The sequence below is a fragment of the Rissa tridactyla genome, chromosome 2 (genome assembly GCF_028500815.1).
Source record: "Rissa tridactyla isolate bRisTri1 chromosome 2, bRisTri1.patW.cur.20221130, whole genome shotgun sequence".
NCBI classification, from domain to species: Eukaryota; Metazoa; Chordata; class Aves; order Charadriiformes; family Laridae; genus Rissa; species Rissa tridactyla.
The window spans coordinates 35,042,938-35,187,116 of NC_071467.1; the positions used below are offsets into that span (position 1 = coordinate 35,042,938).

The 144,179-nt window shown below is 40.0% G+C and overlaps 1 protein-coding gene across 4 annotated transcripts; it reads left to right on the forward strand.

Annotated features, from left to right (window-relative positions):
• Nucleotides 1-17,635: 17,635 nt before the first annotated feature.
• JPH1 (junctophilin 1) lies at nucleotides 17,636-101,527 on the forward strand. 4 transcript variants are annotated; one of them, XM_054191749.1, is made up of 6 exons: nucleotides 17,636-18,197; nucleotides 24,826-25,582; nucleotides 70,834-70,952; nucleotides 90,288-90,949; nucleotides 98,850-98,945; nucleotides 99,054-101,527. In XM_054191749.1, exons 1-5 carry the CDS (start codon nucleotides 17,819-17,821, stop codon nucleotides 98,928-98,930), a joined length of 1,998 nt encoding a protein of 665 aa, XP_054047724.1. In that variant the 5' UTR covers nucleotides 17,636-17,818; the 3' UTR covers nucleotides 98,931-98,945; nucleotides 99,054-101,527. The 4 variants fall into 4 exon arrangements, with proteins under 4 accessions (XP_054047724.1, XP_054047722.1, XP_054047725.1 ...); XM_054191747.1 differs by having other exon boundaries at nucleotides 99,113-101,527; XM_054191750.1 differs by having other exon boundaries at nucleotides 99,502-101,527.
• The last annotated feature ends 42,652 nt before the right edge of the window (nucleotides 101,528-144,179 follow it).

Genomic DNA, 144,179 nt, shown 5'->3' on the forward strand with positions numbered 1-144,179 from the left:
GTTTTAGATGCCTAGAAAGGCAATGAAAGGTATCTATCTTTTAACACAATAAAGAAAAAAGGACCAGTGAGAACAGTATTTCCTATTCCAGACCTTTTCAATAGCAAAACAGCTGTAATCATACTCCAGTCTTCCTTCTGCCTTTAATCTTGCCATCACTATTGCTATGAAATACCACCAGTATGGCCATGTTTACCACCCTGGTTTGCCGGACCACCGTTCAGCTGCGGCTGGCCCCCCCACCCCCGATCCCGGCCGGCAGCTGTTCCCACCAGTGACCACACGAGGCCTCCCTTTTCCGAAAATACGAGTCAAAGTACCTTCTCCCTCCGGAGATGCTGAAGAAGAAAAGGGGCGAAGCCTTTTTCTTCAGGACGAGCACCTATCCATCCACCTATGTTTGCTCCCAAGCCCCTCCAGCTTCTCGTAAACGAAGAAAAGCAATCAAAAGGGACCGGTTATGAAAAAGCTCACAGCATCCTGGAAAACCTTATTCCACATGCGTTTACACAAAGTTTTACCCAACTGAAAGGTACTTTTTAATGTGTAAATGTCATGAATACAAAATCATCACAAAGCAAAAAGCCACACAACTGCACGTCTGACCACCATCTTGGGACATTAGTGTTGCAAGCAGACCACTAGCACTGTGGGATACATCACTTTTCTTAATCACAGAATACCAGAATGATAGGGGTTGGAAGGGACCTCTGGAGACCACCGAGTCCAACCCCCCTGCCAGAGCAGGGTCACCTACAGCAGGCTGCACAGGAACGCGTCCAGGCGGATTTTGAATGTCTCCAGAGACGGAGACTCCACCACCTCTCTGGGCAGCCTGTAAAGCAGTTCCTCCTTGTGTTTAGATGGAATGTTCACGTCTGTGCCCATTACCTCTTGTCCTGTCACAGGGCACCACTGAAAAGAGCCTGGTCCTGTCCTCCTGACACCCACCCTTTAAGTATTTATAAGCATTGATAAGATCCCCCCTCAGTCGTCTTTTTTCCAGGCTAAAGAGACCAAAGTCCCTCAGCCTTTCTTCATAAGGAGATAAGTTCTTGTCCCCTACTGATATTCTTGCCCTGTTTCTCTATATGGCCTCTCTTGGGCCTTTTTTAGCATTCCGTACATGTTTACCAAAAATATATATATATGTACACCCCTCTACAATTTTTTTTATGCACACATTTTTTACATCATGGAAAGAAAATAACATTTACAGGTATTACCAATAGATAAACAGTACCAAAATGAACTTAATAAGCTGATGTATAAATTCAGTCAAAGATCTGGAAATTGGTATTCTGGTTGTTTTCTTCCTTACTTCACCGCTCATTCCATGGTACTGTCAGGAAACATTTAGGCCAGATGTGTCATACAAGTTATTGTTGCCAGTAAAAAAATGACAATTTCTTTCTTATCAGATCAACTTTTTGTGCATATTGAAAACCAAGTTTGATTAGATTACAAGGGAAAAATAAATCTTTTGCTTTTTTCTATGCAGTTAGAGCTGTTATAGAGGAAAATTAGCTGGATTCTGTGTATGCATCATTAACAGACGCATTGGTTCAGTTCCAAGTGCAGAACTGGCCTAATTGACAGTGGTGCAGGGGTTAACACTGCTGGGGAAAGTCAGACAGGTTCTATTCCGGACCTTCTGTTATCAATAGTTATTGGCTAAATTCCAGTTGCAGACGCTGCACTACTGGTGATGACATGAGTCAGAAAAACCCACAGCATTGAATTCAGACACACAGGTGAGATTTAATACTGACACAAGAACTGTCTTTAATATGACTGATGAATTAGATATGCAGCTCTTAAGAAACAGTGAGAGCAAAGTTATATCTTGACAGTCACAGTTGAGACAATCTATGCCTTAATTTAACTGTATATAAAACCATGGAGGGATGCCAGCCTAAGTAATTCTAGATAGCTGATGCATATTCTCAAGAAATATAATTACTGAGTTACCATTTGACATCCAACAAAATCCACCTATTAATAGAACTTATTTAGTCACTTTCAAAGTTACTTAACATATCATACTGGGTTTTCTTCAGGGACCTCATCACAAAATTCTGCCTAAGTTTTCCCTAAATACCATAGTCCAACCTGTTCCATGCAGAAGGAGTTTCATATGTCAATACTTCAGGAATACTGTTTAATAATTATTTTTTCTATATAAAATTATTCTAAGTAGTTTTATAGTAAGCCTATTTCAAAATAATAGTGATTGCATACATTTCTAGTTCTTGAGATATAAGAAAAATATTCATTGTTCTAATGCTATATAAACTTCAACAGTTTTGATGACTGGAATAAATTTTCCTGAAATATCAGGCTTTTTAATCAAGCATGGAAATACTTTTAATATATTTACATAAGGTGCAAAAAAGGCAATTTCTTAGCTATAAATAAACCTTAAAATCTAGGTATTATCGTTACGGCTTTATCCAGTTTATCACTCCTCAAGCTTTTATACAAACAGCACCTTCAAATTACAAAATCTAACATATCAGCCAAATTCAAAAGATCTAAAACATTTTTTTGTGTACTTGCCCATGTTTGTTGTCTCTGTGCATATGTGTAATACGCTGGCTACGGAACTTGATCATTACTGAGCTATCATGAACAATTCTCTACCATCCCATGCTCATCTTTCCTCACATTATCAAATATGTAACTCACACCAGTAAAAAGTCTATTTAAAAGTTCTCCTGTGCTATGTACCTCTGTGCGCAACATCCAGGTGTTGATTTTTATACTGGTTTTAATCTAAAAGTGATGACATTTGTTGAGCAAAGATTGCCGTCAGGTTATATGCTTGCACAGCAATGTCTAGCACGTTGTGTTTGACTCCCCATTAAAATTCACATATTACCACAGCACAAGAAATGAATGTAAAAAATAATATATTCTAGCTATTGCCTGTGGCCAAAAACAGCATGCAACTTTGAGCTAGTAAAACAGATTATTTATATGCTGAAGATCCAGTAACTGGGATGACAACCAAGCACAGAAAGCCTTAAGGAAATCTAAGGGGTTAAATACAATTTTGTAGAATGTCCTTTGAAGTCTCATGCATTATTTCCTTTAACTGGAAAATAATTTAAAAATATCTTTCCTGAAAAATTATATAAACCAGATTCTTTTCATCCCTGAAACAAGCCCAAAGTTTAAACATTTTCAAAAATTTCTAAAAATCTTAGTTACATGTTTTATTGAAAATGTTGTGAAAACTTTTATAAGTTTTGTAATTTTTGTATTTTAAATGAGTTTAAACTAAACATTTGATCTATTTTCAACCAACTGCTCACAAAAATAGTTTTAAAATACTTGAAATGGTTATTTTGTACTTCCAAACATTTTCATTGACAAGTGAAAAAAATAGGTGCCACTGAGGAAGAGCCATTACTTTTAACAATATTAATCATTAAGACAACACAAAAACATAGTTCTCATTTAAACAAGGAAATTTGCATTTCTTCAGCCTTAATTCTGCTGTTTGCTCATCACCTTTGTGCAAACCTGGACTAAAAACCAAACAGTAACAGGCAAAATGTTTCAATTAGCCTCCTTGAAATCTCACTTCGTGAGACAGTCAGACATCCATGTTAGATAGAAGTCCAAAAAAAAGTGCTTTCAAAAGCTTGGGTCACCCCCTGTGTCAGAGCACGCTGCACCAGCACAGCAACGCGGAGGATGGCTGTTCTGCTCCAAGCAAGAGCCACCCTGCGCCATCATCCGTGGGCTTCACACCACCATCAGGGCCGGCTGGGTAACCCAGCTCATGATTGCTTGTGGAGGAACAGGGGCCGTAAGCATGGGTGGACTATTTTCTTCTACCGAGTAACATTTTTTTTTCCCCCCAATCTAAATCTCATAAATTATGCACCAGTATATCAGTGTCTTTTCAAATTATAGTATGGCAGAAACAAAAAGGAAACTGTAGTGGTCAATTATGATATATCAATGTACTGTATTTACTGCATTTTGAAAGCTGGAGAAATTTTCATTAAGTTCCACTTCTCACTACATCTGTATCAGCCAACCGGAATTTTTATTCCTGCTGTTTCCCAGTGGAGGGCCCTCCACATGCATGACTTCCAGCACCAGCTCTCATTTCTGCGCTTGACGAAGGACGTCTCAGAGTTCCCATTACACAACTTCCACTCTCCCCAGCCAGACATCAGGATACTATTTGGTTAGTCCTTCTGGCAGATTTAAATTTCTTCTCCTGGTTCTCTTTAACGAAACTGCTACTCTGTATTTGTTTGATAATTGCCCTTTGAGTTTTTCAGTCCCTTGGCAAGTGTTGATGAAAAAGAAGAAGAATCGGACTGTTAGTTGATACCAGTTAGTAAGCCTCAGACTTGAGTCCTGATCCAAACTGATTCCCCCTTAATTTAAATTATTCTTTTAGTCTGTAGATAAGTCTTACTTCTTGAACATAGTTTAAGTGTTTGAGAGTTTAGTAATCAATATTCCTGTTTTAGGTGTATGGAGTAGCAAGAGACAGTCAGCTCTCTTGCTTTGTAGACATAGGTATTTTGTGGCACCCAGGTATTTCCAGTGAAGTTAACTCCAACGCGAGTAACGATAATTTAAGAAATTGGGATTCTTTGACTTGATTGTTATAAACTATCTATGCCACTCAAAACCTTAAATTCTCAATGCTTGAAATAAAAGAGCAGCAGAATGTAAAACAGCTGGACAAATTAATTATCGAATAGCACATGAACACAATATTCACTTAACTCCTCATAAGCAAGACCTTCATTTATGAAAGTATAAATAGGATAAGATACAGTTTTGGGCAGCAATAGATCTGGGCACTGAATCGCTGTCTATGTTCTTTTGGCACTAACTGAAACACGCTGGCATGATTTTTTCTCAACTGCATAACGTCACTCACAAATAGAGAACAAATACCAGAGCTCCTGCTCTGAAAACACACTTCCCCCGTCACAATTAGCTCAATGAGATTTTCTTAAGAAAAACAGTAGTAGTATATTAGCGCCAGCTGAAGGCAGTAATACTTGCTATTTAGCATTTACCAAGTTATCTGGCAAAAAAAAATAATTAAAAAACAGGCTATCCAGAGAAAGGGATGAATTTAAATCCCGTGTGTGTAACTGATACAAATGAAAGTATGAAGTTGTCTCCATGCCCTGTGCAAGTGCAGGGGGGAAGCGAGTGCAGCAGGCGATGGTATGTGTCTGAAATAACAAACCCTTTCCACTAACACCCCGGCTAATGCAGCGGCTGGGGAGGCAAAGCCAGAGGAGAGAAGCTGCAGAAGCTGAAGCGAGCTTTGCAAATTTTACAGAGACGTATAAACTGGTGGGCGGGGGCGGGGGGAGGCAGGGGGGAGGTGGTGGAGGAAGACGCAATGCCTCAGTTCGATTCCTGTAGTATGCTATCCAGTCCAGTGGCCAGAACACACAGGCAGAATTTGACTTGTGTGTCACAGTCCTTACAGAAAAATACAAATGTTAAAAAGACAGAGAAGCTGTATTAATAGAAGAGTCAATATGAACAGAGTTTAGGGACAAGGAAGTAAGAACATCCTTTTGGCCCAGAGGGGATAATCTATCTTTTCAAGATGAAGAATTTAACAGGGTTTTTTTCTTGACCTTGAATAATTAAAATTTTCCCTCTAACATGCTAGATAGGCCACTGCCACAGACCTTCAGGGCTATCTGCCTTTATTTCAATACATTGCACAAAGTGAGAAATAACTGGAAAAAGTTTTTAATCTCAGCCTCTCTCTGACTTCATTTTATAATACATTTTAATTCCAATTTTGACATTGTGTACGAGCTAAGAAGGCTGAACAAAGAGATCTTTTTCAGTCCACCTTTCCTCCTCTACAAAAAAGCTTCACGCTCTAGTGGTTCTAAGGAACCACTAAGGTTCACTGGAAAACACAATCAAGTTAACATGAAAAGGGAGTCTAACAAGAACACGGTTCGTATCTTGGAGCAGTGTTTTAATACTGTGATTAAATTTGTATTCCCCCCGCCTAACTCCCTGGCTTGTGATCCCCTTTCCTCCCGTTTTCTTGCTGTCAGCTTCTTCACTGCCGGCAGAAGATCCTCCGAACTGCAGCTGCATCTGTAAATGTTTCATCAAAGGCCCTGAACGTCTGGTAACCAGCAGACCCGGTGGGTGCTACAAATGCGATCTGGATCCATCTCGGGGAAGAACAGCATGACCATATTTACTGCCGATGCTATTCTGGGGGCTGTATGACGTGCTTCTCCCCTCTGGCTGAGCAACGCTCGCCCGTTCGTCTTTCAACACTCACTCCAAGCATGACAGGATGAAATAAAGCAAAATTTACTGGTAGCAAGCTTACTTGCATATCAAAGACTTCCATTTTAACAATTTCATCATACACACACACATACGCTTGTTTCAATAATCACGTTAACCATTTTGTAGCCTAGGTAGATTAGACACTTAAGTTACATTTTTAAAAAATCAAACCATAAGAAGATAAAGAAAAGTATTACTATATAAAATAATTCAAATTAGTATGGAGGCACAAGCCTATTTGCCCCCATAAATTAATTCTTGACTCAGGTTGACGGCAACACAGTAGCTCCAGCTCTGCACAACACCTCCAAATGCGGACAGCAGCCATGTCTCCCAAATACTGTGAAAATAGCGGGGGTGGGGGGGATACTGAATTTCTTGAAGCAGTCATGCACATAGGATCACCTCTCCCGAAATCAGGCAAGTAGCTTAGGGATACAAACCGAAACTCACTCAGTAGCCAGCAAAATGAGCCAGGCACTTCCAGTGATTGATTAAACTCAGCCTAGCACAAGATCTGTACTACGCTTTGTAATACAGAGGACAAAAAAACCCACAACACTTCAGATTAAAATTACAAGTACACTCTTCACGCTTCAAATGTTATCATTTTGCCCATATTATTATATTAAAAAAAACCCAAAAAACGTCTAGGAACTTGCCACTGACACCATATGGCACAGAAAAGACCACAATTTTTTTCTTCTTTTAAGCCTGTACAAATAAATTTTCATCACTAAAACTGGAGAATCACAAAGTTGCATAGTGCCCTATTCATTCACTTTCTGGATACTGAAATTTTGGGTAGGAAAATCCTGATATCATAAATTTTCAAAAATGGTTGACATTTTTAAATGTTTAACTGGGCTCAATTTTACAAATACACTGAGCAACCAGCTGTTAAACACCAAATCTCATTAAGAATTTCATTAGTTAGAGAGAAACTGCAGTCTCAAACTTACACAAAACCATATGCCTTTATACATAAAAACAAAACTGCAATGGCCTGCTTCTAACTTTAGCATGCCGTATCACAAAACTGCAGTCCTCCAGCTCTATTACATTTTTTGTTTTCATGGCGGAACCTCATATAAGCAAAAATACCACACAGTTAACCGTGAGTGAATTAACAAAAATTTTGCAATGTTGTCACGTGAAACAAGCGAATTTCAAAATTAATTTTACTTCTCAATTCAGCTGAAATAAACATCGTACCTAACATGCCCAAATATCATGTAGGTTAATGACATTGCCAAATTTTAAAATAAATACACTAAACCACAAACTAAGGTGATCTCTACCATGGATTTCATAGCACAGCTGGTTTTAGGCATACCTACAAGTGAAAGATTTAATGATAAATACATGCCTAACTGAATACAGTTAATTATTCTATAAGTCAATTACACTTATTATGCATTCACACATAATAGAACATTATATAATTATTTTTCGAATACACTATATTATCAGGAAGATATACATTCCAGGATTAGAGCAGACTTTGTCAGAGAAGGGATCTTTTTATATTCTGTATGAAACTTAGATTAAATTTATCCGCTACATGCTGAATACACAGTACAGCTGGGTTACAAAAACTCAAATAATGGCTACTTGTTCATAAAGGACCTATTGCAACAAGACCACAAACTTCTACATAGAAGAATTTTGTTTACTATGATAACTGCAGTTACTAAAGGATGATGCTTTGATAAAGAACATTAGGAAACCTGTTTTAGACTCCACACATAGGATGAGGTGTTTTCTCCTTAAAAAGAAAAGTTACTTTTAAACAAAACTGAGGCTCAAAACCCTCACAATTCCAGTTTGTCCCGTACTTGCAAAAAGCACATAACATATTCACATGAAGAGCTGCAAATGTGAATTCAGGTAACTTCACCAAAAGAAGAACGTAAAACCTGTACTGCACCTGCAGAATACGGAGAGCACCATACTAAACTCTGCTTTGGTGGTTATGTCTTCCAAAGAGCAGAATCTTAATCTTTAAGCTGAAATTTCAGTGTACAAATAGAGAACCATTTAGAAGCAACGCAATATTGCTTTAAGTGTATTTGCTAAGAAAGACAGTTTTCAAGATGTAAAAGGTGCTAATAGTGTAACCCACGTGGTGAACAGGTTTCTTCATCATACCAGATCATCATGACATTATATTATCATCATTTTAAAAAGCCAACAGAATAGAAGCAAAGCAAGAATAAATGAAATCTCACACCAGCTGGGAGTTATAATTCATCGGTTAGGCTGATTATGATGCGCTAACCCTTACTATATTTTTTCATGTAAAATTAAGCATCAAAATCTGTTTAGCTGTTTAACTTGCATGTTAGCTCTGGTGAGGCCAATTTTTTCCCCCAGGACAAATATTCCTGGATAAACACAAGAAACTTATCAATTGTGTGCATTTATCAACTCGGGCATAACAAACATCTGTTTGCCTTTTACTGTTTTATCAAAAATCAGTTAGAGTAAGCCGTATTATCCTCACCAAAGTTTAAGCAGATTGAGGGAGTGGCTTTCTATTAAAGGCCTTTGCAGTGCAGTCCGCTTAGCCCCATGGCAGTGTCCTCTAAAGCTCAATTCCTTTATTGAGGACCACCGTGCATAAAAATATCCATATTACATTCATCAACAAAGAGCAAAAAGCTCATCTTTTGCACCTCTGGTAGCATTTGCCTTGTTTTCTCCATCATCATATAAAGAAACCCAAATAAACAAACAAACCAAAAAAACGCCCCAAAAAACATAAAACCCAAACAAAACCCACCAAGGTTGTACCGGTAACTCGTATTTAGAATGACAATGATTTTCAACCCATTTCACAAATGGATTCACTCAGAAGAACAGATTTTTACATAAAGTTAATAACTGTCCAGGGTATAAGAAGCACCAACATCACTTCATCGGTGAAATGCAACAGCTGTTTTGTTCTGCTCCAGCATGGCATCACCAGAGTACATGCTAATAGCCATGGCCACCAACATTTCTTTTAAAATTAGAAATATCATATCTAATTGCTGTTTTAACCTTTAAAGAAAAAAAAAAGGCATTTCAATTTTTATATGAAGAAAAAACAGACCCCATGTTAAGACAGAATTAGGTATGAATGCAGACAGAGATACGTCCTCGTCCCTATGTCTGATAAAATCTGCCAGATAAAATCAAGGCAGATTATAAGGAACCGCAAGGTCCAGAAAGCAGCTGGAGAACTGCAGCCCCTATGAAAGTTGGGATGGGTGCCTTCTCAAGGTGTCCTCACCGTTGCGGCGGTGGCCTGGAGTGACCCGCAGAGCTCTGGTCTCCTCCACCAGAGTCATGCTGCAGGAGACGGAAACTGCAGAGCTGGGTCGGTCTGTCTGATGAAGAAATTCTCTTTACCAAGACTTCTGCGAAGGTCTGTAATCACTGGTGGTGAAATTGCTAACTAATGAAGGAGGGTTTTCAATGAATCTAAAGCATGGCACAAAGCCTAGTTCTCCGGGAAGATGTAAGTGGCTCTCAATAGAGGTACTCAGAAAAATAGCAGCTGAGTAAGGCTGATGAACTTTTTTTCCTACAGTATTAAAGCAACATGTATGATTATTAGCTAATTTACATGAAAATTACGGGCAGAATTAAGATCTTGAAGGTATGACATTCCTACGATTTAAAATAAAGCAAAGCCACAAAATACACATCCAGGCAGGAGAGAGAGAGATGCTTTGCCCATCACTAAGAAAACATGAAACAATCCCAATTCTTATCTGACATGAGAGCTAATTCAAATGCTAATTTCAAAGAACAGGAAAAGCTTCAGTCAGGCCATGGACCTCCTCAGGCACCTGTAGGACGCAACATCACAGGACTCGAGCGCTTTGGGGTGCTGCTGTTAGTTCTTCAAAGCGCAGAACAGGGTGAAGATGGGGGACTTCAACAATCGAAGGACCCACTGGGAAGGTGCTGCAGGGCAATTACAGTACCATGTTACAGGGAAAACCTTTTTTTTACCCAGCAGATGAGTGACTACATCAAATCTGGAATATCTCTTCCTTTTAACCAATGGGGGTAAACCAACTGAGAATGCAAGACTGCGGGCAACTTGAGTGAAAGATTATGGGAAAATATTAATTGTAATTCCCAGGAAAAAGAGAATGGAATTAAAAGCAAAAGAGGTGAACTGTAGAGCTGCGAGCTTTTCTGGATGCTTTCAATTGCGTTAGGACAATTGTTTGTATAGATGGTCTACAAACAGAGCAAACAATTCAGCTTTAAGAGCAAAATAAAAATAAATCTTTTTGCTGGATTATTTTTGAGGTGGATTGGTTCCCTGATCCAAATCACGGCTCACTGAAGAAACAGTTGTGCTGGCAGCACAGAGGGCTGGGTGCATGAGAATATCTCAAGCCAGTGTCAGCCAAGACTGTCTTGTAAAAACCACGACCTTAGGTTTTCGCTCTACTAGGCTTTATTTTATTGTAAACTCCAAAAGAGCAATCTGTTTTCTTAAAGAAATAATGTGAAGGGCATAACCACAAACTACCCCGATGTGAAGGGTAAATAAGATGAGTATCACAAGACAAACTTGACTAAATTGAGAGCTCTTCAACAATCCTGAAACACCAGAAGGAAGTATATGCAAGTAGAAAGTAGGTCAAATTACTAAAGGAAGAATACTAAGGAAGAGTGCAAGTATGTAGGGGCAAAATCAGAAAGGCCAAATTACAGAGTGAGACCTGGTTGGGAACGAACAGAAGAGGAAACAAGGCAGCCCCGTAGCAGGAGGAGGGAGAAGGGAAGGGCTGTGCCACCGCTCTGCAGGGAGGGAAAGCTTTCAGAATCACCCCTGACAAACCCCAAAATGTTAAATGGCTTTTTGTTTCAGCCTTCATTAAGAGATATTATGTATTTTGACTTCAGCAAAGCTGCTGACGTTCATTAAAGGTGATCTAGGCAAAACTGTGGTAAGAGAGTACACATTGTTTACAGTTACTAAGAAATGGTTATTAAGTCCCAAGCCTGAAGGATGTATCAAATGCTAAATCTGAACCAAAGCCTTTAACATTCAATGTCTTCATTAATAACTTTGATCTTGGAAGAGTTTGGTTATTGCATGTGCAAATGTGCAAACTATTAGAAACGAGGGAGGAACTGAAATCTGGGATTAAAATTCAAAATGAATTTAACCCGGGGTAGTAATCTTAAGGGGAAAAAAAAGTGCGTAAGTGAATACCTGCTGAGTGAAACTCAACTTCATTAATACAAAGTGGGAAGCAACTAGTTAAACAATATTCTGTGGGAAAGGATTAGGATAACAGCAAATCCCACACTGAAGACGAGTTGTTACACATCATCTTCTTGTTGGGGCGGGAAAAGAATCATCACACTGCTGATTCCTGGCACCAGTGTAAGAGAATAGTGTCATCCGGGAGTCACACAGAATTAGGCTACAATATTAGCCAAATGGCACAATATTAGCCAAATAATGCATTTTGTTTTCAAAACCAGACTTTAACAAATACCTAGCATAATTGGAGAAAGTCCAGACAACAGCAACAGCAACAGTCAGGAGGTGTAGGAGGAAATAATGAAAGATCCCGCCTGCTTCGGCTGAAGAAAAGGGCTAAAGCAAGACGTGACGAGCCGTCTTCAAACACTTATGAGTTTGCTGCAAAGAGGAAGGCAATAAACCATTTCTGTCTTCCCTGAGGAGGCAAAACTTGAGCTGCAGGAGTCGCAGGATTAAGATCACCATTTAGGAAAAACTGGCTAGGGATAAATCTGATTTTGTAGATAGTTTCCACCTATATCATTTGGTAATTCAGGGTAATTATTATAATGTTACGCTTCTCTTCAAATCAAGCATTATAAAATTGAACACATTGGAAGTTAATTTTTTTTAAGTGAATTAAGGTATAGTGATGCAGTCATTTTTAAAAAAGAAAACAAAAACAACAACAAAAAACCACTACATGTTGACAATACCCAGAAACAATATTTCCTATTTTTTCCATAATTTCAGAGGTGCTTTTAATCCTGATACTATTGCGTACCATCATTATAAGGTAACCTAAAATCTTTATATATTAAAAAAAAAAAAAATAAAATCATTCCAATACACTGTACCTCACTTGTATGGAGAGTTCTGTCACTGTTAAAATCACTTCAGAAACAAAGAAGATCAACATAAATGCTGCATTTCTTTTAAAAAAAAAATAAACTGCATTTTTATTTAAAAATCTAATTCATTGCTTATAACGATGCTGAAAATAGAAGTCCGGGTACAGAACATACTCATCTTGTTTTCAAGTTAGAAAAGGATCTGTATTTTTGTTTTTATAAGCTTTATCAGCACTTTTGCAAGGAAAATAATAACTGTATTCACTGAGTAAGCATAATATCTCTGGAATGAAATATACTATCTTATTGGCCAGGTCCCAGCTTCAAGTGGAAGGTAGAACTGACACTTACCCATGCAGCTAGGAGAGTAGTTGCATACCATAATGTTTCTCAAATATTATAGCAAATTTTTTGCAAAAAATTCTGTAGAATTACTGTTCCAGTATTCACAGTAACTTATGTGAATTTACAGTATAGTAAGAAAAAGTGGTAGCTTCCTGTCCTAGAAGACAACATAATTTGTGTTTAAGTTATACAGGACTATATTTATAAATGTTAATTTAGGCAAAATTGGCATAAATGTTGCGGCCATTGTTGATATGGAACCAGGAAGACCTAGCTGCCTTTGACATTTCTACACTGTGGCTTTCGTACTACCTTTACTCCTCTATTTCTGCCTCCCACGCAGCCGTGCTGTGTGTGAACTCATCCAATACAACGTGTGCAGCTCACCAGTTAAGCATCCTGCCTCTGTTCTGCAAAGCACTTGAGAACATTCTTCGGAGCTTTGCTTTATTTGAGGACAGATATCTTGCAGATGTTTAATTTAAAGCTCATGTGCAGTCCCACTGAAGTAAATGGGATTACTAAAGTACTTAAAGTAATTCCCTGCTGAATCAGGCTTTTAAGGGTAAGAATAAGTGTGCCTAATTTTTATTCATGCATCAGATATCTATAGACTAATAGTTTAAACTCAGCAGTTTTGTATCTAGTTAATATTAAATCTCTGGAGTTTAATATCTCCACCTGCTGCATCTACCATCCCTGCACCAAGAACCTTTTACAATATAACGCTGCAGGACAGTTTTTGCACACGTCAGGCACTCATGTTTTGCATACATGTTAGTGCTGTGATGACTTACACAGCAACACAACTGTTTTGCGAATATACCACAAAAATAGCGCTTTTTTGAAAATTATAAATAAACTGCACCTGGACCTTGTATTTTCTGAATGTTACATATATCAAAGACTTCAGAAAAGAACTGTTGTAAGGCACATAAAATAGTGGAACAATTACATATATTTTGGACACAACAGGTAAACTCGTTCATCTACCTGCAACTGCTTACTTCCTGCACAAGATGGAGTTTTAGAACTATTTTCAACTTGATACTGGGTGTAAGTGTCTAAGGATAAAAAATCTATGGATCTAAGGTATTTAACAAATAAGTGCTACACACTGCATAGGATCATTACCTACAGCCTGGCCAGAAGCAAACACAAAGTGGCATGAACTAAAGTTGAGACTCACCAACGCAAAACCTGTCACAAAAAAAATATAAATCTACAACTTCATCAGCAATGAGACACTCGTGAATTCTTACATCATCAAGACCTGCCTGAGTGATGTTAAGAGTTCTCTGCAAAGCACTTCTGTCCTCACATCTATCAAAATTTATCCCCAGCTGAAAATATAATAAGAGAACGCTGGCAGTGATGAATTCATCTTGCCATCAAGCGTCAACTTCATTTAAATTGATTACTTCATTTAAATGAATACACCTGGAAATACAAACCACATGCAAAATTACCATTCATTTTAATGTCATTTGCAGGTCACTAAAAAAAGACCCACTGACACACCTGTGATAACAGAAGAAAATTTATATGATTCCTTCCAAAAATTTTCATTTTTCACCTCTGGCCCATCCAATCTCGTTGGTTCATCTGATCAAATATTAAACCTATAAAATTTAAATCAAGGGGGTAAAACAACAGACTAACAGGCAGATGCTTATTTCATTCATGCAATGGTACATCTTCTAGGGTACAGATGTAAGAACTTAAGGCGGCCCCAATTAATTATAGCTTTGGGATATGATTACAGACATCAGACCAACAGCTTTAGGGATAAACAATTTATCTCTACATAACAGCACAGTAACATATATAGATCAGTAGTGCAATTACCCAGGTCATTACAACAGCACATCCAGTTATTTGGTAGTACAACTATTCAGGTGGAAATGACAGCAAATCCAGTAATTCACCAATACTCAGCTAGACATAAACCCGGGCACGCAAGGACTTGCACAACCGTGGTTATCAGGCAGGCCTGCAGGAAGCTGGGCACGGCTGCTTCTTCAGAGGAGCGGCTCTGACCCACGGAAGGGCTGGGGGAATCCCACACTTGCTCATCAGACCCATCCCTCCCATTGCTGAGTCGCGGAAGCACTGTCTGGACTTGCTAACGAGTCATCCCACCCCACCTCTGCTCCTTCGGTCCTGTCCCTGGTGTGCACGGGGCGCAGAAGTATCGTGTAAGGCAATACTGGCCTTACACCTCCGTTGTGTGCACAGGACATGGAAACACCGTGTAAGCCAATACTGGCCTTACAACAGATAAACCCAATGCTCAGCAGCTCCAGTCCAACCACGACAACTCAGGTACTCCATAAAAATCTGCTCACAGAACAACACACAATTATAAACAGGGGACCTCAATTCCTAGTTTGATTGTATACTAATAGCAGCTGTAGGCACGCTGACTTCCAACAGGTAGCTCTCCACACCTATTTCACTCTTCTTAAATTCTGTTAAAACGTGATGGGGCTTTTCATCTTGTGCCAGCGGAAAGAAAACATGAAAGAGAGACAGAGAGAGTGAAAATAGTGAATTCCTCAAAGGACACGTGCCGTCACCACTATGGTTTCCAATCTTTTTCTTGCCTAAGAAATGCAAGATACGTAGGGCATAAAACCTGATGACCTGTTGGAGTGAGTCCAGAGGAGGGCCATGAAGATGATCAGAGGGCTGGAGCGCCTCTCCTGTGAAGACAGGCTGAGAGAGTTGGGGTTGTTCAGCCTGGAGAAGAGAAGGCTCCAGGGAGAACCTTAGAGTGGCCTTCCAGTACCTAAAGGGGGCCTACAGGAAAGATGGGGAGGGACTCTTTATCAGGGAGTGTAGTGATAGGACAATGGGCAATGGTTTTAAACCGAAAGAGGGTAGATTTAGGTTAGATATTAGGAAGAAATTATTTCCTGTGTGGTTGGTGAGACGCTGGCACACGTTGCCCAGAGAACTGGGTAAGTGTTCCCTGGGGAAGTGGGGAAGAAGTCCCTGGAAGTGTTCAAGGCCAGGTTGGATGGGGTTTTGAGCAACCTGATCTAGTGGAAGGTGTCCCTGCCTGTGGCAGGGGGGTTGGAACTAGATGACCTTTAAGGTCCCTTCCAACCCAAACCATTCTATGATCCTATGAGCTCAAGAAATACTCAAGAGGATCCTGGACTGTGTCTTCTTCAGCAATCCCATCAACTGTAACCTTTTCAGACTTCTCCATTCTCAATAACAGCTTTCCACAAAATCTCACACTGCAGTGAAGGTCTCAGTCCTTAACTTCAGCACGCTATATAGCCTTATCCAAAGATACGTGAAAGACTGCATAATGTCTGTGCTACAGAAACAACATTCTTGTCTGGTTTTCTACACTTCAAAATTATGGAATTAAATTCCCGGGGCAGAAAGGGACATCAGAAGCTTTCCCATCTTCTTATGGACAAGGCACAAGTCTTGTCTTTTTCTGTATGTATGTGTCCAAAGGTGCGCGCAGTCTTCTACCTACACATATTCAAGCAGAACTAGAAATCCCAAAGCCCTTCACTGGGACAGAAACAAGCCTTCATAGCACGCACTTCCTCTGATGAGAGAGGAGACAACAGGAGCATGTATCGGTTATAGCGCTCAACTCCCTCCTGGAAAGAGCAGAGTTACTTTGGCACTGAACTGTGTGAGCGTGGCATAAAAATGTACACAGCGCAGTGTCCTGTGAAACACAAAGCTTGAAAATTTATCCAAGTTAAATGGGTACGTTTAATATGTGCCATATTTTAATTTCATTCAGGTTTAAGTCAAAACTGCTTATAACTGGGATGAATTTGGCATAAATTTCTGAATTTTAACTGTTTCAACCTCTGATGGCTTGTGTTCAAATCTTTCATTTGCAATTAAGTTTCTGCTTTTACTCACTGCTACTAACACAGCCATTGCTATTTCCCCATTTTTCCAAATCATCTGTGTCCAGATAGTATCATTCCCCATGATTAATAAGTGTGATTCATGCTTTTAACAAAATGCCCATTGAAGAGGAAGATTTTCTTTCAGATTTTCTTCCAGTCCTGGTCTATAACTGCAAAAGAACAAAAAAGCTAAGATGCCCTGTGACAACAGCTTTCAATCCCTTCCCCACTATTCTCTCTGCAATTTCTACGCTTCCAGTGTTTCTCCTGTCATTTGCCTTTATATTTTTATCTGATTATCAAATATCTGGCAAAGGAGCGCTTGGCAGGACTTAGAGGCATTCAGCCACCCAAGGGCCATGGGGCTGAAGGCATAAAAAGAGATTCCTTATGAAGTGCCCAGCAGCACTGTCCTTAGAAGGCCTCGACACCGCTCCTGTTCCCTCCGCCCCGTGTTTCTCCACGCGTGGAACGGCGGGTTTGCCCCTTGGGGAAGGCGGGCTTTGTATGTGGTTTGGAAAAAGGGACAAAGCACAACTCGGCTGTGCTCTACCGCAGCTACTTCAGCCTAAAACTTGCCTTAGAGCTTAGAGAAAGTAAAAAAAAAAAAAAGAAAAAAAAGTGAAATTAAATGTGACGGGTACCACTCGGAAGCGCGCTCTCCTTTTCCCTACTTGTTGCCGGCGCTGGCAGGTGCAGCAGCCACCCTTCCGGCAACCCGGGGCGGGCACACGGAGCCCTCCCCCTCGGTGGGGACACCCGCCTGCTCCGGGGGGAGAGGTCCGTCCGTCCGCCCCCGCCACGCCCACGGCCGCAGACCCCGCCAGCCCGCGGGGCGCGCACCTGCCCGCCGGCGGCAGGGAGGGGGAGGTGGGTGGGCGGTGGCCCGGGCCGGGGGCGGTGCCGGTGCCGGGCGGGGGGCGGAGGGGCGGGCAGGGAGGAGCGGGGGGCGGGCGCCGTTTGCTGCCGCCGCCGGGCTGCGGCTGGGCTGGGCGCGGGCGGGCGGCCGGCGGAGCGCTCGCAGTCGCGGGGAGCGGTCGGTCGGTCGGCGGGCGGGAAGGCAAGGGAAAGGAAAGGAAGGCAGGGCAAGAAGGGAAGGCGGGCGGGTAGGCGGCGGCGGCGCCGCGCTCGCCCCGCTGCCCTGGATGACGGGCGGCCGGTTCGACTTCGACGATGGCGGCACCTACTGCGGCGGCTGGGAGGACGGCAAAGCCCACGGGCACGGCATCTGCACCGGGCCCAAGGGGCAGGGCGAGTACGCCGGCTCCTGGTCCCACGGCTTCGAGGTGGCGGGCGGCTACACCTGGCCCAGCGGCAACACCTACCTGGGCTACTGGGCGCAGGGCAAGCGCCACGGGCTGGGCGTGGAGACGAAGGGCAGGTGGATGTACCGCGGCGAGTGGTCCCACGGCTTCAAGGGGCGCTACGGGGTGCGACAGAGCCTCAGCACGCCGGCCCGCTACGAGGGCACCTGGAGCAACGGGCTGCAGGACGGATACGGCGTCGAGACCTACGGGGACGGAGGTGGGCGCCGGCGGGGGGCGCCCCGCGCGCGGCGGGTGGGGTGGGCGCGCCTGCGTGGGCGCGCTCGCCGCGGGCAGGGCCCTTCCCTCAGCCACCGCCCCCCCCCCCCCCCCCCAAAATGTGCCCTCACCCCGACACCGCCCGTTCGCCCCTCAGCGCGGCCGGGGGCTCCCCGCCTTCCCCCGCCCGGCTTCGGGAGCCCTTCCTGGCTGGGGGGCGACTTCCTCAGCAGTCGGCCTGGCCGCCCCGGAGGCCCCCACACACGCACACCCCTGCTCTGGCGGCCGGGTAGCGCTACAGGTGCCGGGCCGCCCTTCCCGCCCCGCTCCCTGAGGAGCCACCCGGCCCCGGCCCAGGGGGACGCGGGTTGGGCTCCGGAGCGGGGCGGTGCTGCCGGGCTGGTCGTTTTCTCCTGGCCAGCTGGTAGAAATCCGCATTACGGCTGCCTGCGGACAGCTTCCCTCCTGTCTCTGCCGAGGCGGCCGCTGGGCTCCCCCCCCCCCCCGCGCCCCGCTCGCGGTAACGATAAAGCGGGGCCGGCAGCGCTCGCCTCGGAGGGGGAGCGGGCAGGCCAGCTCGCCGCCCCCCATCCCCCCCGCTCCCCTCGCACCGCTTTGCTGGTAAAACAGCGAGAACTTAATAAGCCAGCCCTTGTGTCCTGTTACTTCGCTCGCAGGGGTGGCTTTATTCGCTCCACACGCTCGGCTTCTAAACAGGAGGGTGGAGGTAACGAAGCGGGCGGGCAGCTCGCGTGAAATCAATGGAACTCGGGTCCACCCTCGTGTCATAACTCAATATATCATTAAAACGCGGCATATTTTTAAGCACAGTGCTCTAAAGCACAAGCTGTGTTGCGAAGTGACAAGAGGCCTGCCTCTCGCACGCTTCGTCACGAAAAAAAAAAAAAAGAAGGGTTTCTAGGGCTGAACTCCCTCCCGGTATGTGCACGGAGAGGACTGGGCGCTCTGCCCTTGCCTTTGAGGCGGGAGCCGTCAAGACGTCGAGGTTCACTAAGGTCACAGAGGGCTGGAGCTTCTTTGAGTGGTCGGTTATGGTTATTGCACCGCTGTCATTTCATGTGCTGCGCAAAAAAAAAAAAAAAAACCCACACCCGGTATTTTTGAATTCATCTTTTGCTGCTGTAATGTCACCCGCATCAGTGGAAGCGCCACCTGCAACTTCTGTGCAACTCTTCAACTTGGCTTCTTCCACCGTAACAGGAAAAATCGGGCGCAGTTTTAGGACTAGCCAATTGTTGGGTTGTTTCTTTTTTACAGAAATGCTGCTTGCCTCAGCTTTGAGCAACGCGCTTAGGTAACACACAAGATACAGAATTTACCAAAATCAGAGGTAATGTTCACACGATGCAACTAAAGGAGAAACCCATGTATCAGATCTCTTGCTTGGTTCTTCAGGGAATTTTGGTCAGAGATTTGTGGTCAAACTTTAAGAACCATGTCAGAGAATAGGTATTTTTGTAGTAAGCAGAAGAAGAGACTACAGCTGGAAAGGGGGAAAAAAAAAGACCCTCAAAATACAAAATGTAGTGAGTTGGGTAAGATACATTTCCTTCAGAAAACGAAATGTGCTGTGGTTTTTGTACCTTGAACTCTTTTAATCCCCTTATTTATATATATTTGTAGTTCTCTGAAAATTGTTTCCTGGTGTGGAAAGTTCTGATGCTCAAAGTCAGCCAAGATATGTGTTTGGGGATTTAGAAAAAAAACAACAAACCAAAACCACCACCACCAGCCCCCCCCCAAAAAAAAAAAATCAGAATTTTAGTTTCACTTTCACCACAGAATAGACTTTCCAATTGTTATTATATTTGTTTTGGCTAGTAAATTACAAACTTACTAAATTAGAATTTTAATTTCCAGAAAAGTAAATGGCCATTTCAGTAAATCTTCTAGAAGTGATTTTTCTCAAGCTAAAATTCCTTTTATCTTTTTCTTTAGGCTTCTTGTGGAATTTTTAAAATCTCTATAATGTTGATAATTGGAGGTAAATTCTCTAAATATGTAGACATAGACCTCACAGGAAATTCTTTGTCCGAAACAGCAGACGAAGCGTGCGGTTTACACTGTGAGATTTTTAGTCCTGTTGGCTGAAATCTGTTACCATGGCCCCAGTCTTTTACGTGTTGCAGTTCATAGGAGCAGAGTGTGAAGTCCCATTGATTTTAATGAAAGTACTCATGAATGAAGCAAAGCAACACATCATAGATGTTTGCAAATGTGGTTTTTTTTTTTTGTTTTGGTGCTCTGAGAACAATAGCCGTATTTGTACACCAGAAGAATGTCTGAAATGTTTTTAAAAGGAAACCAGATTTACATATATGTCTTTTAACATACTGTGAAATATTTGCAGGAAAGCTCTTCCTTTATTATCACCTGAGAATACCAGCGTAGGGAAATAACTGTTTAGACTACGCCAACTGCCAATTAGTTTTCAAACTCAATAAAATCCAGGCCTCTTTGCTGCTATTTTTTTTTTCTTAGCTCAGTATGTTGTTTTAAAATGCCTTGGTGGTATTAGGAGGTGTAGTTGAGGGAGGGAAAAGGAACATAAGCATTGACAGTGTTCCTCAGTGTTTCTGCACACAACACTTTGCACGACATGAGTAATATATGTCATGCTGTGTTTAAATGCTTAAAATTGTCACTCAGTCAAACCTCTGGGGAAAACACTGGGAATTACAAACCATGATCCTCCGTTCATCTCATGTGCTTATGCTGGGCCTTCAAGTGGCCTGTCAGGTTGTTTCCTACAGCCATCTGGACTTTTGTGTCTCCCTTAAACTCCCTAGATTTTGTTGAATCTGGGTGAATCTGCGAGCCTGCCAGAGCATTTCTTATGGAGTGACTGAGGCCTAATTTGAAACTTCAGTATGTGTAAATTAGCAGTTTTACGGTCCTGCCAACAATAGGAATAACAGGCATCTCCCTGTAAGGTAGTGTGTTGTCGTTCCACAGAGATCAGTTGGTAGCAAATGCATCCTAAGCAAAGATCATTAGTACATATGTTCCTTGATTTCTAAGTAGTCTTCTTTCTAGATGTATGCTTATCTAACATTTGAGTCTGAAAAGCGTGCAAAAATCTTGATGTAACAATGAATTTGTTAAACCACAGAAGATGTAAGTAAAGGGTAAGAGCAAGTCACATAGTTAATTAGGTCCTTGGCCTCTCAGCTTTTCCACACAGCGTAGTTTTAAATTTTAGCCACAAGTAGGCAATGACATTTACAGCTGTAAGACATAGCGAGGGTTTTCTCGGAGGGGTGGCACAAGGTAACTCTAAGGAGACACGTTAGGAAATTATACCTTACAGCAACTTGCCAACACAAACAAAAAAAATGTACTTTCTAATAGTTCTCAGGCTCAAAATGCAAACACCTTTTCAAGGGAGCCAATTAAACACCAGATGGATGTTCAGTAGAAGTCATGGCTGAATGTTTCTTCAGTTACAAAGGATACCAAGCCTAGCTTTTCGAAAATTAATGCCGAACGATGTTATTGTTTTATGGTTAAATACAGTTTTAAATTAGCTTGGAAATTACATTGTTAATTAAAATTTTAACAGTTGACCCTTACTGGTACTGCTTTGAACAGTCAATTATAGTATAAGGTGAAATGGGTAAAGGCATGTTGATATATCATTCATATTTATATCTATAGAGAGAGATACATAAATATTGCATTTATTTGTATCTTCATATATGGAAAAAGCTATTTTATCATGTCTTCTGTCATATGCTGTGGTATTTAATTATATTGCAATCCAAATTTACAATTTCTTTTGTTGGAAGAAGGTGATACAGTTAGTGTCTGATATCATCAGTCGAATTACTGTACAAGTCTCTTGTACCTGCGTTCTGGACACTGCCCTCCATATGCCATTAAAATATTTTTCCTTTAAAATGTAAGTTGAAAAATCAAGGAAAATGAGACAGCTTTCTAGAACTAGTATCAGAAGCCTTTCCCTTGATGGATTTGTAATGATAGAAGAGATAGTTGTTACCTACAGGACTGCATGAAATTCTGACAATATCTTTGTTACTTTCTAAGGACCAATTCAATATGAGTCTTCCGTTTTCTCGTTGACTGTTTTCTTTTTAGAAGAAGCTGGCATTGATTTTGTTTCCCCAGTGGAAAGAAAAATCGGGCAAGTAAATAGCAGCACATCAGTTTTCCTTGTTTTAATGCCCTTATGGGCTACAGCGACCACTTCCACTTCTTTCTACAAAGTAGTGAAAAGTAAAGTCCTAAATGAATTAAGCATTATTGAGCTTTACGTGTTTATTAATTAAAAGAAAATATTAGTAAGGAAAAATGCTGACCTTTTGTACTTTTATAAAATTCCATACTGAAATCAGTTGATTCTGCTTTGAGCCTGACACTCGATTAGCAACATGGAGAGCCATAATTATGAGTTGCTGCTCTAATGTAATACTGTGGTATAAACAAAATTAGAATTAGATTTATTATTTTTAAATGAAATTAACTAGTGCAAAATGTTAGACAGATTGTTGTATGTAGCAGTTAAGTATATGTAGCCAGATTCTTAGCTCCAGCGTATCATTATGATACTAGGGGGATCCCAGATATAATTACGGACAAAATGTAGTCATTTATGCTCATAAAATATTAATATATTTCTGGGAAATGTCTGTTTAATAAAAAAATTACAACGTGGCAGTATTTTTGCAGTATTTACAGAATATGTCATACCAGTGTTTTGTGCTCCTGTTTCTATTTGTTCTTCTCCATATGCTGAGTTTTTTTAAAATAATCATGTTTCTAGATTCAGCGCCCTTACAACCAGTGCAGCGGTAGGTATCCAGGATACAGAGAATGAGAAAGAAACTAAGAAAGTTGTTTGTTTGTGTCAGCAGCCATCTGTTAAAACAAAAACCTTCCACTTGGTAGAATTTTCTACCAACACAAAATAGTTATGTCATGGAACCTATCTAGAATTATATAATAAAGCGCACTTGGCAAATTTAATTGCATGTTAACGTTGAAATATAACTTAGCAGAGAGGTAATACAGTAAAGCAGTAATTGATAGATAATTGACATGTGCACGACCAAAATAGTATGCTTGTACAAAGGAGATCGAATCTCAGACCAAGTGAAGCTTTGAGCTACATCTGCAACTGCATGTCTTTCACAAATATTCTCACAAAAATTTAGTCAATCACTGAATTTGACATTTGATATTTAGTTCTCTGAAGAATGTCTTTTAATAGGTGCTCCAGTTAAAGCAGATCAAAATCAGATATTTTAAAGATTGCTTATTCATCCTTCTGTAAGAATATTCAGACTCAAAATAGCTTTTTTTTTTTTTAAAAAAAAAAGCAGTACTAGGTGGGCGAGAGACTTCATTTTGAGGAGCTTAAAGCAGCTAAATGGGAATTAGAGTGAAATGATCTTAGAAAGCAAATTATGTTGTATTTGCCAGTTGTGGGGTTCCTGGCACCTTCCTTTGGAACATCTGGTACAAATGGCTTTCAGAGATGAGACACTGGAGTATATATCTCACCAAAGTGAAAATGCTGTTTGAGAATACAAGAAAAAAATTGTTTGCAGCAGTAATCTGATAATGCTGGGTTTTGTCTCAGATGCCACTTTCCATGTACTCTGTTACATGGATATCCATGACTTCTCATATCAAATGCCATGTTGCTCTTTCTTATATTGCTGTTTTTTTAAAAATTACAAAAACAGTTATGATTGCAACAATGAAATATATTTATGATGGAATGGTGTGCAATATTCTGGTTTTTACTGCCTTCTCTGTCTTAAATACTGCAGAACAAATGAAAGGCAAAAAATGTGCTAAACAACTCATGTTTCTGATCTTGCTGTCACAGTGTAATGCAGGATGTAGTGCCGTGTTTACAATACTGGGGATACCAAAAAATGTTGATATCAAGAGTTCATAAAGAGTAAGATATAATGAGGTTTTGTTCTTCTATTCAAATACATGGAAAAACTTTTAAAATATTTAATTTTACAGTAGAGGTTTCTAACAGTGTATCCAAAGCCCCATCTGAAGACATGACAATTTAGTGGGTTGTCAAATATGTCCTGACAAGGAGAGGTCTGTAGTCACCTTAAACCTAGGATAACAGGACATTTACTTCTTTCTCTGAGCAGCTGGAGGCAAGAGCCATGAGCATCCTGTTCCCTCCCTTCCCTCCATCCCTATCTCCCTCCCAAGCTGACGCCATGTAGTGTGGCTCTGCTTCTGCCAACCACCTCCCCATCTGACCACCTTAAAAAAAAATGTTGAGGGAGTCCTGCTTTAGAAACTTCTGAGATTTTTTTCCATGGACAGATCCATTAAAAAAAAAAATGTTTATGATTATAGCTACTGTGTCTTAGTTGCCAAAATAAATTACTTCAGCTGGGGAAGTGAAGGCTTTGTTAAGAGGAAAAATAATTTATGAGAAAAACAAATAACAAAAGTAGTTTATCTACTGTGTCATGTGCTGTGATTTTTCTGCATTTCTCCTTACGCTAAAAGCAGAGCTGACAGCATAGTATTGCCTGTAGCATACTGGATATAGAGTGCTAGGTCTTCTACAGCTTCCTAAATTTAATTTATCCTTATTACTTTAAAAGGTACATACCAGGGGCAATGGACAGGAGGGATGCGACATGGATATGGTGTACGTCAGAGTGTACCGTATGGCATGGCAACTGTGATCCGTTCACCCCTCCGAACATCTCTAGCTTCACTTCGAAGTGAGCAGAGCAACGGCACTGTTCTGCATGATGTCACTTCAGACAGTCCGGCTGGAACAAGAGGAGGTTTTGTGCTCAATTTTCACAGTGATCCAGAAGCGATGGGCATTAAGAAAAAAGGAGGCTTATTCAGAAGAGGATCCCTTCTTGGTAGTATAAAACTTAGAAAATCTGAATCTAGGTCATCGATATCTAGCAAACGGAGCTCTGTCAGGAGTGATGCTGCTATGAGCAGAATTAGTTCTAGTGATGCCAACTCTACAATTAGTTTTGGAGACGGTGACTGTGATTATTCCCCCATGGAAGACCATGTTGATGCCACCACTACAGAAACCTATATGGGTGAATGGAAGAATGATAAGCGCAGTGGTTTTGGTATTAGTGAGCGTTCAAATGGTATGAAATATGAAGGAGAATGGCTAAATAACAGGAGGCATGGATATGGATGTACCATGTTTCCAGATGGCACCAAAGAAGAGGGAAAATACAAAAATAACGTTTTGGTCCGTGGAATAAGAAAGCAACTTATACCAATACGAAACACAAAAACTAGAGAAAAGGTGGATAGAGCAATAGAGGGTGCACAGCGAGCAGCTGCCATGGCAAGAACCAAAGTGGAAATTGCGACTTCAAGGTATGTTATCGCAAAATATATTTGTTCGTCACAGAATTTTCAGAAACAAAAAATGTGATACAATATGTGAGCTCTTATTGTTGACAAAAGACTAAAAAGTGAAGGGTGTCAATGTTGTCTTCAGTGAGTACTTGCTCACCTTTCAGTTTCACGTGCGTAACTCCATTGACTTTAGTGGCATTATACATATGAAACTTAGAACTTCAACTAATTTGTGTAAAGATGTTCCTATATCTTCCATAATATACTGTGAAAATAAATCTCTCATACTTTTCTGCTTTCACGCAAGAGCTGCTGCATTATGCCTTTAAACCTGTTTGGAAAATAAAATTGTTGAGGAAACATAGAGAATGATTTGGGGGATGTGAGATGCAGATTGAATATCTTCCCGTAATAAGCATAACTGGAGCATGCTTGTGTTGATGATTTTTGGGGTAGCATCTGAGACTCACTGAAGTTGCCCATTTGACATTGAGCATTTTAAGATGCATCTGTTTATCTGAGAGACTGTGGCATGAACAGCGTAGGAATAACGGCTGAGGCTCTTGTGCTTAGAGGCTGTTGATTCGGTTGCCAGGACAGTATCTGCCGAAAAAGTTCTGTATGGGGCCTCTTTCGTTTTGGAGCATGCTTCTGCAGTCTGAATTTGTCTGGATCTTAACGACCACCACTTCAAATAGTGGTGGTTGTCCTCTCCCCACCCCCCTGTCAAGTGTTTGAGATGAGAGAAGTGTACTGGTATTAGTAGAGGGTAAAAAATGTAACTTTCTCCTTGAACTCCTAACCAACAACCAAGCAAATTTATCTGAAATGGAATCATTGCAAATTAAATCATTATAGACAGTTTTAATAGGTTTTACTATTAAGTCTGAGAGCTCTTTAAAAAGCTATTTAATTTTTAATGCCTTCCAATAAGTTTCTGTGGCAGTTTCTCTGTTGTTGGTTTTAGTTTGTTTCCTCAGGCAGGCTTTTCTTGAAATATGCTGTGGACCAAAAAAAGAGCCCAGAAATGTGCATGAAAGAAAATCTTTATGCTATTTTAGAAAGATGTCACATTACACTTAGAGCTGAACAGCTGATTCCTGATTTAGTGTGGTCAGTATTGTGCGCTCAGTTACTAGGCTTTTTGTGACAGTCATAAAGAATATAGGAAAAACAAAAAACTGCCTAAGTGGGAAAGCTTGAATATATTGATGGCTTATAGCGAAAAGTAGTTGAGACACAAACATGAAGAATTTAGTGTAATGTTAAAAAACCTTTCTGACCACTGGTCACCTTAGTAACTAGAGGGTAGCATATACTCAATTACTTCTATAAATAAGCGTAAGGCATTATACGACAGCATACCATATTAGCAAAGCAGATCAGTAATAGCTAACTTTAAGAAATTACTGGATCCTGTTCTTGTTCTGTCAGTACACAATAAGCCCTAGTTCTGAAAAAAATGAGGTGATGGGATGTGGGGATAGGGGGAGTCACCACTTTGAGTCCATGTAAAGCTATTAAAAAGCTGTAGTCTGAGACCATTAGGTTGCAAGGCACAATGTATGCGTTTCCTCTTTAAGAAGGGATATGTCCCTGAATTGTTTTGTTTGCTGTTCCTCCCTTCAGTTTTAGGTGAAGGACAGAGTTCAAATTGCTTCTTTTGGAAGAATCCATAAAAACAATGTTTATTTCTTGAAAAGGTGTTTTTGAAAGTGCAACAACAGAAGGCATCAGTTGTAGTGCAGCTGTGACCGTGAGCTGTTCCTTCGGTGTTTCAGCTGAGAATCTCTCTGGAACAGTCTCATGGCTACCAGTGTGTATAGCAAGATTGCAGATTCAGGTTTCCTCTCTTTAGTAGCCTTTGTGCTAACTGTATTGCCACTGAGTCTAAGGCAAAGAGACCTCACGTCTTGTCAGGCAACATCAGGCATAAAGATTACATTAACTTCACTTATGAGTGCTTGTTGGACTCGCCTAGTAAGGATGATACAACCCTTCCCATCTCTCAAGTTTTCAGAACGGCTGTTAGTGTCAACCAGTAGGAGCAAGGCCATGGCATTATGTGAACGAAGGGACTGTCATACTGGCAGAGTCAGTAGCCCTGACTGTCTTAAGAACCAGGTTATCTGAGCATAGAAGAGTATTGAGGAAGAAACTTCTGCTAAAGTTGCTAAATTCTAGGCTGACCACATTGGTATGGTTTCAGGGTGAAAGAACTTGCCTTTGTTCCAGTGAAACTGGAGGACCAATATTGTTTTGTGACTACTTTTTTACCCAACTGATACATTAATAATATATTAATCCTTCAGACAGTAGCATTCCTGCAGTGTCTTATATGAATGTGAGGATGGTGGTCTTGTCTGTTTCCTAATGATTACTACTGCGCAAAAAAGTCCAGGAGGGGTGCCTTTCTTCATTTTTGTAATGTGTAATACAAAGGTAGTTCTGCCCACGTGGCACAACCTCACAGCACACTGCCCTGGAAAACCTTCTGTGTTTCAGACCTGGCAGATGTCACCAGCAATGCCTGCTTACTGTAGATTTCCATTTCACTAGTGGAAGAACTCTCTAGACAGACCTTTTCTCACCCCCAAAACCACTGTATGTCCAGGTTTCCATTTCAAAGAGCTAGAAACCCTGACTCCGAGCCTCATACCTTCCTTTTCAATGCAGTTTTGAGTTGTATGCTCTTCTTCCTGTATTGTTTATTCCCAAAACGTTTGCTCAGCCAAATGAGACCAGACCATGCTCCTTCTTCATAGCTCCCTGCTGGTCATGACAGATTTGGCTGGTAGTTTGACCTGTGACAGATGTCCACGCAGTCGTCAACAAGACCAACCACTGTTTTGCTTGATATTCCTGATGTCTTTTTGTGTCTAAAAGGCCTCCTTAATAATCTGTGTAGTCTTCCTTTATCTAAAATGGCAGTCTGGTGTACAAAGAAAAATGTAAAAGTTGGGGTAAATGGTGCTTCTCTGAACTTGAATTTACATTGGCTCTCCTGACTCAGCCTTTGGGTTTTTGAAGCATTTGTACTGAGGTGTGTTAGATATACTAGCAGCATTTCTCAAAAGACAACAGATCACAAAACCGTGTGATGCATAGAAAGCTGCTGTATCAGGGAAATAGTTACCAGCCTCTGCTACACGGATTTGTATCCAAAACAGATTATAAATTAGCAATGAATAAAAATGCTTTTAAAATGATAGCACAGCTTAACAGTCTTGATTGTGTATTATAGTTATACTAGCTATATTTAAGACAAAATATTAAGGTGTAAATCTAAAAAAATCCCAGAATTTGAGGAATTTCAGAAGTATGTTCAGTATTTTCTCCTTTTAAAATATCAAAAGGCTTTTTTTTTTTTTTTTTTTTAAAGTCATAGGCAGTAATTAGTTCAAATTCACCTTTAACCCATTTGTGCTAAAAGCAGTCAGGTTTATTCCATGTGCCTTTTTTGGGTCTTGGTGTCTAAAAGGAAAAGCTGCCTTCCAGAAATTTTTAATAAATTCTTTTCTATGTTATTTCAAGCACATATGAAGTGCTTCAAACGCTGGAAGGTGTACATTTGGAAGAGCCCTTTGGAAGATGTTAAAAAGCCCCAGATGTCCACTCAGCCAAGAGTCAAACAGAAACTTGTTTTGAGGATGTCAAATAATTCTCGCTGTGGGGATTTTGCACTTTCCACTGCTGTCAGGTGTCTGATTCAAAGGAGATATCCCTCTGCAGTTCGATATGAACTGGAATTATAGTAGATCACTTCTTTCCTAGTAAGAAAATAACTTAAGTTGTCATTAGAGGAGCTATTTAGTGTATTATATTAGCTTTGCCTTCATTAATGCTTAAGATAGTATACACATTTTTGGAATTAACGTTCAGAGTTTGAACATAAACCTACCTTCTAATACTCAGTATCACTGGCTGTTTTAAAATGTATCAGTCCTGTAAGTAAACACAAATGATGTTTGTTCACATACAACTCTTTATCTACCAGATTCTTTCTAGAAAAGTCAATATTATGGGTTCAGAATTGAACTCTCAGAGCCAGGTGCTCTTTGGTTGTTTGGGTTTTTTCTCTCTTCAGATTTTTTCTAGCTAATGCTCAACTAGAAATTCTTCTTTATGTGTTGACTCTCCCAGGAAAAAACTTTTCAGGGACACAGAGGGACAAGATAAAAGTACAGTAAGAGTAAGAAATATCAATCAGAAGATAGTGTGTGGAGGTAAAGGGAGAAAGAAATCAAAAGAAAAAATGTTTCCTTGTTGCTATTTTCCTTACACTCCGTTGATCTTTCAGGTCATGAAACAGGCAGGTTAAAGAATTGCATCTCCTTTTTTAGTCTCTTTTCCACAGAAACTAAATACTTTTAATTATTCCGAAGTTGTGACTGAGTTTTAGGTAAGATGTACTGTCATAATATGCTGTGAGAACTTTTGACCACCTTAAAAGCGATACTGTAATGGGTTTTCATTACATGAGTACCTGAGGTTTGGTGAAGGATAATAGTGCCTTTGTGTGAGGCACTGCACAAACAAATTACCCCGTCTAGAGACCTTGCCGCCCAGGGGAAGGGCAGTGCCCAACAAACAGAAAGAAACTGGCAAAAGGACCCCAGATCAAGATAACAGTAAAACTAATAACTTGCAAGTAATAACATAGAGCTGTTCCTCCTTGTTAATTAGCTGCCTGTTCAGCTAGCAGTGACTAGTGAGGCTCTAGTCAGGAAGACCTTTTAAGGGGGATTAACTGGTGTCTTTTCTGCAGCGATTTCTTTTTCAGCATAGCTTTTTTAGACAGCTCAATTTTATTTTTAACGTGTTTGTGTCCGAGTCCACAGATGCTATGACTTCGTTTCAGCCTTTATTTTTTTTTAATAGCAACTGCTAAAACTCTGGTTAGGATCCTGTGTTGTGAGGCCCACTTTGTTCTGTGTGGCTGCGAAAGAGCCTCCAGCTGGTGGAGGGGCCGCAGGAGGATGGACTGGGTAGCGGAGACCCAGTAGAACAATTTGGATTTTCTTTGTGAGTGTGCCTGCTGCTACAGCCTGGGATTTCCTGGATCCCTGCTCTCCCTTGCTGTCACAGTGGCCTCCTGGAGCCAGTTGCTGGCTTGTGTAGTGTTCAACGCTGAGGATGATGTAGAGGGCTCTGATTTACCCTGCGGCCTGGGCACTTTGTGTTGACATCAAGTCAATGGGCAACACCTTCTGAATGGCATGGCTCAGTTGTCCACCCCAGAGCACTAGTGTTCACAGTACAGCAGTTCTATAAGAAACCAGTGCTTATATTTTTCATAACTTTAATTCAGAGTAAGTTTCAGTATGCTGTGCTGCCTGCGGTGGATTTATGTGAAGTGTGTGGAACCATCAGCGCTGAAGGTTTTAGTAGCCAACTCCTTTGTTGCCTTCATTGCCTTGTGTGACCAGTGCTCTTGGCTTGACCTGAACAAACTGTGATTTCTAGGCAGAGCTGGAATTATATGCATGTGGGAGTATAGTTTGTGTCCACACTAGATGGCAGCTGCCAATCATTCCAAATGGCGCTGAATTATGTGCAGCACACACAGCTTTCCATGCTGGATTTAGCTGACTCTACCAATCTCACTTTACTCAAGAAACTAAACTGGACACTCGCAAGACTAGTGCCTCACACGTCTTTGAGATGCTTTACTTATTATAGCTGAAATATGAACATTGTGTTTAGGAATAGGATCCAACAAATACCAAAGGTATTTATATAAGACTGCTCACTTTAGTACAAAGGGCTGCCTTAGGTTCAAAACAAAATCAAGTTTTAAGCATTTTACTGGGTAGCCTATTTGAAGACAACAAATAAAGTGCTGTGCTAAAACTTAAAAATAAGTCTTCAGCTGCTGTGAATAGTAATTTTAATGTTAATTCTGCATTCTTTAGAGGAAACCATATGTTCCTTGAATCCTGTGGGAGTTGTACCACTAACTTCAGTGGGGCACATTTTCACTCAGATTTCACAAACAACTCGTCGGTAAAAGAATATAGTCTTGGACTGTTCCTCTGTTATTTGCTGGGGAATGAATAATACATCTGTTTGAAATACACAAATTGTATAAACATCACTAGACAGATTTGATTTCTTTTCTTAGTATTTAATGCAGCAAGATTACATGGCTGAAAATATGCAAAATTGCTCCTGTACTATCCCTCAGCTGGAAATTTAAGAAAGCCACAAGTATTTAACTTTTTGATCAAATTACCTATATCAAATACACCTACCTACAGCTGTATGTCTGAATAGGGTTATATGTTTTTTTTTAAAGGCAGTTCTGGAGTATAGCCAATCTTTGTGTTTGTATTAGACATAGAATTGTTACCCCAGAGTTGGTTTTCTAACCTGTTTAAAATCAGGAGATTGCTAATGCAAGATTGAAAATATTCTCTCCTTTCAAAACGTAAATGAAGCAATACTTCACCACTGCTTTTAAAATAACCGTGTAAGAAAGCCTTTTTTTAATATACAAACCTTCTTGAAATATTTCTTTGTTAACATGAGTAAGGATTTCTTGCCCAGTTTCCAGAATGCTTAATTTAGGAGCTGAAAGAATGTTTACAGTGGCAGCCCAGCAGATGTATATGAATGTTTGGTTTTGGTTTTTTTTAATGATACTGAGATACACAAGCAAAAGACTAATTATTTTTTTTTTATCAAAGAAGATGAGCTGTTATGCAGATTAGTTATGCCTTAGGTTTTACGCGGCATCTCAGTTTTGATCTGTATTACAACAGTTTTTCAAAAGATAAGCCGCAAACATCGTCTGTCTCTACTGACTTTCAGCAGAGTTTGTGGTGGAAATAAATCACCATTTAAAAACAAAATCTGGATTGTTTGTACTGGTTAGTCACATGTGAACTGCAGTGTAAAGCCATTAGACTTACATTATTGATAGCTATAAAACTATTTTCAAAATCAAAAAGATATTTTATATTTCTACTGTATTTAGTACAACTACATACATATGACTAGTAGTACTAGTCAGAGCTTGAGTGATTTACTTGATGTTTTGCTCAAAGACTAAGCCAATAGACTAAGCCAAACCTTCCCAGCTTCTTTCTTCAACGAAATAAGAAAACATGCTGTCATCTAACTGTAGCGTTGATCAGTATTCTACAGAGTAGGATGTTTTTCAGTGAACAACTGTAGCAGAAAAATAGTAATTTAAATAGTTCAGATAATGCCCCCGACGTTGATCTAATTCTATATTTCCCAAATAATAAATGATTAATTTTCTGTGGTTCAATGAGTAATACTGTTTGTTTGAATACTAACTGATCAGTGATACATATTATGACTTCTGTTCTTTTTCTCTGGCAATTAATACATTTTTCTGCTTCATATGTCTAATAGTCATTGGTACATATTTTTATACACTGACTTGCTTTCTTTTGCCTACCTCGTTATGATTTTCCTCTTTTGTTACTGCTGTATTCGTACTTTGTTATGTTTTCTGCTTCCTCGTTCTTCTACAGCTCTCTGCTGTCATTGTCCGGGGAGGCAGATGTGCAGTCTCTTTGTGGCTAGTGTACAGGAGTAAGTTTCTCCTTATGAGTTTGTCTCCCCTCAAGCCCAATTGATTATTCTTATTGTCCTCTTTAGATGTTTTCCTAATGCTGCTATATAGATGTAGTCTGTGAAGGGATTATTCCTGAGGTCACCTCAAAGCCACTTACTTTATGTATGAAGTTAGGGTTGTTCTGCCTTGCATATCACTCTTACGCTTAAATTGAACCTTATTTGCCATTTAAGAGTGACCAGTGAGTTTTGTGCAGCCCTTCTTTTCAGTTTTCCAGTAGACTTCTCTTCTGTAACACTGACATTCACAAGTTCTGCCACTTTTTTTCCCCACACCTTACCCCCAACATTTATGAACGTCATGGGTTCTCAGCCCTGAGCCCTGTGGATATCCAGTGGTGAACCTTCTCGGTTGAGAAAAACAATCAGTTTATCTATCCCATTATATTCCATTTCTGAACTAATTTTTTAGTCACTTCTCTTGTTTTAATCCTAATTTCCGTCACATAATTTCCAAAGAATTTCTGGTGAGGAATGCTACACTTTGGTCCTACTACATTAAAAGCAGACATTGATGGGAAAAGATGGTATTACTGGTTTGTACTTGAAAACCAGAAATTTCCTTATTAACATCTGGCTAACATGAAATCAGTTAAATGCGAGTTCTCAGCTTTTTTGTTTTAGGAGTTTAAGAAGGCATATATTTCTCTAACCACTCAGAATCTGGTAGGCTGCTGTTAAGGCTTGTTTAGTTACCTTACTGCTATAATGCAGCATCTCCACTTTGTGCTTGCCTCACTTTACTGCCATGCATAATGTGAGGGAAAGGTCATTTTTCTGCTGCTGCTTTTATGTTGCTTTCTGGTGTTGGGGTGAGTTATTTCAAAGATCTTTCGTTCTCTGAGTTTTTAGACCCCTTCATAAATAGATGTGTTGGATTATGTCAGTCTTAGAGCTACACATAAGGACTTAAAATCCAAATGTGGAAACAAGCAAGACTCAAAGGTTTTCACTGTTGAGGTGGTCTTTTGGCAGATGGGGACATGCACCATAGCCCTGATTTGCTCTTATTTGGAACTAAGGCTTCATACCTGTTAATGGTTAGAAACTTGACTTCCATAGGAAAAAGAAATAACACCAAGAAATCTTATAACTAAGCTGAAGTGACTTCATAGGAACTGTCTCTGCGTGTGTATTCAGCCCAAGTTCACTTTTTAAGCTTTGTCACTTACAGGAATTTATGATGTCAATTGTATAAGCATCTTGGGAATATCTTGAAGACAAAAAACATATTGCCAAGCAGTAAGATATAAAATGTATTTCAGGAATAATAAGGGAACAAAAAGTTTAGAGTGTGAGTCAACAGATGCCAGTTGTCAAAACGCTTTGTGCAGATGCAGTGGTCAAACACCTTAAACGTTTCGGAATCTTTTTGTCTGCTGTCTGGAGTCATGCTTTTCCCTTAACATATCTTGACCAATTTCAGTTTTACTAAAAATCTAGTAATTATGCACATTCTCTAATGTTCATAAATGTATTACCATTCATAGGATTGTTTTGTGCTTCAGAGAACAGTATGTTTCTGGAAATTACAGACTAGCAACAAAGGTGGGAATGGCCTTTATCAGTTCTACACATATTAATAGAGTAGATAAGCTGGTGACCTTTTCTGATACTCAAAAATGTTTGACTTGTATGGATCTGTTGAAGTAACAGTTGATAGTTTCTGGTGAAGAGGCTTTCCCTTTCTTCTCATGGTGGCTATATTCCTCCTGCCAAACTAATTCATGTTGGGAGGTTTAGTGTTGCCAGGCATTCAGAGTTTCTTAACGGTGCAATGTACAAGTAGGAATATTGATTATTTTTTTTTTATATATTCTCAATTGATAATGACTTATCAGGAAAAAAAAAAAATCATACTGGATGTTTTACAATGCCAAGCGATGTTAGTTAGGGTATGCCATATCAGTGAAGAATCTGGTTTTTTCTAATGCAGAGTTTATAACTATTTCAGAAATAGGTTTTGTTTAAAGACTGAAATAGGACAAATAAAAAATAAGTGTATATTTTGTATACTCAAAATTCAGATCACCTGCAAAAAAATCTAGTCATATTACTTTTTCATAATTGAACTTTATAAAAAATATAATTTGCTATACTACTACTTGTTATGAAGAAAAGACACTGAGCATTTTCACGTCAAAGTCTGTATCTGCGGCATGCACAGATGCAATGCATTTCTGATGGAAAAACTGCTTCGTGGAGCTCCTGGGATGAACCTTTGCTAGCAGAAGGATTAGAAAAGTGGATAGCATTTAGCTTTTAGCTTTGCTGGGTCTGTGAATGGAGAGAGCAATTAGTAAAAATTGTAGTTCTGAGTAAGTTCACAAAGGGGTTTGTGCTAAATTTGATTTGGTGTTTTCTTCAAATTTTAGTTGATCAGACTATGCTCTAAATGGCTTTTAACAGTTCACTTGCAAGTTCAGACTTTCAGATGTAATGGCTGTTTTATTTAAATTCATCTGCTCCTTGCACTTAGGATGATTAAAAAGCTATAAAAGTGGTCTTGAGGTCTAATAATCTTTAAGTTGGGTGTTAACTGCTGACAGATAGAGTCCCTGCATAACATGATGAACTTTGTGTATGGGCCTCAGTGGTGAGTGGACAACATGAAAGAGCTGATGGCTCTTTCAAGGAGCTTGGGATACAGTACAGATAGGTAAGCTATCAGAAATATCTGACACTTTGTTATACACCTAGATTTTTGCCGTTTCCAGCAAGGATGAAGCCAAACTGGAATCCTTCCAATATAGAACACTGTTAAATTTTGAACCAGAAAAGCTGGATTGTGCCCTGGTGTTTGAGTAGGGTTTGTACAAGCGTTGGTCTGGCAACACCTGCAACACCTTCCATTTATTTGCTGTTTCACAGTGTATTTAATCAGCTGTTTGTAATAATGCAGGCATTTTTCATTGACAGTTCAAAGGACATCCTGAATGAGTCTCCATAGGCCAGCCTGAGAAAAGTCAGCTTAAACTATCTTCAGAAACCTTGCTTTCTTTTTTAAGGTCCCTGACAATTAAAGGAATTCTGTTCTGCTTTCAGTGTATCTAATTGGTACTTAAAAAGATACTTTCCTCTGAAAAAGAGAATGAATTTGCCTTGAACTTGCCTGCACATGAAAATGCGTATTCGAGTGGATGTATAACCTAGCGCTGCTTAATCCATTCAAGAAAATAGTTCTGGTTTTGCACAGAAATTCACTTTGCAGAATTATGGTGACAGTTTCCTCTTGGATTATCTGCTTTTATACACTCACTGTCCCACTTAAAACCGTTCGATATCATCTGTCTGACTCTGAAACTGTTTATTTTCTTTTCCTTAGTAAAACTAACTCACATCTTTGAGATGTTGTGATCTTTTCCTCTGTTTTTTTGACAATGAATTGTCTCATTTTGCAAGTAAAAGTTTCAAGGGAGATGGAAATTGAACTTGCTTAGGTGCAAGTCAGCTGAGGAGACAAGCATTTTGTACGCAACTTTGACATTTCCACCTATTAATAAGGGAAACTTTAAAGTACCTTTTAAGAGGTACCCTTAGGAAACTTTAAAGAGCAAACAGTTAAGTCCACTGTATTTTGCTTCAGATCACAGTAAGGAGTGTTTTAATTCAAGTTACTTTTTTCAAGAATATTTACTGTTCAGAAAAATATTTTTGATGTGCTTTGCCCTTTGTATTCCCACGCTTACAGTTTTGTTCCTTAGAAGATGAATATGAAGTAGAATATAAGGGGAAATGAATAGCAAGGTTCTGTTAATATCACCAATAGTAAGCATTGTAAACCCACCTTTTCTTAGTTTTCATAGTCATATTTTTCTGTGAAAGATTTTAAATATAATATCAAGGATTTATTAGTTAATGTAATAAGCATTTAACAGTAATGCAGCAACAGGGTAGTAAAAAGGAGCTGGGAGAAAAAAATGGAAGTCTTTAATTTTAGAGCTGTTATAAAATTGTATTAGTGTCACTTTATGGTTGCTTTGCTGTCTGTTCTCTAAAAAGTACTGTTTTTTTTTCAGGAAAAAGTAGAAGTTGCTACAGGATTCCCATGTAGCATAAACTTCATATGCCACTCAGAAATTGCCTAGACATTTAATTACCTTTTTGCTTGATTATCTTGAGGTATCATCAGCTTGTTTTGCATCACGAAATTGCTATTTGAAGCGTTTTTGTGAAAGTTCCTTCTTTGTTTTAGCTTTTCTGTTCAATTTTTTATGTATAAGTGTCACCTATTCCCAGTCACTGTTAAGCCTTGCTTAGGAGCGGATACCATTAAGAATGATTTCGGGCACGTTTTTTATTTTCTAGAAAATGTAAATTCCTTGTCAATATCCCCATGTTTTTGACCCTGTTATTGCTATCAGCGTAATGCATTTTCTTCTCTTGGAAAGAAATGCATTAGATGGATTAGCAAAGCACTAAAAATATCTTTGCTTAACCACCAAATTATATAACCATCCGATTTCTGTTGGCTGCTGGTCTCATGCTGTGGTGCATTTCAGAAATCTGCATTTTACAGCACATCAAGTGAAGGCAGGTTTTGGTTTACATCAGATCTCCTTTCAGAGTTTCAAATATCTCTCTTTTTTTTTTAATATATATATCATTTTTCATTCAAAAGGCTAAAAGTGGGATTTACTGAAAGCCTCTGATAACTATTGTCACTTCAAAATTTGAAAATGCTGCTGCTTTTATACGATATATACCTTTTTTTTTTTTTTGGTCACCCAGGGGCGGTATGTCTGATGTTTTCTTTAGGTTTGTGGTTTGTTTTGGCAGGGGGGTATCTTTTAATGAATAGTAATTTAGATCAGATTCACTGCTGAGGGCCATGGTACTCTGAAATAACATGAGTCATTTTTCTAGAAAGCTCTTTACTTATGCAAGAGAAGATTTGGTCACAATGACCAGCTGTAGAGCTTTTTTCTGCAGTTCCTGTCTCATTTGAAATAAAGGATTTTCTAGAGTTAATCTATTCCAGAGACCTCTGTAAGGCAAGAACAAGAGTAAAATTGTTTATCTTCCCTTAGATTAATTAAATCTTTGTCATTTCAAGGTTTTTTCTTCAAATTTATCTTAAAGATATGAAGTGATTTATCTCTCAGTACACTATTCCAGTACTTGACCACATAAATAGGACGAGTAGTAAGTTTATGCTGTAACTTAAAGAATTCTCTTTGCATTGGTGAATGAAGGAAGAAAAGAGGCTCGGTTTAAACGCGTGGATAGTTGACTGAAATGCTCATCAAAAATGTTTGTGATGAGATAACTTTGTAGTCTGCTGGCTTTTTTTTTATATTTCTTTGCAGCAAAAAGCTCATGTTGTATTGCAATGGAACTGTTGCCTGCGATAGGGCTGTAAGATTTTGTTCTTTGTGAATGTGACAAGACAAGTCCACTTGTATCCTAAGGTCAACCAAGTGTCACCTTAGTCTGCAGTTACATCCTTTCCTGCTGTTTGTTTTTCTATTGTGTAGCTGTAGTGAAAAAAGAAAAAAAAACCTGAATGCATGAAAAAAGGAAATGATGCCATCAGAGCAATCCCTTTGCATGCAAGCGAAAAGAATCTACATATAATCAGCTGGCTAAAGGGCATGAGAACATCCTGAGAGGTAACTGGGCACCTTTTGTTGAAATACTCTGATATATCCCATTAACTTGTTCAGTGTTGCTCAGAAACAATGCCCATAGACAGAGGCACAATACCAGGCCTTTTTCCCTTTATTCAGTGCCAAAAAATGCAGTTATCGTAGTATACAGCATCATCTTACAGCTAGTATTGTTTCCGTACTGTTTCTGGAGGAGTACGTACACAAAGGGTTCAAACTTTCTTCAGCAAGCTTTTTTGTGCTTTCACCCATGATGTTCTTTACAAGTGAGTGGGAGAAGCCTATGCCTTTTTCAGAACCTTCTCACAGTTCATCTGAGACTCCTCTCAGAGTCATGTGTCTTGTAGAGTACGAGTAGAAAGCTGAAGCTGCTGCTATTTGTTTCTGATTGCACAACATACTATTGCTCTTCTATTTGCTCTCACTCCATTCTGGAATATTTGTCTCCACATGTTCCATCTCATCTTTTAAGTTGTATGGACTCTGGGGCCTGTTCATCATCTGTGTTTTAAATGACTGAAATAGTGGAACCTGGTCTACTTGTCATCTTGCAAATATTAGCAAAATATATGCGCTAATAATAACAGGAGAAATGAGAAGATGATTTCCTGTGCGGCTTTTTTAGAGCTCTGCTGTTTTGTTTAAATCCAAGAATATAGTCTTCAAAAGCACTGTGCTGGTGAGAATAAAAAAGCTTTTTTTTTCTCTTTCTCTTTTCCTTGTGACTTACCAGGAAAGAAATCACAGGCTTCTAGTCTTCAAGTCTCTATTTTCTTCTCAAAAGGAAATAACTAGTCTCTGCCCATGGATGTTGGGGTGTTTGCAATTGCTATTAGCCACTACAGTGAATAGTATCAAGGCGTTATGGCTGTCTCTTTTGCCTTTCTGCTGCTGAAATATGGCTTAATATTTATGGCAAAGGAAATAGTCACAGGTTTTTATAATTTTTAAAAAAACTTAGGTAAGAGGATTATGTTGAACCTAGTGAATAAAGCAGTGAGTTCAAACATGAGCATTTTAAAGTGGAAGACCTACGTTCTTCAATAGCAAGAACAAGAAAAGATTGGCATGATTCAGATTCTGGTATTTCTAAGTGAAAGCATGAAACTGGGGATCCTTGTCATTCACAGGAGGGTATTAATATTGGTATGAGAAAATTCTTTTCGTATTAAATTGATCTAAAAATTACTGTCAAAATTGAATTTTGTGGAATTTTAATATGAAAAGACTCAAATGCTTCCATATTATAATTTGAAATAACCTGCCCCTTCGTGATCCTGAAGGACACCTTAAAGTGTACTTTATTAATCCTAGAGGTCAATTATCAAAAAATGATAATGAGGTTATGGTAGCAATGTGAGATGTTTGTTTTGCTGCTTTCTATTTTACCTTTCATCCTGAAGGAATGAGCTGACTTTACATGCTCTGATCAGCAACTCATCATTGCTATTGTTACTTGGCTAATTCTGAGGTGAAGAGAAGCTAGAAAGAATAAAAAAATTGTCAAGAGTTTTTAAAAAATTCACCTTACTATTAAAATACTTCCTGTGATGTTACTCTCTTTAGGAGCAGACAAAACATCACTTTCTAAAGTTTTAATCAAAGAACAGATAAATGGCTTATAGTCCGTTTACCATGTAGCTTTGGAGAATAAAAGTATGCGCTGAACCTGGCAGGTTTTTAATTTATTCTTCGCATAATCCATTGGTGAAATACTATATGTTGGCCATGCTGACATCAGCAGCAAAACTCCCACTCTTCCCAGCAATAGCAGGACACCACTGATCGAACAGTATTCTTTGAGTTGCATGTTTTGTGGGAGTCATAGGTAGTTCAAAGGCCAAAGCTGAGGTACTAGAAGTTCCCAGATGGACCATAAGGGATAATCAAGTACAGAGACAGCTCAGTTACCACTGAAGGAAACCTTTATGTTCTCAGGATGCTGTCTTAGGTGTCCACTCTTCATTACTCCCAGGAAAACTAAAATTAGGGGCTTATTTTATGAATTCCGAAGGAACTAACAGAACTTCTTAGTAGTTTCCCTTTGCAAACAATGAAGCTTCTGTAATGAATCTATATGTCACATTCCATCTGCTGTTACTCATGCTAAATGCTATGCCATTCTACACACTGTCCCAAAAAACTGTGAGATTTGAGTATGGTAAGCTCAATATGAGTAAGGGTGACAGACAGAATATGTTCTAGAAAGATAGGTCAGCTCAGTTACCTGGGATATCCATATTTCTGGAAATCAGGCCAGGGGTTTTGTTTAAGTGAGGATACAGTTTTGTGTTTTATTGCTCTATTTGAGAATCTGGTTGCTGGATTTACATACATGTGAGAAAAATTCTTAACAGATTACATGGGTTTGCAATGGAAATAGCTGATTATACAGGTTGCTGCTTCTTACTTGTTTTTGCAGTGCAGCTGCTTTTGTATTGTAAAGATCCTCAGTGCACTAGTTAACCAGATAAAAGCATCTTATCAAGCATGATTTGTTTTCCTTGGCTTTGCTTCTTCGACGCGTGTTTCTGGAATGTCATCTAGCTCACAGTGCCGAACTTCCCTGGGTAGGTGCATGTACCACTTACCCAGTGGCAGGGGATGCTAGGTGGCTTATTGCATGTGCTATACGACAGAGGCTTCCAGGGAAAAGAGGGTGCTGGAGCCATTCAGACAGCTGGCTCCCAGCTGTGCTTTTTCCCAAAGGATCTCTAGGAGCAGGCATGGAATGCACTGTGAAATTCTGGTAGTGGCAGCCAGGCAGCCTTGTGATAGAGGCAGCAGCTCTGGGAAAGACAATGATCAGGAATGGGCTGCTGCTACTTCCCGAATAATTCAGTCAGCAACCTGCCTGTGTGCTGCTCTTCCCCGGTTGTTCCTCCAGCCAAGAGCCAGCCCTGGGTTTGGTGAAGTGGCCTGGTGAGCTGCATACGTCCTCAGGCTGGACATGAGTCCAATGGATCTGGTGTGCAGCAGAACTTGGTTATGTGAGCTTACTTTCCAAGTATGCCACAAACTTCAGTGTGACCTTTCAGCAAATTAGTTATGGTGAGGCACCGTGTTAGAGGTGCCATGAGTGCTCTGAAAGGTTTGTATGACAGAGAGCAGGGGCATGCAGTGAGCGTACAAGCTCAGGTTCTGTCCGAGGCTGTGACCCTGTCACACTTTCACTGTATTGTGGAAAACCAGCCTTAATTCTCATGGTTCTTCCCAGCTGAGCTAACTAGCTCAGGCCCAGGACTATGCTGATACAGCTGCACAGCTTCCAGCTCTGGAGCAGACTTGTGCAGTGTTTCATTGTATGTTGTGTACATTCTTCAGTCAAGCTTGTGCATGGTCTCTCCACGTGTACAAATTACTGCCTGATCAGGCTGGTCTGTTCTAAGGATGAAATCTGATGAATACTGGCATACATCTGCAGCAGTGAAGGCCATACAGCCTCTACTAAAAAAAGTAGGATATGAACCGAGTGTTTTAGCTAACATGATTAACGGCATTGTGCAATACAGGGTGTGTTTTAATAGAATATATTATCATAGTTCCAAAGGAAGCTAAATATGTGACATTCAGTGGATCTCCTGTATTCAAGAGCTGACCTTTTGGCAGTAGCTGTGAAATAATATACAGCAGAATCTTGTTAATTCATGCTAATGACTTAAGACACCCATCGCGGATTACTTGATTTTACAACTTAGCGAGTAAGTGAAACATGATGACAAAACTTCAGAGATGCACACTTTAACAGTATGTACTCTGCTAATTTATCTTCATAGGAGCAGTTTAGTTGCAACTATATTTGCAATATAGAAGTTAATGGACACTAGTATCATTAATGAAAGCAATAATGATTTCCTGAAATTACTTCAGTAAAGCAGCCTGTTACTAAATATCTTCAAAGAAACAGGACGAATCTACTAGTTATGAGACTGTGAGATCAATGAAGTGGTTCTGAAGGTAATAGATGGTTTTTTAGCATTAGTAAAAATGATCTCTTCTCATATGTGTCATATCGTAGAAAAAATGTAGCTAAAGGTACTTGGGGAAAGGAGTTATCATGAATAGCACAGTAATAGTATACAAGTATGTATGTAGGTAAAAAGTGCATGAAAAGTCTTATTTTCAGGTTGAATTACATCTGAGCATACTGCTAACTTATGCTTATTCTTAAAATAGTAATTCCCAAGCTACAGGGTCTTTGAACATCTTCTCATATGTTCCAGTAAATTCCTTAAGTCTTCAAAATGGAGAGTAAATAACTCCGTTATGAAGTAGTCTGCAATTTTTTTATGACCAATTTTTTTTCGTTTACATTGTGTTTCCACAATGCAGTTTAAGAATGCATTTTAGTTACTAAGAATGCGGTTTAGTTACTGGCAGTGTGTTTTTAAGTGAGCAAATAAGACTTTTTCAGGACGCCTTAGAAAATGACACTGAGCCATTTAATATTTGTTATGCTTTTAGTAAAAGAGGGTGCTGAAGCCTCTCTGTATTGGAAACATCATACGCACTTATTACTGAGCATTGGTGTGTCAGCAGAGAAGCCTGACTAAATAAGGCAATGCATGAGTAGAGCTTATCAGCATTTGACAGGAATATAGTCCACTAACAGCTGATACAGTAGCCCATCCTTTCTGGGCTATCACCGGCTCTCTACGCTGCACACAGATGTATGTTTATTGTCTGCTCGGTGGCTGATTGCGCTCAAAACTCAGCCCTCCACCTTTTCAGTTAGTTGGTGCCAGAAGTCATACAAGTGAGCTGAAACCCCTGGAAAGCCAAATGTATTTCTGTTTGTATTTATGTAAAAATGTTTGTGGAGTCATCAGCTTCCAAAGTTCAGGGAAGATGTGTATCGTCCCTTCTGTTTCTTCTCACACCAAATAGTCTAGAGTGAGTGAATATTGTTTGGTAACATATATAAAAAATAGGAAACTTCATACATGTGGGTGCCCTTATGGTATTGCTGTGCACTAAAATAATGCTTGTAAAAAGTATCTATAACATTATGTAAGTGAGTCCTGACTGATTTTGCCTTCCTTGCTCTGAGGGACTGATACCACTCAAATGAGTAGCTAAGCTCCCAGTGACCTGCCTGGGAATAGTATTACATCTTGCATGTTTGTAGGTGCTTTTAAAAAACCCGAGAGTAAAATACCCCTAACATTGTTTCAGTATCAGTTTTCCTGTTAAACTGAGTTTGATTGTCAGATTTTGTCCCTGTGTTGTGCAAGAGTTTGGTATTTGAAGATTTGATTAATAAAGTTATTAGGCCAATAAATAATCTTGAAGATCTAATGGCACCAGCCCTGCTACAGAATGTCCCAAAACAGTCAAACTGGTGATCTGCAAACATGTTTTGATATTGGGAATGAATGTAAATGTCTGTGCATGCATGGCTTTTTTAAAGGGATTTCTGAAAAATATCAGACATTAAATTCTTATCATTCCTTCCCAAAGCTGGTTGTTTTCAAAGTGTCTTTTCATCGTACCCAATGCAGTGCTAAAAAAAAAAAAACCACAAAACAAACAAACAAAAAACAAACCAGAAAAACCAAACCAAAACCAACTACAAACCCTGCAATTTTAGTTAAGAGATCCATCTTCTTCGATTCAGTAGCCTGGCTTAAATGTCCTAATGTGAATTCACAATTCAGTAACATTGTTGTATGCAATATGTATTTAACAGAGACTGCCTTTCTGTCCTCTGAATCCATCTGTGATAGTGGTAGTGAGGGAATAAGGAGTTGATTGGGGTGCTTGCCATTAGAGCACGTGTGAAGGGTTCGCAGTAGATGCACAGTGTAATGGACTGTTTACCGTGTGTGTGTTGCAGCTCTTGAACGGGGCTTTATATCTAACTCCCCTCCAAAGCAAGAGCGCTTTTATAGAGCGAAGAGGGTCACTTTCAGGCTGCCTGTTTGACACTTTTCTGCTCTGCCCAAAATACTCTGTTAGTTTTCTAGAATGTGCCTGCAAACTCCCAGTGTTGAACTGGACGCAATCCCATACACCTGTGTGATCAGTGTGGAGAGCAAAGTGATGTGTCCGTAGAGATACAGAAGCTGTATATGCCTGAAGTTAGGTGCAGTGACTATGCAGAAAAGCATGATAAAGCCATTATAATTCTTTAGTCATTCAGGGATGCTTTAGTTTGAGGAATTTCATTAATAAATTTTATCTTTTTAAATGCAGAAAATAGACTTTGAAAACATTTTAATTGTTGTAACCCTATTAATTATGCAGACTTAAAATGTCACATTTTCTGTTTATTTTAAAGATATTGTCTTTATAAATATTTTATCATGTTTTCCCACTGCACAAATTTACTGTCTTTGTAATGAAGGCTGTCTCACTTTAAAAAAAACAAAACAAAACAAAAAAAGGTTGAAGCAGTTCAGGGCTCTGCAAAACATGCGTTGTAGCAGCTGAATATCTATTTGGCAAGCTATATTATTATATTTTATATTATTATATATTATCATGGAAACGAAACTTTAATCAATAGTACTTGAACTTTAAAGAATAACGCATTCAGTAGCTGTAATTGCAAAAAGAAAATGAGACAACATGATTAGCTTTTGCAGAAGTTTGGTTAATCCTGTCTACACTGAAGTTTAAGAAAAGCATTATCTTGGGTTAGAGGCTGTACCTAGTTAATAATTTTTATCCTGTGTCAACTTCCAGTGCATTTTGTGGCAGATGTGTTTGGCATACATCAGGAACTGACAGAGAAAGAGCTTAACTTTAGTGTGTTTTAGAGATGTATTCACACTAGTTTTGTATTCAACAGTAACTGAAAAATAAATGTTTCTGAGAAGGAAGTTTAGTCATATGAGATGATCTACCTGACCCCACCCACACTACTGTATTTTCTTTTTAATAATCACTTCAGAGTTAAATATAAATGTTTTGACTAAAAAGCCAAACAAGTATATTTGAAAATATCTAAGAATGACTTAATTTTCAAAAAAACCCCAACTGTCAGTTCCTCTGCTGGGAAAATTAGAATTTGAACGTTATTGGCAGAGTATGATACCCATAATAATATGAAAAAATAGCAGTTATTAATCATGGGAAGACATTTTTATGCTGAGATGAAACACCTAACTTTGCTGTAATGGGGCTGTATTTTCAGAATCTCATTAAAGTTTATTCTGCACTTTTATGCAGTTCATGCTTCTAATGACTTATAATTTCAAACTTTTCTTAGGTGATTTTAACATTACTGTTCATTAGCTGTAATTTATCTTTCAGATCATACTATATGTTAATGAAGTGAAGTCCCGCATGTGTGGTAGTTCACCTATTCAGAATTTGCCTCATCGGGTTCCAATGTTTACTGCTCATCCTGCAACTCCAGAAGCAGAGAGTCTGCGATGTGCAGATGTGGCTTCATCTTAAAATGAACTACTTTGAAAGCTTTCATACTGAAATCTATTAAAAAAAATAGATTTTTACTTCCAAAACTGTAGTTTATATTCCTTTATCTTTTTGCATAGAACAAATAAAAGAAATTCGATGGGGAAAAAAATCTCTTTCAATACATTTTACCACCTGTTCAAGCATATTATTGTCTCTGATGAAACTTTTAAGCTTTTGGTGGATGCAGTTTTCAGGTTGTAAACACAAATTCTGCTTTGGGGCACAGAAGCGTTTCTTAAAGGTGCCCAAGTGCTACTTTTTGTAACTAAGCCTGAGACCTGGAAGTGGAATATTCTGCTTGTATATATTGCAAACTGCGTCTTGTTGTAAATGAGAGGGACAGGTCCTGAGTGTATAACCTGTGTAATAAAGAGGCCACGGACTGGGTTTGTGTAAATCTGTACTTTTCTGAAGATGAAATTACTTCAGGTGTATGGTGACTGGTGACTTCTCATTTTCTCTGTTTCTGGTAATGCTGAATCCCGTTGCTTTTGTGATAAAAAGCATAAACTTCTATAAATAATTGGCTTCCTTGGAGAAGTTTATGTTGAGGGATGAATCTTCTGGTATTTTCCTTAAGGGAAGATTAAGAAACTTGGGTAGTTCTTTCAAATGTATACAGTAGAGGTATTCTCTATGAAGAACTTATTCCTCCTAAGAGAAAGAGCAGTATTCTTCTTTGCTATGAAAAGTATGTGAGGTTTGTAGGGGTTGTCTATAGTGTGCTAATACGGAGGGATACTTTTTCTCTCCTGTGCTCAAGTTACAATATACTAAGCAAATATTTATTAACAGACCTTTCAGAGGCAGTGCAATGTCAGCAACTGCACTTGACACATCCTGGGTAACTAGGAAGCGAAGTTGCTTCCTGCCCCTCTTGCAAATACCACCTTAGTTGCCTCATTGCATATATACACAGTACATTCCCTCTTTGCTTCCATCCCCACCGAATAAGCCACAATTAAGAATGGTGAAGTTTCTAATGAGCAGGAGCATTAGATGCATAATCTGCTCCTCGGCTCTGATTCTTTCCCTATGTTTCTGAGCCATTTTTTTAGTGATTAAACAGCTGTGGCACTATCTAGTAATTACGCTTGTGCTGGGCTTTGCTAAGTGTATGACAAATTATTGTAGGGGGTTTTGCTGCTCTGTCCTGGCATTTCACACAAACACAACAGTTTCTAATTATTCCTTTTCCGTGTTTAATCCAGTGCCTTTCTGTAAGATAACATTTACGAGGGTGACGTTTCCTTTATGGAGCCTTATTTCCTCACCTGACCGTTGTCGTCCCTTCTAGCCTTGGTGGGTGGTGGTTGGCTATTTTGCTAGTTCTCTCCATTGTAGAGGTTTTAAATAACCAAGGGAACTGGGGAGATGCTTACGCTATCCTAAATTTGTTCACTTCAAGAGATTTGTTGCATTGTCATTCTGTGTTTCTGTCACTATTTCTGTTAGCTTATTTGTAGACCCTGGTAAGATGGGTACTGAGATGTGCACCTGTTCCTCTAATCTTTCTCCTCTTTTGCATCTTGTCCTTTCATGAAAATGCAGGGTGAGAAGGGGTGAGGGAAAGAAGATCTGCCACAGGAATTTCTCTTTCGGGGTTGTATTTCACTTTCAAGTTTTTACCTTTGTCGCTGTAAGATCATGTGCCGAAGTCTTGGCGATGCGAACGCTAGAAGTTGTTAAGAATATACTCAGGAGCGGGGGTGACCATTCAGCTTGTCTGCAGCTGGCTCCTCGGTGTCCTTGAACAAGAGGGCTTGGGAGTAGGCTGGATGGATTGTCTTGCTGACAGCAGCCCACTCCTGACTCCCCAAGGGTTCTCAAACACAGCTGAGAGTGGGTAGGGATTTACTGGGTGGAAATAATGCAGATGGGAAACATCAGACTGGACGAGCGTGTGCGTTGGCGCACCAACTACCTCTGTATCCAGTGGAGTGAGGGGCCACCACTGCCAAGCGCCTTGGTGACACAGTCCCTGCCCTGCCATGGTGTGGCATTTAGGCACCATTGCCCTGTGGCAGAGTTTGGTCACTTAGCAGCAGTAGGACAGCAGGAAAAGAATTTTTCTCTGCCTTTCCATTCTCCATCTTCCTGAGTATTAAGAGATGGGCGGCATCTTGTTGCCAGGCAGGAAGGAGCAGGGTCTACATAGGTAGAAGAGGCCCTGTTGTGGTCTTAGGCCATGTGCAGAGCTTCTGCTGTGCCTCCACTCATCTGCCTAAGAAAAAACGGGCTTCAAGCATAGCTAATGTGGCTGTGTTCATTCTGGAAGATCTCAACCGCTATGCTGCAGCCATATCTATATCTATAGTGTTCTGGATATCTGAGTGCCATGGCAGATAATGACTTATTTGCATGCAGTTTTCGTGTGACAGCCTGAGCACCGTTGATCCCTTTCCCCCTGGGGCGCTTTCATGAGGCCGGGGCTACTGACACTCATGAGTGCTTTATGTTGTCGCTTTTCTGTAGTGTTTTTTTGTAGTGCTTTGTTTAGCTTTTGGAAGTGATTAAACCCTTTGTACATGCAAATCCTCTTTATGTTTCTGTCATAGTACTGCTTTTTCTTTAGGCACTTTGATCAGCCAGACTAGTCTGGCACCTCCTCCTTGTAGGGAGATTTCTTTAAGAACTCCTTTACCGTTTTTGCTGTAGTTTGGTGCATCATTCCTGACTCTTTTGAGCTGTCTCCAGCGTAATTAACCGTTTCTGCACTGATTTGCATCTTCTTGGAGCTGAATTTTGAGTTGTACTCTCTGTGTATCATAGGTAATGTTAAAAGATTATTTTTGGGGGGCTTGTTTTGGATCATTTTTAGGTATAACTATCATGGATGACCTTCTGTCAAAATCTCTGCCGTTCTGCACACTTCCTCTGAAATCTCTCTTATGCTGGCGATTTACCTAAAGTCATTCATTCTATTGCAGCACCATATTTTAAGCGCAGTGTTGGGAATGGTACTTTCACTGCTCTTCATTTAGTCACATGTCCTAGATACAGTTACATGGTGCAGTAAAAATTCGCTGGGAAAAAAGCTTAAGTGATTTCATATAATTGTTCGTACCCTGAAATGTTGCTTTGTGTAGATCCTGCATATTTCCGTTGCAGTGTTAGATTTTGGTTTTTTTTTACTTGTTTTGTTTGTTCATTTGTTTTTTCCCAAAATATGTACATGGATATAAACTCAAGTCACATTCCCCTCTTTCTTCCTTTCTTTTTGGACCACCTATTTTTATAATCCTGGCAGCAGAGTGGCCCACCTTCGACCAAAAATGCGGTCTCTGATCTCCATGAAAGAACTCGTAAGTCGTTCTCCTGGTATGTAGGTATTACAGATTCAAACTGGGAGCAGGCACCCACAATTTAGATCTCACACTTCCCAGTTCGGTGTCCTAATTACCAGGAGACACACAGGACATGCGATACTGCAAATTCTGCCTTTGGCAATGTTTTCTGAATACTGACCATAAGCCACTCATCCGTATTTAAATGCATGAATTTAAAGCTTAAATTCTTGAAAAAATTTCTGACCTGAAACTCATTATCACAGAGTCACTTATGTCCAGATGAGAGGATGTATTTTGAATACGTCTCTTGAGCATTTCCTTTAGGCCAGTTCAAGCTTCCTGGTGTTTAACATACTGCCCAGTACCTAATCTGTATGTCAGACTCTCTCCCATTCACTGTGAGGTGATCTAAGCGTTATTTCTGAGCATTAGGATTTTTACTCCTCATATCTAAACAGAGCATTGCTGAGCTTCATAATGCTTTGCTGCTGATCCCCATGTAGTGTAAAATGCGAGCAGTTTAAATGTCCCTATTTTACCAAGGCACTTTGAGGATAAAGTGTACATTCTGAGAGATGGGGTGAAAATACCCAGGTAAAATAACGAGCGGGTGGGTGAGCTTAGTGCCTGCCTCAAAGGCTGAGTGCCCAAACCAGTTAATGGAGACTCCAGTGTCATTCAGTTTACTTCAGTGGCTGCTGATCAGTGAGTTACTCGCTGTGCTCCTTTCATCTTGATGTATCTGAACAGTCTGGACAATACTGAAAATGATTGATGTAAACTTTAAGGTGATGCAAGTTACAGGTGTTGAGGTGTTCTTGTGTGCATGGTGTGTGTGGTGGTGGGGGGTGGGCAGGAAGCAGACACAGGAAAAACAGTTTTAAGCGTATTTTAGTTGTACACCCCTTTTCTATGACACAGGACGAATAACTCCAAAGAAGATTAGGAAAGCACACTTAAATCATATTTTTAAATTAGCCAAAGCAGTACTAGATAATGTTGTGTTGGTACATATGTAATCTTTGATTTCTTTTAATCAAAATATTTATTTTAAAATAAGTTGATAATATCATTTAGGTTTTCTTTTAATACATGAATTAGGTTGCTGAAAACAAGCAATTTATATTTTTGATTCATTACCACTTCACTGGGATATTTTATTCCTCAACGAGACAAGGTTTTCCATGGTAGCTTATGCTACTAAGGAGGATCTTTAATTAAAATCATCATTATTTTCTTTTACTGGTGCTGGATTTCTTGTCATTGCCAATAGAACTAACATATAATGCTGAACGAATGCTGTAGTACTAATACAATTTTTTTTCCACTGCATATTTTGCTGAAAGAATGAAATACGTAGCTGAACTTGAGAATTTTGAACTAATACTGTTTACATGTGCAAGTAGGAAAAGATGATGCACCCTTCCCCCTTCATTGTTAAGTGGTAAATTGTTGCTATGGTGATCGTTCTTTCCATCTCATCAGCTATAACCTGGTTTTCCACATCAACTGAATAGCTGCAAGCAAAGCATGATCTTTATTATTTTTTTTTTTAATATCAGTTAATATTGTTTTGCTACATAGTTATTGTCTGGGGACTTAATGTCAACATCAAGGTGCAATGAATGTAAGCAGGATAGTTCTAATTTTATAAATCTGTGCACTCATTAAAACTATCTTCATGTAACTGCCAAGAACTTCAAGTGGATTTCTTAAAGGAAGCTTATTTTTGGTGTGTACAGTTGATTTCTTTTTTTTTGTCGTAAATATGTGAAAAACTTGGTAAATCTCTGAATAAGGTCTCAGCTAAGCAATTTATTGTTTGTAAGCTACAGTGATGAAAGCAAGACAGTTGTAGTAAAATTTCACACGAGAGCTTTTGTTTTCTTGTAGGGTAAATTGGTCTGCATGGTTCAAATGCAGAGATGCCTCTGCTGTGGTGAGAGTCAGCCAGGTGTCCTGGTATAGAGCCACTAAAGGGCAAAACAGATTAATATGGTCTAGATGTGGTCCTATATATATACACAACAGATTTGTGTCAGGACAAACTGCAGAATGAGTGGGTGGGCCATCAAAATAATGCCGTGAAGCAAGAGATATATCCTCTCTCAGCACCACCACGAGGTTTTTCAGGAAAGAGGCCAGATGTTACGGCAAGCCTTGGAGCCATAGGTGGCACACTGTGCTGTAGCACGAAAAACGTGAATTTTTAAATAACCTCTTTGAACTTAAATGGATGCTTTTAAAAAGCAATATTTGTCTAAACTCACTTATGTATTGTTCATTACAGGCAGTCTTTCCTTTTCATGTAAGATTTGAAGCATTTATAAATGTAACCATACCAAGTTGTGTCCTGTATTGCTAGACAGCATATGAGCAGCTCTTTGTGTTTCGGATTTTACTCATACTCCAGTATATTTAATTACTATTTTTTTTGTGGGTGACTTTTTCCCCTACATTTCATCTGCATTACTTGTGCCCGTTTTAAATTATGTGTCATGATTAATACAGGAGCAAGAGCATATCTGTCTCAAATGAAATTTTCTATTTATTGCCTGTTCTATGGTCCAGAAGAGGAGCTGCACAATAAAGAAGTGTTCTCAAAGGCAGTACTCAAGTCTAACATTTCATGTAAAAACATTGTAATTATCATATATGAAAATGTAAATAAGAATCGTGGTTTCTTTGTTAGTAGTCTTTTTGGGTTCTGTATACGAAACAGTATGGTTCATGTCTCAAAATATCGTGCTGCCATAGGCGGACTTCCCGTTAGATGTTCCTGACCTATATTTGCAGGGAGGGATGTTTTGCTAAATAATGTCAAAGATCATCTCTCAGAAGAGCAGTCCCTTAAAGGATATGGTGAGAGTTATAGTACAAACATAAGTGCACTACTTATGGAGACAAACTAGCAATTGGATTGATATTTCAAGTAAGAAGGATATACTTGCACAATTTAAGTCTAGAGAAAGGTATCTTGAATTACTGAATTGCTTCGATCTTTTGGAAGTACTTACTGCATGACTACCAAAGGATTAGGGTTGGCCAAAACACAGTTCACTAAGTAGCCGGACAGAAACTACTTCATGAAAGTGAGGAATGCTGTATTTCCTTCTAACAGCAGAGGATGAGAGAAGTGTTACTGAGAAAGCATGTTGTAAAGTTGCCCGAGCAAAAACAGCCACTACAGTGTTCTTGTGGTGTCTGTTTGCTTTGCCTAACTTCATCAGGTATGGTGTTCTAGTTTGCAGATCTGGTCATCTTTGCTTCATGAGCTATCTCTTTGCTGTATTTCCCATCGCCAAATCTGTGTGATGGTACAAACTGCGCACCTGCAAAAGAACATTCCAAACCATAAAGTCCACACACGTATTTCACAATCACACAAATAGACCACAGAAAGACTTTGTTGTCATGTACTGATCCTTTTTTGTTGGGGGAGGGATGCAAACAATTCCAGCGTTTGGAGCAGAAACTGAAAGAGAAGCAGCTGCTCCATGTTTTGTTGTCGCATTATCCTAACTCTAGCATTTCCTACAAAACCAGAAATAATTCCTCACTGAACAGGAACAGAGTGACCCAAGGCTCAGCAGCCCCCACTGCCAAAAAAAATAGCTGAATAGTCTTTATACCAAGCTTTTTACTTACTCAACCTTCTCACTTCCTTAATTCTTTCCTGAAGCCTGTAGTTTCAAGTACGTTTTTAGCCTGCTGTACCAGTGAACCAGTATCAGGGATTGGGTACGTGGGACAAGGACTGATCCGAGTGCAGGAATGACTGGCTGAGAGTTAGGGGAAGGGAAGGCGGCTCCTTTCAGCTGTGCTCTTCCTCAGATTTAAACATATGTGAAAGTATAGCCTGGCTTTGCCTGGATGTTTTGTCCCTTAAAGGGGATCTGATGTGTTCCTTTGTTGTATGAGTGTAATCGGGAATTTGATGACCTGGAAAAAATGTATTCAGGCAAAATGCCAGCCAGAGAAGAGAATCCTCTGAACAGTAGGACTGTGCACATGGGATCTAGTATTTCTTTCTGTATTATTTCCCTTTTTAGTAACTGGGGGGATATGGGACGTGTGGATGATACTTCAGTTGCTGCTGTTTCTGAAACCATGCACACATTTACATAGTACAAAAAATGGTTCGCTAAAAGATAAACATAAAATCAAACCAAAACCACATTTGCCACATAAAAGGGCAGAGATAACTGTTCTTCATTCCACTTGAATGTGTGAAAGTGTGCACAGGTTGCCTCTTTAATCTTACTAAATTCTACTTGTTTTCTGTAGCCAATATTCTGCTTACTTTACCATCCATTGATTCAAATAGCTAGTTCTAAATTCTCCTGTATGTAGTGGTAAATAGACTTTGTGTGGCTATTACATGTAAAAAATAATAATTCTGCAATGATAAACAAGTTCCATATTCGAATTTATTGTTTGTGAAAAAAAGTAGAAATTTTAAAAAATTTACAGTTTCGATCATCTTAAGTAAGAACGTGTTGGCAAGGAGACAGTGTTCTTTCATTGCGACTCATATAATGAAAGACAGTTGGTGCCTGCCGGAGACTATCTGTTGCTATAGATTGAAACATATAGCATCAAAAACAGTTTAACCTGGAAGTGATAGATAGCACTTAAAAAAAGAACCCCAAAACAAAACAAAACCCCCAAAACCTCTTGCCCTCTGGATTCCTCTGGACCTGGTCAAGAATTGCAATTCTGTCTTCCACCTGAAGTGTCAAGGATGCAGCATTTTGTCTGAGTGAATGACATTCCATCCCTGAATTCAGGGACTATGCTTAATGCTTTTCTCGCGTTCATAATTCACAAGGAAAAAGAACAAAAATTACCCATATCAAAGATCATATGGGCACCAAGGAATTTTCTACGCTGCATTGTTTGTTTTTTTAAATTTATTGGTAAAATTTATCTGAAGATAGATTTTTCCTATTTGTAATTTTTATTTTCTTCACCTGGACTCAATTTCTCTGCAGATACTATTGAATACTTTCATTTCTTCTGTCTTTCCACTGTGTAGCAGATAGCTGCTGTTACAGCTTAATTGCTGCTGAGGGTATTTTAGTTTCCTTTTAACATTTCTGTTCTCTGACATAAGCCTGATGCTGTTAGGAGGCAACACCATTGTTCGGGAACGTGCTTAAACAACGTGTGCTTTGTTCCTTTTAAGCACTCTGAAAAAATGTCATCTGAAGGATAACAGAGAGAAAAACTGTCAGACCTTTCATAAATATTTTCATCTGAGACTAGTGACACTGCTTCCGTGTCACACAGCCTTTCATCCCAGGAAATTATGAAACATGATTTGCTCCATCCACAAAGAATTATAAAAGGGAAAGAAAAATAAAAGTTTTAATTTAAAAAAATATTATGATTTATAGTAAGTAAATCAACAGACAACACTAATGTACAGATTGTTCTCCTTAGCTAAATTGCATTTTAGCTGTGTAAAATTTTCTATATATAAAATATTATAGATTAACTATTCAAAATTCTCTCATGCGCTTTTAGGATGACAGTGCCTTTTCCTACTGTGGTTTGAAAGTGAATTGAATTTTGCTATATTGGGAAAGGTACTTGATGCATAAGGCAGTTGGCTTCATGGATTTACTCCAAACTAACTGGTGTATTTTACATGTAAACCAAATCTTATTCTGGAATCATTTTCATGTGTAGGAGAAGAGACCACTGAAGAGAATAGATGGAAAGCATTAGTACTGTAGTTACTATGAAGAGCATTGGACTGTAGAAGGGTTTAGAGATACTGTGTTGATTTACTTTAAAGGACATTAAGAGAAAGTAGGTATAACCTACAAAGAATTCTTTTGAGAAATTTTAGTTGTGATGTTGTCAATACTAAGAGACAAGTAGTGAAGTTTGCATTGGTTATTAGACATTCTGCCATATTAATTAACCCAAATAACAGATCTTTTTTTTCTTTAGTTTACTTCAAGGACAGATAGATACAAAACAACTCTTTTTAAAAAAAAAATAATAATAATAATAAAGGTTACTTAAAGTTTCTGAATTCCAAACTTCACATTGTCAAAATTTTTAAAGCTTGTGTTAGATGTAATTCATATGCTTTAATGCAGAAATGTTGTAGGAGGAAAAGTAATTTGCTGGAGGTGGACTCTTCTTTGCTTAATTATCCCATCTCCAACAGGGCTAAATTCAGCTCTGACATACACTGGCAAAAATCTCATTCACACAGAAGCAACGTTCAATTGCAGCACTGCAGTACATCATGCTCCAGTCTCACCAGATGGCATTTCTGCTTCAGGTGTGTGTCACTCCAGGTGTGTATACGCTTCAGGCAGGTTAGACTAGGGGGCTGTTTTGTTTTTAATAACAGCATGCTTTCTGGACCTACACCTGCCTTAGCCTTTACACGCTTCCGTCTAGGATAGCATGGTATGAGATGTATAAGGCTTCCATGTAGAAGGATAGCATAGGAGGGACTTCCTTATTTCCCTCTCACTGTCAGTGAGAGAATGGGGTGGGTATTGAAAATACTTGTTCTGAGCTCAGACATTTCTGAAACCTCCTAGAATATCCAGAATTATGTGTCTGTCCTGATCTAGTATTCTGGATGCCCCTGCCCAGAGATCCCAAACTGAGCAGCTAAGAATCTTCATGCTTTAAATTTAGTCCATCTTGCAACTAACATACTCTTCCCTGCACAAGATTAAAAAGGCAGTAATTCTTTTGCCAGGAAAACTACACATTCGGATATTTCATGTGCCTGCCCGTATCTGCTGGAATGCACAATATGTGAGATTCATGACTGAAACTCTGTATTCTGCAGCAGCTCGTGGCCTCATCAAACCTTGAAGTAAGCTCCAGCATTTCTATTGTAAGCAATTAGTGTCCATTAAGTACACCACTGAGCAGGCTAATGCCCAACTGCCATAGCAAAATGTCACAGAATAATAGAGAGTTAGCAACATACTGATGCTCTTACAGCCCGCTGAGATAAAAATTTCAGAATGACAGCACCACTTACGATCCCAACATGGACGTCAGTAGCCATAGTTACCCCAGTATGAGTCTCAATATTGATCCCAGTTACAGATAATGAGATAGAGCCACTTGATCGGGTCTGTCACTGGTTTTGAGATAGCAGCTAGCCCAAATACAAATTGTAGTACCAAGTGCACTTTGTATCTATACAGTGTTCCTGGAAGAGGTTTGGTTCTCTAGACTCTGCCCTCCTCGCTGAACAGGGCACTGTTCCCCCATGCTCAGAGTTCTACCCAACACCAGCCTGCTTGGCATCTTATGAGAGTGTCTTGTGAGTGATACTTGGGATGAGAGCTGGCAATTCAACTGTCCTCCAGTCAACTGCTATCACGCTTTTTTCAGGCACTGTCTTTTAGATACTGGTCTGCACCAATGAGAGACAAGAGTCTTCTTCCTGTCATGACCTGAGGCTTTACCATTGAGGAGTGTGTATGTGGAAGGATTGGGTAGCATGGTGCATAATTAATGTGTCTGGAGACTCAAAAGACTGAGGCACATGTGGATGGTTTGTTAACATCTGGGAAATCATGTTATGTCAGCTTCCTATTCATGCAGGATCATCTTCTACATTAATGAGTGACTGCTAAATTCAATGAAAACACTGTAGTGGACACCAGCCAAAGAATGATGTAACTAATTTATAGAGAAAGGCAAGAAAAAGAGCTTGAGTATATTTACAGTGACTCCAGTTGAGCCTCCGAAGTGTCACTAGTTGTCAAGCAAAAGCACGCTTAAGGACAAAGATCCCAAACGACTTGACCGTACTGCGAGGAAACTCTGCCTCAGCTTTGCTAAAGCTGTTTGGCTGACTGCCAGGCCTTGCTGGCAAGGAATCATTTTTTTCATATAGGGTGGGGTGGCACCTTGTTCTCATGACAGCAAAGAGCTCAATTTTAGTGAAACAAAAGGGTCCACTGTTTGCCAAGTAGCTTTGCAGGAAGAAATGGACACATTGGATATCCTGACAATTTATGGCCTGGTGTGTAGCTTCGACTGCTCTGGGGGAAATGGGACCTTTTTAGAGCTCGTCGAAAACTCATAGAACTGACCAAAAGAACAGGGACCTCTTACCCTGGGCAGTGGGGGACTGACACATCTGCTCTCTGACACAGGCAGCCAAAAGAATTGTCCCAGCATCACAGAGAGTCTTATGAAAAATGCTTCTGAGATGCTGCCATGGGCGTCAGCCTTCCTTTGACAATATCCTTGCTTTTGAGACAACCCAATAGACTTAGCAAGAGCTCCTAAAAGCTTTTTTTTTATATTTCTACCCATTCTGTGGAATTCCACCTTGATTGTCAGGTAGAAATCTAGTTTCCATGTTGACCTTTCGAAAAGGGGCCATTTTGTATCCTATTTTCTCAGCAACAATTTGAATACTCAAAACAGTACTTTGCTACTAGACAGTTCAGCCATTCAAGAAAAAGAGTAAATTGTAAGACTTTATAACTGGACTCACGTGCACAAGAGTTAGAAAAAGAAACTGCCAAAAGCACATTTCAAGTTATGTTGAAGGAGCTCCCCAGAAATCCTTGCAAACTAGCCCATTACAGTACTTTAGCAAGTCTTCTTTTCAGCGCTGTACTTCATAGCAGAAGTTTTCTTTATCTCAGCAGGCCTTTCACCGCACATCTGTCTCACAGAGAGTGAAAATGTTATTTATTTAATAGGATTCCAGAGTACGTCTCTACTTGTTATCAAGTGACTTCTCCTTTCAAATGAGAAATCATATTCCATATACATCTACTTGCTGCCAGAGCATGCTTGAGCCAAAGCAGCAAGACTGCATTTTATTAAATACTGTCAGCTAAGCATAACACAAACTCCATGCCCTGTTGCATGACATACACTTCATCAACACATATAGCTGAAAATGTATCGTTTGTTGAGGGAAAGATTTTGTTATTATTTTGCTAATTACAGAAAATGGGATAATCTTTGAATTACCTTGCACTGATCATCTTGAATTATCAAATTCTTCAAGGAAGCATGTGTTTACTTTCCCTGCTCTTCCAGTGACTCTTCAAGAATGTCCTCCCATTCCTCCTTTAAGCTCCCAGCAATGTAAGCTTCAGCAGAAGAACTGAAGCAAGTCTGAGCCCTTCCCTGTTGCTGACCTTCAGGTTTTCCCATGGGATTCATAAAATAAGGTACATATTCAGGTGAAGGTGGATCTGCACAGACTCTAAGAAGGATCATCTTATCTTCACATACAACCTGACAAGATAAATCAAGATAAATTGTTGTTGGGGTTGTTTGGCCTAGAGAAGAGAATTCTCCAGCAAGACCTTATAGTGTCCTTCCAGTACCTAAAGGGGGCCTACAGGAAAGATGGGGAGGGACTTCTCATCAGGCAGTGTAGTTATAGGATGAGGAGTAACGGTTTTAAACTGAGAGAGGGGAGATTTAGATTAGATATTAGGAAAAAATTCTTTACTGTGAGGGTGATGAGATGCTGGAACAGGATACCCTAAGAAGTTAGGGATGCCCCCCTGGAAGTGTTTGAGGCCAGGCTGGATGGGGCTTTGAGCAACCTGATCTAGTGGAAGGTGTCCCTGCCCATGGCAGGGGGCTTGGAACTAGATGGTCTTTAAGATCCCTTCCAACCCAAACCATTCTGTGGTTCTAAGATAATTCATCCAGCTCACAGCCTTGTTCCAGGACACTGGCTTTCCCAGGGTTTATCAGCCCTTTCCCTGCCATGATGCATGCCCTTGACATGGTGAGGCTCCTTTAATGTCCTCAAGAAAAATTGCAGGCAAAAATATTTTTCTGTCTTTTGCTGGTGTTGAGACCCATGGAGTTACCGCTGGCTGCCAGCGGTACATGAATTGCTGTGGCAGCAGCAGTTACTCCTGTAGTGTTATTTATTGAAGACATGAAGAGTGCAGAACTTAGTTGGGTATGTATAAAGTAATGCCCAGCACTTCTGGAAAGCAATTCCATGTGTGTGCAGCACCGTCATTCAGTGCAGGCAGAGCAGATCCAGTGCTTCTGGCAAGCTGCGGTAATCCTGCTTTGCGAAAGGGAGAGGATTCAGCATGTGGCCCTTTTCCAATACTTGTAAGAGATCTGCAATTTAGGAAGGTAACTTATTTAAGATACTTTACTGGGAGAGTAATTTTTGAGGCTCAGGAATTGCCTAATAGGGCAGCAGGTCTCAAGATCAGGCCTTAGAAGGAGCAGCTTTTTGGTGGGAGGGGGAGGGCACAGTATTGCCTAATAGGAGATTGTTGTCTACCAGCTGCTCCAGTGTCACAGTCGTGAGGGTCACTAAAACCCATCAACCTTTAGATAGATCTGGAACGTCTGTAAATCTGTGTTTGTGTGAAGAGAGGACAACAATATATTAGGATTGATTATTTTGGGACTTCCTCCTTCATGGCACGCAGTGGTATTTACATTAAAATTCTGCTATTAGTGACTCAGAAAATACTTGCTTTCTAGAATAGGCTGGGGGAGAATGTCAGAGCTCCAGCCAAGGACTGTAGTAAGGAAAAGAAAGGAGCAAATAGACCTTGGCTAGCTCTGTTCAGAGGGTCTCAAAACACTAGGCTTGATGAGTTTGCAGTAAGTTGTTACTCTCACAAGTGGTTACTGCTAAATATGTAAGATTACAACCATGAATCATCAGCCTTCCCATGCAGATCTGCATGACTTCAGCTGAACAAAGCAGCCAAGGACTGCTCTAAGCAGGAATAAATGGGCTTCTGTGAACTCTCTTTCAGCAGTCTCTGGATGCCACAAAAGGCTTTTGGGCATGTAGGCAAGATCATCAGCCCTACGGGAACCAGCAGAGAGCAACCTTCCTGGTTTTTCAAATTTTCTGGTAGCTGACAGGACATGCTGGTTGTTTATTCAAATTGTGTGTCATTGACAGCATTGCAGGTAGCTACAGAGGGTAAGTATATACATATGTATTTTGGGGCAGGGTATGTATATGAGAGAAAATTATTTTAAAGCTGTTAACTGTGTTTGTCATAAACCCAGCTTTTGCATTTCCTTCATGCTGGAGACAACAAAACCTGTGACATAGCTGTCACCTGCTCTATGTCTGAAACGATCTGACAATATTTTCAATCTGCAGTGCTCTTCAGTTAAGAGGAATTACATGTTTACAGATGGAAGGATCATCAGTGTCTTCCCTTTGCTTGTTTATGCTGTTCAGTCTCTTGATGTGTAATGTATAATACGAGCAGCTTGATTCATATCTGCCAGCCTGGAGAAAAGTCAAATCATATACAACCATCCCTACACTCGAGCACTTGTCTTTTGTGGAGAGCCTAGGCCTTTTGCTAATTAAGCTGTTCAGATATAACATATCAGTGTTTTCTGTTATTCAAGTATTTCTGCGAATTTTTTTAACAGTTATCTTTAAACATGTCAGGGAATTTGTAACAGCTGAAAATGGAAGAACTAATCCCAGAATGCTTTGCTAGACATTTTCCTATCAATGCTATTTTTCTAGACATCTGGCACCTGATCGGGGAACAGAAATGAACCATGCAAAGAGAGATAAGCCCAATTCTGTTTTGGCTGTCAGACTGCTAAGGACCCAAAGAATAAATTCAAACACATACAGTTAATGCCTTTAAAAGGATGAAAATACTACAGTTTTGTTTCCCCACTAGATTTTAATGCCCAAAGATATTAAAAGGACTGTTAAAAAACCCCTAATACTGCCATGGATTATTTGAATTTGTGTCAATATGTTTATTATTTAACTAACTTATTACAAGCTTAATTACACCACATTCTTTTTTTAGTCATAAATGCATAAATTGCACTATTACATCTTATAAAGAATTATTTTATTTGCCATTATGTGCTAGATATTTTTTCAAGCCTCCCCGAAACTATTTTAAATTAAAACTGTATTCCATGGCCAATGTATCCTTTTGTTCTCATTGTTATGAAGATCTCAATTCCATGCTACTACTACTGTCATTATTACTATTATTATTATTATTTATTATTAAATGGCAGAAATAAATGCATGTGCACTACAGCTTTTGGAAGAGAGAAAGGCAAATAAGCACCAAGCCACTAAGCCTGTAGTTGTGACTTCTTTTCGTAGTATATTTTCCTCCATCAAGCACAGTAATGAAGTCTTTGGATTCAGATACTAGAACTATAATCTAATAAGTTACAGACTGCCAAAGTCACTTAGGAAAAGCATGAAGCATACTCCTAGAAGTTTTTATGTTTGGGGAGTTTATCTTACATTTTTTGAAGGCAGCAAAAGCCACAAAACTTTACATGTATTTTCACATTTTTCCTGTAAATTCCTGTAATGTCATTTTCCTGCAACCAGTGTATTGCAAGTTTTGTATTTTATGGTGTAAAGAGACGTCAGATACTGTTTTTATATTATATATTTTGATCTACAAATGCTTCGGTACTCTTTGCTAAAGTATCTGTGGACTTTCCCCTAAAATTTAAAAAAACCTTATCCTTAAAAAAACACATCAACTCAGTGTAAAGGAGAGATTAATAAATACAGATGTTATCAAGGATGACGTTTGACATAGTTTTCCTGAATAAGTTTACTGATTAATAGAGCTTCCAAAAGTTTTCTAAGTAGAATTATTCTAACAAAAATTGAAAAACCTAATGTTTTCTAAAAATTGACATTTGATTTTGTATTTTTTGATTTTTTAATTATTTTTTACAAGTGATTGAAAGTGGTAAAAATCACTAGAACACTGGAAAACATTAAGATAACGTTTTAAGTTGAAAAACCAGTCCATTTTGATACAAAAATAATTCCTAGTCTCTTCCTATAAGTGGTTCTTATTTCTCATCTAGCTGTACCCCTGGGATGGTGATTTGTTGTTGCTTTCTTACACGCAGAGTCTAGAATAGCTGCCAGGTACTGTTTCTGATGATAGCAGTTATCATAGCTACTGCTTTATTTCATTTGTCCCAGGTAGAGAACAGTTTTAAAAAAAAAATGTGTGGAAGGGGGGAAGTTCAATGCACTAAACATACCTCGGAAATTCTCTAAGCAAGTGATCAGAATGGTCCGTGTGTTCCTGTTTCCTTGAACAGGCTCACCTTCTCTGTGTAGAATCAGTATTACATGGGGTTCTTTTTCCTTGAAGCTCATATTTTATGATGAAGGGAAGAGAAACATATTTATCTCCTTTTTTTTTTTTCTTCACTTAACTCAGGAGCAGCTGAAGCTCGAGTGTGCATCTATTTTTTTTATGCTTCCAGCTAGATTCAGAAGCTCTCTTCAGTCAACCAATATAATTGGCTTTGCTGATCGGAAGCAACAAATTGTTTGCAGTTATTCCTTTACCCCTTTCCAAAAAACCTCCTGTCTGCAGGAATTAACATTATGGGGCCAGGGAACTAGAAGAAAATATAGCTCACTAAGGAGACTCGGTAATAAAATAGGATAGCATATAGTATAGTCTATAAAGTAGGATAGGATATAGTCTGTCCTATAAAGTAGGATAGGATATAGTCTGTCCTATAAAGTAGGATAGGCAAACGCACATCAAGATTTATAGTTTTCTCTAGGTGTACTTGGCATATTGTGACATGAAAAGATACTGGCAGTGAATCACCATTGGCAAAAATGGGGAAAAATCTCTATGAGCATAGTATACAGAAGTGTATTTTGCCTGAAGTGTAAGTTTCCCCACAGGAAAGCTTGCTTTCTGCTTGAAATGATGCTGCTTATCTTGCTGAAATTGAAGACTTTGCCATCTTCCAAGATTTCTGTGCCAGTGCTACGGTCAAGTACAATCAATATGAAAGCAAAACTTCATTCATTCAAGCTCCTGACAGAATGATGGATAAAATTGAATACATTGCATGAAGAGCCAGCTCCATGATTCAGGGGCAGATTATCTGGCATATACATAAATAATGCCAGGCTCCTGGGACACCTTAGGTTAGGGAGAGTACTATGTAAATACAACTTCTCTAGGGAGGCTTAACAGGAATTTAAAAGCACTTTTTTTAAATTCAGACATCTGCATGTAAGTCTTTTTCCAAACAGGTGAGCAGGCTATGGAAACTGAACTATTTATCTCAATTTTTAAAAGTGAATTTTCAGAAATACCTTCTTTTTGGGATGCTGTCTTTCATTCCCTAAAATCTTTCTGAAGTGCTGAGTACACATATGACTAGTGGAAGTTACAGAAACACGTGCCTTGGCACCCCTGAGTTGCTGAGCGGTTCTGGTTTTATTGATGTGGACCATAGAGGTCTAAAGGAGAGCATAACAGGTCCTGAATTTTGGCATAAGAAGGCGGCTGATTCCTCAACAAGCACATAGATTGGTGTTTGCCATCAAACTATTCAGATATTTGTAGGCCCAGCAGAGTTTATTCATGCTGACCACTGCAGGAGTCTAACATCCACACAGTTCAGAGGATCAAACTGTAAATAGTTCAAATTTCTTATTTTTAATGGAGTAAGACGGGTGCCTCCAATGAGATGATCAGAGCACTTATGTCAGATGTCTGAAATACCTAATGTAAACAGTCCCTAACTCATCTAATCTCACTTCCTGTAAACAGAAGACCATGTCATTTTTTTCTCAGAAAATGGATTAAAGAGGACTTTTAGTACACTGCCTAATATCGTTTTAAAGACTTAGAAAGTTCCATCCTTTTCCCTGTAAAATTTCAAGGTTGACTGTGCCCAAATTCAGCTTCTAATCAGTGGGCAATCAGTTATGTCTTTATCTGAAATGCTTGTCTTCCCCATTTTCTACTGTCAGATATCCATCTGTCAAGTAAGTAAGTGGCTTCTCAGTGTTTCTTCAATAATGACTAGATATGAGGCTTGAGAAGCTTAAGTTAAAAAGCTTGTTTTTTTAGAACCTCAGTTATTCTGTGGTCCTGACGTTTCTTTTTCCTTCTTGAGACGTAGATGAGCCGGGCATTGTTCCATTAGTGGTTTTGTGGATCCTGGATTACGTAGTACAGCAAGAACAAATTCCTGTTTATACTTTATTTTCATCCTTACGTGTATAAAGATTACATGAACCTTCCTTTTGCCGCAGTGTGTGGGGCTAGCCAGCATGATCTCGTGATCCTTATATGCTACTTTCCGTGACAGTCTCATACTGTGGCTCGATTTTCTGTTTCCCAGTGTTCTGCTTCAGTACAGTTAAATGCAATGGGGTTTGGAGTTGTTATCATTGAACTTCAGGTTACAGTAAACCGTCCTTTTGGGGGGGGGGTTTTGGAATCCAGAAGTTGTGTAGTCTGCCAACTCTACCATAGTATGTTTTAGCTTGTATTGAGACATTATAAAAGTAAAATATTAAACAACTCTGGAGCAAAACCCAGTTCCTGTGGTAAAATTCACGTCAACCCTTTTCTTTCATGTCTTCTGCATTAATCTTCGGGATGTGCCAGAGAGTTAGCTTTTAATCCATTTTGATGTGCCTTATTCATTCCATGTAATTTATGCTGTTGTTTAATTACGTTGCCATAGGGTACAAAATCAGAAACCTTGAAAACAATCCAAGTATGTTAAATCAAGGCAACCTAGATAAGGTACAGGACTCATAATCTTCACATGTGTATGAAGTGTTTGGCAAAATCCCTGTCTAGAGCCTAAAGTCTGGCACTATATACTATTAGCCTGTAAATCTTTATGGATGTAGACCCAGTTTATTTATGGTGTTATTTATGCCCAAGACTGACATCTGGCTAACCAGTCATCACCCCCAGGTTATTTTTTCAAGCACTGAAATCGGGTTGGCTGTTTGCCAATTGTAAGGAATTTCCTTGCTTTTTCAGGAGTTGTTAACTAAAGGTTTAATCTTTTTTTCAGCTCTTCTAATGAGGTAGGACTGAAAAAAACTGAGAAATGGATTTAGGCTGGGAAGGAGTATTTTTCAGAAACAAAATTAGGTAAGGTGATACGGATCAATGTGCCAGCAGTGCGCACAAAATAGACCTGCTCATGCTTCACTACATGAGACTTTACTGGTAGTACCAAGGAGTCGAGTTCCTGAGTGAAGTTCCTGAGTGAACTGAAGTTCCCTTCAGTTCGTGAAGAAGGAGTGGCTAGTTGAAACTAAAATCCAGCAAAGCACAAAAGACATTGGTCACGTAAAGCACTTTGAAGATTTTTTTTTAAATTCAGACTTCTCAATGGAGGACATATATCTCACCTGCTCAAGTCAATCTGTCGTTTAGGAGCACTTTAAGTTTCTCACTGATGTGAAGCTCTCATAGGCAGTGTGTATAAGTCAGTCTTTTTTCCTCTCTTTTTCTCTTGGGGACTCCCATTTTTTGCTGGTATTCTTTGATCTACCATCACTTCCGAGGTATATCACAGCTCTGAGTCACTGAGAGTGGTGAAGCCAGGAGTTCTTAGGTAGCTCTACATAGTTGTGCACATATGTATTTTTAATCCTATCAGAGCAGAATACTGTTTTTCCTTCACTACTATCACTGGAAGAGGCTGAGGAGGATGACTAGCACACTTGATAAATGCCAGTCTCTCACTTGCAGTGTTAAAAAATTCATTACTAATGTATAACATCAAAAGAATATGGAAATAAAACAGGGAAAAGGAGAAAATTAAACTACCAAAGAATCATTCCTTAAAGTTTTCCTCTTCCTCTCTAGCTCCTCTTTTCCTGGAAATGCTATTGATCTCTGTAGCAATTTTATCAGAGCTTGGTTTTGCAGAATTGAACCTCCAACAGGTAGAAAGAAATGTAAAAGTGTTGGAAAATTTCATACCTGGAAAAAAACAACAAAATATTCTTTGCTTCCTAGACAAATCACTGAATTTTAGAATTTATGAAAGTGGTATTGTTTTTTAGAGAATTCCAATGTCAAAAAGGATGATATGGGTAGTAACCCACAACATATAATATTACTCAGCTGTCTTTAATTAAATATATCTCTGAGAACTTCACGTAGTTTACTGATTTTTTTTTGATAATATGGAAATCTGTTAATAAGTAACATTGTTAAGATTATTAATTTAGGATAATTTGATAGGAATCTAATTGTGTTTCATACTTTTGGCAAAAAGTTAATAGAGAAAATTATTTGTATCTTTTTAAGAAGTAGGAAGCAAGCTCCCAGAAAGCTTTATGCTACGTGTTTAATAGAAGCTGAAAAATGAAACAAAGTAGACATATGTTGCTTACATCTTTAGTTGACTCTTAATGAGGCAGCATTAAAAGTGCATTGAAGGATACCATGGAAATAAAAAATAATCTGCAGGGTAATGGACGGTTCTAAATGGGGTTTAAATTTAAATAAACGTTACATAATGCATCCCAGACACATGGCATTATATATAAGCATTGTTGCTGCAGAATGCTGGATAATTGTGTTTAAGCTCTTCAGCCCTCAGTACTCCTTGTTCGGGTCACTTTTCAGACATAAGGAGATAGCAATCTGATTGTAGTATTGCTGGAAGGGGAGACTGCTTGTAAGAAGCCCCTGATGCTGTGCTTGCAATCTCTTGAGTGTAGGTAAGATGATGTATATGTTTACCTACCCAACCAAACACAGAAAATAAAGCTATCAGTAGGGGTATCAGTTGTCCCACAGTCTAGAAAGCTTAGGCTTCTTTGAAAATCAGACCCTCATATGAGTCCAAATAACATTTCTAACAATAGCGAGGTTATTCAGTTAGCTGCTGGTCCTCCAGCCCTTGCTCACTGACGACAGTGATTCGTAGCCACAGGGACTCCGTGTGCAGTCACCTCGTACCAACAACCTGCATGAGCTGTGGCTGTGGGCTCATTTTTAATGTAAGTATAGTTTGATACAACAGATCCGACTTAATTTTGTCCCGGTCTTAAGCACATTTACCAGCACTGTGGACTCATGAGTTAAGTGGTAGATTTTTTCCTCTAAATCCCTCTGTGGATTGTTGCCTTCTTTGCTGCATAGGTTCTATTTTGTTGCTGAAACTTCAGATTGACCGTTCCTGGAGTATTGAAAGCCTACTGCAGTCTTTTTCTTGATTGTAGAAGAGGAAAGGAGACAATTTTTTTGAGTTTTCTCTTCCAAAAGTTCTCATAAAGATTTCTTGTCATGGCAAAAGATGTAGAGCTCTGTGAAAAACCCCCAATGCTCAAGTACATGGTGGTCATTCAAATGTGGGTCATTTTGACTTGGTATATCGTAGACGTAAATTTCCATGAATAATTACTGCTAATAAACAAAACTTCAAGACTTTACAGTGACAAAATTACTCCAGGAACAAAAGGTAAAGAAGGCTTTCCCAAATTGTGTAAAGTATAAATGGAGCAAATGGATTCTATTTCAGTGGGGCTTCCCTGCTTTCATAGCTCTCCCCCCTAAACATTGTCATTCAAAACTAATGTATTTCTCCATAGTCTCTGATAATAACACTCTGACAGTGTGGGGGTCAGTGCAAGGCAGAATAAAACAAGTACAAACAAAATGTAGTGCCAAGCAGTGGTAGCTGTAAGCAGGTAATTTGGAAAACATACAGACAAATCAAGTATGGAAGCCAGAATAAAAAAAAAAAAAAGGAAATTAAATAGCAACAGAAAAATTATTTGAGTGTGACACTTCTAAGTGTGCAGAAAGTAAAAGAAATGTCTGAATATAAAGTTGCAAATTGAGATAATAAAGTGCACATTGGGTAAATTCGCCAGTAAACCTGAGCATCCAAATGCCATGGTGATAAATAGCAAATAATGCAAACAATGAAGAGCCTGTGTTCACAGGCGAGGCACAGTGCTCCTATTCTGTACAGAAGCACCGGCTCTGCCGGTTTCTCCTGTTCTTTTCACATTTGCCGTATGTCGTGGGTGATGCTTGCTGAAGAGGCCGTCAGGGAAGTGTCTCAGCATGGCCACGCGTTCCACACTTCAGTTTGGCTGGTCCAAGGCCTGCTCCGGAGCATCAGCACCCTTCTCGTGCCTTACCCTCCGGTGCCTATTTAGCGTCTCTTGCCGCATTGTCTCTCAGCGACGGTACAGCACTGAGAGGCTCTGCTCAAGTGTGTCGCTGAGACATGCCTTGGCAGCATTCGTGTCTGAACAGTCGCTCTCCTTCTGGTCTGCTGGAACTCCTGACTGTGAGTACAAAAGGGGCAGAATAGCAGGAAGTGCAAGTTTAAAAAAAAAAAAAAAAAAAAGGTGTGGGATAAGGCAGCCAAGGAAAGCAGTGCTCATTTACCTTCTGTTCCATTGGCTTCTTCCTGCAGTGGCTTGCTTCTGCCCAGCTTCACGTGGCAAAGTTTCACTAGCTTGTTACTCATGTCACCATTTCATTCCTTCACTGTTTTGATGCTGTGTGTTTGGACAGGATGTGTGATTTGCTTCTTGGACATAACAATACAAAAATTTCACAGGCAACAATAAATAACTGTACTATCCTGGCGGTATGTTTTCCTGATGCTGGTCACTTAGTATATTAGCTTTTAAAATGTCTGTTTTAGTGGTGGCGATAGTATTAGACTATTTTTACATGGCAATAGTCTGGTTGTTCTATCACCACAAAAGGATGATCAGTGTCTAGTTTATCTATGTGCAGACTACATTATTGTCTCACAAAACAGTGTCCCAGTGCTAGGATTGCTTCATTAAGTTTATGCTACATAGACATAATTATGTAGGAGCTAAGAATAGCTCATCTAATTGAAAATAATGATTATAGAGAAAGAATGGGTTTGATTACTGTTACTAAGCAAGCGCATACTGTACAACCATTCATGAACTGCATGGAACACATACGGGATTATACGGTGTATTTGTTTTGGTTAACAGTTTCTTTCCCCCAGCCTGAGTACACGTCAAAGGTGTTACTGCTTATTTGTTCATTATCTTTTTTTCTCAGAGACCCAGAGGGACCTGTGAGAAGGCAGCGTGAGCTGATATTTATCCAGCAAATTATGACAAGCTAAGCTTTGAAATAACATTCAACATTTATCCCCGCACACATTTTAGGGAGGATGTAACTTAAATAAATCTTCTCCAGGCACCACAGATGAAACTGTCTATGTGGGTTTTTTATGTCTGTGTTTATACTAGTACCCTATGGGATTAAACATCCTTTTAGAAATGCAAAGTCTGCCATACTGTTAATCTCTTGGTGCTCATTCTGGTTAATGCTAACATTTAATTCTTGCTTCATCTAAACTACATAGAACTCTTCTTTATTCCTGGAAAATAAAACTGAATTTTTACAGTGAAGTTGTTGAAAGTTTTTATTTATTTGATTGCTGTTGATTAGTATCACCAGGCTCATGGGATAAAAGTTGCTGCTGCTGCTGCTGTCCTCTTTACTGATTTTTTTTTTATTTAAGTGTCAGTTTTCTACTAGAATGTTATGAGAGAAATCCTGAGATCATGAAATTTAATATATCTGGTTTAGAAATGTTATTAATATCTCTAGAGGCTCAAAAAACTCTGCCGGTTTGCCATGTTTAGCCTTCCTTCTGTTCTAACGAACCATTTCATAGCTCTAGGCTATGTGCTAGTGCTGTAGAGGCACAGAGAGATCACTGCCATCAGGAATTTTTAAACAGATGACTGTTTAAAAAACGAAGTGGGGAGGGAAGATGGGACAAACAGTGATGCAATCTTGCAGTAACACAAGTATCAGTTTACACAGTCTGGAATCAGAGGCACTTGCACAAGCTGTTCTTGAGGCTTTTTAAGAAATAGCTGAAGGAAAAAAGGGGAAGCAGAGGGCAGATTACTTTATGACAGTATTCCAAACTGTTGTGCAAACTTCAAAAAAGTTACCTTGTTTTGGATTTGAAATTCAGTGAGTTACAAGAATTTAAAACTCTTAAGTCCCAATTTACACAAATGCTTCTTGAAGCATCAAACACATTTTCCATCCCATTCATTTCCAACATGATCTGATTGCGGAAGACATTTTTCAGTTTTTTCACCCAACATACCTCAGTTTTGCCCTTCAAAACATTTTACATGGCACCCATCACTGAGCATTAACTTTGAAATGTAATAGCATTCCACAGTCCCCTTGAACACTGTGTATCCTGGTCTCACAGACCCCTGCTTAGGAGTCAGTGTGGTGGCCCAGTCTGACCTTCTGTACACATTCTGGTAATGTGTATTAAAATTATAATCCCAGGTTTTGATCAGATACTAAATGTGGTAGGAGGATGAGCAGGAAAGAAGAACTGAGATTCTGAAATACTTTGATTTGCAGTTACTCACAGCAGGTGGGCATAAGAGTGCGCTATACAGGGTAGTGTACGGTAGCTGAGGACAGTAGTCTTTTGCTCTCACATTACTGATGCAACTCATAAAAGACTCCTCTGCATATAAACTGTTTTCTACTCTGTACAGAACTGCACATGCAAGAGCTAAAGCTGATGCTGCGGATCAGGCTGCTCAGGCTGCTCGCCAGGAATGTGATATTGCAAGAGCAGTTGCCAGAGAACTTTCACCAAATTTCTACCAACCAGGTAATTAGACATTGGGGATTTTGTGGATAGTTTGTTGGGTTTGGGTTTTTTTTTTTTTTAAATGAAAGGATTCTGTGTCGTTAAAAAGTTGATTTCATTTTGAATGTTGTCATTTATACAGAAACAATAGCCATGTGTAGGTAATGAAGAGTGTACATTGCTCAAGAAGAATTTGTTTTCATTTTTTAATCATTTGGTGACTATTGCTTTGTATAAAACCAGTTGAGTGTTGAAAAGGCAGTATCAAGCGTACAACTTTGCCTCAAATTGATAGCTTTCTTCAGGATGGTGTCAAAGACTTCAGAGAACTTAAATCAACAGAAATTTGGATTATTTTTATAGTGTGTTTTTAGGGGAAAGGTCCTTATGTTTTTTACTGACAGAGGGAATTCTTGACAGTCTTGGTTAGCTCAGGCCTGAGTTCTGCAGAGTGCTTTACCATTCATAACCTGTGAGGGAGTCTTCCTATGTTATGGCTGCGGTGCTCTGTGGAACATTAATCCCTTACTCAGGATATCATAGAATCAAGTCTGTATCACTTGTATCAACATTGCAACCCATTTTCACCTGTCACGTGGTTTGGCAAGTTGCTGTAAAAGGAAGCAGAAAGTGGGTTTTGCTTTGTTTTTCTGATGTCTTTCCATGAGGTTAGTTTTTTTGTGTACTGCGCTTTAGCTTAAGATTGAGTAGATAAAATGGAACTCCACTTGCCAATTTAGTGTATTTTCATAAGTCTGTCCTTTCTTTCACCCGTCACATGAGTTGAGTCATATGTTGTTATTAATTTTCAAGGACTTGCCTGCACTTGTATGCTAATATAGATTATAGCTCTGAGATTCATTTTCACTTACCTTCATCTTCTGCATATCCTTGTTTCAGCCACAAACCCCTTTATCCTTAAACGTACTCCTATCATGGATGCAGGCTAGTATCATGACCTGCAAAATCAAACAACAACATTCTTCAACATTTTTCTAAGATAATTTCCTTCAATTTTTAGTATAAATGACCACTATCTATAACTTGTTACTAAATCATTACTGTCAGTTAGCCTAAAGAATGTGTTTTCTTCATTATTGATAACTATTTAGTAGTAGAGAGCAATCTGTGCATTTTGGGGTTGGATTGGTTGGGGTGCTCTTTTTTATTTATTTAGTGCAAAAGTCAAGGGCTTGTCACCTTGTGCAGGTTAGAATCTCCATTCCCCTTACCAGTCTTGCAACCTTTCTTTGTACTCATCCGGAGTTAAATTCATCTTTCTTGGACATGGGTGTCCAGAACTGTAGGTAAAGCTCAACAGAACTATTTCCAGCAGTAAGATTTTACTAACTTTAAAATGGTATCAATATATGCCTTTCACTGTTGGAAATGACCTCAATACAACCTCTCCTGTGGACTTACATTAGTGGCCAGTACTTACTCCAGTGATACCCAAGTCTTTTTCTTTTTTCATTATTTCATTCTTCCATCTACTGATGAACTCCCAATTTATAGCAGCAGTTAATCTTATCAGTCATTAGTTAAGAAGCTGTAATCTTAGCCATGCAAAGAGCTAATAACAGGGACCCTGTCAAAGGAAAGCTTGATAGAAAATAGAAGTAAGACGGAATTAAAGCAGTTAGAATGCAAGTATTTCAAAGCTGCCAAACCCTTGAAATAAAGAAATGGCTAGAGTACTCAAGAGAAAATGGAAATATCTCATGGTGTGAAATTTGACACCAAGAAATCCCCCAGATCAAGAATTTGCTAGGTGTCTTTTTTTACTTCCTGCTGCAGGATATGAAGTAGCATTGCTGACAAATTGGCTGAGATTTGGGGAGAGGAGGTGTGGGGTTCCTATTTTCCTTTCATTTAAAAGTTGTATTCCAATTACAGAAGGGAAGAGTTTGTATCCCTTCCCCAAATCCAGCTCTATGTGTGTACAGTTATGTAACAAAACATTTCTCAAAGTCTGCTTATGCTGTTCTTTGGGTGGAAATACCTATCAGTTAGCTAGCTGCCTATCAAAAGATAAGTACCTCTTTTGGAGTCTAAATTTTAAATGCCTTCGTTATTTTCAAGATGACCAAATACAGCATATTTGTATACATTTGACAAAAATTGCTATTCCTGTTGCTTAAGTAACTTTAAGATGCCAAGTTGTTAACTAAATTCCAATTATCCCAAATAAGCTGCAGAAAAACACCAGATTCATACATCATTGTGATCCTTTCAAATACTATCATGTCACAGATGCTTTCCATCCTCAGTGTTCATGATACCTTTTTCAGATACATTCTGTCTGGTACCAGTTAACTCTGAGACTCACCTGTACACATACTTGCTTATTTAAGTACTTCCCAAGTGTCATACTGTGAGTTACTGGACAGTGTCAGCATTAGTTTTTGTCATTTATGGTAATAAAATAGAGAAATATTTTTGAATATTTACATTCACTCACACAAACAGCAGTAAATATCTGCTTTTCAAATAGCATTTTTCTTATGTTTGAATGAAAACAAGGTAACCATTATTGCTTCCTAATAGCAGCGTCTCGGTTTTCTTCTCTTGCTTGAGCTTTTTAGATTTACAGTACCTTTACAAGTTTCTGTTAGTGCTCATAAAAGGTAATGATAAGTATTGTATCTCAATCTCTGAAAGTACAGTTAAGAGAAAGCTTTCCATTGTGCTAAATTGTCTTGAAAATAAGTTATTGTGGGAAAGTGTAATTTTTCTCTCATTGCTTGAACTGCTTAATACAGTAGGCGAGCATGCTGCCAGCAACAAATTAATGTCTGTATTACATCAACAAGTCTCTTGAAAGAACAAGGGCATAAAAATGCCTCTATGTAAACAACAGTTAAGCGTTTTTTTCGGTCTTAATGAGTGATCTCTGCATTACCTGTGGCCTAAGTCCATTTAAATATTTGAATTGGATAAAGCTCTTAAATTTCAGATTCTTAAAAAGCAACCTTCTGGGCCACATATCCTAGTATTACACGCAATTTATAATTACAGTGAATATTCATCACTCGTTGTACCGTGGCAGTTCTTACTTCCCAATTACTTTTTCTCGTGTTTAAATTTTATGTTCATTAAGACATTCATCAGAAGCTGCCAAGAGGTTCTAGCTTTGTAATGTAGTTTAAAAGGAGATTGAAAGGAGAACAAAGCGTTAGGAATCAAAGAAACATTCAGCGGGTAAGAATAATAATGTCAGTCTGAATCATGAATATTGAGGTACCATAGAAATCTTCAAATTTAGGCTTTCCCAGTAATTGATTACCTTAATATTTACATATAAGGAAAGCAAGTATGATTGAAAATGTCCGTGACATAGTGTAAGGAGTTAAAAGGTTACAGGGAGCCGTTTTCTCTAAGTTTTTTCACACTAGTCTCAGGCAAGACCCTGCTTCTACTTTTGCTGTAGCAGAGATTTGGCTTGTGGTAAATAGCTATAAGGATATATATCTTTGCAGAGCCCTACCCACAAGGCTATACGTTTTGCAGATTTAACAAATGTCGCAGTCTTTATAGAGGCCTTTTTATCACTAAATAAAACAAATTTTGAGAAGTCCCAGCTCTGACCTGTTTGTTTCCTCCAGGCATCACTAAACTTGTAGATGTGTCAAAAGAGAGCATACCAGGACAGGAAACAAATGAAACCTGAGTCGCATCCTCATTCAAGGGAGTCATCCAGGGACAGTTGAGGTCGTCTTTGCTTAGAGAAAAACAATAAATGCTGTTTTGTGTCTCCTTAAAACCTAGAGAAGGGAAAATGACTAATGGGAGTATCAAAAGTGTTAACAGAAAATAAAGGCTTTTGACACCCTGTAAAAAGGGGGAATATTGTTTGACTTACCTATTCATTCCAAATTCCACAGGACAGCATCTCTAGGATATAGTCTTGTAAACACACTATCAGGAGGTAAGCTAAAGTATGAACTTGCACAGACCGGACGGCTAAGCCATAACTGTCTGCGTGCATATATATCCTGCAGCAAATGGATACTGCTCTTTCATTCAGTTTGAATGAATAACGTTTGATTAAATGAAAGAGGGGCACGACTACTTTGCTGCAGGGTAAGAGCAGTCTGGGCACTTTACCATGGAGCAATTAAGGTCTGGAAATTCAGATCTGAATTGTTTTATGGCAGATTATTTGTCAGGCCAGCCAGCTGCCAGGCGAACATACATGGCTCACCAGAACAATTCATCCAGCCTTTGACCTCCTAAACAAGGCGTGAGAGAAATCAAGGAGCAGTTTATCAATTAACGCTCTCTAGAAAGATGGATGGAATTTCTTTAGGTGAACTATATGAGCAGGGAACAAAGATTTTCTAATGAAAAAAAATAAGAATTTGTTGGGGTTTACCAGTATTTTTTCCTGTAATGTTTGGTTACTGTTACAGCATCAGTACGAACATGCTGAACATCACTAGCTTCAAAAATAAGCATTTTAAGCTTATCATAAGGCAATTTCTAATGGCTTCTAATGCCTTAAAGAGCAACTCTGTTTTACATTCTCTTTTGACCAGTGGTGGATGTCTGTAGCCTCGGAAGAGAATACATCCTTCCCATCTTCCTCCTCCCTGCTATCTCCACCTCCTCCAGTTCACAAAATGCAAACTCCATATGGACAGGAAAGAGATTTCTGCCTGATGCTAATTAACTGGAATTTACTGGCTAAATGCATGTGGACCAGGCCTGATATTTTTATTTAAAAGGCCAATTACAATGAGCATTTTGCCTGATTGGAGTTGCCAGCCATGCCATCAGTTTGTACCTTAAAGCATGCGGAAGCTCACTAGTTAGTCATACAAGAGCCTGTTCATTTTCTGAAATTATTCGACATACGGCTTCATCATCCTCACACAACTGTTGCCGGGATTCTTGCTATGGCATCTTTTCTCTACAATTTATTTCTTCTGTTCCCTTTCCGCACAGCTCTGGAGAAGCCAGAGCCTGTAGAAGTATCCAAAGGCACTCCTGTCCCGCTGCCATATGCATGTTCTGCCTCATCCCACTCCCCAGCGTTCCTGAACACATCTGGGACAAGAGAGCGTGCCTGAGAGAAGGCAAAGGAATGAGAGGTTGCAAAGGAGTAGTCTTAACTCTTTGGGATGCTTTCTCAGTCTCTCCAAGATACTTTTGAGTTCACATAATCAAATTATTTGCTTAGAAAAAAATGGGCATAATTGGTTTTGAGCAAATGAACTTTGAAAACTAATAACAGAGAACCAGTTTCCTGTAGAGAGATAAAGCTGTTACAATCACAGTAATTTTCACAGGCTTCCATTAAGTACTGAGCTAGTTAATTTGCATCTAGATACAACTTGTGGTTGCCTAGTAAAGGCTACAGGATCTGACTATGAAGCTAGCTAGCCAGTCAGGCAACTAACCTGGGCTAGCTTCAGTGCTGTGTTGCTATCTTGAAGTAGCTTCTTGAATTCTAGCCTAGGTATACCTTTTTGAGTTGCCACCATAGGAGTGTTAATTACAGGTATAATCTGAGATAAAGAGATCAGTGCTACCTTAGAGTTGTAATTGCCTCCTTTCTCCTGTTCAAAATTCTTCATTTGCTCCCAAAAAGAACCACTCCTTCCAGGACACAGAGCCTGCCCACTGTTGGCCTGCTCCAGCAAATTTCTATATTGGTCTGTCACAGTGTCCATCAGCCAAGGACAAGATGAAGTAGGGTCTATCACATGGGAGTATTATCACAGTGTCAACATTTCCATTATAAATCCTATTTATAACTGCGTCATAAATATTTCTGCCATGTTGAAATTCAGCTAACAAGGTCTGTACTGTGAGAACTTTCCTGCTAATTTTCAGTAGAGTATGGTGATATATTTTGAAAGGATTTTATTATACTAATGAAGGCTCAAAGTATGTTGAAAAAGGATAGTTTCTCATGTTACTTGTTTAAACATGTCATATGGGTTACATTAGCACATCTCTACAGCTCTGCTCGTTAGAGGGCCTTGTACTACTTGACCATAAGCAGTTAACACTTTCTGTGAGCTTTTTTGTTGTTTTTATAGGAAATGGGGAACAAGAGATGTATTTCAGAGGGAAGGGTAGAAAATTAGAGAAAAATAATCTTTGCAGCTGCGTTCTACGTTTGTCAAGGCCAGAGAAATAAATAGCTAATATACACGGCATTTTATTCAAAGAAAGTCTGCAAGACCTAGGCTTACTTAGAGAGAGTGTAGAGGGAGATCTGAAAAAGAAAGATGTTATTCAGATTGTAGACCTGAGTAATGTAGGGTAATATAGTATTGTGCAGTATGATGTGGAAGATCATGCTGAGAATTTGGAGGAGATGAAGGTTTCTACCTATTAGTCTTGCAACTGTTATTTACTCAGATCATAATCTGAACAGGAGTCAAATCTGGAACTAAAACACAACCAGCATGGAACTGGTAGTTGAACTTTTTTGTATGGTGAGATTAAATATGATGATTATAAAAAGAGAAGGTAGAAGGTCCAAGAACATAGTAATCTGAGATTATCTTCCTTGAAAGTATAGTTAAAAAGTGAAAGAAAAAGGAGGGGGAAATAAAAGAATGAATCATGGACGTTAACAGAGGAAAAGTGTTCCAGAAGAGGAGAATGGCCAGCTGTGTCAAAGGAGGATGAGAATAGAGTACTGATACCGAGATATGACTAAGAAATCAGTAGAGGCTCCTCAAAAAGTACCAGATGAAGAGCAGAAGGTATTTTGCCAGGGGCAATTGGTGAACTATGGAGAGTATGGGATAGATTTGGAGAAGAGGAGCAGTAAATGGATATTGCAAACTTAGAATTTAGAAATGAAAACTTAGAGGTGAAGGGGGAGAAATGACACCCTGTGAGGTCAGAATGCTAAGTGGCGTGATGAGAGGTTTCTCTTAAAATACAAAAGATCAAGAATACATTGGGAAAGAAGCCAGAACAGGATGGAAGACTAAGCAGATCATGTGCCCTAGTTTTACCAGAATTAAATTGATCGTTGTATTTCTCTAGTTCTGGCATTTTCAGTGCAGCAGTCAGTTGTGTTAGCCCACTTCAGACTCTTAAGCTTCTAACTGATTCCATTGCTAGATATAAGAAACTAATTTTGCTAGAAGTGCAGTGCAGCTTAATGAATACTGCTGTGTTTTCATGAAATATTAGTTCTGAATATTGAAAAATACCGGATTATCCCTCTACCCTCCAAGAAAATTCATAAACCCCTGTATTTTTAAAGCAGTAAATTTTAGGTCTCTTTGTTTTACTCCTGCTTTTACATCTTTCAAGTTCATAGTTTCAAGTGTTTTTTCTATAAACACAAGGTGATGAATCCCTTTGAATTATCTAGAGCTTAAGTAAAGCAGTAATGCATATATAAATCTGTGACTAGAATCATTAGAGTTAAAACTGTCTAGTTATTTCCATGTTACTTTGCCCATCTAAATCATTCCAATGTAATTTCAGTTGTTTGGTGACATACATATATTTCATGTCTTCCCGGTATTAAGCCTTATTGGCACATTCTCCACAAGTTTAAGAAGTGCTGACATCTAGAACCCAAGCCCTGGCTGCATATCCTAGGGTGTGCTTTTTTTTGTAGTGGAAGAATGGAAGGTGTTCAGCCAAAAACAGTGCAGGCACTGTTTCTCTGACAAACAAGGATTTTAAAAGAGCCAAAAGTTACAGAGCTTTGACAAAAATTTCACTCGCTTATTATATTTACTAAAGAGCAAGATCATTGTATTGAAAAGCATCTGACAACTATGAATGATATTTTTCTCCTCCTCCTAAAGACTCTAAATCATCTCATTTTGTGGTTGTTTCAAGTTGCTTGTGGAAGTGGTTGCAGTTTTAATCTGAAGCTGTTTGATCCATATCGGCAGAGCAACTAACATAATTTCAGTAATTTCTAATATCTGTGTAAACTTGCATATGTGCACAGGAGCTTGAGGGTTGGTTTGTGTAAGAAATTTTGTTTAAAATTGTTCTCAGCATATGATAGAAAATTCCACAAAGATAATCAAATGCAAAGAAGAAAAACCTACTGCTTCCTCCATACTTGTATGCGGCCCAAGAGGCAAAGTATCTGATACAACATTGGGCAGTCTGTTGGGATGCTGGGATGCTTACATTAAAAGTTTTGATGTGGAATAGAAAGGCAAGCCCTGGACTGCTATGCAAGAGGATAGAATATACTAAGAGAACAATGAACAATAAATATTAAGAGCCATAAGTATTCTGGGTTTGATGTAAAGCATGACTGCCAAACTAGTTTCAGTTTTGATCCTGAACTTCATCAAATATGGTGCATTTTCCTGTTCAGCTAAAAGACATGACAGTTACTAAAGTATAATGTTTTCAAAAGTAGAATCAAATGTGTTTAGATAATTTTCCTGTCTGATTCCTATAGGAATACTGGAGGTTGTTGATGAGAATAAAAAAAAATAAACGGAAGTGAAAAAAAGAAGGGAGAGAAAAGGAGAAAAGTCTAATGAAATGATAGGAATTTGATAGTCATCTCATTTGACTTCACTAATGGCTAGCCAAATATCATGGATGATGTGTTGTGTATTTGTATAATATGGTGAACAGCATATTATTTAAATCAGCAGGTAATAGTGAAGTAGTATGTTGCAAATACAAGCCGCAACAGAGAAAGTTCTCAGTAACGTTCCACATATAGCTGAAAGTGAGTGCTACCATTTGCAGCAGCGATCACTCACGAAACGCAAGCCAGTTCGCAGAATTATCAGACCTAGTATTTAAACTGGAGACAGAGCCTTGTTCCTCAGAAGTACTAGGAGAAGTCCTGAAGGGCTGACAGACTCAGCCAGTTGGGGATGAGATGTGAACCTGCTCCTGTTGAGGTCAGTTGCCAAACTCCCATGGAGCAGGATGATAGCCATGCACTTGAAATGCGATACAGCAGGAGAAGCAGCTAATACTCTGCCAGGCTGTGTATGCAGAAGAAGCACGTCATGGAGAAGAAGGGTAATGGTCCCTTCCCTGCATGATCCCAGTGACACCGAATCTGAAATATTGTGTATAGCTTTGGGCACCATCATATCAGAAAGATGTGGACATGCTGGGAGAAATGTAAAGTGTGGATTCCACCGGGTAAAGGCAGCTATTATGCCACATTAACAGTCTCTTTATATATATACACAATTTATCTTTTCAGAGAATATGCAGTTGTGATGGGAACAGAATTACAGCCTTTCACTTCTGCCCATCCTTCATGATAGATATAAAGAAGCTTAAAGAACGCTACTGCTGCAGTTAACATTTGCTGAATTTTCCAGTGCATTTTTTTCTAGTTTTCAGAAAAATGTTCCCATGATCAGAAGTTCATGTACCATTCTTAATAATAGCAGTAAAACATACAGTGACGGTAGGCTTCAGTCTCCCTCATGCCCCAGTGCAGCTCAGCCGAAGTAAAGTAGGTTCTAGATTTTCTGTGAAAAAGCTAAAAACTTACCTTCTCAGTTATCTCACATTAAGTCGCCTGCAGGCTCAGAAGCATTCAAGTAGATTATAGTATGTGTAGTATTTAGCCAGGAGCATTCACATTAAGTACAACGCGTGTACATTATCTAGCCTGGAAAAATGGGGCCTGTCCTATATGCAGGAGCCATATGCAACGCCATAGAATCTTGTCAGATATTTTCTGAAATTCTGTCAGTGTTCATCAACAATGAATTAGGGTAAGTAAAGCAAGCCCTGATGAAGGTTGGTGGTCATGAGCAGTTTCTGTGCCCATAAGCTGATGTCCCAGTGAGGTGTTAGAGAGGGCAGCACAGCGTTCATAGGTAGGATAAATCTGCTGCATTTTTCTCATGGTAATGAATCCAAAAGTATAAGGGCCTACATGCTGTAATCTACTATGCACATAAAATTATGAGGTTTGTGCCCTCTTTCGCAAATGTCACGGCTACTTTAGTCACCTACTAAAGCAGTCACAGAAATGGAGCAGAGATTGGATTCAGAATAAATATGTTCTTCTTACTTCGTACTGACTACAGGCAGTTTTTGAGATTCATTAGTCTATTCTTTCCTGCCTTCAGATCTTTTGGTGTGTATATGCCTACTCTATAATGATGCGTTTGGAAACCTTCTGAGGAAGAAAATCTTACTTTTAGGGGTTCTTTTATCCTTAATGATTTTTTACTTATTTATTGGAGAATACAAAAAAATGGAAAATACAAAAATACAGTTTATGTATTCTGTTCAGGTATGTTAATGGTAGGATGACTCAGATTAATTTCAGATTTGGAGGAACTGATAGGAAGGGAGAGAAGAGGCAGTCTGGTTTTCATACAGATAGGAATTACACTAACATCCCTGTTTTGTCGTCCTACTGCTAGACTCACAACTTTGTGATGTGTCATATGATTGGGATTGTTTGGTGCAAGTGGATTTCTTTTCTTGTTGTCATTGCTGTTGCTAGCAACTCAAGCCCGTGTGCTTGAGTCGGCGTTTTAATATTTTCAAGAAGTTTCTTGCAGCACTGTGAGATAACATAATGCCATATATTTTGCAACAAACAACTGTGTGAAATGCAGAGAGACTAGCAGTAAAGTAGTTCACAGGCCACACCGATAGCTTTCTTGTGCTGTGCAAACATCAGAGCAGAGTAAACACAGAGGCATAAGAACTAGCCTTGGGTTTGGCCAAAGTGTATGCATGTCTCTGTATGTGTAGCTAGTAAATAACTCAGCACTCTTGATCTTTGTCTATTCCATGACAGGAAGCATTTGATGTGTGTTTTGAGCAGGCCCCGTAGTTTTCATTGATGTCAAAACCAGGAAGGGAAGGTTGCGTTTAAGTTTGCATTAAAACCTGCTGGTATTCAGTGATGCTACCTTTTTAATGTTAGTCCTAGGTGGAAGATTTCTGTATTCTAACATTTACATTGCTGAATGATGGTATAGCTTTTCAGGTTGTGGCAACAGTAGAATATCACATTATGTGCTATCTTTGTCTTATATTTTTAGGTCATGTTGGTAGTACATGGTTTGAAGGACAGCAGGCTGCCAGATCAAATCACAACAGTTCCATAAAATAAATACACGTAGGCATCATTCCCCATGACGTTCATGGATCTTGTGAGTGAGTAACTGTTGGCACATGCTAGTTTCAGTGTTGCCTCCAGTGCAGAAGGAGAAGAAACGCTACCAGGAGCTTAAGGAAGCAACAATGATACCAACAGATTGAGAAGGCTTAGAAGTCAAAGCTGGAGAAAATTTCAGCGAAGGGAAGCTATTTTCCAGGGGAGGATGAGGAGGAAATGAGGGTTTTAGAGTAAGAGAGAATAAGGAAAGATTACAAAGCATCCCAAAGGGTAAACCTATTTTAGAGTATTTTTGGATTATGCAAAACATGCAGTCTTCTCCTTGTTTACCTTGTATTTTGCTTTCCTAGGCAGCTATGGTACTGCCATGCCAGTGGTAGTAAGTCCAGAAAACAAAAAGACAGTATTGTAAGGCAGCCACATGGAAGTTAAAAATTGATCCAGGAAAGATTTTTGATTTGCCCCTTGCTAGGGAAGCTGCTTTACGAGCTTTTAAAATGTTGATTGTACCTCACCAAAACGCAGTTGCCATCAGGGGCTAAAAGTTAAAGCAGGTATCCAGATTTGGGTTTCTTTTAAATCTCACCAGATAGTGTCAACAATCCCTTCCATTTCAATTCTTCTTTCTCTTTTCTGGTGTGCTTTATTTTTAAACTTTAGGAAATGTGTGATTTTTTTATCAAGTACAGTTAAGGAGAGCTATTATTCCAGCTGGCATAACCAAGTTTAGATGCAGCCAAAACAGGGCAACAGGGCCTACATATGTCATTTTGAATTAAAGAATTATTAAATAACATATATATGCATCACTACGAGTAGGGCATTTCTTTTTAGGGAAATCTCACCTCCAACCTGGCAATCAAGTCAGGTGCCCATTTACTGTCTGGGGGCCAGAAATCTTACGTACCTTGCTGCACATGGACCCACCCATGAAGCAGCTGCACCATTCCACGTCCTATTGCTGGGTCACTATATCCCTCAGATGGATACTGCAGACGTCTGGGATGATAACCTCTGAAACTACCATATCTAGGTCAGGCAGAAATGATTGCTCAGAGCCCTATGCCTCTTTAAGCACCTTACCTTATATCCATCAATTTCTCCATGGCTGTAATCCTCACCCCTTAATTTCCAGCCCCATTCAGTCCCAGTTCAGTCTGCCAAGGTGGCAGCCAGGGCTGCCAAACATTACTAAAACCATAACCGTATCTCTGCTCCGCTGAGTTCTTCAACACATTTTACACATGACATTGCACAGCCTTCCATTCATTTAGGCTGAATTCCAGCCAGCAACAGTGCAGTTAAAAGCTGGTTTGGTTTTTTTTTCCTGTTAACATTATAAGCTTCAGAAAAATAAGAATAAAACAGAGGAAGTACTAATGACATTAATTATAGTTCTTCCCCCCCTACACATCTCCACAATGAAGCAATAATAAAAAACCCCGTCTTCCTAAAATTTATTGAACATAGTTATTTGCAGTTTTGTAATGACTCATCAAATCACTTCTTTTAGCAGACTGATAAATTATTATTTTTATTTCCTTCACCTACAGTTACCATCCTGAATGCTGAGGAATTATTATAAAATGCATGTCCTATCCTGACAAATTCTAACGCTAGAGCATTTTGGATGCTCGCAGGAAAAAAAGATACTACAGTAATTGATCCTCTAATGGGTTGCCAGGCTTTCCAAGTTTTATTAATGTTCATCAGAGTAGCAAATAAATCTTATTATGAGAGCATAGATACTGTTGCCAACAGTGATACGTTAGAAAACCATTGATCACATCAGAAGATAACAAACCGCGTGGTTTTCACTGACTTATTTCTCAAACAGTATATAGCAACCTGTAGTACCAACACCAAACTCTGTATTTTCCTTTTTTTAGTACAGTGCATTTAAATACAAAAGACTTCAGCTTTTGCTTCAACAATATCATACCCTGGATTAGTACTAAGATTTAATGTACAGTAAGAAACTTACTCATCATTTACTATTTCCTTCTCCCGATCTTTGAATTCTGATTCAGTAGACAGTTCTCAGCTTCTCCAGGAAGATGGCATTTCTGAAGGAAGATGACAAACTTAAGGCCAAAGTGCGCTGTTGGCTTTGGATTACTCAGAAAACTTGCACTCCATTCCTAGTTTTGACAAAGGCTTCCTGTGCAACTTTAGGCTATCACTTTAGTAAAGATTTAGCAAAGCTTTGAGCCTGACAGTGCTTTATTGACAGCTGACCGCCCCATTCAGAGAGATTATTCAGATGAAGCCTGCGCTTTGGGTCATGATTTCCCTTTGGTTTAGCTCCCTCATCTGTGAAATGGGCTATTGGTATAACCTTTTTGCTATCTTTTGTATTGTACTTAGCTTTTCAGAGCAGGAATTCTGTCTTTTTTGTAGAAACATTCAGGAGTTTAGTAAAAAGGGACCTCTAATCTTGGCAGGTTTGCTTATAGACCGCAGTGGCCTGCTTGAGCAAATAGCTTTGATCTTGTCAGCATTACCCCACAGTCAGTCAGTAAACCTTGCAGCGAAGATTGAGAGTCTTTCTGCTAACAATGCATATGTGCAAACAAAATTAAGGAGTGAAGTATCTGCTTCATGGATGGAATTTATCTGTAAGTACAACATAAATTTTCTTGTAATCATGAAATTATAATGTCATTTTTTACCTGCGTTACTCTTTCTATTATTTGTTAACTCTTTATGTAGCAGTAAAGATAGTTATGTTACATCCCATACTGTGTACTCTAGTTTAAACGACAGAAATAAGCACATGCTTACCTAATAATTACTTAAATAGTATCTTCTGTAAATATTATATTCTAGAGCCTGCATTAGGGGCATTGCAATCCTTTTTTGCTTTCCAAAGACATAAAATTGTAATATGAAATGCTTGTTTTTCATTAATTGTAAGAATCGTAAGGCTGTGGGGCCAAAAAAGTGGAGGAAGTGTCATGAAGAAATTATAAGATGTTCATAAAATTATTGATAAGTTGGGGTTTTTTTCTTAAGGAGAAGCTGTCTCCATATTCTGTTTCCATATATTAAGATGGTGGTTTTGCCAAGTTTTACATTTTCCTCTGAAAAAAAGAGAGGACACGTCTGAAGAACAAAATCAGTCTCTACAGTAAAGAACACATCAACGCCTAGGTTTTAATTATGGTTTTGCAAGTTATGATGACCTAATTAAGCATAGTCTCATTGTTAATGCCAGGTAATTCCCAAATTAGCATTTTTGCACAGGGTATAATTACAGCTTAATTACATGCAAATAACTTTTAACTGATTTAAAGGTTGTGGCTAGGCCTTCACAAATTGGAGGGGGAGAAGGGGAAGGAGGATCCTCACCTCTTGTGCAGCAGCCAACCAGTTTACAACTGGGAGTACTGATCCGCCACAGGGACCGGAGGCACCGAGGTGACAAGGCTGATCGAGTCCTGTAGCCTGTGCTTACCTATAGGGTCTTACAGGAACCTACTTCAGTCATGTAGAGTCCAGGGCTGCAGGACTAGGCATCCTCTGTCATAGTACGGTGAGAGGCTCTCATCTGTATTGCAGAGTGTCTCAGGCTTAGCCCAGAGAAACCCACTCTCCCAGTTTTTTTTCCTTCTCATCCTTGTGGAGTTTCTCACAACATTCCCTCTAAGACGGAATGCACCTGGCACCGCGAAAATTTTTCCTGTGGAAATTGTTTGCTGATATCAACAGAATTCCCTGTCTTAAATAATTTTGGTTCAGAGAAAAGCTTTTAAACCTGAGCGCCCACTTCATACTTCCTTTTTACATGTGGACCAAATAAGATGTTATAACGTGTCCACAGTTGGACAGGAGCGCGTGGAAAGTTGCAAAGGAGTAGAACGCAGTGGATTAACTCTTAAAGAAAATACTGCTATACAGAACTAAAATGTGTTAGAATATAGTATATTTTAGTTTTCACAGTACTATTTTTAATTCAGTGTTCTGGTATATTTTAATTATGTAAATTACTAACTACTCTGTTACTTTATAGTATTAGAAAACTAGAGGAGTGTTCCTGTATTACTTAAGAATTCATTGTCCTGCAGTCGTGCCACAAAACATCAGAATTTTTTATTTGGTTGATGTGCCACTACAGAAATCCTTTTTGCCAGTTAAAAAAAGTATTAACTTAATTTTGAAAATATAGAAATCATTATACTAAAATGAGGCAAAAGCTCATTAAATTGTGGAAATCAGATGTATGGCAGGTTCATCAGTTACGTATTGACTATGGAATTCAGAATTGCTCCTTGAAGGATCACCAGCCCTACTGCAAGGAGTCCTGGTGCCTTCAGTGCTTCCTGAGTCCCACCCTCATTCAGTCCCACCCTTTTCCCATATCCTCATCTTTCCTCTTTTGCAAAGAGGCCAAAATCTGTGAAACTGGCTGGATCGAATGGGCAGGAGTGTGACCTGAAGCTCTCATATATAAACATATATCTACGCCTTTTTCCTCACTATCCTAGGTACATTCTGCAATCCCTCTCAAACCTCATTTTTCATCTTGAGCTGATAAGGCACAAGATCTCTTCTTAGCCTTCTTGGGAAACACTGGCTGCATTTACAGTGCCCTGCAAGATGACATTTTCAGACACTGCTTGAGCCACAACCCTGAAACAGCGCCATGCTGCCAATGTGTATACCTCACTAGGCCACGGGGGAAAGCATGCGACTGTCACCTCCCTAAAAATGCTGTGGCAGAACCAGGCCACCCTTCTCTTCTCATTTACAGGGCTGGCCATGCTGTCACATCACTTACTGGAGCCCTTCCAGGAGGAAGGACACATTACACAAGAAACTCCACAAGAAAGTCTAGATTTAGAACAACTATGAGTGTGTTTGCAACCAAACCAAAGCTCCCCTCACCCCACAGCCATCAATGAAATGTCGTTCAAGCAAACAGTATGAGGCTCTATGTGCATACATCACACACATACACACAGTCCTTTGGCTTTCAGAGGCTATTCCCCCCAAATACTGGCTAGCTCACACTTTAATGGTGCCATCCAGCTGCTGTGTGAACCGAAACCTCCCCATGGCTGACCTTCAGCCAGCAAAGGTGCCTCAATTTTGAACCGACAGTAGCAGGGCCAGCACACCACCATAAGAAAACACACGGGTTCACCCACAAAGAAAGTTTATTTGACATGGTTAGAAAACGTTTCTTGGTGCTGCTTTCCAGACCAGGTTCTCCGTAGGCACTCAGACATATCATGTCTAAGAATATATCTACTGGTTGCTTGAACTGCATACTAAAAGAACAGAACTCTGTGTTTATTTCCCAGGCAGATAATCTCATTTTACCTTCGTCCCACCCTCAAATCCTATTCTCTTCCTCATTAGGATCAGGCAGCTGAGAAATCTTGTAGGATCAGATGTTAGTGACTCCCTTAGCCGTGGTTCCTTTAAACTCATGCTGTAGAGTGTTATGCTGAAGAAAAAGGACTCTGTTGCCTGTGTCTGTAGTGTTAGTTAACGAAGGGGACAAGGTAAGTCCTGACGAGTATTCTTAGTCCTCAGAAGAGGGCGGGAACTGTGTTCTTGCTGCTTGGAGTCAGTGGTTCAGACAGGTGCATAATGTGATTGTACTGAATACAGTGAACAGACGTGAAGAAAGTCCTTGGACAGTCTCCAAAGCTAACTTCAGCACAGAGCCAAGAATTTGAGTGTTGGAAAGACCTGCCTGGCAAGACGGGAGGCAAGGGATATATCTCTAATAGCCATATGGGATGTACTGGGGGGTGGGAGGGAGGGCTGCTGTGTTACGCTAAGGCAATTGCTGAACGTCTGGTCAGACACCCTCAGATGTTACTTGGATGCAGATCTCTACAGCTTTCTCTGGTAGGGCTCAGTGTCACTTAGCATCAAATATTGCCAAATACCTAGTAAAAATGTGGCATTGTTAGCCTGTTGACACTTAACTTTGGGAAGCTCCAGTTAAGATGATATTTTTGTCTTGGTTTAGGTTTTTTGGTTTTCACTCTAACAGTCTTTTGTGGAGACATGGGCAGCCGAGACCTGGCTCCCTTCTTGTTTCAGAAATTCCAACACAGTTTGGAAGTCTCAGGAGGAGACAGAGTCCCTCTGGCCAGCCTTGGGAGGCCTTTAGTTGATTGCAGGAAACAGTGGAGAGGGGTGACATTTGTGAGGCCCAGATGTGTTCCTTGTGAAAGTGTCTTCAGTCCATTAAGTGCTGTCAGATATTAGTAAAAGTCATATCTTTCCGTATACCAGCCAGTGGAGAGCTCTCACAGGATGTGGATTTCCTGAATAGATGAGGAACAGATCAGGTGCCATTTGAGCAGCATTTTAAGGCTGAAGAGATTCCAGTTGGGATGCTTTCACCACGGCAGTCATAAGGAGCAAGCTAATGTGAATGCGGATGTGCCCATAATAAATAATCATTGCAATTTCACAGCTCCTTGGCTTGAGCTTAAAGGTTAGGCAGAGCTCTTTTAGCTATCCTTTTCTCTTTACACCCCTAATTATATCCCATGTGAAAATAGAAAAAAGCACAAGTTCATGTGTGTTAAAAACCCTCAGCATTACCTTATGCATCTCAGCAAAGATGGAAGGAAATTCCGTACATGATGGAGGATTTTTGTGAATGGTGGTTGTAACTGTAACTTCACATATGGCAACTTTTAATTTGGATTGTGCTGCCTTTCCCTTTTACCAGGAAGATTATAAAAAGCCATAAGACCCAAGCCTCTGGTCCTCTACCTCTGTGCAGGCTTAAGTCCTCAAATCTTCCTCCTCAAATGTCATTTGAGAACAAATCCTGGCTTGTCTGTGTCCAGCCTTCTTTCTCAACAGCTCCCTGCTTCCACACCTGGTTTTCAGAGACGCCAAAAACGTTGTGATTTTCCTGCTCAAAAGACATTGCATGCCGAGTAATTCTTCTTCTCAGCAATGCTTACTTACCAGATGACTCAGTAACTTCCAAAAACTTCATGCTGCTCTTCCTTCCTCTCATCTTAGCGCTGTGTAGTGATGCATATGCTTCTGGCATCTGTAAAAACACTGTATCTGCCTAACACAGCTAGAGCCTCCTTTAAACTCAAAAGTAGAAAAATGTGTGCAGACATTCTTCTCCGGGCACAGACTTTCTCTGTGACATAAAACACAGATGAGCCTCACTTACAGAAGATAAAAAATAAAAGGAAAGTAGTGGTGCTAGCAAAGGGAGAAGTGGAGAAACAGTTGCAATGTATTTGGCAGAAGCCGTTATTGAACATACAAAAAGATCAATGCAGTTCTTTGTTCACAGAGCTCCCCAGCTTCTGACTTCTTACGGGACCTGAACCTGGAATCTGGGATGTGGCCTCTAGGAAGAAAAATAGAAAACACTGCCCACAATACAGACAGATTTACAGCAATTTTGTTTCTTCAACAGAGCGTTTGTTCAAGTCTTAGCATTGAACTGTTAAAACAGGCAAGCAACACCTGGAGCAAAGCATCTCAGCCAGCTTGTCTTTATGTTAACACCTGCACAGAAATGCTCCTTGATAAGTGAGTCCTAGTGGCAAATGTGCTCATGGGTGTTTAGGATTTGGGGGGAGGATATTCTTCATACTGGCTGCTCTGTAAGTATTTCCCTACTGAATGTGAGAAAATTGGTCTTCCTAGCTTCTAAGCAGAATTGTGTTACCTACTAGAGTGGTTAACCTGAGTCTTCATATGAAGTGATCAGATTAGGAAAACAAAGACAGTTTGAGAGAGTTCAAGGTGCATATATATGTATATAAGGCAAGCTAACATGCACACAAAGGGAAAAAAATGTGATTCAAACCCTATTTCCTGTAGGTTATAAGGGCAGAAGAGGTGTTTCATTCTGATGGTTAATTACTTCCATGTCAAACAGATACTATGATCGCGAGGGTAGAAGTTAAACAGATTAGGATAATTAAGCAGAACATACTCAAAACATGGGTCTCAGAAGAAGAATGATAGATATGTAAGGTAAGTCAGTCTTCCGTCTCTTACGCTTCACTCAGAGACAATTTATGTCCTGTGATTGACCGTTTGCAAAGCTAAAGACATGAAGTGACTGAACCAAATTAGTAAGTAGTCCTAACAATTAGCAAAACGTACAGTAACTTCAACTACTGAGCGATTTAGAGTAAATCACTACAGATATCAGTGAATTTTTTATAACGCCCACCCCTGCCAGCATTTTAGCAAGGCAATCCATCCCAATGCAATAGCTTTACTGTGAAGTTTTACTTTTATTTTATTCATAATATTGATATTACACTATTTTTCAGGCCCTGATTATATCAAACAAAAATTTCAAGAAGGAATGGAGGTGAAAGAAAAATCTGAAGAAAAAGTTCAGGAAAAACCACCTACCCCAAAAGAGTCACCTCACTTTTATCGAAAAGGTACTACACCCCCTCGAAGCCCAGAAGCAAGTCCAAGGCATAGTCCTCCTCTTTCTTCTGAGCCCTCTCCTTCAAAACAACTCAAAAGGCAAAGCTCCACTTCTGGGGCAAGACTCAGTCAAGAAAAAAAGCTCTTGGCCACTGGGAGTATAACACCCACAATTAACAAGCCTTTATATTCAAAAGCACCAATGAAGGAGGAAGTAGCTGTGAAACACCAGTCAAAGTTTTCAGCCCATCACAATCCCGTCAGCACAGAGAATGGGGAGCTGCATGATCACTACCATGGCTATTATGTAAAAATGAATCCAGCAGTGCTTCCACAGGAGCTCAGGGAAGAAGATGAATATGTCAACCCATCACCGTCAGCACTTGCACGGATACCACCCTCACAGAAGCCAAGTCCTGCTAGATCTGGGGGTAAGCCAGATGCCAAAGAAAACAAACCTGACACAAAAATTAAGAAACCAGAATTTGCTGCACCAAAGAACCCAGCTAATAACGAGTCACATTCAGCAGTGGAAAAAGAAGTAGAAAACAGCTCGGTGAGTACTGCAAGAAACCTTTTCACTTTCGCTGCCCTTTTGCCTCCTAGTGCTGAGCTTTGCAACCTAAAGACAGGCAAAGCTCACTTCTGTCAAATCTTCATCTGGATACAGTCTGCTAGCTAGAACCCACTGCACCAGAGTGGGGTGAGGAGCAAACATTCCAGTCCTTTATGGTATCCTTTTTGAAAACTGGGGAGGGATAGCTGATAACCAGATACTGACAGAAATTTGAAACGTGAATCCCTATTTCATACATAAATACAAAAGTGTGTTACTGTGTGTATGAGTGTGTGTATGTGTATATCTATCTGTGCATTTTGTGTGGGTGTGGATACATACTTGCAGATATATGTGTATATATATCTTCCCCCCCACCCCCCCCAAAAAAAGAAACAGCGTTTATTGTACTTCAGTGGATAATTGAGCAGTTACACTCACTCTCTTCCCTAAAGGTCTACTTTTGAGTACTGTTGGAGGCAGGATGCTGGCCTGTGGTTATGGCCCAGCCCATACGATGTCCCATTTTCATTTTCTTCTCAGTGTTGATTGTAGGCTCTGAAAACAGGCAACTTTTCATCAAAATACAAACTGTTTTAAAATGCATACTTCTAACAATGTTTGCATTTTACAGGGACGTGAAAAATTTGACTTTCTTTTTCATCAGGAAATGGAGAAGGAATTTAAAACTGTACATTCGGATCACTGTGAATCTGAATCTCATTATTATTTAGAAATAATAGAGGTATAAATAGTTATGCAGCAGAGGAAAGATGACTAATGGCATTTCTACTCCATGTTAGAAGATAAAAGCCAGGTTATTGAATTCAGAACCTCTGATGATGCTAAAATTATTTCTGGGCCAAGAGAAACTCAGGAAAATGTTAGTTGTATATCCTAAAGATAACCACTAGCGAATTAAGAGGCCTAGATCATTGTGATACTGTTTCTTTTTTAATAAGCATTGTTTCTCTGAATCATTTTTGCTACTCCAGTAGAAAAAGTGTCATTATTTATATGGGATAAACAGAATGCCCCATTTAATGAAATCCAGATAGCCTAGCACTGATGTTGGGCAAAACAGTTGAATAATTGGCACTAGACTTCATTAATAAAGAATTTAAAAATAAAGAGGTGTGAGAATTTCCAACCAACTTGCATTGTAAAAGATCTTGTCAGACAAGCTTGACATCTTCAGGTTTGACAGAGGAATCATATCCTCAGTCAAGAAGGTCATTTGATTTGCTTTTACACGGTTATTTATTCTGACAGGGAAGCCAGAGTAATGCAAAGGCTAAACGTCACATTAAAATAATTTTTTTAAAACTGAGTGATGGTTCCCAAAAAGTAATTGAAAAACATCAGCAATTATTCTGGTGAGGTTATTCTTGGATTAATTCTGATGCTCTATTTTATTAACATTCCTATTAATGACATGGAAGAGGACATAAAAGTGTTACTCATAAAGTTTACAGAAGACATAGAAACCAGAAAACTGATAAATAATGAAGACAACAGGTCACCAATGCAAACGGATCCAAATCACCTGATAAGAAAGATGCAAGTATAATTATCCATATGCAGCACAGCAAAATGTAAGATCATATATATTGAAAGATAGTTAATAGAGCCCGTCTGTGCAGGATCAGAACTGGAAAAAGCTGGTGGATCAGGAGCAAGAGAGGCAACTGAGCCTGAGCTCCCTGTCTGCTGCTGTTGTTCAGGGACGTTAATATAATCCTTAGATTTATCAACAGGAAAGATTAAGCAAGAGTACATGGGAGTCTGTTTTATCTGGTTTTGGCACTGGTGCAACCACTTCTGGAATAAAATACAGTGTCCATAAATCAGGGATTTAAAATGAAAAAAACCTTAAGGGAAAGCGCCACAAAGAGCTGCAAGAATGATTAAAATATATCTTACAATGAAATATTCAAGGCAAAGAAATTTGACACATTAAATACTTTTCTGTAAGTACACTTTATGAAATGGTTTCCCAGGCCAACAGGCAAATATATGAGAAAATCCAGCAGCTAGACAGATTTAGATAAAAGTCTTGTTTTAAGTTGCTTTTAATGAGATTAATTAAATGTAACATCAGTTTTCAAATGCTGAGTTTTCAGAGCCATCACTGAATAGTTCGATAATGAGCATTTTGCCAAGATGATATCCTCTAGTTCAGCAGGAAGCTTATATTCTGTTTTGTGCGGATCAAAGTAGATGTTCACAGTGGTTTTGTAATCTGCAAATCTGTATTACAGCTGATATTAGCCTTTAACCTTTCAAATCTCACAGATACGACTCCTATGTAGGGTAAAACAAAGCTGTCAGGCTTGTAAATGTTGAGTGAGCATGCACAGAATTTTAGTCTGAATTGGAATTTTTTGTTCGGCTCTGGTGAAAATAAGTGGCTAGAAATAGTCCTTGTTTTTCCTACGTTCCATCCAAACCAATTTATGGTTTGGAGCTGAGGGAGCCTTCACCTTAAGAAACCAAGTAGGGTACCTAAACAGCAGTTTTTTGACCTTCTAGAATAATCAGGATAAGAACCATGAACCTATAGCCTGTGATCAGGAAAGGTGGAAGAGTGATGAGATATTGTGCATTAGCTGCTGTTTGTTTACTGATATCAGAGGTCATCTGGGAACTGTCCCTCTGCTTCATTTGGAACACACTAATTGCGCTATTCTTATTGTCAGCATTTTGATAAGGAAGGCAGGTAGAGTTTAAGAACTCATATTTAATATAACAGCATTTGAAGATATATATGTAGATGTATACGTTTTTTCCAAAGATGTCTTATATATGTGTCTATAAATTTGTCCTTATAGAATAAATTTCCTACATGCTTATTTCTTTAAAATGCTGAAATGAGTAAAAATCCTACAACAATTAAAGCAGAAAGGAGTAGCCTACGGCCCTAGCAGAGTCGGGGAGAGACTTAAAGCGGAATGGCTGTTAACACTGCCTGGAGACTTTTCTTTTTAATTTTCAGTATCGGCTTTCGAGTTCAGAACCAACAGTAGCCTGTTCCGCAGTGCTCCTGGACTGAGCTGAGTAGTGTGCTGGAGTTACGCAGTGGCTAACCTAAGAGCTCACGGTTTCTGAGGGGAAGCCAGATTAGCGTACTTCACTCTATCCCAAACGCTTCTGAATGTTGAGAGACTTCAGAATTCTAGGCCTGCATTGGGGAATTACTTTTTTTTTAATCAGTAATTGCAATTGCTTTATAGTCATCCTGACAAATGGTTTTGTTGTGGTTTGAAAGGAGTCTGACTTAGATCCTCCATAAAAATTTAAAAATATATTTGTGAAGAAATATAAGGAGAAAAGAAACTCTCACTCTTATGAAAAGAGAATGAGAAAACATTGTTTTGGGATACAAAATGAGTATAACATTTATTGAGCACGCCCATTAGTTTATCCGAAAGTGCTGTATATAATTGTGCCATGTTTTTTCCAGGTTTTTAGTGAGAAAGCCCTAAGAACGTAGACACAGGACGCAGGATTTTCAGTTCTTCCTTTCATGTATTTAAATCAAAGCCATTTCTCACATCTGAATGAAACATAAACTTTAATTTGTATTCAGAACTTTAAACAACTTCATTTACAAGAGAAGTCTGCAGTAACTGTTCTAGTAATAAAATTTAGTTTAGTTTTTTGTTAATTTTAATTAAAATTTTAGTAATAAAATTCCTGTTTCATATTTTCTGTGAATCTGCTACATCCTTAAGAATGGCACTGAATATCTGTAAGTTACTTACAGGAACAGTATTGATTCTCTAGGTGTCCCTATTTTTGGCATAACACCTGAAAAATATCAGCACACTGCACATATGCCTGACGTGTGTTGCCCTTGGTCAGGTACAGGCCCAGGCACAAGTCTTCTACTACATCATTTTTTGGTTTTCTTGGTAAGGCTTTTTAAGCCACACAGAGCATTTAGTCTGGTTTTTACCTGCATCTAAAATCATTACATTTTGCTGAATGTTACCCAGTGTGCTTCTACTCTCATCTCTTTATTCACTTAACATCCAGTCAGTAAAGGATATAACTACCATGATGTTAGAAAAAATAGATCAGTATTTGACTGATCCTAAAAAAACCTCTGAGCAAGAACTTTATGCTAAATTTAATGGACATTCCTAATGCAATGGGATTACGAGACCAGTCTTAATACTTCCTGGCACTACATTTTAGGAAAATAACTTTCTTCCCTCCACAAATGAAAACTAATCATATGGTTATATTTTTAACTACAGAAGTGTCTGACTTACTAGAAGCTGAAAGGGCAGTTTTAAGCAGGACTGGAGTTTTTCTACTACAGCTTCTTTAGTGCACCTGTTCTAGTCAGTCTTGGACTGTTCAGACTAATTTTGGCTTTTGCTATTTTAAGCCCTTGCAGGACACTAAAGTCTTATTTATGGTATTTGTCTTAAAGCATTGAATGCGCATTTCATAGGTGCCTACAAAACAGGTAGTAGTTTATTGCATAATAACCACGTGCTCCACAAATACTGTTTGATCATTTCTTAGTATATCAGGAAATCATGCTTTGGGCTGAAAGTTGTAGTAATCAGAAGAGGAAACAAAATGTACATAGCAGGCCCAAGGAGATAGGATTTACTTCTTTGTATAAAACATAGACTCATTATCATAAACAGATAACACATTTTTCTTTAATCATCTTATAAAATCAGCAACCCAGTTCTTAAGGTGTCATTTTTTTCTGTCTTTGTAGATGAGATCTCTTGATTCAGACCGTAGCCCCTACGTTTTTTAGCCTAATTTATCTAATGTTATTGTGGTGAGATTGCTATACCTCACTTGACTGACAGGTGCATCAATAGAGAATCCCCTCCCCGCCACCACGCTGAATTCTGTGAGACTGTGCACTAACGGTAACGAGTTGCTGTTTGAGCTGCAGTCCCAATGTGCCATTCAGGCAAAAGCTGTCTTGCAGCTATCAGGATGGTTTCAGGGTATATTTCAGGTAACAAATGAGTTCCTGGCTCCTGTAAAGTCCTCATAGGTCCAAATTTTTCTTCAGTAGTCGTAAATCAACTTGATTTCCATGTATGTTATTTTCAAATATGCAAAGCGTTAGACAGACAAATACCAGGGAATTTTAATGGTATGAGGCAATGATCTCCTTCACAGTTCCTTGCAGTTCCTGGTGCAGTATAACTTTAAAATCTTCATGTAGACCAATCTTCATGTGGACCTGATTTTGGTCCACAAGAAGTCTGTATTAGAATCACAGAATGGTTTTGGTTGGAAGGGACTTCTACAGGCCCTCTAGTCCATCCCCCCTGCCATGGGCAGGGACATCTTTCACTTGTTGAGGTTGCTCAAAGCCCCATCCAGCCTGACTTTCAGCACTTCCCATGATGGGGCATCCACAGGTTCTCAGGGCAACCTGTTCCAGTGTCTCACCGCCAGCAAGAAAGATGCTAAATCCGTATCTTAGTGGAAATTAATAGTGTAATCACGTTTCCTATTGAGAGATATGTAACATTAGCATGTAGGTGCTATTCTTGTTTGTTGTGAGATTCTGGGAATTTTTTGCAAAAGAAGTCATTAAATGGAAGGTTCACTCTAAGGGTGTTGACAATGACATTCCAAGACAGCAAAACTGAGAGATTCTCAAAGTAGCTGTTGTTTCAAGTAAATCGTGTGTTACTGCGGAAGGTCTTCCAATATGGCTTTCTTGCATAAATCTCACAATTGCCAAATGCCTTTGGTGGGAATCCTGGTGGGAACTTGGATTTCCTTCGCAGTAGAAAAACACAGAAGTACCCAAGCTAGCACAGTTTTGACTGTGCCAGAAAGAGAAGGGAGAAATTAACCTTGAATTAAACACTGCTACAGTGAGGCTGCTTACAGTGCTGTGGTCAGAAGCATAACCATACCTGGAGTCACACTTTCCTTTTATGCCTCTTCTCTGTCACCAAGTGTCTCATATTCTTTGGCACGTAGAGTCTCACTTCCAGTAAGGAAGGAACATGGTTCCACTTCTGTTCTGTGGCCCGATGGTTAAAACATACCCCTGGTGAGTGGGAACTTGGTATTCAAAATCCCTTTGACTAAGGTGACCTTAAACCTAGTCTTCAATTTCCTAGTGAATATTTTAGACATTCTGCCATTAAGCAAAATGTGAATGTGTCTGCCAATACCGTTACCCCTATGGCAATGTTTGCCTTGCGTCCTGGTAGTCTCAGTCATTATTTGAACTTGAACAGTAAGTTCCCCAGCGTGTGAACAGATGCCTCTTAATAGATGGAAAGGGAAATTCATGGCCTGTATGGATAGCGGTGCTGATTGGGTTTAGACTCCCCAGAGATTTAAGGAGTCATTTATGTCATATCTAATGAATGATTTAAGGAGTCAATTATGTCATATCTAATGAAATATACACCTTCTTATGCAAGCCAGTGATCCTTCTGTAGCTCAGAAGATAGTTTTCTGCAGACATAACATATTTTGTGACTTATTCAAGAACTTCACAGTCCGCATCTGGCCTGACGTCTTAACTACTGTGTAAACGTGTGTTCTGGTATAGAAAGTATTTAAAGAGACTGTTTCAGGATGAGGGTGTGTGATATAATAATGACACAAGTACTATTCAATAGCTCCCCAGTTACACTGCTGCAGCAAATTAATAATAGCAAGTTCTTACACTTTAGCATTCCAGAAATTATATAGCTAACGTTAGCATTGTCATGAAACATAATGAACTTCTGCAAGGCATGTCTCATGTAGAAAGTGAAAAAAAATTATGTCATATCTAATGAAATATACACCTTCTTATGCAAGCCAGCGATCCTTCTGTAGCTCAGAAGATAGTTTTCTGCAGAGATGTTTTGGTAGGTATTTTTGTGATTTAGGGAACTGTTCTCTGAGTGAAGAGTTTTTCTGTTTCTACTTACAGTAAACGTGCAACCTTAATATATAAGTATATACAAATCTCTGAAAATATATTGTAGTAAACCAAATAACGTTAAGAGAACAGAAGACTTGAGAATTTCCTTCTGTTCAGGACATTATTTTAAGTTGCTCATCAGAAAGCATCCATGTTCAAAAATATTTTTTTCCGGAACTGGTGAAAAGAATTAAAGCTTTGTTCTCTGGCTTCAGAGAAAGACTAAAATTACATAATAATAATGTTTTCTAACCAAGTTTAGCTCTCGCGAGGAAGGGGAGGACTATTTTGACTTTTCATTTCTTCACTAAATAGGTCTATAAAATAAGGTTTTGTGACCACTAAGCGTCAGAGTAATTCAAAGCAAGTTTGTAGTTCTGCAGGTGTAAAATTGTATTTAATCTGTAATGGAAACATTGCTAGGTTTGTTAGTGCAGTGGTAAGTACCATTTTTTTTCCCTTTGGTTATCCAAGACAGGGAATTCTTTTCATACAGCACATTGTCATGCAAAACTCTTTTTCTGCATTGAAATGGGTTGGAATCGGGGAAGGAACCTGCTGTAAGGATGAGGAGCGGTGCTCCAGCTTTTCTAAAGTAGTTCAAGTTCTTTGTTTAGCTTTATTTTAAGCTGATAAGTGGTTTTGTGTTGATGGGTTTGTTTTCATTTGGTTTTGATGGGTTTGTTTGTTTATGCAGTCATATTTGTCAGATGGTTTAATCTCAGTGTGATTAAGAACGGTGTAATAATACACTCTCGCCTGTATTTATCCAGCTCATTTTCACGCCGATGATATTTAGCCCACCTGAGCGCGACGGGTAATGGCGATGTTTCAGGAGCAGAGTCTGTATCTTTAATATTCGGGTAATCTTTCAGAGCGAGGTCAAAACAGGTAGAAATAGCTAAAGTCGGGTCATGTTCATTGCTGTGCACTGTGACGAAGGTTGCATTAATTCTGATATCTTTATTTTATTTTCAGGGCCCTAACTCAGTCATGATCGCCCTGGTAATGCTGTTGAATATTGGTTTAGCCATTCTTTTTGTCCATTTTCTAACTTGATTGGAATTAGAAAAGGTAAGAAAGGTCTTGTTTTCCTATAAAAATCACCGTATCGGCCCCACCTCAAACGATAAAAGATTTAATTTCTTTGCATACTTTTAATGTTCCCTACTTTAATTTTAGCTATGCCTGAATGTGATTCAACATAGTTATTTAATAATGTAACTGTTTTGACCCTTCAGTGAAGTCATGACAACTAGTGGTGTTAGCCCACAGTTCTCTGCAGTTGTGTCATCAGCCTTTTAAATGGCACCTGTCATACTCAGACACAGGGAAGGAGGCTTGGAATTAGGATGGGACGCGAGAGAGATGAAACTTGGAAAATTCAGCCAGGGGCCCAGATCAGTTTCTCTGCTGATGGCTCGTGGCTTTGGGGTCCTCTGAAAGCTGAAGCAAGCAGCCATGTTGGAAAACAAACAAAATAATCTGCTGAAGCAGCCCCGCCAGTGAAGTGCGTTGGCTTCTCCATCTGTTCCAGCAGAGTGTGACTAAACTGGAAATGCACGGAGCTGCACTTTTTGTTGATGGAAGCTAACAGCTGCCTTACTATTTTACCGTCTGATGTTTTTAGTGGGGAGATGGGAAAACGACTGCCAGAGGAATGTGGTCAGAGGATTCTGTTGCTGTGGAAGTGATTCCAGCGTTCACTCCTATCTCATTAGAAGAAATAGTTAGCAGCATCAGTCACCAGTCTTATTCCATTACCTGCTGCTTTTAACATCTCCTGCAGTGTTCTGGGAGATCGAATTTCATTTGCCTGTGCATGATTCTGTTCATTCGTTGTTTATGAAATTTGATGTATAGCCGTAACATAGTGTCTAGTCCAGCCGGGAGAAAGCTACCGGTTCTGCCTAGCGGCAGAAGCGGAAAACGAAATCTCTTTTTCTAATCCGAAGATAAAATTCTTAAATTCATTTTCCTAAGCCCGAAGAGCCGTTTTGCTTTAAGGTTTAGTAAGTAATATACCAGGACTGCAAAATTTTAAGATGTTGGTATCTTCCTAAAAGTGCTCAAATGCTTAAGCCAACAGCAAGCAAAACTTTTCATAATAAAAGAATAACAATCTTAAGTTGGTATCAGCACATCCTAAACGGGAGGTGGAATATCAGGATAAGTCAAGAAAGATGAGGTACAGGGTTTGCATGTTGACTTTTTTTTCTTTTTCTTTTTTCTTTTTTTTTTTTTTTAATTCTGGTGCTGTGGTAATTGGTGATTTGAATTATTATGTTTCAACACTGAGGTATTTTGCCAGCAGTTAAAATAAAGTCTTGTCTGAGTGCACATTAATGCCACTGACAGTTAAGCTAGCTAATGCTCATAATAAATTATCAGAATTTTAAAATACTAGATTTGTGTTGAATACATTCAGGTAGAGCGTTTAGAAATGTTAAGTGATTGTTTATCGATTTGATGCCTTCAGTGTCTTTAAAGTCCATTTATAATTTTACCTCAGCATTTAAAAAGCCTCAAATTTTTTCATCTGGAAAGTTTGTCTTAAGTAGTTTCACAGCCCTTTGTTCATATGATGTGATCATGTTTCTTTTTACGTGCCATTATACTGTAATTATTGTACCCTATATTAATCAAAAGCATGCTTTTTTACTGAAAATACGTGGTGTGATCATTTGGCAAGTAAATATTTTAATTTCAAGCTACAGAAAGCAAAGGGCTTTGTATTAGGGTTTATTTTATCTCTGTTAGAAAATCTTTCATACGATTATCCTTTTTGAACCTGTTTGTAAACTTTCTAAGTGTTTGCATGGTGTAATGGGCGACATTCTTGCAAAAGTACATTAGCTATCTTTTGATGCCGCATATTAAAGTACCGTAGGTGTGGACTGAATATTGTGCAGCGAAGCAGCTCCCAGCAGGGCAGTAACACCATGGTGTTTTTTACAGAAGTGTGTTGAGAATCCTGTGTTTTGACCAGTGTGGATAAAGAAGAAAGCAGAAAGAGAGCAAATGAAAATAAAAACGTGTATATTTATTTTTAAAAAGATTAAAAAAAAAAAAAGTTTAAATTGTGTTTTAAATTTAGGAAAGTGATTTTTAAATAAGAACAAAATTTTAAAAGTTACTGCGTAAGCCTTGACATAATGGACGAAGTGTTCCATCCAACAGTGAAATCACCCCCTGTCTCCTTACGTGGAGAGGTAATTTTGTAACTGACGTATTTAATTCCTATTAAATGTTTATTTAAAATACTTTATGCTCTGGAAATAATGGGTAACAAAGCTTATGAAAATGTTTATAAATTTCAGTAAGCATGTTAGTACCATTTATAAATATGTATGATTTATAAGCTTTTTTAAAACAAAGCTCAAACAAATCGTTGGTATTTTTCTAAAATGTGCACAGCTGTATTTTACATGAAAGGCTATTTATAATTGGTTGTTATACTGTACACTACATTTTGGACAGCACAATGAAGCCTGCCAATGTACTTAATAATGTCATTTTGTCTATTTAAAGTTTCTTGCTGTCAAAGAATGAACTCTTTATCTATGAGTTTCTCTATTTATAATTCTTGACCCAAAATGTACAATGTACAGTTTTCACAACTGTATTTGCTCTAATAAAAATAAGTTGGTTATTAATAGAGTTTCAGTCTCATTTTTTCTGTTTGTGAATTACTTTGTTCACTCTTGGGAAACAGTTTTTTTAACAAATTCAGTAAACGAGGAGTGAAGCAGGAAAATGGGTGAAGTCCTGGGCCCTTTGAAATCATTGTGAGTTACTGCTTTCAATCAAATGATTCTGGGAAACAATTTAAAGTTTTTTTTAAAAAAAAAAGCTTCCTTATGTGTCTTCCTTTATCTTCTGATACAGGATTTTTTTATCTTTATAAATTTAGTGTCTTAAATTATACTCCTACTACAAGGAAAGTTTAATCAATCTTGTTTTAATCAGTGAGTGACTGGTCCATTAACAGCTGGTCCTGGAAGTGAATCGACAGCTTTTTTAGACTTTCTGCTTTCTCAAGGTCTTCGTAAGTTCAAAATTAACATGAAGTTTGGGAACCAATGTTCTACACAGAGAAGATTCACCATTACAACTGTCTGAAAGCCACCACATTTGCTGCAGAAGTAAATCAGCCGAGAATTTTATTTTCTGTGATTCCTGTTCAGATTACTAGCCAACTGTCCTGAAATCCTAATGTTTAGTTGAAAAGGGGAGCAAGTGTTCCTAGTAATTCCTGTTGAATGAAAACATATTTTTAGCAGTAATTGGTACTGTCTTATTCTTTAAAATAATTCTACCAGCATGAACCTTAATTTTAAGAATTTGTATTTTCTACGTGGTAACCCGCTCCCTAAAGAAAATTTTTGGCTCCTCAAGTAGAGAAACATGTGTTCTCAAGAAAAATAAATGAAAATAACTATAATGCCAGAAAATTTTAAAGTCAAGTTCACTGAGACAGCTCTTCTCTGACATTTTGTGTTACACGTTGTGTAACATGTTCAATAATGAAAGTAAATTTGACGTGAAATATTTTTTAAGTTCTGTGAATGTGATAATGTACATCGGGCATATATAAATCTTAACAGCAACAAGCAAAGGGTTTTCCCAGAAATATAACAAAAAACACGTTTTCATAATCAGCTGAGAAATATGACAACTTTCCCTGCCCAGCGATGTTCGTAAATCCCCAAATTCAACATGTGCGTACAAATACAACATGTTTTTCTATGATGTCTGAAAGCAGATGGACATTTCTGCTCTGAGATCTTTTTACCAGTGGTTTATATCAGTTGTAAACTTACAAATGGGTTTACACGGGAATGCATCTGCTATGCCTAAGGGGAAAAAAAAACCACATGGAGACACAATGCAACTTAATGCTCCAAGATTTGCTCTAGCACGGAAAATTTTACCCTGCTTAAGTGCAAGGAATTCTGCTCCCAGGCAAAGCAGTTTCTCCTGGCACAGCTGTGTGTTTGCCCACAGATGCCAGTAGACAGCGAGCTCTCCCCTTGGAATTTGAAGTCTGGTTTCTTGGGCAACTCCGTTTATCTGATAAAACAGTATGTATGGTGTACACAGAAAAACAGGAAATTAATGATGTTGAGGTGCCAAAGGCTGAAGAAAAAACTCATCTGTTATCATTGCTTTTTAGTGTATCTAGTCCTTTCTTTACTTAAAATATATATATAGTCCTCACTTTACTTTCCGATCAGAAAAGCAGTGAGGAACGCAAAGGATGCGGAATCTTTTCCATTTGTGTTCCAAAAGGAGGGATTCCGTTTGAAGGCAGAAATTTCCTGACATATGACTACGACTTGCCTTTCAGATACAGATGTACATTTAAAAAATCAGGAATACAACTGAGTGCTGACGTTAAAAGGAGTAAACGCTTCTTTACAAATGCTTGATTAAAAGTCTTGAAGTAGTTGTTAACTTTTAATGGCAGATTACATAGCTATTAAAAGCTCTATTAAGATGCAGTTACACAATATTAAAAGATTCTGACAGTAATGTAGATGCAATGACAAAAACCTGGAGAAATTCACTGCATGTTGAGCTACAGTAACATTCTTGGTTAGTTGTTGTTAATAAAACATGGTTGTGAATTATATCGAAAGGGTTTTACTCATAGCTCATTTGAACCATTTAGTCAGGGGAGAGTTCTACATCCCATTCTCCTATGGAAATGTAATTCAGTAAACAAAGCAAATGAAGAGAAGGGAAATTAAATAAGCCTTTCAAATGAAGTAGTCTTCTCATTCTCTCATTTAATATTCACAGAAACAGGAAAAAACAGAAATTACGTTAAGTCTGAGCAAGAAGCTGTGCATGGCAGCGTGCTCTAGCTGAGCCATCTACAGTATCCATCTCTTGTTTTTCCTACTGGACACACAAGCTGCAAAATAAGAGACATTACACCTCCTACTATTGTAGGAGGTAAAGATCATTTCCAAACACATCTTTAAGAAAATCTGTCTATAATGTCAATGGCTTTTAGGCTCGGAGAAAAAAGCAAAACCTTCACCTATCTAAGCAGTTCATGCTGTGACCATCACTGTAACAGCTGAACAAATCACTCACCCCCGTAAAACCAATAGCAAAAATGAAGCTGGTAACAGAATTTGTTGAAATATCTCCTGTTTCTTCCTTTTCTTTGCTAGAAAGAGGGGGGAAAAAAAAAAGAAAAAGAAAAAAAACCCAAACCAGGGAACAGACAGCTCTTTTTTAATCTGATCATCTAAATTTCATCATGCCAATATGTGTTTGTTTCAGCTAATGTTTTTCACTGTCACTTGGGACTGGTTATCTGGGAGATTTTAGGTGCAAACTGGTGGCGTATGGAGTGCCATTTCTCCAAGAGGAAGCTTTTGAATTTTTTTTCAGTGATGGAAAAGATCAGGATTTTCCTTCTTACCCTTGAAATGGTTTTGGCTGTATTTTTTCTGTGCTTCTACTATTTTTTTAATTGTCTTTTATCCTCCACTGCCCACCCACTCTGCAATCTACCAAATTCAACTTCCTCTGCTTTTCCACACACACAGCCATTTGCCCCCACACTTCAGCCACTTACTCCAGTAACTCAGGCTTTTTCTTTTGGCTGCGTTTGTTCAAGCAGCGAGTTTAGCTCACAGTAGCTGTGGAAGCCATGTCTCTTGCAGTTTGTCTTACACCGAATCGCCTGTGTCACGTCACAATTTTCTTTTGGTCCAGTTTTCTGCATACTGCTGATGCTGGTTTAGGCAGCTGTATTCTAATTTCAAATCTATACTCACCCCCTCCGGTATCGGGACAGTGATTTAAACACAGGGTGTGGGAACTGAAGAGAAGAGAAAATGACTGTACACAGGGATTTCTAATGGCTCTTCGTAATTCATGGAAACCAACATAATGCTGTCATCGTAGAGGAAGAAATCTGGTGTCAGCTGGGTTATGAACTCTTGATGTAAATGTCTGTGGTAAGTTTGTGAAAAAGACTGGCCCTACAGCTGAAGCTGATTCTCAGCTCAGCAGAGCAAGGCGTCCTGTTGAGGGCTGTGATTTACTGGGACGGTGTGGTATGAGGGTTTCTGGACTTGATACACAAACGTCTGGATTGTTAGACGGAATAAAACACACTGTGTGTTGGAAATGTGGGTTTGCTCACTTGCCTGAGCTTTCCTATGTCTTCCTCCGGGTCTTTACTGATGAATCAGACAGCTCTGTGGAAATTGAGGCACATACATTTAGACAAGGACTAGGTTTTACTTTCATAAGTGGCTTCAATGTTAATTAAAGAAAGAGCAATAAATGACAGAGAGGTGAGTTATAGTCTTTAAGCTGTAGGTTTTGAACTCGTCTTTTTTTTGTGCTGATTTATCCAAATAGGAAGAAAATACAGAATATAGTCAAAGAGTAGAATTCCAGGTGTTATCTTTCACAATAATGATTTGTATGGTCATCTGTGACAGTACCTGAATTCCTTTGAGATCAATACATGAATTTGAGAGAGGGGATGTGTCTTTCTTGTATTTCCAAAATGCGGTTCACTGAGTAGCAGCTTGGCAGAGAGACACTGTATTGGACCACAGAAGATGGATCTTGACCAAGGTTTTTGAGAATGGCTGCCTACACTTAAAGTTCTTAGTCCACACTTACTTACCTAGGTTTAAAAATTTTCCATCTCCTGAACACCTCGCAGTTACTATTCAAAGACATTTGTGGGGAGGGGAAGGGGGGAAACGAGAGGAAATCGGGTATTATGCTGAAAACTGCAGCCTATGAAAATGTTGAATCTGACCTACAATTAGGCCAAAGGTTGAAAGCATTTAGGTCTGGATTTTGGATCAGCCATTGGAGCTACAGGTTCCAGTGTGGGATTTCGGTCAGAATCCAAGTCCAGGTCTGATTCCAAGGGCACATAGCTGAAATGCCTGAACTGGGAGTTCTTTTAAGGAAGCTGGGGGAGGTGGGGGGAATTTAGTTAAAATCAGGCTGCAGAAACTCTGGGTTAATTAAACCATTACGTTCTGTACTGCTGGAACAGTGTCATTAACTGTATTTAACATTGCAATTTTACTATATTCAGGACATGTTCCACAGAAAACCTCTGAAAGTATCATAATTTAAGATAATGGTGCTTAATTACTTACCCACTTTTAGCTGCAAAGTACTTTTATCATGTAACACCACCCAGTCAGTCCTCAAAAATATTGTAAACTGCCTTCCATTTTAATTATGACAGTTCTAGATTTTGTTTAGGCCACCGATGAGAAAGTCTTGAAAGGATGGGATCGGCTACCATGGAAACGGCGAAGGCAGAAGAGCACCAGCAGCATTGCACAGGGGCTGGGACTAAAAAAGACATTCTGCAGAGAGAAGGTGATTGAAAGACATTTACATCACAGCCGATGGCTTCCGTGCATTCCTGCCATACCAAGGCCACGCATTCCTGGCATAGATTACAGCAAGCCTCCACACGCAGCCATGATACACGGCAGAACCGGCACTGAAGGGTTGGGAACAGATCTTTAGGGAGCAGGAGGTACAGACGCGTTGAAAGAGAAAACAGAGGAGAGCAGAAAGCGTGGGGAAAGGGAAGAAAGCGAGAGGAAAGGAGGAACTGGGGGGGACCCAGGTGTGTTAAAGGGAGAGAAAAGAAGTGTTCATGGAGAGAAAAAAACATGAAGAAAAGGGGCAATAGCGGACACAGAAGAAGCCGAAGTTTGTTAGCGAGGAATATAAAGAGTGTAGGGGACTGAGAAGTAACCATCCTGGTACACAAACAGCTGCTCTAGAAAGCTGCTTTCCGTGCCCACGGGGAGTAAGGCAAAAACCAGATGGACTTAAATTGCGTGAAAATTGCGATCCAAGTTAGGCATGAAGAAAAATTTTCTAATTGTAAGGATAACGTCTTTGAATTAGATTACTACGGAAACGGTAAGATTTCATGTTTTTACTCTGGACAAGATTACAGGTTGAAAGATTGCGGAGTGTCCGTTACAGCCTATTTTCTGTGGTTCTGTGCTAATTATTATGGAATCTGGGCATTAGGCAGAGGTGTGAGGGGCAGGAGCTGAGGGACTGGGGAATGAGCCCTTCTTTACAGGAGCACATAGATTCACACAGGGGGATGAGAAACTTCAAGGAGGGTGTGCTGCAAAAATAAGGTAGGAGGACCTTAGGACAAGACAGGTGGTAGGAAGAAGAAAACGTGAACAGTAGAGAGTCAAGAAGAATGGGAGGATTTTGACTAAGGGCACACATGAGCGGAGGGGGTTATTGGCCAAAACCCACAAATGCTAAATGGAAGAGGATGTGTAGCGCAGGAAGGGGTACAAGCAAGAAGCGGGCTGGGAAGCTTCAGGCAGTCCCGCAAGATCACCGCACTGAAGCACAGCAAAAATGGCTTAGGAACCCAAAGAAGACCCAAGAAGCAACACCAAGGAAGCGTCAGGTCTTCAACAACAGCGCAGGTGTCCGTCTCCTTCGTTTTCTCAGCTGAAGATATTCAATGGACTTTCATACAAATTTTGAATTGCAGGAATAATTGAAGTTGCCAGGAGGCCTCCTTTCATTAAATGTTCAGGAAAACATGTCCAAAACCTGCAGAAAACAGCTTGCTGCTATGGCAGGCTGGCCTGAGTTCCACTGAAAGAAGTAAATAATGCAGACACGGTAGCAGTACGCTTTATTGACTCTTTGTTTAAAACGGCTCTAGGAAAAATACCTTCTATACAATGGGATTTTCCTGCCATTAATAAAGATGTGATAAAACAAGAAAAGAAATAAACAACCGCATAATCATACAAGCTCCCGTTTGAAAGAACGTTAATGCAAATTTGCAGGCTTACTTCTCTGTGAGCATCTCCTAAGACTACAAAAATGTTGTTGGTATTTACACTGATTCGCGGCTGTACCAAATGTTGCATATGCTCTATAGACTGTGGTGGTGTGAGTCACGCAAGAAATTACGTAACATTTGGAAATACATTCAGTCATCTGCTTGCTAGAGAAATATTGCTAACAGATTCTTCGCTCTCTTTTATCTCTACAGTCTTTATCATCCTTGTTAAGTGTTATTTTCATGCAACTTCCTCAGGGGGAGATGACTCAACCGGAGAGTAAACTATAATGCTCCGTTGGCACCAATGGCCATATGTGCTGGTAATCAGGCACTGCCATCCCCTCAGCCTTGACAAAGCTTTCTATTGCATGGGAGGTTTAATTGCATCCAGAGCACTACTCCATACGCCGTACTGGTGCACATGTTAACATCAACAGAGCGAATGGCTACAAAACATGACCAGCAAAAGGCACGGTCATAAATACAGCCCTCCTCCCAAACAAATGTCAGTTCTCCAAAGCATCGGCATTCCCCCTCTGACCACGCACCTTTCAGCCTGTCTCCTGCCTGCCCACGCTGAGAGGAAAGATGAGCTTTTCCCTAAAGGTGAACAAATGCAAGATCAAGGACAACTTTTAGCCAAGGACTCCTTCCAGTAAACCAGACTTCACTCAAGCTCCTCTGATTTACCTGAGTGCTATTTAGTTTATACCAGGTCCACAAAAAGCTACGTGGACACCTGCACACCTTCGAGGCTTCATTCAAGCCCCATTTCTCCATGGAAGAGGGCGGGTGTTGGGCTTTGGGTTTGTTTTTTTTATAAACACACACACACGCTGTTGTCTAGCGTCCGTCCTTCTCAGACAGAAAGAAACGGCGGTTTTACTATTTCCTGCCAGTGGCTGTGGCCATTTCTCTCAATCAAGCGGCCTGAAGACAGCAAAGACATTTCAGAGACTCAACGCGGACATGTGAGCTTCGTCTTTTACCCAGGAGACCGAGCACTTCTATAGTCCGTTGCTGCCAGATTGGTAAAAATACCAGAGGCACAGAGCATATAGGCAGGTGTAAAGTCTATCGTTAATGCTTGTGGCCACTTTTACAAACTTTTTTTTTTTTAAAGCATTAGAGTGTTTTTAATAGTTGTTTAAATTACAAATCTGTAGTGAATGACACAAAAAATAAAAGATGGCTTCAGCTGCAAAAGATATGGACTGCTAAGTGTTCAGATATGTGAGATGCTGTCTTATGAAGAAGAAAAAAAAGGAAAAACATTCTCAATTCACCTTATGACTACTATCTGATTGTCTGACATTTCAAAGCCCTGTGTTCACCCATCTCGCATTCTTCACATTAGAATGAGAGATACTGAAAACACTGAAGAAAATGTATTTTCAGGCATAGGAAGAAACATTATTTGAATTTATTTTGGATGGAAATGACAAGAGCTTTTAGGTTACATTTATGAATCAGAGAACCTCAAAGACCATTTGTACACAGTTGTATTATGTCCATAGAACCACAGAACCATTGAATGGTTTGGGTTGGAAGGGACCTTAAAGACCACCTAGTTCCAACCCCCCTGCCATGGGCAGGGACACCTCCCACTAGACCAGGCTGCTCAAAGCCCCATCCAGCCTGGCCTTGAACACCTCCAGGGGTGACCAAACTGAAGCCAAGTCTGCATCTCCAAGGCTGGCTAGACAGGCTGTACACAAATACCCTGCTGAGGACACCCTCTGTGTGGTGACGAGGCTTCTTTCCCTTCACTATATGGATAACATTACAGCTGCAAGCCAACTATAAGCACAAGCTTTAGGGTAGAAGACTTGCGATGTCGCCTACAGCTGGGAAGCAGGAGGTGGTGGAGCAGCGCCTGGGTTCAGCTGCTGGCGGGCAGAGGTCTCCTGACACCCATGGTCGCCCCACCAGCGCTGGGTCTGGAGCACCGTGTCCTGGAGAGGGCAGTGATGGACAATGGCGCGTACGGCAGATCTGCGCACGTGCCCGACTCCCGCAGCTGTGCCGGCCCCCCAATGCTAGGTGCTTACACAGCATACCATTAATATTTTGCATATTACAGCAGAAACCGGTTGTTGCATCTGGGCACCTGTGGGACGTTTTCAGTATTCCAAATATGCGTCTGTCACAGCCCCGTTGAAATACCACGAAATACTGGTGGCGGAGTAAAATAAACAGGAAGGATAGCAGAAAAAAGTTGCCGCTCGCAAGACAAAAACAGAAACAAGAGGCGCTTCCATCCTTACAGTTTGTGCACGTGACTGGGGAACAAGGCTGGAGGCCAAACGCTGCCCGATTGCGCCTATCGAGTGTCCCTGTGTTGGGAGGGAATGTCCTGAGGAGCTGGCTGGCCACTGACATTTGGAAAATGAATGAATTGTGCTTGCCAGGTGCTTGAGAACAACATTTGGCACAAAATAGCTGGCATGACATGAGCTTGCAGGCTGTGCTATTATTTCCTATTCTTCTAGACCACCTCATTGTGTCAGGGGACTAGACACAAGCCTGTTTCAGAGCACATCAAATATTCCAAGGGGGAGAATTACGGATGTATTTACAGTATATTAATTTTATTAACGTATTTAATAGAGTAGAATTACGTATGGGCCATTATCCCAAATAATAACAAGAGTGGAGACCTGAAATGCATCTGGAGCGCATGCTGTGGAGACACTGGGAAAAGCTGAGAAAAGCTAAGGTAAGAAAATGTGAAAATTGGCATTCTGTTGTCCATAGTGGCTGTATGATTGCATCCTCCCGCTTTTCTCTTACTGCCCAGAGCCTAACAAAATGCATTAGTCACTTTTCATAACAGGAATCCTTGAACCTGTTTGATATAACTCTGTTTCCGGAATTTATGAAACAGATGAATGAATCTTGCAGACCTGAGCTGTCACTGTTGTTGAGAGACCTGCTTTAACTAGGGATGGGCTAACCCCCTCTTGCCTTCCCCACCCTTAACAGTTCCCTTTTGTTTTTCAAAATGCCACTCCAATATTTCTAACCTTAATACTTACCACGGCAGAAAATGAGGCATAAGATCATTGAAATCAGGCATAAGATCAGATCTAATACAGCAGTCTGGTACACATTGCTCCAGAACGACCTTTAAATTCTTAGCAATCCACACCTTTTAAAGAAGACCCTGGGTCTTTCCTTCCTGAAGAAGAGGCTTTGTTCCTGGAAGCCACAGGTGCTGCTTGTGGCGCATCCACATCAGAGATAAGGGAGATCTTGTGCTGGGAGTACGCTATAGACCACCCAACCAGGAAGAGGAGACAGATGAAGTATTCTATCAGCAGCTGGCTGAAGTCTCGCGATCGCCAGCCCTTGTTCTGGTTGGGGACTTCAACCTGCCGGGTATCTGCTGGAACTACAACACAGCAGAGAGCAGGCAGGCTAGGAGGTTCCTCGAGTGCATGGAAGATAACTTCCTGACACAACTGGTAGGTGAGCCTACAAGGGGAGGTGCCTCGCTAGAGCTACTGTTCACGAACAGAGAAGGACTAGTAGGAGATGCGGTGGTCGGAGGATGTCTTGGGTTTGGTGATCATGAAATGGTCAAGTTTTCAATTCGTAGCGATGTAAGGAGCAAACCCTCCATCCTGGACTTCCGGAGGGTGGACTTTGGCCTGTTCAGAACACTGGTTGAGAAAATCCCTTGGGAGATAGTCCTGACGGGCAAAGGGGTCCAGGAAGGCTGGACACTCTTCAAGAAGGAAATCTTAAAGGCCCAGGAGCAGGGTGTCCCCAAGTGTCGCAAGTTTAAAGGGCGGGGAAAATGGCCAGTCTGGATGAATAAGGAACTTCTGATGGGACTTAGGAATAAAAGGAGGGTTAACCACCTTTGGAAGAAGGGACAGGCAACTCAGGAGGCATACAGATATCTCATTAGGTTATACAGAGAGAAAATTAGGAAGGCAAAAGCCCAGCTGGAGCTCAACTTGGCCACTAACATTAAGGACAACAAAAAAAAGCTTTTATAAATACATCAACAAAAAGAGAGCCAGGGAGAATCTCCATCCCTTACTGGATGTGGGGGGGAAAGTTGTAACCAATGACGAGGAGAAGGCTGAGATACTTAATGCCTTCTTTGCCTCCATCTTCAATAGTCAGACCAGCTATCCCCAGGGTGTTCAGCCTCCTGAGCTGGAAGATAAGGATGGGGAGCAGAACAACCCACCCATAATCCAGGAGGAAGTAGTCAATGATCTGCTTCTGCACCTAGACACACGTAAGTCTATGGGATCAGATGGGATTCACCCAAGAGTACTTAGGGAGCTGGCGGGAGAGCTCACCAAGCCTCTCTCCATCATTTATCAACAATCCTGGTCAACAGGGGAGGCACCAGATGACTGGAGGGTGGCTAATGTGACGCCCATCTACAAGAAGGGTCGGAAGGAGGATCCGGGGAACTACAGGCCTGTCGGCCTGACCTCAGTACCAGGAAAGATCATGGAGAGGATCATCTTGAGTGAGCTCTCACGGCAAGTGCAGGGCAGCCAAGGGATCAGGGCCAGCCAACGTGGTCCTGCTTAACCAACCTGATCTCTTTCTATGACCATATGACCCGCCTTCTAGATGTGGGGAAGGCTGTGGACATTGTCTATCTGGACTTTGGTAAGGCTCTTACAAGCTGATTTGCTTTCTACAAGGAAAAATTACTTTATTTTGAAAGAATGTTGAATGGCGACTTTGAATGAATGACACAAGTAGAGAAGCCAGACCAGAAACATGAGCTACCTATTCCCTCCTGACATGTTAACATCTACCTACCTCACCTGAGTTTCCTGAGTTTTGTCATATTCTTCAGAGATTCAGACAATTTGGCCTTTTGGTCTTCAAAATAAAGGTGAATCAAAAATGTAACATTTTATTACTGAATATGCAAGAGGCTTCACTCTGCACTGGTTTTCCTTTTAACTACTGAGGGACAAACTGCACTTGGGACATGGGTGCAAAAATGTGCTGCGCTGGCACAGCTCCAAAGAGAAGGAGCAGAAGGGGTCAATAGTAAACATTCACACCATTCAGCCCGGGAGACTTCAAAGGGGCTAAATTTTCATCCTGCTCATTAGTGATTTGAAAGTTACAAATGGTAGACTTAACCTTAGCCTTTCCTTCATCTCCCTCTGGCTCACCAATAAATCTCTGGTATTTGCTGAAATGTACGGCTTGTTTAAGGACACCGAGATGCTAGACGTTGTTTCTCCTTGACTTCACAGAGACTATTCTTGTCAGGACCATATGACTTCAAAATGAATACCCATCCACTTGAAAAGTTCACGTAGACCAAAACATTAGGTGACTTACATTCTCCCACTGACAAACGTACGGGTTTCGCCAGAAAGAATAGGAAATTTAAGCTTTTATACCACATAAACAAAATCAGAGTATGATGAGGGTGTAAATAATTGCTTGGAATCTAATAAAAAAATTATCATTTATTATATTAATTCAATTGCACTAAGGTTGTAATTAACATCTGCTTAATCATAGTGTTACTGCAATGAATGGATAAACAAACATTCATCCAAATGCAGGAACACTCTCTTTTGGGGGGGGAAGGGACATACAAAGGACATTTTCAGCTTGTTTGCTTGAAGATGAGATCTTAATCAAGATTAAACAATGAAATTGAATGAAGTCTCTCAAATTTTGGTATTTCACTACCTTTAAAAAATAAACCTTTAATAAATCTGCTCCTAAACATTCAATAGAATTCAAGTAGGGCTTTGCAGAATCCGTAACTCCGGGCAGAAGTCAGGGCAAATATTGGGATATTCATCCTTGAAATAGAAACTGAAGCCTTTTTGCTAATAAATTTGGAGTAGCATTTGCAAAGGGACCTATAGTTCACTGAAAGGAGAGGGACGTGAGCTTTTACGTGTTTGTATTATTTAGAAATATGTGATACCGATGAGATTTCGATTCTTGAGTGGGCACTTTTGCAGATTTTACACCTTTTCATGGTAACAGGATCTGCAGCAATGTCTGTGCAGTCAAACATGAAACTTCAAAGCACTATCCTGATTTTCTAACAATATGTCGGCTGCTGCTTCTGCCTGGGATCCTTCATCATTTTGCATTTTAACAAAGTACCTATGGAAACGGTCCTACCCAGCAGGATTCCATGTACCACCTCCATTCAAAGCTTAGCTCCTCGCAACACAGTATTTAAAGAATGAGCAATACAACAAAATGGGCATATTCACTATTTAAACCTTAAATGAAACAGCTACAAAAGCAAGCGGGAAACATTATCGCAGGGACCTGTACCAGAGGTACCAAACAAAACCCTGAAGCAAGAAAGTAAAAATGACTTCCTACTTCTTGGAATCAATTATGTATGTCCAATGGCAGGAGAGTGCTGATCCCTCTTTTCTGCTCAGTAGCCCTGTGAATATTCTCATTAATCGCGGCCTTGCTTTAGTAGGAGTTCAGATGACCCCAAGTCCCATGTGTCCCCTACCCTTTCTGTGTGCCAGAGAGCTCAGCCTAATGCTGCCAGCCAGAGTCAGTCCGCTCTCTCCATAGCCCGTGGTGTGGGGAGCACTCCAGGCATTTGCCCGTCCAAATCTAATGACTGGCTTCACACCCCTACCCAAAGGAGTGGAGTTGACTAACTTCGCAGATGTTTTATTTTATGTGCCAGAGATTTCACTGATGCACTAAAAGAATACAAATTCAATAGATGCCAGTCTTCAAATCACTGTCTTGCAATGGCCACATCCCCTTCACCTGCACGAGCACTACCAACGGACAAAAATTCTCAGGAGTAGCAACTAATCGAGGAGACTAGGATAACAAACCCAAGTATCAAAACAGAATATACCTACCAGTATGCCGATCAGGCTTAAATGCATCGATGGATCTGGGTCTAATTTATAAGCCATTGTACAAATTCAGATACTCTCTAACTGCTCATTTTGTTTAAAACTGTCAGTATCTTAGGCATCAGATGTGTCTGCTTGCTCTTATATAAATTGAAAGAGTAAATTAGAGGAGTAATTCACTTTCTTCAGTCTTTTAAATAGATGTATACATTTCTGTCTTACTCTTTGGCTGCGTGTGCCAAATTGACTCATTGCTTAAGTTTGATATTCCTATGATGCTCCATACCTCCAAGTGTTTTCATCCATCTTCAGCTCCCTTACTCCTACAGTATCCTTTTTTATTTAGTGTTATCACTGCTGACCAGGTTGCATTAAACACCGGTATGTTCAAGACTATTCTCTGTCCCTTTCCCGTTGTGATAAGGCGTTTCCTTTGTGACATGCGTTACACCTCCCAGGGGTCTGACTTATTTCAATGTCACCCTCCCCACTAGCTTTCATTTCTGAGCAGAAATATGCCCTTCACATTTGCTGCTCACTACACACCTTGCTTAGCTCCCGCTGCCCCTGTAGCCTCCTCTGGTTACATCACACTGAGTAACCTGCATCCTCTTATTCCTGGCTTTCCCCTTTTTAGCTGTGAATTGACGGCATTCTGGGTCAATTAAACCATTCTGGGTCAATGAAACCATTCTGAGATGCAGGACCTCAGGGCTCCATCTTCAAACTTCTGAGGGACCAGAGTCCAGTTACATCTCCTAATCTTGGTCTTTGTCTGGTCTTCCAAGAACAGGGATCACAGGGAATGTTCATCAGAAGTCTGTGAAAAAAATATTTATCACTTGTCTGTACATCTGTATATATGCAGCACTAACATATAGGAATAATTATAAACCATAAGAAAATAATATCCAACAAGGCTTACAAGAATGCTCTTTTTTTTGTGAGGAAAAAGATGACAAGTTGAGATTTGGCCAAGGTGGATCCCCTGTGAAGACTGGTCCAGGTCCATGGTCCATGCCTGCTCAGGAATTGCTTTGTGGAAGTCAAGCCTTGGGCCTGCCTAGTCCCCATCTTCTGCCAGAAACAGAAATAGGTTTACGGTGCCATTACGCATTACGATGAGGTGAAAGAGCAACCAGGGGGGTTCTTGTGAGACACAGGAGATGGTGCTTGTCCTTGGGGCTCCAGAAAGTTGGGACACGCATGCCTGTGTTTTGGAAGTGCGAGCCACACAAGTCAGGAGGCACATCAGCACAGGCTGGTCAGACCTACGCAAGGCCTGCAGTAGTTTGTGGTCAAGGCACAGTGCTTCTACAACACTCCAAAGCACTGGAGTCCCTCCATGCTCTAGAGCACTCTCTGCTTACAGCTTTGATGCTTGGCACTTAAAATCACTTTGCAAGTCCTGCCACCTCACCTGAAGCTGAGCAAAGAAGCTGCTCCTTCCAGCCCCCAGAGCACATTAACAGAACAAGACCACCCATGCAATGACACCAGCCAAAGGGGTTCATAACCTCCACTGAGGAAGGGGGCATGATGGGCGGCTTTGGCCAGCAACCTCACACACCAGCTAAGATCAGCAGGTGTGAGAGCAACCAAAATTGCACAACAACCCTGCCTGGAAGGTCCCACACTCCCCCAGCTGTTCATCTCTGACCCCGACCTACAAGGGGTTGTCCATATCATCCATGGCAGTGGCGGGGAGGCTCCGGCCCCCACACACTGTGCTTCAGCCTTTAAACAGAGACTTCATGCTGAGACTCCCTCCAGCTGAGAGACAAGCTAAAGTGATTAAAAACAAACTTCAGACACTTTGTTTTAGTCAGACGTAGGATATACTGACCAATGCCCCCCACCGGCACGGGAGGAGGGTGCTGGGCAGGTCTGTTCCGTGGTTACTTTCAGAGATTGCTGCGCTCTTGGCGTGCTCATGTTTCCGAGACCTACAAATTTATTTCATGTAGCCAGCACTCATCTATTTTCCATAGTATTTTGAAACTGCCTGGCATCAAAATTCTTACTATTTATAGTTTTACGTGCAACTTAATATTTATTTCAACCTCCAATAGGGATGCTTATTGTAAATGTCAGCAGATTATTTACTATGGCAAATTAATTAGTTACGTAAATGATTCTCTTTTTAGGGAGGAGAGACTGTTAATACTTGTTGGATTACTTGAGCATTATGATCCTTTGAAGTTCTTCAACATTTTTGGATATTTAGTTCAGGACTGTGCAACTCTAACGCAACCAGTGCAAATAATATCCCAGAGCTCAGGCGTAAAGAGAATTATTTTGTTTAACTCAGGTATTAACAGTACTTTGGCTCAAATGAACTTGTCGGTTGTGCTAAATTACACTGAAATTCCAGTTAAAGCATGTAAGATGGGAACATTTCATGAACTTATTTTGATGAATGTTATTAGGGTGACTATCTGCTGTATTAATGATAGGACAACTAAAATAAAGTATCACCAGCTGTTACTAACCAGCTAAACAACAGTAATTTTTTTCCCTTGCGCGCTAAAATAAATTTTAAAAATAGAAGGACGAATACTGATATATAGAAATTCACATTTTTTTGTACTTCAGTTCCCCTTGATGTTTTTTGAGTGTAGTCACACACATTTTATTTGCAGAAGATTGATGCGTATGTGAACGAACGATTGCACAGAAAATGCGTAACTGGTGATACAAAAGGGTGCAGTTCTTTGTGAAATATGACAGGCTACATGCTCGTAGCTAGCACAAAAAATAAAAAAAAAATAATTGAAAAACAGCAACAACACCCAGCTGCTTGCTAAGCTGGCAAAGTGCACGCACAACACGCATTTTCAGGTGCAGAGTGCTGGGGTTTTTATGTATGACAATAGGGAGACCATGCCAACAAATTTATTATTATTGGAGGCCCTGCCAAGCAGCCAGACATGCAGAGCAGCAGCAGAGGCAAGTTCTCTGGGATGGGATTGGATGGGACTGACTTAATACTTTTATTTTGTACAGCATGTACTTCACTTGTAAAGCTTACCAGTAAATAATATTTACTTCTTTGTTAGCATCGTGTGGAGTCTATTGGAAGATGTAACTTTTTTTTTTTTTCCCCAGTGTAATTTTACTTTACTGCTTTTCAGTTGAGAAACAAAGGATTCATGGGGTTTTTTTAGCGGACTCTGTCAGTCCACCCTACTTTTAGAAACGCCTCAAGAACAAGAAGGATGGGAAGCCGTCAGGAAACGGCTCCAAAACCTGCTCCACTGCAAAGTGAGGCCAAGCTAGAGAAAAGACATCTGGAGGCTCTCTCCCCGGTGGGGATGGTTGGGGCAGGTCTAACGATCAGCCCAGAAGATCACACAAGCAGGAAATGGGGGAAACAGATGGAGCAGTGAGACAGTGAGAGGGGAGAGCGTAAAGCTGGTGAGCTAAGCAAAGGGGCACCATTGTTTCCAAACCCAAGAAGCTCTTCTACCGGAAAGATTACAGATTGCAATTAGCGTCTGAGCTCTTTGGTGTCCTGAAATCTCTGCGCTCAGGGGTCCCATCGAGGGCTCTGGAAGCACAGCTTCCCATCTGAGAAATAATACAGTTGGTAGGAGATTTTCGCCGTAAGATTTATCTCTTTGGAAAAACGTACTTAGCATAACCAAAACACCATGTAGTAACTCCCACCTGGGAGCAGACACGTGTCCCTGGCACTCCCCCCAGTCCACAGCTTCCTTGGTGTGCCCATGAGGGTGCTGGGCAATGAGCATCCAGCTCAGACTCTGGTCCCATTTGAAGACCTGTTTGAATTGAGTTCAATTGTTGTGCAGGCATGGTTGGAACAGGAAAAGTACCTTCCACCGAGGCCCTGCAGGGTGACGGTTTATCCATACCAGAGTTTTATGTTCCCTGCTGGTATGTTCTGACCATTGTTGTTTCTTGTTCAGAGTCACCATTGCTCAGAGTTACATTAGCATTGACACAGCTATGGTAGGAAGGAAAAAAAAATAATTGGCGCAGTCTGGTTACATTCTGGTTCACACATATTCAGCAAAATAGTTGTCTAGTACTGGGAATAATTAGTGAATTTAAATCACTATTACGATTATCATTACTGTATTGATACTGCTTGTTAAGTTCAAGCCATGCCGAGGGTCTGGCATAGCGTAGCACTGTTCAGGAAAACAAACAAACCGCAGGCTGCTCTGTTAAGCTAATTTTTCATCTCAAGGCTATTAAGGACTTCAGAGAAGTTGCATCCCCATTATTGAGATGAGAAATTGGATCATCAGCTTGATCGGGTTGATTTGATTGGACATGGTCCCTTCTTTTCATAGCAAGTCTCCACCTAGCTGCGGAAAGAGAATGCCGAGAGATCTGAAAAGGCCTACTTGCAAATTAACAATAAAAGCTTTCAAGCCCATAAAGATACTGTAAGCACTTGGACTAAGTTTATCATGCAAAAAAGGGCCAAGTTTATCATTCTAAGAATGAATTATATATTCTACATTCTGGATTTTTAAATATACCTGAATAAGTTTGAGTAGTCCTGCCAGTGACTACAGAAGTGTTCGAAGTACAGGCTATTTCCTGGTGTCTCTGTGTTCTATGTTTCCAATACATCAGCATAATTTAAAATGAGGTCTGCATAAACCATGTCACATGTGTATTCAGCAGGAAAGAAGCACATAACTCAGCTCACACTGCTAGCAGAAGATAGAATGGAGATCAGCCCGTTTTAAAAACAATATTTAGCAAGTTGTGCCCTGAAAGTAAAAATTGCAAAGACTCACTCTGTAACAGCTTTCAGTCCCTTCAAGATATACCAAATCTTTCCTGTTGACTGTATTGGGGGTAATCTACATCTTAAAACCAGAGGAATGTAAAAACCCTTATAATTTTGACAGTGACCATTTCATCAAACATACATTTACATTTAAGTTACTATCTATTTGATCTCCTACTAAATGAGAGTCAGCTAATCAATCTGGAACATAATTTAGGAGGTTCTTCAGTGTCGTCTCAAAAAATACAATCTCCCTGACCATCAATTATTTAAGAAGTCATACGTATTTGCCTACAGTAAATAAAAGTACTGCTATATGAATAAAATAGCAAATTTTAATTATAACTACAGAAATGACCGGGTCCTAGGTAAATTCTTCCTGATTATACGGTACTTCCATGGCAGATGGTATTGTCGCAAAGAATTATGAGTTTTGTAGTTTGAACTCTCCTGCAAATCAGTCTAGGGTGGAACATAATTACACTTCCAGCCAGCACAGGTGCCTTTGCCCTCACTTACAAACATGGAGATCGCTGCCAGGGACCCAGGAGAGGTTCTGCTGAAAGCTGCTATTTCTCAGCTCATCAAAGCGATGCCACCAGGGTGCCTCACAGAAAACCAGTTTGCAAAGGACCTCAAGGAGTAAGCCAAAGAGGTTCATGCCCCTTTCTCGCAGCTACAGCTACACTGCAGCAGCAGCAATGCCTATGCTGCTTTCAGGGCGCTGGCTCAGCCTGGTCCCAAACCTCTCCATGGACGCAAATTCCCCTACCTCATTAGGCAGCCTGCTCAGAAAGTCCTATGCGGGAGGTAAAATAATGTTGGTTATGTCTAAATGCATGAATGTTCACACATTTCAGATGAGATTACTTCAAATTCACTGGAGCGGAAGCTCAAGCAGAGTGAGTTTCAGAAAATCCATGACCAGTCCAAGATGAAAGATGGCTTAGATACATTCTCGTAAGCAGGCCTGTGCTAAAGACAGGTAAAAAAAGGCCTGTCTTAGGATAATGCTTTCCAGCAGGTTGCATGGTACAGTGAACAGGTTCTCATTGAAGTGAAATTCTGTACCTTGTGACAGAGCCCCTGATAAAGAAATCTGACAAAACGTTGATCCAGATTTATGCTGGGCTTGTGCTTTCAGAAATCTGTTTTTCCTTAAGGGGTTCAACTTCTTAACATTTTCTTTCTATATTCCTCGAGTTAGTCTATATAATGCACAGAGTGAGTTACTTAATAAAATATTTCAGATCTCCGTGTCTTATTTTAAATTAAAATACTGCGTAGGAAGAAAGGGGAGCAGATGCTGAAGATACAAAGTCTCAATCACTCTGAGCTGAAGTCTGATAGTTGTCATTAATATAGATCTCATGACGCTGCTCCCAAAATGGAGGGTAAACATGTTAGCCAAAATTTTCCTGTATGTAACATCAGTGATATTCTTGCAGCAGTTTCGACTTAATATGATATTCGGTACTTTCTGACAGAGCCTGTTACGTAGGATGCTGTGAGCTTTCAATCTGTCGATGCATTCCTTCTGGAAGTGGGTGTATTTAAGTGATAGGCATAAAGGACAGATAAATAAAGGCAGAAATCTGAATAAACCGGTTTTATAACTGGGCAGTGCTGCACGGCCAGCGTGAAGTCTTTTTGTATACCCAAATCACAGGCATGCTCTTCTCACGATGTGTGGCGCGTTGTTAACTCTTGTTACAACTGACCTAGACAAAAATGTGTGTTCCTTGTTCAGCGGCGCACCTGGGGGCACAAGAAGTTGATCACCGAACCAAGAGGAATCAAAATGCCAGTATTGCCAGGCTGGTGCTTTCCTGTTCAGAATGGCACCAGAGAAATGAAGTCCACACCAGTGTTGCTAACTGGCATCAGTAAACTACCCTCTTTGGCAGACTTTTGCTGAGTATTTATACCGAACCTTCTTCTAGGCCTGTCTTTGGTAGTATGACTTATTTAGTAAGATACAGTGCATCCTCAAAATAAAGCAGTTCCTCAAAACTATATATTTTTAGTCTCCTTCACAAATAAAAAATAGAAATTTACCTCTATTTATGTCTAGAATAGTAACTTCTACCAAAATCACGTCTACTAGGCAGGCGTACTAGAGAAAACGCAGACGCATCCTGGGCGCATGAGTGTGATCACAACCTTTAAACCACCTATTTTACCACAGCCCTTTCCATAGTCGCTTTAAAAGCTGCATTGCTGAACCATATTAACAATCTGAGTGGAACAGCGTGTAAGCACACTCCCGTTTTACAGCACTGTGATCAGACTTACAGGTCACTTCAGTGCTCTGGGACGTGATCGTTGGCTGATATGTGGGGTCTGGCAGGATCATATAATGGGATTTTCATAACTCTCTTGAAATAACCCAAAGATAATGCCCACCAAGCAAAAAAGAATAAAGTGTGAATGTTGTTTGGCAAAGTAAATCGATGTCAGATTGATTTCTAGGTGCACACTGCCAGCTTTCTACAAAAGCCTTTACATTACTGCTTTCTGGAAACTAACAGGAGCAATCCAACAGAAATGGGAGGTTTTTCTCAAGCCAATTCCAAAAGGCACAATCTCCCAGTGATAGCACCATGTGTTAATCTTGGAATCCCAAAAACTAGAGAAGAGCGGGACCAGCTTAATTTAAGCTCGGTGAAAAGTAGGAGAATTTGGGTGGAAAAGCTGTTCCTTCCCTCCCCAGGTGTGGTCAGCTGCCTGCGGCACCACAGCCAGAGCAGTCGCGGCCAAGTGAGGTGTCAGTAGTTCCTCCGAAGACATGAAGAAGAAGAGAGAGGCCCCTCCATCAGGCAACTCATTCTAAGAATTCAAAACACTTTTCTCAGGATGGGGTTAAAACACTCTCCGGATGCGTCTCTCCCATAAATTTGTGCTTAAACGCAGTTAATCTCTCTGGAAGTGTCTGTCCATCCATAGCAAAATGTGAACCATGGGTTCCTCCTGACCATATAGGCTGAGAAAAACCCAACATTTAGGATACAAATCCTCATCCTTGATTACTATTGTAGACACAATTTTACGGAGTGAAATATGAACTTTTAGGAGAAGCTTGTAGGAGAATGGCTAGGCAGCGTGCTGGGGTCATGGCCACCAACGGAGCAATCAGTGCTGTGTCTTTGCGAGCTTGGTATCTCGAACCTTGCCTGGAGATGGCTGGAGAAGCCCAGCTGTCAAACCCCACATCAACCTCCCAGGCACAGCCCTGAGAGTAAGGTTTTAGACTCCAGCCTTCTTTTTACACTACCTGTACATCAACCGTCCAGCTGTCAGCTTGCATTTTCCTATTGCAAGGCTGGGGATAGTTCATATTCACAGCTATTTCATTCGTACCTGCTAGGACCAGACACTGTACAGCAAGACTTCCACTCCCAAAACTGCTCGATTGCACTAAAAAAAAAAAAAAAAAAAAAAAGTTGTTGTTTATCTCTTGTGGTTACAAAGAAAGACAGAAAACATGGCATTTTCAAGCTCAAAATCCAGGAAGAAAAAAAAATCCAGGATTTTGGTGTATTTCGAAATGTCATTATTTTAATGTTCTGAGTCACACATTTTGAATGTCTACGGATGGCAATTCTATAATGTAAATACAGACTTCTAGCTCACAGGCTGTACATCTTGAAAGGAAACCAATTTAATCAGCTAAAAAGAACACTTAATATGTTTCTTTAAAAACACACAAATAGTGTCAACGTCCACATTTTGCTGTCAGACCGGTGCAACTCTGACATAAACAATGGGGAGTACATCCTGAATTCAGCTTTCACGTCTTAATGCATTATGTTCATGTCTCATGACTTCCCACCAATAATTAAAATGCCAAATACTGTATTTATTTCTTAATCCCCTTGGCTTATTGTTTTTAAGGCTGAAGTAGAATTCCTACAGATGTCAGAAATACCAGCAAAAAACAAAGTAGTTTCACAACTAGGCTCAAATGTTTAAAAAAGAAAAACTTTTTCCCCCTTTTTTATTAAAAAAAAAGAAAGAAAAAAGAAAAGGACTACAATCTTTCTTTAGAATCTTTAGAATCACAATCTTTAGAAAGATTGTGATTCACTTCAAGTACTAAACCCCCCTACCTCTGTATTCCAAAAAGAGGTGCTTTTTTTCTGTATTACAATTTCCCAAAACATTGAAATAAATTGGCATTTAACCTGGAGATTTCAGAGCCAATATACGTTAACAAAATCAGATTTCTAGCAACATCTCAAAGGACAAAGGCAATAATGCTTTACTTTGGTCTTCTCATTTCAGAGCCCCTGAGCTTCAGAATATACAAACGTCCTGCACTTTATTTGCATCCCCAGCGTTACAAAACAGAGTTCTGCAAGTTAATGATGATAATAAAAAAATAAAAATAAAAATAAATTAATAATAATAAAAAAAAAAATGAGCCTGTCTCTCACTAATGCTTCCAAGATTCCCAATAATCCGGGTATCTGTTGCAGCACCACTGAGCTCTGAGCTGACACTTTGCAAGATCCCAGCAGCTCCCCAGACATCTCTGTTTCTGGCAGGTTATGCAAGTTTGACCCATGGAAACGGATGAACTTCCATTTCTCCATGTGCATGTTTGGCCCTCAGCAGCACTGAATTTTTCTGCCTTTTTTTAACTCCTTACTGTGAGATCTTGCTGCAGCTCTTCGTAATAATTTTTTTTTAACGTTCTGGATAATTTTGTATCTTTTGCAACCATTATCACTGTTATTCTCTCCATTTTCTCATAAATTTAGGAATATATTGAGGTTCCTGGTGATGTCCCACCAGTGAGCTCCCTTCACTGTATAAACTGGTTGTCTACATAGTCTCTGCATCCCAAATTTAATTTCATTTATTTATTTAGAAGAACAGACAAAATGGCCTTTCAGTCACTTATGAACATTACCAGTATTTTCAAAGCCTAAGTAGAGAGCGGTAACTTGCAGAAGCTCAGAGGGTCAGCAGCATAGCTGAGAGGAGACGTCACGTTTCCAGTCTCCCCCTTAGTACCTTCCCAGTCCTTTCATTTCCCAGGTTTTTCTGCAAAGTCTGGGATTCTTGTTTTTCAAGGCAGCACGAAGGAACCCAGGAGGCGTCACTCTTGTAACAACCCATTGCTGGGCTTCAGCTGCTGCCTGCTAGCTCTGCTGAGGACTTCGCTGGTCACCAGCAGCCTGCCTATCAGCCAGAGAGGAAACCAAGCAATGAAGAAAAATAACTATAAGGAGGAAGGAGGGGGGCGGAGGGGAGGACTAGGATACTTTTTCTGTCTGGTGTGAGACAGCTATTCTTTTGAAACCGTTCTTTATAACCTGTGAAAAATATAAAGTGACATGCAAGATGCAAACGATTTCTAAAGATACTTTATGAGAAAGTACAATTAATTTATGCTGTGTCTATTGGAATTGGAGTTGAGTCCTTCTCTTGAGCTGTGAAAGCAAGAAAACCCAACCTCTAATTACTACATGCTGTTTCTGCTGCAAGAAATACCACGTATTTTTTAAAAAATAATTGATGGTTTTGTCATTCATGTAACTTAAGACTTCATCCAGTCAATGAATCGATTGTTCAATTAAGTTGTCTCTTGGCTTCCCAAGCGTGTCAGTTGAGCAAAAACATGCTTGGCTTCTTCCCCGTTCACAGTGGGGGCTTACACTTATTTTTGTTCCAGTATCAGTGCATTTCTAATGCCTGGAGGTACATGTTGTAGGAAGAAGACGATGCTTTGCAGTTCACTTATTCCAGTGGAATTTGATGCCATCACATGAATCAGAGAACTGGAAATCATTGATGAACTGAGTGTATTAAATTAGCATTCTAACAAGCACATTTCTCTGTGAAAAAATAAGCCAGTGCTCTCTACTTAGGCTTAAAATATAAGAGAAAATGTCTTCCTGAGAATTTAACACTATAAATCTGAGAAAAACAAACTAAATTTAACCAAAGAGTTGCACCGAGTATTTAGAAGAACAGACAAAATGGCCTTTCAGTCACTCATGAACATTACCAGTATTTTCAAAAGTGAACACTGACATTTAGCAGTTATTAGACGATGTGGCTCATGCTCAGCTGCCCATGGCAGTCCGACCGTAAGCCTGACCTATGTGACACGCAGGGCAAGCACACAGCGGGGCAGGAAAGCCGAGACCTGCTAGTGAGGGGCCGGAGCTGGTTTGGGGCACTGCCATGTGCACAAGTCCCATCCCTGCCCTCTGACCCCAGCAGGAACAATGTCCAGCACACGTGTCCACCAGGCCATTGGCTTGACCTCTTCGCAAAAGCTGGGTGACCAGTGGGGATCCCCATGAGACCTGTCCCCAAAGTTTGATGCCCTGGTTCACATGGGCTGAGACCAGGATGGAGCAGGTGTACAGGGGACACCTCGGGGGTCAGGAGACCTCCCTCCTTCACACACATGATTCTCTCGCAGCAGAGGTGAGAATGAATCAATTGTTTTTACTTATGGTAGGATATTTCCATAATAAGAGCTAACTGCTAAGGACAGGAAGAGCTCAGCTGATGTATATGTGCTGACTAATACCAGCCAAGGATTTGTCTTGGAGCATCGTGGCTAACATTTTCTACCAGTCAGGAAAAAAGGAGCTTTTTGTACTCATCACTTCATGGCACGAGGAGTGACCTGTATCAGGAACAGTGTGGTGAGCAGGACTAGGGAAGTGATCGTCCCCCTATACTGAGCACAGGTGAGGCCCCACCTCGAGTACTGTGTCCAGTTTTGGGCCCCTCACTACAAGAAAGACATCGAGGTGCTGGAGTGGGTCCAGAGAAGGGCAATGAAGCTGGTGAAGGGTCCAGAGCACAAGTCTTATGCGGAGTGGCTGAGGGAACTGGGGTCATTTAGCCTGGAGAAAAGGGGAGACTTTATCGCTCTTTACAACTACCTGAAAGGAGATTGTCATGAGGTGGGGTCGGTCTCTTCTCCCAGGTAACAAACGATAGGACAAGAGGAAATGGCCTCAAGTTGCACCAGGGGAGATTTAGATTGGATATTAGGAAAAAATTGTACACCAAAAGGGTTATCAAACGTTGGAACAGGCTGCCCAGGGAAGTGGTGGAATCATCATCCCTGGAGGTATTTAAAAGTCGGGTAGACATGGTGCTGAGGGATATGGTTTAGTGCTGGTTTTTGTCAGAGTCAGGTTGATGGTTGGACTCGATCTGAAAGACCCCTTCCAACCTAGGCAATTCTATGATTCTATGATTATTCGAACCAGTGCTGGTGTCCTGCTAGGCACTGGAGACACCAATAAGAGGAAGTGAAGAGCATTCCTCAAAATTTCAGAGAAAGTCCTGCTTGTGCTACTGCAAGGGTGAAAGAGATTCTTGACTATTTTGTGAAATTTCTTTTCTGTGCTGGGTTGAAGAAGCAGTAGGCAGCCTGCGGGAGGGACCATGACCTGGAGCTAAAATACAGGCTCTGTCACATCTGGAGGCAACAGTATAGGCTTTTTGCAAACAAGTGAAATTTGGAGGCAGGAATTAAACAATTTCACAAGAGTACAACAGAATCCAGTGCCTTATATAGCACAAACAAAGGCACTGCCCAGTTTCTGTCCTCCCTCTGCATGCGTGGACCGTACTCCATGCAAATTAAGAATAAAAGGACAACAAAGAATTCATTCAAATTCAGGTTTGGTAAATCAAAGTGACTCTATTCTAAGTTTTTCCCAAATATCAAAAGATGCCCATATGGCACAAAAACAAACCTAAAAATGGTTCAGAAAAATGAGAATCTTATTCACTGCAGCAAAATAATGGTAACAGTTCAGAAACTAACAGATGTCTATGGCTCAGTATTTTAAAATTTTTATTCTGTCACAGTGACATTTACAGTATGGTAACAATAATTCTATAATTCTATCGACTTGGATTATTTTTATTTTTAACATCTGTAATGTATATAGTCACTTTTGATAAATACCTGGTAAGTACTTCTTTACCAAAATACTGAATTATGTATCTTTAAAAAAAAAAAACACCATACCTCAGTATATGTGACTCAAAAATAAGTGGCAAAATTTTTCTGAAAGAAAATATAGGAAACCAGTGATCCATCACAGAGATGATGGGTCTGCCATGATGGTACTATCACCCTTTACAATGAGGGTGGTGAGACACTGGCACAGGTTGCCCAGAGAGGTGGTGGAGGCCCCAGCCCTGGAGACATTCAAGGCCAGGCTTGATGAGGCTCTGAGCAACCTGATCTAGTTGAAGATGTCCCTGCTGACTGCAGGGGGGTTGGACTAGATGACCTTTAGAGGTTCCTTCCAACCCAACACATTCTATGATCATGGCAGTGTTGCCAGATCTTCTCTTTATCTGAAGCGTTAAGTTTTACTAAGTTTTATGTTCTCTGTCTTTTTTTTTTTTTTTTTGCATAAGATGCTAACTTTTCCAATGACAATTTCAGATACACGTTTCTGAAAAGCACTGGTTCTCTCTGCAGTCATTTACCAAAGAAAGATTTTAAAGACATATACAAAATAGCTATTGCTATTCCTGTGTTTTAAACACTGAACTAATCAGTTAAATACCTTTCCTTAGCCCACATCCTTTAATCTACAATCTTTTTTCCCAGTAATTTTTACAGTCCTGCTTTCAAACAATGTGGTCACTAATTTAGTAAATTATTTTAAAACAAAGCCAAGCATTACCTAGCCCTGACTAGTAATTGTAATAGATTAATTATTTTTCTAAGATCTTTAAAGGAGTCATCTTTTTACATAAGCAAATCATTCTAACTTAGATTATTCCATCTGTACTTTTATCTGCTAGACTAGTTATCCCCTAACCACATATTATTATTTCATTATTCTATGATTTCAGGCTTTTTCAAATCATCAGCTCAGCTTCTCTTGCAGCGATGAAGGCCCGTGGGGCTTGGGGCTGGTCGCTTTAGACAAAACAACAGAGGCTTCTGAACAGTGAAGGCAGTCAGGAAGACAGCAAAGAATATAAATCATCAATATTCGCTGAATTTATTCTTCTTTATATCCATACAGATCTATTTTCAAAAGCAGTGAGTACGTGTCTTTTCCACTGATTGTGGAACACTCCACAACACTTGTGAGAAAACTTTTTGAAAAACTAGACCATATTTTGAAGGAATTGAGGATATGAAAAGATGCTGGTCTGATTTATTGGAGAGTTAATTTGTTATTTCCATATACATTTTTCCAAACAGACACCATTTTGGCTGCAGATTTAATGTAATATTGGCTTCTTATTTGAATTCAAATAAATGCATTTGTGTGACTAAATTCAAACCCCTCGATGTAAGAGCCATTTCAGTCATTTCAGCATGGCCACCCAGACCATTTCAGCGTGGCCTGGACTCCCAGACAGCTTCATTCATAGGAATAGAAATGACAGTAACAAGCACAAAGCAGCAGTGACACAAGCCCTCTTGCGGAAGGGCAGCGGGAGGACGGTTCCCATCGCTCCCCCTTCTCCAATGATCCTTTTCACAGGCTGGTCCCAGTTGTCACCAAGCCCTGGGCAGTGCCAGCTGCCCCAGCTGCTGCCAGGACACTGCCCACGGGCTCTGACCTGGCGATAGCCCTCCGTACCCACTCACCTTTCCTCCTCCAGCTGCTTTGCCGTACGATGGGAAAAGCGTTTGAACCCCATGATTCCCCTTATTGCACAAGGACTTGCTGTCCGTCATGCTCAGGTTTTAACTGGAGGTGAGTTTCCTATTATGGCTCCATCAAGGTTTTCTCTCGGTAACTGTGTGTTTATTAGTGATTTGTTATAGAAATGCAGCAGAAATATTTCAGTACCCTATAGTTTCCCCACTCCGCTGCAGACCCACCCTGTGCATCGTGTTTTTATTAATCGTTCTTATTCATAATTATCCCTAGAACGCCTCATTAAAAGGAGCCTAAAATGTTCTCTGCAGCCTCCTCCCCTCCCTCCTCAACCTCACACATCTGCCTTTTCCCTAAGTTGTGCTGGCAGGCTAATGAAGAGTCGGTGTGGCATTGCCATCAAAGCACCTTTCTGCAGAAGGGCACCTGAGGTCAGTCACCCCATCCCTTGAGGAGCTCCCCTGATTTCCTGGCGCCAGGAATGGCATCATCACCCACGGTGACTTACTATTTTTTTTTTTATTTATTATTGTTGTTATTGTTATTACAATCACTATAACAAGGGTAGTAGTAGTAGTAGTAGTAGTAATAATAATAATAATAATAATAAAAAATATCCTCTTACCATCATCACTTGCCGTTTAAAGTGTGAACCTGGCCAGGGCTCTGAGGGTGTAAAACCAGGCTAGATTATCGCTCTTGCCCAAGCCCGGCTTCCACCACCCCCACGCGACCGCCAATTACATGGTTCCTCCTGGTGCCAGGGCAAGGAACTCTCTCCTTAGCACGGCGTAATCACATCTGACATTTGACAACCGGAGAAGGAGAAAGCAAAGGAAAAGCTCCGTCTTCTCTTCCCAGCTGGGAGTCTCAGGACGGGGGTCAAAACAAAGCAGGACAAAGGGCCTGAAAACTACGGGCAGCATCTGATGAGAAGGGTGTTAATTCAAAAGAAGGTAATACGTGTGTTAAGGGTTCATTTGTCACATTGTCAGTTACTTTTGAGAAACAATTTGAAGAGGGGAAAAAAATGCCTTAGAAGGGACATTAAGGGCCTGTCACAGGAAAAGCTAGGGAAATGAGGGAAGCAGTGATAAATAAATAGCCATTTTAAAAAACAAGACACATGCAGCAAAAGGGAAGTTTCCCTTATTTTAGCCCCTCCTAGCAAGCAGTGTCACCGAAAGTCCCCTGTACATCCTAATACAAAAGCTCTTATGCCTGCGCATTTATTATTTAGCTGCTTTAAATTCACACAGAAAAGAGAAGAAAAAAAAAAAAGCAGAGATTACTTTCAACCCTGATCTATGCCTTTGAAATACGGAGGGACACTATCACAGAATTTTTTTTCCACGCTCATTAATGCCAGCACACATTTGCTTTTTCCGGAGAGGGAATATTAACAGCTCCTCCTGACCCAGGCTGCTTTTCCACGGGCTTCCTTGAAACAACAGGAGGCGAGCGGCCCCCGGGCGCTGCCGTCCCCTTGCAAGGACTATCAGTTTGCATTAGTCACAACAAACCTCCTCCCATCGCCCAGCTCTCCCAGGGTCCTTCGCTTGGGAACAGTTGCCTGGCTGAGGCTGCTCTGCTCTTATCTCCTTGGGTTGCCAACAAAAGAAATTATGGGTGACTGACAGGCAGGACCGCGCTCGGTAGGGTTTTTTAGGTTTTTTTTTTATTATTTGTAAAAGAGGCTTTTTTTGTCCTCTGGAACTGCAGCCATCAAGCTTTAGCCCGCAAATCCCGGACACATGGAGGGCCAGTTTCTAAATCTGAAAGGCAGGCATAAAAGCTTGGTTATGAAGAATGGAGATTTTCTTATTAATTTCATGATTTTGCAAGCTATCTCTTAGGAGACTATACGGAGTATGGCTTAAAACTTCAGGCCTAATACTTTAAAATCGACATTTTAAAAAAATGTGGGTTTTCTTTCTTTTTTTTTTTTTCTGGACAAAAAAGAGAGGGGGAGAGAGCAGTGAGGACAAGCTCCATGCATGTTTTCTTAGAGACGCCTTTTCCAAAAGTAAATGGTGCAGCTTTTGTGTTTAAAAGCGTGCAGCTGGACAGTCCTGAGAGCTTCCCAGAGCACAGAGCTTCGAAAGCCAGTTCCAGAGCACGTTGCCTTTCCCTACCTTGCTCAGGCCTGCGCTTCTTTCTTAGTTTTCATTTCAAAGGCTGTTATTTCCAAGAGCACAACCTCTTCACTGGGCTGGATGTGGTCACAATGAGAAGGCAGGTCGTGCTTTAGCAGGTGTTAGTTAACACCCATTAGTGTAACTTCTAACTTAGACCAGACACTAACATTTTTTCTTAACCACATTTAAGTTTAAGGTAAGGAAAACCGTGCTGTATTATAAATCAGGATTTATAAAACAGTAAAATTAAAACATATTACTAACAATGGTTTCAGAATAAGTACAGTGACAACAAAGACAAAATGTGAGGTTTGTTTTTGCTGGGATTTTTTTTTTGGTTTTTAACCAGGTAATGAGATCTAGGAAAATGATGTCTCCTCTTCCAAGCCAGTAGTGCTTTTTTAGCCTATTCTGTGAGAGTACCACCTTATCAGCACCAAAGGATATATATTTGTGCATATGTGTCAAAGGAAATACTTTAAAATCTGTGTATAGAGTATTCTGAGATTAATTCAGAGCACATAAATTTTGACAGGTTTACATCCTGCCATGGATTCGGAGGAAGCATAGACAGCTAAGTTGACAACAGCCAGAAAAACACAGGCAACAGCAGCAGAGAGCCCACATACAGCACTGGGCAAAAAGGAGGGAAAAAAGGAGAGGTAACTGCCCCCCCCCCCCCCCAGTTTATAGTAATTTTTGTTGTATAGAATCATAGAATCATAGAATGGTTAGAGTTGGAAGGGACCTTAAAGATCATCTAGTTCCAACCCCCCTGCCATGGGCAGGGACACCTCCCACTAGACCAGGCTGCTCAAAGCCCTGTCCAGCCTGGCCTTGGACACTTGAACAATGGGGCATTGACAACTTCTCTGGGCAACCTGTTCCAGTGCCTCATCACACTCAGAGTAAAGAATTTCTTCCTAATATCTAATCTAAATCTCCCTTCTTTCAGTTTAAAACCGTTACCTCTCAACCTATCGCTACATTCCCTGATAAAGAGTCCCTCCCCAGCTTTCCTGTAGGCCCCCTTTAGGTACTGAAAGCCGCTAGAAGGTCTCCCTGGAATATATATTTATAAAGTATATATTTATATGTATACATACATACATATATATAAAGTATATATATACTTTATAAAGTAGTTATCTTCACATAGCTAGCCAAGTCAGGAAAAGGCACTGAGCACATCTCAGAGAGAAAAGGGAGGAGGAAGCACATTTTTAAAAAGTCTGCAGGTCTAGGCTCCATTTCAAGACATTTGCAGCCTCAAGTAAGCGAGGCCAATGTACAGATAGCACAGGAGGCAAAATCTGAGAAGCAGAGCCTTGGCTGCATCAAAACACAGCTGGCATCTGAGCTTAAGGCTCTTTCTTGTACCTACCTGAGTGGTTATTTAGATTCGCAGCGGCAATGCTCAAGCTGTTTGGATTTGTGAGATGCCAATACGTGCCCAGTGATTTGGTTATGGTTTCCAGTCTCACAAATTGAAACCTACCCACGATAGCCTCACTTCTGACCAGTAGCCTTTGGCTGACCGCTTGGAGGAAGACCAGCCATGGACCACAGGCTAAGGCTGCCTGCCATAAGGTAAGTCTCCAGACACAGAGAAGGGTAGGATGAGCAGCCGAGACATCCATTAAGTAGCAGCAAAACCACATTAATTCACACACAAGGGTGCTAAATCACTCATCACTACCACGCAAATGCTTAGGCATATTTCCTGCATTGTTTTAGTGGAAGAAGGCGGCAATTCCTATAGCACTAACATTTCTAGACAACTGTGATTTTGCCCAGTAATCATATAAATTCCCAAAACTCCTTGTCCAAACAAAGGGACTGCCAGGACAAGAACGTGCCTCTTGGCCATCTCCCTCCAGGCCATGGCCCCTCACACAATTAATGAACCATTACAATCCATCTGACTCATGGCACAGAAGGATCACAAGAGCTGAGATTAGTACGATCTATTTTGCCCTGTTTCCTACTTCTGTCACATTATGTTATGCTTGCTGTACTACCTTTATTTACATTTTAATGCTGATAAATTAAATGAATCAGGGCTACTACACTGACACCTCCTGTGGAAATACAGGATGTTTTTATTCAAGTGGATGGTTAAGCTGCTGGCTTAAATGTCATCCAAACCCTCGATTTTTCATTCACTGGACAGGAAGAGTAAGGATACAGTGAAGGGAAAATTGCTGATAGGCTCAGACCATGGCACGTGAAGCTGCCTGTCACTGACTCCGAGCTTCCTCCTACACCTCTCTGCCCATTCCCTCATCATCTGGACAGGGTGGAAACCCTCCTCCAGTCTGGTGTACAGCTCCTAGCACAGCCCAGTCCTGCTCCGGAGCTGCAGCTCCTGGTTAATACCAGAAACCATGCATTTGCCCCCACTGAGCATCAAGTGGTACGGTCCTATATATTTTGTATAAAAAGAAATTCTTTTGAGTATCTGTAAGCAAAAAAACCATCTGCCTGCGGAGGGAGAGCCAGAAAGCCTTAAACATGCTCGCCCATCAGCCCTCTCTTGAGCCCAGGAGCCCTGGCAGTCTTGGGACACTCGGCGATGCCCAGCCAAGCTTTTGAAACTCCTCACCCAAACCTCCACGTGCTTTGGGGAGTTGTAGTATTGTAATACTGACATTGTGAAAAACTGTGAGCTTGCGCTTTGAAAGTTCATCTTACTGATACTTTATCCCCTCTGTAAAGCTAAGAGGGATGAATTTTCAGCACTCCTCATGAACACTCTCTTCCACCTTCTCCAGCTGCAGAGTCATCACCATCAGCTCTGTTCCAAGAAAACTGGACATATAACCAAGAACGGGCTTTCTTTCCATGCCTTACTCAAGTTTATGAACGTGGAAGTCTAAGACCTCACTAAATCATATTGCTCAGGTCTTCTGCATGGAACTTTCTCACTCTAGCTCAATGCTGCAAATGATCTGCTGCTGCTCTTATAAGTAAGTATAAAAACAATCACCTGTCTTCCCTGCAAAGTATTTCTTTAGCTAAGGTCCAAGTCTTTCAGGTGATTATCGGGTCCATTTTTATTTCCTGAAAAAGGCCACATTAAGATGACAAGTACCTAAACGGCTTATTTACTAAGAGTGGCAAATTTCCACTCAACTAAACAGGACAAAATGGCAGAAAAAACTGCAACAAAGCGGAATTTGGAGGAGAGTCGGTTGAGGACTTTTATCTGTGTTCCCTTCAGTGGGGGTGCCTCCTTCCAGGACCTCCTGCAACAGAGCCCGTGCACCGGGTGAAGCCAAGGAAGCCACCCTGCAGGTCACCACGAAGCCCAGGGAGCCGCTGGGGCACAGGGGATCTTCTCTTCCAGCTCTTTTGCGCATCCTTGGAAAGGGGCTCTGGCAGTCACTCCTGCACTGGGCTTCTGTTTCACACACAAAGCACCACTCGTTGGAGTCTGGCTCGTCCTAGCTGGGTGGTGATAGTCATGGTAATAGCTGGATTTCAAAAAAAACACACATGCAAAATACTGGAAGATTGCAAAGGCTGTTTCCCACTGATTCTGCCTTCATCTGGCCAGATTAAGTTTACCATAAAGAGAAGGAGACCCAAGTAAATCCAAGTCTCTTACACAATGACTGCTTCCGTGTAGCTTCTCACATAAGTTTTGCGTGACTCCCCGTGAGCCAGGTGAGCCTTTGGATGTGTCCATGTGGAAGATGCGGACAGGCGGAGACGCTGGTGCTGGGGCAATGGATGGCTTGCTCAGCTGGAGAGGGCATAGTGCTAAGACCATCACCAATTTTAGAAAGGAAAATGGGTGGTACAGACCACTAAAGGGCTACAGGGGATAGCACCACAGAGAATAATATCAAGCAGCAAAAAACTTGTTTAGGCACGCTGACCTCTCTAGCTAATCCCATTTTGTCAGGTCTGGACAGTGCATTTTGTTATCCCACTGCAGTTCCCGCATGACAAACCCTGTCCTTGAGATATCCTATCCCTGAATCAATAAACACTGGCACCAGCTCGCTCTGGCTTCTCCGAAGCTGCTTTGCAGGAATCCATGCCTGATGCAGCAGCACATATTGCTGCCTTCATTACTTCCTCCCACCGCATAAATCTGTGTTGCTTTAATTACCCGGATCTATGACCTGATGTTAAGGGATGCACCCGGGGGCCACCAAATTCCCTGGGCTCAGCAGCACCAGAGGGAGCAGGACTTTCAACCTCTCACGGTATCAAGCCTTTTGCACGTCTGATGAAGTTACAGAGAAAATGGAAGGGTGAGTTTGCTTTCCAGGCAGGCTTTTAAAAGCTCTTCTTTCTCTGTTACGCATCAAAGTCTCTTTTTCGTTTCCCATCAAAGAAGACAAGCGTCCCATCTCCCTGGAGTCACTTTTTGTTATTACACTGTTTGCCAACTTCTAGCTTATACTATTGATATTCCTCAAACAAACACCCTGCCAAGGCTTTCCAAATTCCCTTGTTACTGAATTTAAGCCCTTGCCCTTCTGTGCACTTTGGAGATATTTTTCAAGCAAAAATCTAGCACTAATTACCTTGATTCTACAATGCAAATATATTTCATAAATACAATTTTTAAACATTTGTTTTCCCCAAGATCACAAAAATAATTTATGAGGCTATTTTTAGCCTTTATTAAGTTAAATCTTTATTTCTCTGGATGTTTCCCTGCATCTTCAGATTATTATACATTTTATCCCTATTGAAATAACTTTTTCACTTTCAGATTTTTCCCAGCGTATAAAGTCTATATTCGCATATTTGTAATTTTGTATTTATAATAATATATTTATGTTCATATTCATGTGTTCATTTTATATTTGGCTTACTCCTTTTAATATATGCTTAAATTCTGTATTAACTTAAGATCAAAAAGGAGAAGCTTTCTATGCCTTGTCTGGATTATGAAAACTAAGAACAATCTCTTCCTAAATTATTGTATTATTCCACATCTTCCCAGGAATTTTGAGGTATTTCAAAGGTTTTGTTACATGATTGTATTTTTTTTTAATTATTTTTAAAGCATTCTTAACAATTATTAGAATGTTAGAAATTATAAGACTAAATCTGAAATAGTGAAAAGCATTGATAATTTAAGTGCTAAGTTAAATTACTTCCGGTATATATCTTCAAATTTAATATCTGTTAATTAAAATTCCTTTTTTTAAAGTTCAAAGATATAGTGGTAATATCTTTTCTTGTTCCTGCAAATACATTGCTTTTATCATACAGCTGGAGTTCATCTATAAACTTATTGCTGGCAAAATACTAATATTGCTTCTGTCTTTTCTGTTGGATTTACTGCAGTTTATCCACTGCAAGACGAATATCACATACCCAGACAGTATTGTTTAAAGTTATCTGCAGGCCAATTACTTCGTGCACTTACATTTTCAGAGTCTGAAGTCACATTCTGCTTTACCATTGGATTTATTTCTCTGCATGTGCATAAGAAAACCTAGAAATTTATCAACAGCCTTAACAGTTTCTCAGGTTTAACAATCCTATTAATAAAGGATTAAAGATCTAAAGACACTGGGTGTCTTTAAAAAAAAAAAACAACAACACAAAACCAACAGAACAAACAAAAAAACCAAAAACCAAACAACCAAGAAGTAAGAAAAATAAAATTTTCAAAGACCAAAAAAGCTGGTTTATTTCTCTAGAACTGGAGGCAATTGCTGACTCCATATGGTATTGAAAGTTTTGAGACTTTTTAATACCAGCTAAAAATACACCATGCAAATGCTCATTTGTACAATACTGATGCTAGGACAGACGGAAATTGCAGTCCCTGTTCTACCCCTCCCTCCATGGGGCCTAGGAAAAGGTTTACGTTTCACTCCTGAGGCTTCCTTGGATTTCATTTCACTGGAACAGGTTGCCCAGAAAAATGGTGGATGCCCCATTCCTGGAGGTGTTCAAGGCCAGGCTGGATGGGGCTTTGCGCCCAAGCTCTCATGCCTTGGGTTGTGTTATACAACACTTGGATTTTATGGATTGAAGTTTCGAAATCTATAAAATAAACTCCTGACAAAGGTTTGTAGATACAAAGGTTATATGCAGCTAAAGGCATTTTTCCTTTTCCTGTTCACTAAGCACAAGACCAGAAAGGATGTCTTCAGTCCCAGGATATCACAGGCAACCACATGTCTTGGTTTCAGCTAGGAAAGAGTTAATTTTCTTTCTAGTGATTGGTGTAAAATGTCAATAATACCTATTGGTTTTAGTTGTTGTCATGTTTACAATATTCAAGGACTTTTTTCAGCTTCCCATAGAAGCATAGACAGAACGATGGAATGGACAATGAAATATTCCATACCATGGATGTCACACTCCTTATATAAATGGGGGTTAGCTGAGGGGCAGGAATCCGCGATCACTGCTCGAGACAGTGCCAATTCACTGGGTGGTGAGAGTGACCCGTGTCATTATTGTTATCGTTACTGTTATTGTTATTTTTCCTTTTCTCTTACTGTTTCTATTAAACCATCTCGATCTCAACCCCCAAGGTGCATTTTTCCCTCTTCCTCCTTCTTGTGGTTCTTGTGGGGGGAGGCTACAGTTTTGGCACACAGATTTTATTTATTTATTTATTATTATTTATATAAAAAATAAGGAAGCTATCTTTAAATCTTTAAATGTTTGAATAATTCCAGAACAATCAAACACAAAATAAGAATGTAACCTTGTACCAGTAGCTGATGCAAAGGCATCCACTACATCCAGGCTCTGAATTAATAAACAGCCCTGAATATTTAAGTCTGGTACTACAGGAACTGTTTGAGAGTAGGAAGACAGACCTGTCATTAAGGAACTTTGCTGAACTGTGTCACTTTGTGACAAAGGTGTTTTGTCACTCAGGAGTTAAGGATGACAAAAGAACACTAGAAAAATTTTGTCCTATACAATGCTGCATTATTGGCAGGTAGGGAAGTTCAGTCACTTACATGACAAATTTTCATGGCTGTGAAGTTTCCTAGTTAGTTACTTTATAACAGCAAATGTGGAGATACCAAAGAACTGAAAAAATCCAATATACAACAAACATTTTGTACATGAGTTGTTGGAGATCCATAATGCTTCAGTACCAAGCACTGTTTGCTGTGGGGGACAATGATGTAGAGAAACATCGGTCAGTCTGATGCCAATGCATAAGTGAGGTGAATGTCAATCCCCACTGTGTCCCAGAGAAGAAGAATAGCCGGATAACGTGGGAACTGAGGAAGTGCTGATGTTTCTGCTCCCTCAAAAGCCTTGGAGGCACCGGGCAAGACAGTCTCTGGTCTGGGTGCCTGGGAGCCACCAACTCAGAGCATCTGCCCAACTGCCTGAATAGGAGAGACATGAAGATACTGAACACATGCATGTAAAAACCTGAATTTAGTTTTGATGCCTACAAGAAAGCTGGAGAGGGACTTTTTACGAGGGCATGTAGTGATAAGATGAGGGGTAATGGCTTCAAACTGGAAAAGGGTAGATTTAGATTAGATATTAGGAAGAAATTCTTTGCTGTGAGGGTGGTGAGGCACCAGAACAGGTTGCCTGGAGAAGCTGTGGAGGCCCCATCCCTGGAAGTGTTCAAGGCCAGGCTGGATGGGGCTTTGAGCAGCCTGGTCTAGTGGGAGGTGTCCCTGCCCATGGCAGGGGGGTTGGACTAGATGGTCTTTAAGGTCCCTTCCAGCCCAAACCATTCTATGAATCTGTGAAAATCAAGTCTGACAAAGACAGAGCGAGGGGACAGGAAAGTCTACAACTACTTGAAAGGACGTTGTAGAGAGGTTGGTGCTGGTCTCTTCTCACACGTAATTAGCGATAGAACAAGAGGGAATGGCTTCAAGATGCAACAGGGTAGATTTAGGCTGGACATTAGGAAAAAATTCTTCACGGAAAGAGTGGTTAGACACTGGAATAGGCTGCCCAGGGAGGTGGTGGAGTCACCATCCCTGAATGTGTTTAAGACTCGTTTAGATGTGGTGTTAAGGGATATGGTGTAAGGGAGAACATTGTAGAGTGGGGTTGATGGTTGGACTTGATGATCCCAAGGGTCTTTTCCAACCTAAATGATTCTATGATTCTATGAAAGGATAAAATGCATTCTCTACCTCATAAGCATTACCGTGTTTCATTAATTATTGCAAAAAACTTTGAAGAGGGTGACTGAGGGAGCTGAACTGTGGCCAGGCTGGGAGTAAATACAGCAGCAATCAGTGGTCCCCTGGGAGGAGAAAGTGGAAGGAAGAAACAGGGCAGAGCAGCGTTGCTGCTTCTGCACCGGGGGCGGAGGGAACAGGTCTGGCTTCCCTAATACAGCCTGTATGGAAAGATGAAGGTTTAAATGAGAGGAAGTATAATTATAAGCTTCCCTTTAACTGTGTTTCATGTGGGTTTGAGCCACTCCCAGCATCTTTAAAAATCCCCAGGGAAAGAAGATTTTCAAGTGCAAAGCCACACTGTGCCTGTTACAATACCACAGACAGAAAACCACGACGGAGCCAACCAGTGGGTCGGTCTTACTGGACGGATTATGAACTTCCACCAGAGAGATGGAACAGAGGAGCAGCGACATCACCTGAGAGGTGCACTCAGACATGACCAAAAGGGCTATAAAACGTTGTTCTCCCTGTAACAGCGAGAGTCTCTCTTACTTCCAACAACATGAATCAGCGTGTGCAGCCCAGATGGTGCAATGTGGAGGGCTGCAAAGCCTGAGAACAAATGAGAAAGGGAAGGAGATATTTATCAGAAAGGAGGAAACCACAGCCCAGCAGATCCGATGCTTGTTCTCAATAAAAGAGACGTCCAATTCATTGGCTAATGAGAACAGTCTTTCCCACTTCCTGGGAAGGTGCAGTTATTTTGGATTCTTAATAGAACAAAATGAAACCACACAGCCACGAAATATTGCAAACAGAAATGTCTCTTCTGCAATGGGGCTTACTGCTTTTTTACATTCTTACTAACTTAATAATTCTTCAGCCAGAAAAAATAAAAGCAAAGAAAACTCTTTCTTCCTTTCCCAATGTAGGATCTTTCAATGATGATGTAATAGCTCATCTGCACGCGTTATTACTGCTAACAGCAAAATAAATGTGCGGATGTAATGTACAAGAGACAAGCTGCAACAGCGGGATTCTTACTAAGAGCAAGAATCTTCTTCTTTACCCTGGTACTGAGAAACATGGATGATCTCTGGGAGGAAAAGAAGGAAAAAACCCCAAACAAACAAACAAAAAAGGCAATTAATGGAAAAAAAAGTGTTATTAAAGGCTCTTTGCTCCTGCCTATTTTTTCAAGCTCGCCTGCAGTGAAATGCATTTTTTTCAAAGTTTCATAACACAAAATACTGCAAAACGTGCCTGCATTGCACTCTGCCTGCATGGCACGGACCTAGCCTCTGACAGACTCACACTCTCACAGCGTGCTACGGTGAACCAGTGCCTCAGCCACTCAGCATGTAATGCCCTGGCATTTGAAAGACACATTATACTCAGGTTATCACAGAGCACATTTTACTGTTGAGCTTTACAATCACTTGAAGGTCTTAGGAAAGAACAAAATAATAACATAAAACCAGCTGGCCTGTTTCTGGGTCAACACATTCCTTGCTCCACCTTTCACCTGAACATCCTGTGCCCCTTCTAGAAGTTCCTTAATTAACCCTTACTTTATCTTAGAGCTATCAGATGTAAATTAATAGTCATGCGGGGTCATCTTTCCAAGGTTACGCTGCATGGCACCCACCTGCTCCTGCCTGTCAGAATTAAATCTGGAGAGTGCTGAGTTGCTCCATGATCTACGTCATTTGAAGATACAGCTTTTCACCTATACAGCAAAGTGCAATCTTAATTTGGGTTTAGTGATGTGAGCACCAAAGTCCCAGGAAGGAAAAACCCTCTTTACAAAACAGTTTTTCCCCTCCAGGGTGGAAAAAAAGGATGAATATCCATTTTAAGATTTTATAGCCTCGCTTAACACTCTTTTTTTACGCTTGGTGGGTTTACTTTAAAACAGCTTTCATTAATAAGGAACAGAGTTCCTTTAACTGACCTTAGGCGTATGCAGCCTCCCAGATGGGAAGGAAGGGTACTTTAGGCCAAATGAGCAAGTGATGTATAGCGTATAGAACGAGGAGAATTCTTCTCTCATTCTCTGGCAGCACAGCTGCGAGGGGTAGCATAGAGCGAGTGACCAGCACGCAGCATCGCAGTTCTGCGAAAGGTTTTATTCCCCCTGAGTCACTGCAAATGGCAAACACAGCCATTCCAATGTAAAGCATTTTCAAATACCTATTAGGCTGTTGATTCCTTTAGAAGAGACACACCTTGTTTGCTTGGAAAAACTCTGAGGGCTAAACTTGCTATTTGAAAATAGTAAAATATGAGGAAGCTGCATGTTTTTATTGGTGACTTCTTAGCTAGGAGCTGTGAAACAGATTGTGTGTTATTACACGGTGGTAGAGAGAGTAAACTGCATTTACAAAGTCACCTCTCCAGTAATCATGAGTTAACAACTGAGGCATATAAATGTTTTAGAGCTAATAATTTTAGTAAATATGACATTTCCCAGTGCAAATTTCTACCCTGTGGTCCTGGAAAAAAGTGTAATAATCAAAATGAAATTGCCATGTATCTTATCTGTCACTCTATTCAAATTTTTAAACTTCTTTTTTTACTATAAAATGTAAAAGAGGAGACAAGGAAAAGAAAAGAAAACAAAAAGCAGTGAACAAGCCTTAAAATAAATCCTATAATTCCAAAGAGCTTATAATTGGATTTATTATTTTGCTTTTCACTTCCAGATCAACTTCTTGGGGGAAAAAACAAAAAAAACAAATAAACCAACAACAGAAAACAACCACACAATACCTTGTAAACATTTTTTGCAGTATTTCCATAAGACACATCTCCCTAGACACAACAGTTTTATAACCAGAAACACTAACACAGAGTTCTTAAAATACTTCAAGAACCATCCAGTAAATCTGGGCCAATGGACTACATATATTAATCTTGCCCAAAGCCTTTGATCTAGTAATTAATAATGTCATCTATCCTGCAAAAGTTCATTTTAATATCTAAATTATTCAGAATGATAATTATTCATTTGAAACTGTTAAATTATCTATGTACCTGCAAGTCCATAATAATATCCAAAATTAAAAATATTTCCATTACTTCTCCCAGGTGGCATTCTTCATGAAGGTAACATTCCTTAAACCTTTTCTATGAAAATGAAAATGTGAGAAAAATATATTGAGCAGACCGCTTGTAAGAAGTACCTCGATTCATAACTCGTGCCAGCCAAGCCTCAAAACACTCCAAAACAGGGCCATTTCTGCACCACAAAATCTTCCCTTTTCCTTCCGACACACAAACACACGTAGAGTGCACTGACTCCATCAGTCGCATCGATATCCCTGTGTCTGACCCCAGGAAAACTGGTCAATATTGAAACAGGTATTTGTTTCTGCTGTTCACTAATAGACCCTGGGTGGAAGTGAAGGCAATGTCTATTAGTTGGTAATCAGCATATTTGATGGCCAGAAATGGGAGATTCAGTGAATCCATTGAGCCAAAAGACATCTGAATGTATGGCCTTTCTACTTTTCCATTGTGCTCTCAAATGGCCACTTTCAGCTACTGCTATAACATTTATATAATCAATTGCTAGTGAATACTTTGCAAAGTAAACAAAATTGTTAAAAAGGCTGGTATACACACACCCACACGCAGGTGCATACACTAAAATAAAGGATAATACATGTTTGTGCTTTGGGTTACACCAGCACCATGTGTAACAAGATCTGGAGAAGATAAACTTCCTTAATCAAGGTACAACAAGAGTTATTTTAAGAAAGGCAGGATGTCTGGAGGGGTCTGGCCTTGGGCATGACAGAGAGATCCTTTCTGCTTGTTTTCTTAGTGAAGAGGAGCCAAGTTGGCTAGATTATAAAATTATATCCTGTTGAAACCTTGAAGATGGCTAACAATTCATGATTCAGTTTCCACCAAGATACTACTGGTAACGGTACCACTTCTGTGGGGCTGGCTGTGCTGCGTATCTCCACCATTGCCCTTTACTGGGCAAAATCACATCCAGTATGCTCTGTGTGCTGGACCTTACTCTGCTAACAGCTAACAGAAGTTCCCAGCTCGTTTAAGTGGGTGTAGATCCATCAGCTCAATGGAGATGTGTCCAGTTACATCACTTGTTGAATGTCACTCCTGTCCCCATTCTCACCATGAAACTCCAGTGGATCATAGTGTTGGGAACAGCATCCTTCTAAGACCTCTCTGAGACATCTCATACGGGTGGTATTTCAGTGGCAAAACCAGCCATGAACTGGCAGGGCAGCTATTACAATAGAACCATAAGGAAATCATGTTTGATATTTCCTGACTAAATCTTTACTCTGTGCAACTTTATATGCTTTTTAATCATTGCAGCTCTTTGCCCATCTCTGTCAAACACCGCTATTGAGGAGGAAGAGGTAGGCTTTTTGGCCTGACTACTCTGACTAGAAGATCCAAATCCCCATTTCTCTGTTAGGAACTTCTTTCTGTGCTATATATGCGTTTAGGTAAGCATTGGTCTCTAGTTTAAGCAGTTCCTTCCCTCACTGGCCTTTGTGTCCTTGAGGCATTCCTAGAAAACAATTCGTTTTACTGGGCAAAGTAACATGTTTTTATGTCATGGTAATATTGTTTTCTGCAAGTATTATAAGGTGAGTTCGTAACACTTGCTTATGCGTGACCAGGACAACTCCCAGTCTGCAGGAGAGGTCTCACCAGTGCCTTGCAGAGGGGTGTATATAGGGGAATTTGTCCCTGCGGAGCTACTCCCTGTGGAAATCTCTACTGGAAGTGAAACATCTGATGCATTTCAGTATCCTAAGTAATTTTTTCTGCATTATTACTATAGATGCTTCTGACTTTTTTTCTCTGTAATTTTCAACAGATGAACTCCTGTTATATTGCAAGAAACTGCTGTTATTCTTCCCTAAACACGAGTTTGCACTTTGTAGTGTTAAATCTAATCGTATTTCTATTACCCCTTTATTTATCACAGT

Bases quoted from the DNA above. Each gene is read 5' to 3' on its own strand.
- JPH1 (XM_054191749.1), top strand. From the start codon at position 17,819: ATGACGGGCGGCCGGTTCGACTTCGACGATGGCGGCACCTACTGCGGC. The intron at 18,198-24,825 runs GTGGGCGCCGGC...TTACTTTAAAAG, and splicing joins CGAGACCTACGGGGACGGAG to GTACATACCAGGGGCAATGG. The intron at 25,583-70,833 runs GTATGTTATCGC...TACTCTGTACAG, and splicing joins GTGGAAATTGCGACTTCAAG to AACTGCACATGCAAGAGCTA.